At 37.2% G+C, this 144,179-nt stretch overlaps 6 protein-coding genes across 13 annotated transcripts in view; 4 read left to right on the forward strand and 2 right to left on the reverse strand.

Annotated features, from left to right (window-relative positions):
• Positions 1 to 41,433: 41,433 nt before the first annotated feature.
• LOC306846570 (neutral cholesterol ester hydrolase 1-like) lies at positions 41,434 to 55,188 on the forward strand. The gene is made up of 8 exons (XM_079380033.1): positions 41,434 to 41,499; positions 47,424 to 47,518; positions 48,172 to 48,429; positions 51,490 to 51,662; positions 52,238 to 52,463; positions 52,581 to 52,650; positions 52,734 to 52,905; positions 53,893 to 55,188. The coding sequence occupies exons 4-8, from the start codon at positions 51,522 to 51,524 to the stop codon at positions 54,508 to 54,510; spliced, it is 1,227 nt and encodes a 408-aa protein (XP_079236159.1). The 5' UTR covers positions 41,434 to 41,499; positions 47,424 to 47,518; positions 48,172 to 48,429; positions 51,490 to 51,521; the 3' UTR covers positions 54,511 to 55,188.
• A 259-nt stretch (positions 55,189 to 55,447) lies between these two features.
• LOC306846680 (E3 ubiquitin-protein ligase MSL2-like) lies at positions 55,448 to 60,072 on the reverse strand. Of its 2 annotated transcripts, XM_079380227.1 has the most exons (3): positions 60,012 to 60,072; positions 59,241 to 59,458; positions 55,454 to 58,507 (listed from the first exon to the last, which is right to left on the reverse strand). In XM_079380227.1, exons 2-3 carry the CDS (start codon positions 59,380 to 59,382, stop codon positions 57,027 to 57,029), a joined length of 1,623 nt encoding a protein of 540 aa, XP_079236353.1. In that variant the 5' UTR covers positions 59,383 to 59,458; positions 60,012 to 60,072; the 3' UTR covers positions 55,454 to 57,026. The 2 variants fall into 2 exon arrangements, with proteins under 2 accessions (XP_079236352.1, XP_079236353.1); XM_079380226.1 differs by having other exon boundaries at positions 55,448 to 58,507; positions 59,241 to 60,072.
• On the forward strand, positions 60,050 to 68,502 carry LOC306846679 (propionyl-CoA carboxylase beta chain, mitochondrial-like). Its single transcript, XM_079380225.1, has 15 exons — positions 60,050 to 60,811; positions 60,907 to 61,026; positions 61,382 to 61,450; positions 61,541 to 61,597; positions 61,705 to 61,818; positions 63,142 to 63,252; positions 63,357 to 63,465; positions 63,608 to 63,728; positions 63,845 to 63,926; positions 64,007 to 64,130; positions 64,667 to 64,774; positions 64,902 to 65,002; positions 65,080 to 65,178; positions 66,620 to 66,719; positions 66,856 to 68,502. Exons 1-15 carry the CDS (start codon positions 60,578 to 60,580, stop codon positions 66,975 to 66,977), a joined length of 1,671 nt encoding a protein of 556 aa, XP_079236351.1. The 5' UTR covers positions 60,050 to 60,577; the 3' UTR covers positions 66,978 to 68,502.
• LOC306846677 (cohesin subunit SA-1-like) lies at positions 67,140 to 112,999 on the reverse strand. Of its 6 annotated transcripts, XM_079380221.1 has the most exons (35): positions 112,831 to 112,995; positions 100,091 to 100,262; positions 87,169 to 87,310; positions 85,145 to 85,259; positions 84,894 to 85,046; positions 83,958 to 84,054; positions 83,792 to 83,868; positions 83,494 to 83,698; positions 82,379 to 82,530; positions 82,043 to 82,116; positions 81,838 to 81,961; positions 81,648 to 81,746; positions 81,489 to 81,568; positions 81,296 to 81,403; positions 81,020 to 81,134; positions 80,723 to 80,840; positions 79,521 to 79,624; positions 79,316 to 79,408; positions 79,141 to 79,230; positions 78,865 to 79,068; positions 78,185 to 78,255; positions 77,990 to 78,077; positions 77,146 to 77,226; positions 75,803 to 75,895; positions 75,550 to 75,724; positions 74,047 to 74,186; positions 73,090 to 73,191; positions 72,850 to 72,998; positions 72,626 to 72,754; positions 70,850 to 71,055; positions 70,551 to 70,722; positions 69,823 to 69,936; positions 69,629 to 69,743; positions 69,445 to 69,525; positions 67,140 to 68,268 (listed from the first exon to the last, which is right to left on the reverse strand). In XM_079380221.1, exons 3-35 carry the CDS (start codon positions 87,195 to 87,197, stop codon positions 68,245 to 68,247), a joined length of 3,777 nt encoding a protein of 1,258 aa, XP_079236347.1. In that variant the 5' UTR covers positions 87,198 to 87,310; positions 100,091 to 100,262; positions 112,831 to 112,995; the 3' UTR covers positions 67,140 to 68,244. The 6 variants fall into 6 exon arrangements, 5 of the variants coding, with proteins under 5 accessions (XP_079236347.1, XP_079236346.1, XP_079236349.1 ...); XM_079380220.1 differs by lacking the exon at positions 100,091 to 100,262 and having other exon boundaries at positions 112,831 to 112,999; XM_079380223.1 differs by lacking the exons at positions 85,145 to 85,259; positions 100,091 to 100,262 and having other exon boundaries at positions 112,831 to 112,999.
• A 13,374-nt stretch (positions 113,000 to 126,373) lies between these two features.
• On the forward strand, positions 126,374 to 131,635 carry LOC306845899 (solute carrier family 35 member G2-like). The gene is made up of 2 exons (XM_079378907.1): positions 126,374 to 126,611; positions 129,208 to 131,635. The coding sequence occupies exon 2, from the start codon at positions 129,237 to 129,239 to the stop codon at positions 130,482 to 130,484; it is 1,248 nt and encodes a 415-aa protein (XP_079235033.1). The 5' UTR covers positions 126,374 to 126,611; positions 129,208 to 129,236; the 3' UTR covers positions 130,485 to 131,635.
• A 5,299-nt stretch (positions 131,636 to 136,934) lies between these two features.
• LOC306845902 (SH2/SH3 adapter protein NCK1-like) overlaps positions 136,935 to 144,179 on the forward strand; it is a 7,426-nt gene continuing 181 nt past the window's right edge. The window contains exons 1-4 of one of the 2 annotated variants that reach the window (XM_079378911.1): positions 136,935 to 137,044; positions 137,863 to 138,567; positions 141,745 to 142,454; positions 143,521 to 144,179. The exon at positions 143,521 to 144,179 is cut by the window's right edge and continues 181 nt beyond it. In XM_079378911.1, the coding sequence (XP_079235037.1) occupies positions 141,774 to 142,454; positions 143,521 to 143,715 (876 nt within the window). In that variant the 5' untranslated portion in view covers positions 136,935 to 137,044; positions 137,863 to 138,567; positions 141,745 to 141,773 and the 3' untranslated portion in view covers positions 143,716 to 144,179. The remainder of the gene's footprint in view (positions 137,045 to 137,862; positions 138,568 to 141,744; positions 142,455 to 143,520) is intronic. The other variant, XM_079378910.1, reaches the window with a different exon arrangement.

Consider the following 144,179-nt stretch of genomic DNA (forward strand, 5'->3'; position numbering starts at 1 on the left):
TGATAGAGGAATTTTAGCTGGAAGCAATGGTTTGAAGTTAAAAATGTCTTAGTGATAAATGTGTGCATTTATATGGGAAAAGTTTTGATATCCCAACATTTTTATGGCACGAGATGTCCTACTATGAACTGAAAATCCCCTCTGCAGTTGTTTCTCCAGAGGATCAGACTGATAAATTGCTGTGAGGTGTAGGTAAGCTTTGAGAGACAAGATTAAAGACAGGTGGCTGAGACTCTGTAAGCTGATCATCTCTTCTTCATCCTCCTCTGTACAGTCTGTAGATGCTAGATCAGCGTCAGGAGATCATTGCGTTCTCTATAACCCGCGTCTGACCTGAGCTTCCCCTCAAACTGCCTGAAACTCCTAGCACTAACAAGAGACTGACTGTTCTCACTTGGAGTCTGAAAGTTGCTGCCTGCAACTTCCAAATTTAAGAAACACTGACTGCAATTTGTCTATCAGTTAGGGCCATGCTCTAATGCATTAAATGTTTCCAACATGGGCTAATTTTCTTCATTTCTTGTCACCTACTGTCTCTACCATTCCATTAAGTTTCAAAAACAAGGAGGTCTATATTAACTAAAGAGTTATCTCAGCATTCTCATCCATCTCAAAAGTAACTGCATTGCACTTTTGCTTATAGGTACTCACTTTGGACACAAGAGAGTGCTGTCAGTTTGTAGGCCAAACCAAAAGTTTGCAACAGTTTGCCTCCCTTGACAAAAAGCCAACAGGATTTTTCCATTGGCTTTTGGATTAACGCAGAAAAAAAATGCTCAGTGATGATCATATGTTGCTACACCACTGTCACATAACATCATCATGATTAAGCTTCCATCAACTCCTCTAATCTTTCTTAAAAAGTTTAAGATACAATAGTTTGCAAGAGTGCAAGTATAAACACAATAAGGCTATAAAAGCAGATGATTTTCCTCTAAATGACGTTCAGTAGATGACATTTAATGTCTCTGTAGTCCCATTAAGCCTCTTGTTAGCAATAGCTTTTGACAAGACTTGTAAAAGCTTAAAAAATCATTAGTGGGCTATTATCGATTTAATTTAATTGCTCATAATAAAACATGAAAATATCCTGAGCTTGTGTTAACCACAGACATTATTCCAGGCATTTAACTGAAAACCCATACAAAACAATCTTTGACTTCGGGACGATGGAACTAAAAGTTCCAAAATTCTAACACTGTTCTGGGGTTTAGGACTAATTCCTGCAGAACTGTGTTGTTTTTGAGCCAAACACCTAAACTCAAAATATAATGCCACTAACTACTCTGGAGCAAAAGAAAAAATGACTTTGTGACAACACTGATGGCACCACAAGAACACAAATAGTCCCAAACCCTTTACATGCGATCATCCTGAGCTGTGACAAAGGCAGCAAAGAGGAAAAGCACATTTTACACTATTTTAAGACAGTCCACAAAAAGGTTTTGAAAGCCCATTTTAAGAGACTGGTAAAACACTTACGAAACTTATGTATGATTACAGATTGCACAAAATGTAGTTCATCATGATATACTACTGAATTCTGATATAGCTACTTCTGAATGGCTATCAAAAGAAAAACATGCTAACGTGTCCAGTCCAGTTAGCCCCTGTTGGTTCATCTCTCACTGAATGAATGAATAAAACACAAAATGCACACTATTGGCTAGCAAAAACGGTCATTTTTGAGCAAGTGTGTAATGTAGGGTCCATATAACCCGTCTGTCCCCGTCTATCACAAGGGGCCTGATACTAGTTCCACTGGGTCACATGAGAAGCCAGCGTCTACATGCTCGACTCTCGTCTCCTCATCTGGAGAGATGGGCATCCAGAATGGCTCCGTTCACTTTCAGATTTAGCTTTCTGAATGTGAAGAGAGCTTTTCACGTCCTTCATGCTGCAGATTTCAAGGAAAGCAACATGAGAATCACACAGCAGCCCTTTTTAAGCAACTTATTGGTGTATTGACGCCACTCTCTAAAACCTACCTAAACATCCACAGTATAAAAATCAAACAAGTGATTACTGAACATAAAAGGCATGGTGAATATATCTTACACTTTCACTTAAGGAAGATCTGTCCTTAAAAGGCCATTAGTGATGTTTTTCATCCCTATTTAACCACATCTGAAGAAACTGGATGGTTTCGAGAGATGCAGATAAAATCCATGATTCTCCACACTAGCTTTTGGGGAAAACTGGTCAAATTTACAAGAAGAGCAGAGACAATGCTCCAAAAACATCTCACAGAGGCTGTTTTATTTATGGCCACATCAGTGTGTGACCGTGAGAGCTATTAGAGATCAATTATCGCTGCTGCTACTGGAATTCTGGGCAGAGCTGGACGGCCATTATTCCACACTGGATTGCTCTGGGAGCTGGGAGCATTTCCTGACAGATCTTAACAGCTTGAGATAGAAACAGGAGAACTGTAAAAATACACATGAAAAATCTACAGTACACTGCCATCTTGCTCTGATAAGCCTTATCGCTGCCCAACTGCTCTCAACAAACACGCATTGGCATGTCAACAACATCTATATATAAGAATCAAACTTTAGTCAAAACTTCCCAGTGCTTTCCCAGGCCTGTTATCTGTTTTTATTTAATGAGGTCATCCTGCAATCACAAAACAAACAGTTTTGACACTGTGAGACTCCACCCTGGTTTTAGCCCATCTGAAAACAACATGATAGATTGATGAAGAATAAAAAATGCATTCTGACTGACTGCAGTCACATTGATTCACAAGGTCTGAATTAAATAAAAATAATTAATGAAATCTATAATAAATATTTATATTTATAATATATATTTTATTTATTTGTGTGTATATTATATATCTACACATGCTAATGCAATCATTTAAGTAAATGACAAGAAATTAGGCCTATATGAATATAAAATGTAATTTATTTAATGGGGTCATGAACTGAGAAACCAAAATTCCCTCGATCTTTTGACAGAAGAGGTCATTGTACTATCAAAACATCCTGTAAGTTTCAGAACTCAAAACGTTGTTGTTAGTCTAAAAACAGTTTATATTGATGCCAGTCTGCCAAAACAACCACTTATGGGATGCTCTACTCTATGATGTAATAGTGTGGATAAGCACTGCACCGCCTCCACAGAAGAAGATCAATGCCTGTTTCAACATTGCGGTCTCTTTAGCTCTGCCCACCGATTCGCACATATAGTGTTTACGAGAGAGGGGAACACGCAGATCTACGTAGAAACCAAACAATAAAGATGGCTCTGAAGACAAGATGCTGTACAGTGCCAAGTTGTCTTTGCATTGCCTTCCTTCTGATCCCAATGTTAGGAAAGAGTGAATGAACTTTATTTTGAATGAAGATCCAGACCATGTCTGTAAGAACTTGGTCCTTTGTTCACTTCATTTTACCGTGGAATTGTTTACAAACAAGGCATAATTTGATGCGGGATTTTCAAAAAGATTGAAACTAAATAATAGGTCTGGCCCCTAATTGTTAGCCGACCAGAAGCTAAATTTTGGTTGACCAAAATTGTATTAGTCGCAGAAAAAAATTTATAAAAAATCCACAGGCAAAGTCACGCAGTCCGTGACAGACAATTTGTTAACGGCTGGTCTTTGTGGTAATACAGTACATCGGGAGGACATCCAAATGCTCGCCTATCATTCGTTGACCTCAAATATGTCTTATCATCTGAAATATGTAAGTATTAGCAACTTTACATGGACGCTCAATCTAATGTTAAGAGAAATGTGCGCTATTGAAGTGTCTGTGCAGATTGTGGAAACTGAACTGTAGTGCTCACAGCAGGACAGATGGAGGCGCCGGTGCAGTCACTTACTCCTAAAATACTCCCTCATTTTTGGTCATACAGATACATGTAATACATCTTTTGAATCTGTAAAGACTCTACGTATATTTGTGTGCACTCACAATAACAACAAAACGAGCTTTTGTAAAATAAATGAAAGCAAACAGGATGTTCTTTCTGCCGTCTCGGTCTGTGAACTTGAGCACGAAACTCAGTGTATGCTTGCCTTACAGACATTAAAAGTAATATATCTATAAAGAGTGAAATGTCTACTTTCAAATGAACCAATTCAAATGGAAAACAGATATTCTCAGATTATGCATCCGTATGAAACATGCATACATGTGCGTCCACTACTGCGGAGATGATGCCGACTTCATCTCTTAAACCGAGAACAAAGAAAGCACTAGTTATCAAATTATTAAAATGTTAATGCAGTGTCCTTACTGTTTTTCACTGACTCATCATTAGGGTACTTCTGCCTGTGCGCTGTGGCAAGCTTTATGCGTAGGCTATGTAGGCAATTAAAGGCTCATTATAATGATTTAAATGATTTATTAATAAACATGCGATTAGTCGACTAATGCTTAAAATGAACAACAACTAGTCAACCAGAAAAATCCTTAGTCAAGGGCAGCCCTACTAAATAAAGAAATTAAATTAATTTAAATTAAATTAAAATGATTTAGGACCCTGATACTAGTTCAAATTTACTAGGCCCTGATACTATTCAATTTTAATTTAATATACATCATGTAAATTTGTAAGATCTGATCATTTAAAAAAGTAACAACACACTTCTCCTCAAAAAGGCTACTAACCCCAAGTATGAGGAACAGAATTAATGATGCTGGCCTTAGTAAGTTTCCATAATAGACAAAACACAAGTAGCTTGCCCATGTCCTGCTCTAGAAGGAAGGAGGGTCTGGTGGAAGCCAGGAAACACCTGCTGTAAAACACACTAACGGGTCACCCTTGACATCTCGTACATCTGCTTTATTTTCTCTCCCTAGTCTTGGAGGATCTCTGCAAAGAGTGAATTAGCACTTTTCCACAGATGTCATGTCTCACAGCCATTCATCTTCTTTAGACCGGGCAGTCATTACCTTACTTCTGCCGTCTGATAAATATGCCAGGAGCATACTCCATAATCCAAATATTATTGTGCCAACTAGGAATGCTTAGTGCAGATGCTTCAAATGTGAGTAATGAGTTTAAAGGGACAAGATTCTCTCATACGTCTCACGTCAGATCCACAGCTGAGGTTCAGTTAAAGGCGCCATCCGTTTTGCTAACCTCAGCAATACGATTAGCCCTGCTCATGCTTCATAAAGTTTCATAAATAAAACACAGGTGTTGTTGCGACTCATGAGACATCATGAGAATTCAAGACTTTCAGACTTTCAGATGGACAAAGTTTTTATGGCGATCGCCTTAATCTAATCTGCCTGTAACGCAATGACTGAGAAGCTGGTAGTTGCAATTAAAAGATAATCATCTCTTGTTGTGGAGATGAGCAGACTGTTTGCAAGAGAGAGTGTGAGACGGGACTGGGTGTACGTGACAGCTGCATTTGCTCCTTAGGGTCGCTTCCGGGCTACAGCTGGGGTGAAATAAGACAGGACCAACCATAAATTGGCCCACCGTTTAAGTCAAAGTATCAAAAACACATACTTTTGTACAGTAAACAAAATAATGAAAAAATGGTTCCAGAATGTGGGAAAGTCCAGTCTTTAGTCCAGTCCGCATCTGGGAAGGGTCAGACATGCTGGACAGGATGTCCCATACTAAGATGCTCCATTAAGAGCCACGGTGACACCCTATAAATGAATAAACCATCTGAACGTGAGTGATCCAGCAGCCCCAGCTGTATTTGCAGAGAGCTGCTTTGGATGGGATACAATCTAATATTCTGGGTAGCGTTGTCAGGTTGCCTATTTAATCAGATAATGGCCGACAGGGGGGTGACCATGTGCTGCACATATGATTACTACTGAAAGCACTTCTTTCATTAGCACTTCTAATTATCACTGCAAACCAAACCAGGAACGAAGGGGGTGTGCTGATAATGGGTGTGCTAAAATAGGAAGCAGGATTACGCTGACAAAATCATGGGTACCAAAATTTGAGGCCGTTAGTGAAAATATTCTTTCCTACCCACAACAAATTATATTATCAGCAAAACAAATTGACATACATGCAGCTCCACAGTCAATCCAGGATGGACCTCAGAAACACTTAATATCTCATCTCATTCATTCACATTTTTGTATTATTTATATGCAATTATAGCACTTATTACTATTTTGAATTAGCCTTTATATTTTCAGTTTTCGTTTGAATTTTATTTGACATTTTTGTCATTTAATTTAGTAATTTTAGTCAACTTTAGTTATTTTTATTTTGTTGGTTATCATTTTTATTGTTTTTTTTAATATTGCGTATTACTTCTTACATATTAATGAAACATTTTAGTTAAGTTTTTTTTTAAGTTTATTTTTTTTTATATTAATATTTTATTTCAGATTTGCTTGATTTTTAGTTCACTTTTAATAACAACAACAACAACAACTGGATAAAAAAATAATAAAAAATAAAAAATAAAACTTATGAAAAAGTAACTATTTAATAACTTGGTGATTTCAAATTTGTATGATTTGATTTAACAAAAACGTGATAAATAAAATAAAATGTAAGCAAGCATCCACCCCTAAATTTTATGAAAACATATGAATGAGATCAACACAAATTGGTGATCAATTTGCCAATTCAGGAATCATGACATTTTTCCAACATTTGGTTTGTAAACTGACTGGTTAGTTCATAAAGACAAAAATGCATTGTTATGACTTTCAGTCAAGGTTTTGATTAAACTAAATGTAAATGCAAACTTAACTGTTGTAATATAACTTCTTGTAAAGCTGCAATGAAACCATGTGTAATGCCAAAACCACTATACAAACAAAAATGATTTGATGTGTATATGATAGAATAACAATTTTAAAAACCCAAAAGTTCAGTAGCTCTCAAAGGACACGGACACTACGATGTGAACAGATTTAGGCGTAGAATGTGATATATCTTGTGAGTACAGTTAGGTACCATCATATTATTTGTATTTTAATTCAGGCATAATAGTGTGACAGTCTCTTAAACTCAGAGTAAGAGAGTAAAAGCATTATATGCATGTTGAAGGCAGCTGGCGGATTATAATTTTCTTGTGGGGTTCTCCGAGGAGATATCGGGTGCCTGAATATTATCACTGATATTTTAATTCCGATGAAGCCATATACCTTTCTATTCATGGAAAGCCCTTCCCTGATTTTATGAGAGACATATGTCTTCATCACAAGACTCATTACTGTCAAGCCTCTGTGTAAAGCTCCTTTCACCTAATGAGCATATATCATCTAAAACATTTAGCCATTATCGAATATACAGCAAGTAATACTTAACCAGATTGTCTAACAGAAGTGGCCTTTGAAACAAAGTTGAATCCTCATTCTCAGACCAAAAAGAAGCTGTGATGGAACAAATATATGTTCGTGTTGTATGACAATTTTTAAATATGGACTTGGGTGGGTTTCCCTAGGTTCTGTGTGCTGAGGGTCCTAATGAAGTGAGAAAAACATCATATAAAATGGCAGCATATGTGGCCCACACCACAGTGCTCTCACACAGGGGCTGCGATGTGGAGCCGGTGTTAGGTTTTATTATGAGACCCGACACTGCTGGAATGTGTGCCCAACCTCTCTCTAATGCTGACGATAATGGGCGGAGCTTCTTTTTACAATCTTGTTTGCATGAGGAACAACCGCTTTAACTATAAAGCCAAATTGGAGAGGGCTGGTACAGTATATAATGAATCTCTGTTAATATCAGCTCTGAAGGTCTGTGTTTATAATTTATATTGGATGTTTCAAAACAAACTTTATCAGATATTTAGCTACTTCACAGTACACTAATTGCAGAAAACTTGGGGTTACAGGGATAGTTCACCTGTCCTCATTTACTCATGTTTCAGCAACTTTTTGTATAGCAGAATGGATTTTAACAGTTTATCGTCAGCCATCATCACATCCAAATCTCAAGATACTATTATTTGCCCATAAATTTAAAATGTAAATTTTAATTGTAAATTTAAAAAAACCTATTGATACTAAACTCTCTGCAGTACCGGTAGTCGATCAGGAACTGCTGATATGCAGCTGCTTTTAAATGTCCCCTGTAAAGAGCATCAGAAGTTTCTATTTAGTTGGCACCGATATCTTTGTGGGCAGCACGCTGTTGTACTTCGGGCATCCCGAGTTAGAATCCTGACTCGCAGACCTTTCCCGATTCATTCTCCCTTTCTCTCCCACTTCACTTTCTGTCTACTTACAGTCTTTCCAAAATAAAGGCATAAATCGCCAAAAATAAATCTTTTATTTAAAACGTGTTTTTGGAGCATTGAGCAATGTAGCCAATCACAAACATGTTCGTTGAGTGCCTGAACACAATGGCCAATCAGAGGCTTTAAAGTCAGATTCTGCTCGATATGCCAGAGTTTGTTTAGCTCGAGCTCTGCGTGCTTACAAGAAGTTTCGCTGTAACCAACAAAGTTTAAACACAGCGTTAATGAGTGATTCATTCAAATGCGTTTGACAGTGTAATCACCATAGCAATGAATATATCAAAACAGATCTGAGCATTAAGTCTTGCAGTGACAGATCTGCTACTTCTTATTTAATCTTTTTAATGCAATGTTTATTTATTTAAACAATATTTGAAAGCTACATGCTGTTTTGATGTATAATTTACTTATAATTAACAGCATTATTAATTAACTGATGTATATATTTTTGTTTTACATGAAACAAATACTAAAATAAAAATAAAACTGGATCTGAGAGCGATGAAATTTTAGTTGTATTGGTACTGTAGTGACTACTGAAATTTTGGTACTGTGACATCAGTCTTGGCTAATAATGTCTTATGAGCCACCAGAAAAAAATAGAGAATACTAACCACTGCCAGACCATTTTAGTCCATCAATTCTGCCCTTAATGAAACTACTTAATGAACAGCAAAATGTCTGTAACCTATTCTTAGTTTTGTCTTGGTGCATGTGATCCTCAGATCAGGTCTGGAGAGCCGAGGTCGCGCCATACAGGAGAGAGTGCACAGGCTTCACACATCCATCCTCAGCTGTCTGACAGAGACAGGGTGGCTCCACTTCCCTAACGTCACAAGCCACTCTTGGAGAAGACAGCTCGGTTTTAAAGTGCACTTTGTAACAGAGAAGTGTGGTTTGCCTTCAGTAAATCCAAGCACTGGCGCTTCTCAAACCTCAAAGTCAAACGAAGAACTGGCAATCCTTCAGTTAGTGTCATTACAGTTCTGCATGGTTGGAGTAGCTTCACATGACTGGTGTTGGTGCTTTAAATAATGAGTATCTTTAGATTTAATCCTCCAATTTGCATGCACCATTTTAAAAAACTAAAAGAAAAAGTAGTTACTACACTAATATATATTAGGGCTGAACGATATATCGTTATCGTATCTATATCGAGATATGAACTTTCAAGATATTACTATCGAAAAAAGCAACGATATAGACGATATAGATTTCCCCTCTCCGCGCTCGCCCCGCCCTGCATACAACTCTGGCAGTCACACAGTTTTACGAGTGCCCTTGAATGCACCGCTGAGGTCCCTATTCGACCACAAACTTGTATGGTATAGCTCTGGAAATTCAGACACACAGAGAATCAGCTGTTCATCCATTTTGAGTTTGGCGCTTGTTTGGATGCCCCGTTTCTATTGGCCGCGCGGGGAAACGTCACAGAGCGCAGCGGCAAAAGTTGAACTATTTTGAACTTTGACCGCGGCGCGTGCGCAAGCTCGCCGCTGGTGCGCTCCGCTGCGCGTGCGCTTTGGTCGGCGCAGCAACTAACCGCCCTCGCGCAGCGCAAGCCATTGAAATGAATGGGTTTCATAGCGCAGCGCATGCCGCGTCCTGTGTGAAAGGGCCTTTACGCCGTACGAGTCGACGTCCACCAGTGAGTTCTTAAAAATAAAACTACACTTTCCAAATTTTTTTGTATTATGATGTTTTTATTTTTCTGAGAAATGCTTGGTTTTCACCGAACCCGTAGTCATATCGTATCGTATCGATATCGAGATATCTGGCATGAAAATCGAGATATGAAATTTTGTCCATATCGTTCAGCCCTAATATATATACACACACACACGTCAAAAACATAACAGCAGCATTTAATGATATGCAGCCACAAAAATATATATATATATGAAAAGCTATTAAAATAAAATGCTATTCAAATTTAAGGTGACTTAATCTTTCCATCTATCTAAATAAAGCAATAAACAGAAATGATACTTTTACACTAAATACAACCAATACATTTGGGGAAAAACATGATATAATCATGTCAAATACATAACCAGCATCATTTAACTAAATATGCGGTCACAAAAATAAATACAATTCTATGCACAGAATAAAAAAATAAAAAAATCAATTTACGTGAGAAGTTTAAACAAGATGATTTACTACAGTGAACACTGCTTCTTGTTGGAAAAGAAGTTTATTACTGGAAAACCTATTTTGTTTTGAAAGCCATTTTGTCATGCAACTAAAAATATAGTCAAGTTAGTAATGCTGCTACTTTTAGTTAGTCATTTCCAAACACTGAGTAAGACTCAATAATAGTGAGTGTTGGTCAAAGCCGGAGAAGCGGGTCAATCTGAACATTCTGGCTGAGAACTTCTGGAGCTGCAGTCGCTCAGAGGACTATATATATTTGTTCTGGTGTTTGGAGTGATTTAAGGAGATGGGAAATGAGGCAGAGCATGACGTGCACACTCTGTGCCGACTGTGATATATTAGTCTGACAGCCCCCATCACCCCAAACACCTCCGTTATGTGCATTCTCTCAATCAATTAAAAACAGCGGTGATGAATGCAATAATGGGGGGGGGGTGTCAAAATACTCATAAAAATTAATGGAGGCTTGTGTCGTGTGTCATTTTCCCTGGAACAAAATTGATGCTAATTGGCCTTAGCAATGGTTACATAAAAGCATTAAATACAAAAACAATGTAGTCCACCAACTATGTTTCGGAGAGAAATATACCATTGCTGTCTCACAAAAACCCATGGGGCCACATGGAGATGTGCCTCAGGCACATCACTGTGGGCTGCTCGTACTCAACTCAATCAGAGATGAGAGACATAGTCAGTCTCCAACTACATGCTTGTGTTTTCACTCAAGCTTCACAAACTCAATCCTTACATTGGGTTTACTCCCATCATGCATGATTGTGCAATGTATTACACAGCCACACAAAGCAGAGACCTCAGGACTTACATTTGTTAAAAAACATGGACTGAGGTCTAGACAGGCCTGAGTGAAAACACCTGGATTTTTTTCCCTAAGAAACGGCTCTATGGCTGCAAGTCAGACATCTATAAAATAACAGTGCAGGCTCTCATTATAAGATGCGTTTGGCCTTTCAGCTGGCACTGTTTTCACATGATCCATGTTCTCAATATTTCAACACAAGTGTTTCTACCCAACGAGCAAAGCGAGCACTGCTGTAAACCTGCGATTTAGACAATCAGAGGAAAGCTCAAAGCAGTGTGATGAACAACTCCACAAGGCTGTCAGCCAGATTTATGATAAATGATTTGCATATTCCAATAAAATCATGCCATTAAATTGGTAAAGTATTTTCTTAGCCTTCAAAGGGACACATATCTGATAGTCATCTGATAGAGACTCATTGGATCAGGAAATAACTGATGATTATGGACGTTCACTGTCCATAATGGAGTTCAAAATTGTGGGTTACAATTTAAAACAAAAAAAAAAAACCTTTTTTTTTTGTTAGATATAAAGGTTATAAATACAGGCAAACATATGCAACGGTGAGATATAAAATCACAATTCTTGAACAAGCTTTCATAGACAAGAGCAGATGATTTATGTGTGACATAAATCATTACAAAAATATATTTATAAATCAGTTAAAGCGGAATCTGTCTGATTTTGCGAGATAAGAAAGCCAGTAAGAGGATTCCTTTGCTTAACAAATACTTATTCACCATATAATGAATATGCCAACTGACTCATTTACATTTACATTTATGCATTTAGCAGACGCTTTTATCCAAAGCGACTTACATTGCATTCAAGTTACAGTTTTTACATTTTATCAGCTCTTGCTTTCCCTGGGGATCGAACCCATGACCTTGGCTTTGCTAGCGCCATGCTCTACTACTTGAGCTACAGGAAAGCCTACTCTTCATGTAAAGACTCATGTAAAAATGCTGAGGAAAGACACTTTGAATCACACATTTTAAATATATAAATAATCAAACATGGCAGAAAGCCTGGGGTCCTTCCTGTACATCACAAAAAAATTACAACACAGTCTATCTATCTATCTATCTATCGTGCTTTCGTTCTATCTATCCTTCTATCTTTCTATCTGGCTCTTATCTATCTATCTATCTATCGTGCTTTCGTTCTATCTATCCTTCTATCTTTCTATCTGGCTCTTATCTATCTATCTATCTATCTATCTATCTATCTATCTATCTATCTATCTATCTATCTATCTATCTATCTATCGTGCTTTTCTTTCTATCTATCCTTCTATCTTTCTATCTGGCTCTTATCTATCTATCTATCTATCTATCTATCTATCTATCTATCTATCTAGCGATCTAGCGATCTAGCTATTTATCTGTCTAGATCTCCACCCCTCTATCATCTATATATCTATAGATATCTACTTCTATCTAAAACTATCTATAGATGTCTATCCATCTCTGTCTTTCTCTATCAATCTGTTCAGGGATTGTGTGTAGACACATTAGTCTAAATTTGATCCAGTGCTTTGTCTGGCTCTTTTCTTTTAAAGGGAACAACACTAACAGGGAGTGGTGACAGTATTTTCCCATAAAGAGAAATAATCCAAAGAATAAATTGCTGGGAGGTTTCCTGGGTCGGTCTTACCTCACTCCTTAAGAATGTCCCGTGAGACTGAGGCCAGATTGTGAGGTTGTTTTACTGCCGCAATAAGTGTGACTCATGTGCGTTTCTGAGCAATGGTCTACACTGAAGTGGACTACGCAGAGGTTTCTACAAAGCTGACTTGATTTACAGGTTATGGCTGTGATTCAACGTCTTTGGAGAGTTTCTTTTTTCATCTGACGCTTCATGGAGTGAGAGCTATAGGCTGGGTCATTACTGCCATGTTTTAGTTCACTCAATGGCATGTAAAAGGCCCCTTGTCAGAAATGTTACACTTACCAACTTTTAAAACAGAAAAAAAAAAAAAACATGATTACTCTGTCCGAGCAGACACACAGGTGGTTGGTACGGTGCCTTTGGGGCTCAGTGGTGCAGAGGTAATAGCTACACTTTTTCCAGGCATTACATTTGCAGAACTCAAAGTAAAACTACCGCATACTTCTGAGTTACATTAGGCAAAGAAACAAACAAGCACCATCTGTCAACAATCACACGGGTTTAGTTTTAGCTACCTGCTCCTTCCATTTATTACCTGTTTATTCTGAGTCCAGCTCTAGCACAACACAGCTCTCGCAGTCCAGAGAGAATTCATATTCCTACCTGTGGAATAGAGAGGAAAAAACTGATTCAGTACAACAGGTACTGTTAATATTCAACCGAACATTGACATTTTCACCAGAGAAAAAAGGCTTTTTGTTTAAATGAATGACAGACATATATGTCTATGCACCACTTTCCCCTCCACTGTCTGTCTTGCTCCTTTTTAGAAAACTAATCAAATGGTACACTTAAGACTGTGTGAACATTGCTTTTCCCTTGAAAATGACTAATTCAACCCACAATGCAGTGTTACATGACACAAGAAAATAGCAGAACACTGACCATTCGATTGCATTAAGTGAATCACTGGAACCAGTTTGCAATATACTCGCTAGACTAGTGGCCTATTTTAAACCAAAACGTTTCTAACATGATGGAAAAATGGTTTAGACCCATTCCTGTGTTAGCATTCCCTTTAAATCCGATCTTTCAATTCACCAGCCTTTCTTACTCAGCAAATAATGCGACTTTGAACAGGCATGTAATTAAAAAGCAATTTCAGATGCTATCATCCAAGGAGTCGCAAACGTCGAGCAATTTTGCTTTAGTTCAACTGCAGTTCTGCCATGACCGTTTCCATCATTACAGAGCTTCACTGTAGCATTGAAGGATAAATTATTTCACAAAATGATTCATAACATCATTAAGACACACGTCAAATGAAATCACAATTGCTGATTCATTCTTTCTGCGCACCCAGACTGTGAGTGTGTTTACAAAAATAGGCTAAAAAGAAGTAATCAATGGCGTTTGGAAGAACTCCATACCAGAACTCTAGAGAGTGACATATAAGCGCTTGCTTATGCCACATTGATATATTTAGCTGTTTGCGTCTACTGACTTCCCAAACTTAGTTTGTTTCAGTGTGAGCAAGTTTCAGTGCACAAACGTATGCAAAACCACAAAGAGCACAGCTTGCCCCCTGACTCAGTGCCACAAAGAGGGAGAAAAACGATTGAGTAGGTGCAAACCCATGATATATTTTCTTCTTGTCAGGGGCGTTATTTTTCTTGGCTTTTAGCCCTTTGGTTCGTTTATTTCTTTTAACAGACTGACCAGGCTTACATCTATCCCCACACTTTTAACAAAATAAAATAAAAAGATATTTTTGCATTGTGGCATTAAATTCATAATAAACACATTTCACCACAATGCTAATTCTCATTACTGTAATATGTCAGGGGGAAAAACCCTGTAATACATTGTTTATTTAAATCTGAGTAAATATATGTATATGTATTATAGTAAAAAAAAAAAAAAAGATGAATTATGAATAATTTCAGGTTTATTTCACATAACAGGAAAGATAATTAGGTGGGTTTAAATGTGCTAAAACATGAAATATCAACACTACATTGTAAAAAATATAAGTAAACTGATTATTGAAAGACTATTAGAGTACAATTTACAAGAATACTATTTCAGTCTTTGTACTTCAGAATTCCATGATTAATTCAATTTGTTACGTATTGTTTCTTTGTTCTTGTGAAATTTACAGTTTCTGAGTGAAAAAAAAAATTCTACAACTAGTTTCACCTACACCTAACTTCTGAAAATAGGCTTAATCTTCTTATATAATTTTTTTGATTTGTGGGTGAAATATAACCCATACACCTTAACAGTTTTCATAAGATTTATATAAATGTTTACTAAACGTTTCTGATAAACAATCTATCTGAGCAGCTACTGAACTTGTAACCTCAGAGAGGTTGGGCCTATTTCAGGTCTGTATTTTTGGAAACCTTCAGATGAGCTCAGTGTTGACCTGACCTCAAGGTAAAGATGCAAATATAACCCTTTCCCATTTGAAACTGTGTGATAGGACCTAGTTTGGCAGATGCATGTGATATAATAGCTAACAATAACACTTGCAAAAAACTCATCAAAACATCAGAGAAAAGCAAATGCAGATTATTTTTGTTCATGACAAGCTTGACTCACAAACAGGTCATCTCAACAGTTTGAGACTCGATCAACTGCCATGTTCAATAATGAACAAAAGAATCACGAGGCCCAATCCCTTTTACACCCTTCATCACAAGCTCTTACAAGAAAGCTCCTTTAACCTCCTGAATATATGGTTACAAAACAATTACAATTTACAGCCATTAGTGACCCACCCAGGGAGGAACCATATGAGGACTGACTGTATCATTCAGTTTAAAGACTGGGTGTGAATGCATAACAAACTCTGCATATTTAGATGTCTGAAGTGAAATAAGCCCATTAGGTATTGCAGCATCAGACACATAACAGAATGAGTCACACTGACTATTTTTACATTGCAAAATTGTCCTTTTTGGAGTTTGCTCAAGGCCCAAGGTTACCACTCTTTTTGACCAGTGAATATCAATGATGTTTTAATGAATTTTTCCATGAACTTTCCAGTCATTTGTGATTATACTGGATAAGGATTTTTTTATTTTTAGAGATTGCTAGGCTGGGCTGATTTAAATTTTTCTGTGAGGCACCAATCTTTTGAATAAACATATTTAAATATGATAAAATTAAGTAGTTTACTAACATTCACATGACTTTTACTCTTTTCCACTGCTTTCCAGGCCTAAAGAAAAAATCTCCCTTTTTTCTTCAGGTTTTCTATCATCGTGGGATCCTTGATGGTCACATAAGGCCCTCATTGTATGAAATAAAGCAGAAATCCAGGGCTCAGAGATTCTTTGAACAATTTAGATTAAAATATCTCCTTTTATATCTTGCATAAGAAATAATGGGCTTAGAACAATATAAAGGTAAATTACAACAAAACTTTCATTTTAAAATGTCTACTAAAAGGATGCAGTAGGTCAGTCTTACACACATAAAGCTTTTCTTTATATTTTGACTTATTAAAGCTTCACATTTCAACCCACAGTGAATTCAGGCTCTCCATTGTTACTTTGTTCTTCTCTCCTCACATCTAAATCTCATCCTCAATTGTTTCTTATTAACTGCAGCCAAAAGAACGTCTCTGTAGTTTCATGACAATTCTTTGGTGTAAGATGAAATGTAGAGCGAATACATACCTCACCTTGTCAAATGAACCTGACAGGCTCTTGATGTATTTACCAAAGGCTTTCCGACCAAAGCGTCACCTGGGAATCTCCCATCTTAGAGCTTCTCAGTAACCCAACATCTCTACCTGGCTCTCAATCACTCCCTATGCCCGTTGATGTGTTTCTACCTGTTCATCTCTTCAATTCAGCTCATCCAGAGCGCTCCAGTTAGGTTACACCTGTGGTGGGGTGCAACATCTGTGCAATCAAACTTCATCTACTCTTAAATGCAGCATAAAACACCCAAAAATCCCTCCCTACGGTGCCAAAACGAAACCTTTAGGGAGAGAGCGGAGAAAGAGTGAAGGAGGGGTGTTTGGGAGTACATTAACGTCCATGCTCTCTGCTCATTTTGCCCATCCAGCTGCAAGAGCGTTTGTAGCCATGGAAACTACTTAAACGCAGCCTGAAGGAAGTGTGTCATTGTGTTTTAGCAATGCACCAGAATAAATAGGGTGAAAATAAGAACACAAGCAGCTAAATACTAATCAGGTTTGGCCACATGTAGACCCAAGGTCTTTTAAATAATGCACATAGTCATCTGCACAAAAGCCCAATAGGCTTTGATAGCACAAGGTATCATAAACATGAACTTATTTATGAAATCAGGCATGTTCAGCATTGCAACTTCCCCTCATTAGCAGCCAAGAATTGATATTACAGTCATGTCGACATGTTGCAACCTTCACTATGTAACAGTGTGTTCCTTACTCGGGACCCCACCCACTATCAGGGCGTTTTCCAAGGAACAATCATTAAGATCTTTCCAAAAAATAAGCCTGAGCTCAAAGTGTATTGCCTGCAGACAAACAAACATCAGCTTTTTGCCTACTAGTCTCACAGTAATGAGGTTGTATTTTGCATTTACATTTCAAGAAAACATAGCATTGACTTTCACAGGAAACGCATCAGCATTCGACAGCAGCCCTCTGGGTATAGCTGATCCCCGATGACTTTTATAAATAGCTGTTTTGGGCAAAAATGTAAACTTGTCTTCCATATAAAGCTAGATATTCATCTGAGAATGTGGCCTTCAGCATGAAGTCTTTCATCCTAAATTTTAAATCCTATGCATCTAAATAAACAAAAAACAAAAATATGCAAATCAACATACCATGTAGAATTGATGCGCAACATATAAATTATATTTTGTAGTGTTGTTACCTGTCAAAATGACAGAGTTTGTTTAGAATTATTCATTATTTTAGCCTTTCTAGAAGAATAAATAGCTTCTTCAGTATTGGGCAGAACGTTGCAAGTGCAATCTCATTCACTAACACTCACCAGTCACTGTCCACATTATGATTAATATTCATAAGCCAAATCAGAACTATTAGTATTATTTTATTAGTATTATTGTTAGTCTTTTTTACATAAACAATAACCAGTAAATGTCTGAAGCATTAACTTTTGTTTTGGGAAAAAATGTGAACTTGTCTTCTATATAAAGCTAATTTCATCTGATAAAGTATCCATGAGGCCTTCAGCAAAAAGTCTTTCATCCTAAATTTAAATCTAAATAAGCAAAATACACAAATCTAGAAATCAACAGCCAATTCCAACAGCAATGACATTTGTAATGTTTAACCTGATTATTACTTTTCCATACAGGGCTCCAAACTGCGACTAAAATGGTCGCATTTGCGACCAAAAATATTAATTTGCGAGTGAAGTTTTTGCTGAGGTCGCCACTGGCGACTATATATAATTTGCATGAAAGGACTTTTTTCCAGATTGTTTTGCGCTCACATCTTTTGTTATGTTCACGTATTAAACATAAGACGAAGCGCATCAAAGTTTTACTGGAAAAGAGTTTCAAACAGTCCTCGTCTCTGCCGCACACAGTCTGCTGAACGCAGTGAGAGAGACCTGAAAGGGCCTGTTTACACCTGGTCACTTCATGCATTTTCTCTGATCGGATATCTATATGATTTGTTAAAACGTTTCCCCATTTACACTTGGCCACATAAATGTGTCTTCGCAAAACGGATATAAATCCGTTCTTCAATTCCCGCTTCATATGCAAATATATACGGAGTTCACGTCAATGATAGCAATGGATAATTTTATTAATTATCAGCTAATTTCAATATCAGAGACCGCGATAAGAGAGCGCGCGGCATCAGCACTGGAAAGATAGGCTAGTCTCGCTACTTTTAATGAAGAAGATTGTGTGTTGAGCGTCTGCGATAGTTTGCACGTCGTTTCCTGAAGAAATACTCCGCTACTCATCCGCGGTGATGCTTGTTGCATTGCGCTGTCATATCTGACTATAACATGCCATATAGCCTATAAAACGCTCTCACACGTCTGTTATTTTAATATTATGGGAGGAGTAAAATTACCATATGTGGTTTCAACAACCAGATGCATTTACACTTGTCCGGTCGATCTTCTTATCGAGATCTTAGTCTATATGCTGTGTTCTGTTAATGCATGGACTTCCTGTTATTTGAAGCGCACTTGCCATCCAGTAATCGCAAAAAGCTTTGTGCTGTCTTACTTTTTAATAAACAAAGTATCAGCTTTAAAATGCTACGAAATTCAAATGATGCGGTTTGGGTGCTCTTTAATGCGGACCACAAGCGCACACTGTCGGTAATATAAACACCAGTACCCCGCGTCCACACGGTCCGTGTATGCGTCCGGATCGCGCGAGCGGAGAGTATCGCACTTAATGCTCAGGCGCGATCTCTTTAGCACCTCAGTTAAAGCAGCAAGTGAACCCATTATATATTTCGATTTACTACTATAGTATGAAATGAACATGATCAAAAGGTAGGCAATAAGAAAGCCTATAGTACAACTTACTGAAATGTTTTATGTAAAGGCTCATTCAGTGTTTCAAACTGAGGAAATGTATAAAGCTTGTAAACATTGCATTGTAATACATTTACCTCAGAATAACCACTCAGTGTCCATAAACTCATCAGTCAGCTAGAAAAATAACTATAAAGAGGAGCGTTTTGCTATATTCATGCACTGTTGCATATTAATATTTTTACTTATTGTGTTGTACATGATTCAACTCCTCCTATAAAATTGCATTTTACTAATGAAGAAAAACAGACTGAATGTGTGAAAGACGTGACAACATTTATAGGATGCACTGCACTCAGTTGCCAAGTGATGCTTATGGTCCATGATATTGGTATAGATTCTGTGTAACGAACAATTCTTTGTGACTGTATATTTCAAGTTGTAAAAGACATTTAATTCACACTTTAAGTGAACCTTAGTCCCCCGGTCGACCTGATCATCTACAAGATGGATTAAAATGCTGATAAAGCCTAGAAAAGATAAGACATAAACGCATGACAAAATGATTGAAATGTTAAAATAGGGGGGGAAAATAAAATGATAATAATAAAATAAACCACTTTTATTCTGTGGCACCTAAAAAAATAATTTGGCGCCTAAGTTTTTCTTTTATAGGAGCCAATGGCTCCTTACTCGATTTTTTTGTCTGGAGCCCTGTCCATAACATCCCAGCTTCTGAGACTGAAATGTCAGAGCTAGGCTACAAAGGCTTATTATTTTCCTCATTTCACCCGTCTGTCTATGTGGCTCTTCTATGGTCATTTCTATGGTGTCATTGCTGGTTGTACATGCACTGGAATTGTGTGTAGCAGCCTGCAAGGCAGAGCGGATAACAGCCACACTGAGCTCCATCTCGACGCCCACGGACCACCTCAGCACGGCCTCAGTCTGAGAGCTAACATCCACTCTTATCCAGCAATCAATAAACCACAACTGACTAAAAGCCATCCCGGTATCAGGCCCATCAGTGTCTGAGGGAGGTAGCGTTCATAAACAACATCAGCAGCCGCCATGACCCGCATTTATGGAACGTGATGAAAGTTTTCATGCTTGTTTTCGGTCCTCTCACTTTCCCCTAGGGACAGATCTGATTTATGATTTCTGTTCCCCTCACAGAGCAACGGAGCCATTAGGGTGAAGAAAGAGCAAACGAATGCATGGAGAGCACTTTCCCATTGCCATGATAAGGAGGGGTGACTGTTACGACCCCTGTCCGTTCCACAGCTGCTGGAAGGCTCTAAACAACAACACTTTCACATGTCTTCACTGCTTTCCTGGCAAACCATTGAGGCTGTATGGGGATAGACAGACAAAACAACAAATGATTTAGGAATCCCATCAGGTTTTGTTTCCTTCCAGTCCAAGCATGATCTAAATTATTGTGGCCAACGAGATGATAGAAGAAGGTCATACTCTACAGAAGCAGCAAACAAACCCCTAGTGTTATTTTAGTATCATTGAGATTCTATTGTAGTTTTTATTAATGTTTTGAAATCTTTTATATATTTTCCATTTTAAGTTAACACACTGCACAATTTTCAGCTGTCCCAGATGAAAAATTGTCATTGTGAAACAATTGTGGCAATTTCTGAGATCGTGGCTCCTAATCAGTGGTTCTATTTTTACAGTGAGAGAGGTTCAAAGACGGCTGTTGTTACGGTCTTGCATCCAAAGGTTGCCTATGATAATTTTCTGACAGTTTCAGAAATTCAGCATGATCATCAAACAGTGACTGCTGCTACGACCCACGTTTACTGACCAGCCAATAAAAATGTGACATGAAATCAATATGACATGGAGCTAAAATATAAAACTGCTTACCTTAAGCTCTTATCCCTTCCTCTTTCGCCGCTTCCACTTTTTTCAGCACACATAAAAACTCCATCTGCCAAAGTATGATTCATCATGCTCTTTTTATAGTAGTATATATAGTAACGTGCATCGTAGCATGGTGTATCATCGTACAGTCTACAGGCATGTCGTACCCAAGTTCATTAGATGTGATATGCAATGATCTTATAGGATTGCTAAAATCGTGCAGTGTGTAGAAGGCTTTAGTTAAACTAAATGAAATCTTGGAACCTAGCTGAAATTTAATTTTTTAAAAGTTTAATTTTGTAATATTTTATTAGAAGTTACTTTTTATTTTATTTCAAGTTGAATTTGTAATGGTTTTATTTTCAGGTAACTACAATAACCCTGCAACCTCTGCATGTGCTAAATAGCTTAGTATCCACCGGTCATTGTGTTCTTCACTGGTGGTGAAAATAAACAAGGAAATGGGGCGGCAACCTTCTGGTATTACTATTCCACATGCTTGCTGTTCACATGGACTCACCCTAGTGCAGCTTTTTCCATAGTATAAAAAGAAAGAAACATTTACTGGCATTCTATCAGTTCTCATAGTCAATGTAAAGTTCAAAAATCTCAATTTAGCATCCTACCCACAACAGGATTGTGCAAGAGGAGAATGATTCCCACTGTTAGAGGCAACGCCTTCCATAAAACATTTAACACGGCCTTATAAATAAAAAACTACAAGGTTCTCTGCCATTCAAGTAGAGCAATAAGAGAGGCATGTAACTAAAGCCACACAATAGCTTTGTTCTCGTTCTCTCTCAGTTTTGCCCTCCTTCCTTTCTAATTTTCCTGTGGAACTCTTGGCAGCGCTCCTGGCACTGGAAGAATGTCTTTGCCTCCATGCCCGAGTACAGCACACAAAAGAGTGCAGTGTTAGAGCTGCGGACAGTGATTGGCCGCTCGGCACATGGACATTTACTCATCCTGCTGCATTCCACATGCTACAGGCCTGTGCAATGACACCAGAGCTGCCCTGAGGAAACACATCCCGCTGTGAGTGTGAAGGAGCTCAAGCAATGGGCTCCGCTCCAGAAATGTGCATATTGTTGCCTTTATGAGAAAGACCTGTCACTGGGAACCCTGTAAACACGCCACAAGCCCTAGTTTGGTATTGTTTTAGAACGAAACCAGGCTGAGGATTAGATTACTGAGGAAGTCAATGAAAGGAATACACGTTTCTGAGTTTCAAAGGACAGTTTTGTCATTTGCATCAAACATGAGTTAGTGGCATGGCCTTGTGGAAATGGCCACCCACCTCACTGTGCATGTTGTTGATTGCAGCATGAGGGATAATTCAGCTCTGAAACTACACTGACCAAACAATGATCTCCACTGTCTGACTGACGAATGAGTAAACCTGTACCATCACAAAAGACAAGATAAGACAATACTGATTCCTTTATGTCATCCATTATGTTTATTCTGTTTGAAATTTCTGTATAAACATGTTCCTAAGCTAATTACCAACCTGTCAGTCAAAAAGCATGTTCCTTTCTGGAATCTGTGTGATGCCATAAGCACAAAAACACATAGAACATACAAATATTGGGTAAAAACATTATTCAATTAGAATGTTAATTTGCTATTCTGCCATCTTAGGCTGTATCAGAAATCTCTCCTTATAACCTCATTCACTCCTCCCTACATTACTCCACTAACATAATACACTAAGTGTATTATGTTAGTGGAGTAAAGACTAAAAGAGTGAGCACATTCAAACACTAAGTGTGGCAGAAGGCCTGTGGATGCCATCTTCTGCTGAGATGCAGGAATTCATTCATTCTGTACGCAAATATTCTTTTGAGACTTGCCGTTGAGTGTACATCAGTCATATATTTGTTATTGCGGTGCATTATGGGATTGAACAAGTGTACTCAACAATGTCCACTATGGTTTCAGACACCACTACAAATGGCTGGTCCAAAATTTCATACTCTTTGGGAAGTCCCCTTTTAAACAGTTAAGTACTTCACAACCATTAAAAAAGTATGTTCTATAGTATGAATGTGCGCATAGTATAAATGTAATCTGGATGTACTACATTTGTCGTAGTTCATGTGACCTGCCAGCATCAGATATGTTGCTTTCTGTTATGAATATTGTAGGGCTGGGCAAGTTAACGCATTATTATCGCGTTAACACATTAATTAGTGCCGACAATTATTTTATCGGGCATTAACGCAGTTTGTATTATTATTTTGAAAGTCCGTTGCTCACTGGCTCTGAATTCACCTTGTGGTTTATTATCCTGAGTCGTTTGGGACGCGGTAACACACGGCCCCCTCACAATATATTGCTTTACAGATCTATCACTTCTGTCGATCAGAAATGTAAACGCAATCATGCTGCACATATCAGAAGTTCCGTGCTCCGGCGCGGTTAGCGCTCACACTCACTGATCTATATAACTGAAAGGGTTACTCCACCCCAAAATTAAAATTTTGTCATAAATCAATTACATTCATTTTGTTCCAAACTCGTAAAAGCTTAGTTCGTCTTCGGAACACAATTTAAGGTATTTTGGATGAAAACCGGGAGGGTTGTTACTGTCCCATTGACTGCCAAGTAAATAACACTGTCAAGGCCCAGAAAAGTATGAAAAGCATCGTCAAAATAGTCCATCTACCATCAGTGGTTCAATCTGAATTTTATGAAGCGGCGAGAATATTTTTATTTTCTTTGCGTACAAGTAATGACTTTATTCAACAATTCGTCTCATCTGCGTCACCATAGTGCCATTTTGGAGAATATCTGCTGGACGCAAATAGCGTATGCTGTTCTGTGTCAATCTCACCACACAACCCTTGAACTGTGCTCTGGCCCTCCTCTTCCAACTGAGCCAGGGACTGCTAAACGAACCGCGCCCGAGCGAGGCACAGAGCGATCACACAGTCAAACGAACCGGGCTTTGGGGTCAAACGTGCTTGGGCACGGTTAAGATTGCCTAGTGTGAGTACATGTTTATTCTCCCGCATCCCGCACACACGAGTCTCTACCCGCCCGCACCTGCACTCGCCCATCAATTGTTGTCCCACGCCACACTCTGCTGCGTTGGGTCCCGCAATCGTGCAGGTCTCTAAGGTGCCCGTTATAATATTATGATCGAGGATCTGGACTCTGACTGAGCATAACTGTTTTTTCTATAACAAAATATAAAATATTTTCTATAAAAACGCTGATGTCCTGGCAGTGGCAAATAGCTTTGGTTTTATATTTGATTTGATTACATTAATGTTTAAGTTGAGATTTCCAAGAAATATTTTAACTGCTACTAGGAATACTGCTGTAAAAAGCACCTTATTTGTTTAAAGTGTTTGCAAACCTAATTTTATTGCACTTTTATTCATATAACAGTACTTTTAAATGAAAAAAAAGTATGCAATACACTATTTTTGAATTCATTATTGAATTTTGTGCATAATGTGATTAAATCGCAGAAAAATCATGTGATTAATCGCGATAAAAAAAAAAAAAAAAAATTGTATCATTGCCCAGCACTAGAATATTGAGAAATCGGACATGTTACTCTTTTCCACATACTGTTTTTCACCTCATCTATAGTAGAGAAGTAAGTGATTTCTGATGCAGCCTTAGATTTATTTTGTACTCAGCTTGCCTCTATGACTTCTTCATGAAGAATACATGCAATGCTGCCTTAAAATTTGGTCCAAAGTTATTTTAGGAGGCCTACTTTTGGCACAGGCTTCATGTCAGGTGTGCGCCCATGATGGCTTGGTTTTGCAGCAGAGCTAAAATAATTAGTTATGTCAGCAACTTTCTAAACCAGCCAAAATGTTCCTAAGAGACAGGAGCTTAGCCTTGTACTGATTTGTACATAACAGCAATCAAGCTAACTAGTAATCTAGACAGACTGTCATTAGTCAAAATTCTGCAGCACCAAATAGAGGTCCATCATTCACCAACTCAGATTATATCTATTACAGTTCATGAAAGCCTCCTCTCAGTATATGACAGACACACCTCCTCATTAGCTGCACATAAACCTGCGGCATGCGCGTTCACATTTGAGGTTCCTCACGCCTCTTGAGCATCCTGCATTACCTCAAAAGGATCATGTGAATCACAGGAAAACCACTCTCCACTTATAGATGTTCGCTGGGTTCGAACAGATAAGCTGTTACTATGGCAATGCCTGAGTTTTAAATAAGTTGCAGGGAGCAGTTTTCTGATTTTTCCCTCACCTGCCATGCAATCTGAATGTTTGCAGTGAAACTCAGCACTCAAACTTTCCAAACCACATCAGATTGAATGGATAAGGTCCAACATGAGTTATGAGCAGGAGTTTCCACATCCCGCAAAAGCAGCTAAGGAATGTGCATGTGCCAAAAAACTTGTGCAAAAGTGAGTGCATCCTACATAAAAAGGGCCATAAATAATTAATAGATCATATTGTTGTAACACAGCTTGAGACTTGGCTAATAAGATTTCAAGAGTGCAGGCCGCCCAAAAAAAAAAAAAAGACACTAAATGGACTTGTGTAAAAAGTTGTTTACTTCTGTATTGTGTGGTTACTATCACTGGTACTATCACACAATGTGTGTAAAACATGATTCATTGACGATCACATTGAACTGTGCATTTTCTCAAGAAAGACTTTCAGCTTCCCTTGCAGAAGCCGGAATGATGGAAAAACTCCAATTTAAACACACTGCCCTCTGACCAACCAGTACACAAACTTAACCAGCATTTTTCTCTCTTCTGCATGGCGCCACATGCATCTGTGAAAAGACACAAGTCTATAAAGAACTGTGGGAAAAGGACCTTGACCCTGAGAAACACTCCCTTTACGCTAGGGAATACATTCCCAAATCCCCGTCTGCCACGCTCTACCTAGATTCCACACTACAAATGGCCAGATCTCAACAGAAAGTGCAATAATGTTTGAACCTTGCTAAGATCAGTTGTTATGGTTTCCAAAAGATTTTGATCATAACCCCACAATTCCACCGGGCATCACCAGAAAGCTGTCAAATCTTATTCTGCAAGCTTCAGATCTCCAATAGCAGCAAGTCTGTGGCACGCACACACTCGAGTCGTGAGCCGCTAGTTTTATTCAGGGCACAGACAGCAGTGTTTTGTCTGTGCTGTATGGAAATAAAAGCAAAAGGAGCAGGGCCTCACACAGCTAGAGCTTTTTTGCATCTAAATTGAACTATATTCAGAATCAGGAGCTTTCTTGTGAAGCTGTCCCCTGGAGGAACAAAGTCTCTAATGGCTGTGGCATGGAAATACTAACGCTCTGAATGGAAGTAAACAGGTGAAGAGAGCAAATGAAGAGTCTTGATGGAGACTTGACTAGTTGCCTGAGGGTTTTCTTAATGCTGCACTTGAAATTGCGGCCATTATCGGCATAAACCTTCCAGAGGTGATACATTTTAATTAGCATACAATGCACATACAATCACAGAAGTCGTGGCCTAATGGTTAGAGATTCGGACTTGTAATCCAAAGGTTGTGGGTTCGAGTCCCCGGCCGGCAGGGATTGTAGGTGGGGGGAGTGAATGTCCAGCGCTCTCTCCACCCTCAAAACCACGACTGAGGTGCCCTTGAGCAAGGCACCGAACCCCCAACTGCTCCCCGGGCGCCGCAGCATAAATGGCTGCCCACTGCTCCGGGTGTGTGTTCACGGTGTGTGTGTGTTCACTGCTGTGTGTGTGCACGTTGGATGGGATAAATGCAGAGCACAAATTCCGAGTATGGGTCACCATACTTGGCAGTATGTCACTTCACTCACTCACTCACTCACAGAAGAGACTAAACTGACACAGTGTCTTTCATTGACGCAAACGTGCTGTGCTTACCAAGCCATTAGGTTTATAAACACAAGCTGTGTTGTAATCCTAACATGTCATTACAGATATCATGCTCATAATGGAGTGGGTATGCAGTGGTTTATGAGAGCAGTTGGAAAAATAATGAATGAGCAATATGAGCAATGTCACCTGTTAACAATGGAAAAATAACTCAAACAATGCATCTAAATATAATCTCATCTAAATATTGCTATTGTTTTAAAAAAAAGCCAAAAAAAAACATCAAAAACAGACATGCAATTACCACCAAATCATTTCGCCCCTGTTGAATTTTTGGTATTCTCCTATTGTGGTAAAAGCAAACAGACTATGGCCCTGCTGGAAGTTTGAGGGGTTCGTGGGATGGTCAGTGCTGTCTGCTCGTCCTGAGGATCTTGTCCAGGTGTGGCCTCCATAAAAGTCACTTAGGTCCAGCTGTCACTTCCTGTCTTACATGATGGGACAACCATTTATACCTACAGCATGCAAGCGTATCGTGACAGTGTACTTCAGTCACACAGTGACTGAAGCCGTTCACATCCAAAAAGACCTTCACAGATCTAGCAGTCCTGACCTCCCTCTACTTAAAACCTTGCCTAATTTGAGCTTAAACAAAGTACATAAATGCAAGTAGTAAACCCAGAAATAGATTGCACGGACCAGTGAATATTTCTAAAAATTACGAGGTTTGCAATGCTTTACTAAAAACAAAAATGAGAGGAAGCAGATTGACTATGCAAGCAAGATAATTGCATGCCTCGAAAATTACTACGTGCAAGCCTTCACGAGTAAGTACAACTCTGTATGCTTGCCCAGCATGCACTGCAAAAGATCACTGACAGGGTCCATTTCAAACCCTTCGAACGATGTTTTAAACATCATTTGTCACGATACATAGTCTGTTTCTGAAACAAAGACTAAATTCCCTGTAGTATATTTTACTAAAACAGTTTGGAATAAATAAATAAATAAATAAATGATTTCTGATGGCTCACGTGACACTGAAGACTGAAGTAATGGCTACTGAAAATTTAGCTGTCTTCTCAGGAAAAAAAAATAACATTTTAAAATATATTAAATAGATTAAAACAGTTCTTCTAAACCAGGGGTCACCAAACACGGTCCTAGAGGGCCAGTGTCCTGCAGAGATTAGACACAGGCCCTCCAGGATCAATTTTGGTGACCCCTGTTCTAAACTCTAATAATATTGGTTTTACCATATTTTTAATCAAATAAGTGTAGCTTTGGTGAGCATCTTTTCAAAACATAAAAAAGTTATAATAATAATTTCAAACTTTTGACCAGTATATATTTACAATCAAATCCCATGCGATTAATTGTTATCTATGAGGCGTCACTTCAAATTATATTTGTCTATATACAAGCAGCCTTGTAGGACTAAGGACAGACTTCTGTGCAGGACCACACACGTACTGTAGGAGGTGCCCAAAAAAAGCATCATTATAGGGGTCAGTGGTTCAGCTCTAGCCTTCATGTGGAGTTTAATGAGCTTTGGTCAATAGCAAGCAGTGGGGATGGGATACAATGGGAAGAGCAGAAAACCAAAGCTGACCAAAACCTCCCCAATGCACTCCGCTGTGGCTCGTTGGCAGCCAACCAGACCCGTGCAGTTCCAAAGCGGCTGGATGTGTGGAGAGGAATCAAATCAGGTGCCAAATGACTTCACTCCCGGGACCCCAGTTAGGAAGCGTATTTTCTGCACATTGTGCCGCTGAATAACTCTTGTGAAGTCTTGTGAAGGAGGAAAAAATATTATGTTAGGACAACAAGCTGCGATTGACCCAGAACGATCAATTCTAGCACTTAGGAAGTGATTAATGCAAGGGAGCGCATAGCTGTGATCCAGAGCTATTTTGGGCTAATTAGAGAGGAAACGATCCCGAGACTGCCCAGCCGTCTCAGTATCTGTCAAGTTATCAGGCTAGTGACAAAGAACAGAGCACAGCTCAAGGTTGCACTCGAGCAGGACAGGCATGCATTTAGTGCAGGCGGGATGCCCAATTACACCCACAGCAGAGAGACCCCACCGGGATATTTATAAAGACAGCATGACAGAGATCTGATCTTTCCAAGATGCACAGGACATAAGTGCTGTGCCAATTCCTACTGCTCAAGAATGAGTTAACAGCACCTCAGCCAAACTAAGCATTTAGGTGAACAGTCTGAGAGCAAAAACAAAGGCATATCCCTTCCAGCCAAAAGCAAACTATGAAACTGTTCATAACTCGTATTCAATTTATGTAGCTTGGAGGGGGAAACGAATGCTACACATTCATCTTACAGTTCTACATCTTGTAACTCTAAGAAATGTAACAAGGAAGCTAAAAATTTTGTCATTCTGGTAAATTATTAACACATTAGTCAAGTGTAAGTGACAGACATCACATAGTACAAAAGCGAACCTACAAGCAATCGTAATTTAATGTATCTGTTGAGTACAAACAAAAGCAGGCGTGTACAGCAGTCAGTCAGTTTACTGCGAGCGTGAGTTTAATGCACAGGCGATGCGGTAAAATCACTCCACAATCACAACATATGTATGAAACTCAAAACACTGTCTGATATCGTCTCAAAAACAACCGACCATGACTTTCCTCAACGCCCAACTTCGATAATAAAGTCTATTTGAACTTCAGCCCTTCCCTTTAAGTCACGAAGACATTTTATTTGACAACCACGCGTAACTTCTACTTAAATGTACAGGGCAAGAATTCATGAGCGGTAAAACACTCCGTAGATCAACAAACACATACCGTTTCGATCCGGGTTAAGGCTTGTCATCAGAGCTTTTAGGACAGTCCGATATCCAAAGCGACAGTTTCATGTCTAGCGTGTCAACACACGGTTTTGGGGAGTAACAGTGTTACGCCTCACCGTTCAGACTCCGCGTGTGCAGCCAGTGCAGAATGAACAGAGCCACAGCGCGCGGACAGGGCAGCTCCTCACAAACACGCTGGGCGGGAATATATAAACAGCGACACTATACACGCTTACCAGAAACAGATCACCTACGAGCCAGAGAGAAAGATAGAATAACAGAACGATAGACAGACAGACAGACAGACAGCTAGACAGACAGACAGACAGACAGACAGCTAGATAGATAGATAGATAGATAGATAGATAGATAGATAGATAGATAGATAGATAGATAGATAGATAGATAGATAGATAGATAGATAGATAGATAGATAGATAGATAGATTAATAAAGAACTGTCTTGACAGACGTTAGACTATCAGATATTTGCGAATATATATATATATATTTAAAAATCAATGAACAAAACTATAGTGAATGCTAAATATGTGTGTGTGTGTGTGTGTGTGTGTGTGTGTGTTGAAATTTGAAATAGGCTAATTGTGCCTTATAATTTATAAACTAATTGTGCCTATACTCCCTTGGTTATGTAGATCCTGTTAATAGAAACACCAGAAAAACAAAAATGTTAATTTATGTGTGTGAAATATTTTTACACCAAGTGTACAATTTTCTGACTGTGGTGAGCACTAGGGGCATCATAGGGATTCTGGGCCCCTTGTACAGGTCAAGATTTCAGTCCCCCGCCCTCCGTTGATTCAACATTCATTAATTCATTGACATAAATGCTAGGTTTACCATTATTTATAATAAATGTGATATGAAATTCAGTAAATTAAATCATTGTAAAGGATCTAAACACATAATGCACCATTATTAATGTATTATGTATTAATGTAATATGTAGAATCCATGGAAGATGTTTAGATTCATATCTGAATAGATTTTCTCAGTGCATCCAAATTCTGTGCAGCGTCCTGAAAATTATTCAAACAGATGGCTGAAGAGCAAGCCAGGTAATATGTACATTTCTTGTAGAGCTTATGCAATGTTTAATTGTGTCAATATATCTGTATTCATGATAACATTAAGTTACAAAAGTCCATTGAAATGTCCATGCTTAGTAACTAGTAACTCATTATGTAGCACAGGTTGCATTTTAAAGTCATATCGTTGTCTTTATCTTGGATATAATTTCAGATCCAACCGATAAATTCTAGTTCTGATGAACCTACCGACGAATTCCACTGAAAAGATTGAGATAAATATAGAGTTACATATAGACAGCTATATCAGTGCAGAAGTGAGATATAATTGCTAAATCTGTCACTGCCATGACTCACCAATCATTCTGCATGTAGGGAAATCGTATTATACGGTTCGCCTGTAATTCATCGCGAACTCTTTGACCACTTGCCACAGATTCTTTGACGTTTTTTCCATAAAGTATGAATTCAATCCATTGAAGAGGATCTAAGATCAGCTTTGCTGCTTAGCTGTAACGTTTTAATGAAGCACATGTTAACCACACAACTAATGAGCAAGACACACTTATGCAACCACACACTCATGGTTATCTCCGTGCCCCCTGGCTGTCTCTTCTCGTCTCTCATGACAGATAATAAAGAGCATTCGGTATACAGGCACCTGACAAGGTGTGCAGGTCTATTTAAAGCTAATGGGCCTGTTAAGTTCAGCTGAGCCTGCTTCAGGCATCAGTTACCGAAGAAGACATTTTTCATGAGAGAAGAGCATGGAGGGGTTTGGTCCCAGTCATGCCTGAAATTCTATGGTCCATGTTCTTGATGAAAGTAGAGATCCTTCATCTCTCACCACCTCTGCCCTCCTCAGTCTCCAACTGTTACAAAGTCACCACCAGCCGATTTTCTCACCCCAGGCCCACACTAACCTCCAAGTAAGAGCTTCTCCATTATACAGTTTCACTACACGTCATAGACTAAGTAAATGTGGCAATGTCATGACCCAAAGAGACAGCTAGACAGGGACCCATTTGTCTTAAGGCGCGATTGGGGCAGGAATCCAGTGTGTCTATTTCAGAAGCACTCGGCTGAACAATGATGCACCCCAAAAACAGGTCACAGCAAAGAGATTAGCTTTTACAGTCCAAAGCTAAAATAGATACAAGTGCTGTCAGATTCAGACACAACTTAGAAGACAGCTTTGTAGCTAAAAGAAAAATCAATATAATAGGGGTGGAAAACACATTTTGGAGTGTAATTTGGGAAAACACAACAAAAAAACTATAATGTTGTATGACTCCAGCTAAAGGTTTAAAATCATATGAACTGTGTATTCATCTTTCTTTTCGTTGTGGACCATTTTTGATGTTTTACAGGACTAGCACAATTTTTAGCCATTAATGTGCATATATAATTGTTGTTGCATGCCAGATATTTCACAGCTTGTTAAACTGCACTGTCTGCCTCCCAAATGGACTATGTTGCACAGTCTGTTCCTGAGGAGAGCCATTTCTTCGCCCGCCATAAACCTTCTCTCTCTGTAAACATTTCTGTAATGTAATATATTGATCTATATTTTTGGCTCTTTTTTGCATAGAACTATGTAAACAAAATCCTGGAAGGTATTCTAACTTTCTTGAACCCCATCCAAAAATGCATTAGGTTTCCTGCTATATGTCAAAACACAGACGCAATGTTTATAGATTTAAGAATTGAGAATTGAATCCAATGCACACTTCTGGATTTGCTTGCATATACTGCGCCAATATGCCAGAGTCTAACTTTTATCAAGATTTGATATATTCCACTATATATTCAGAAAATATTCCCCAAGACAGACTTTCGGTAATATAATAACGTCCATACAAATCACACTTGGCGTTCCTCTGAACCAAATCAGATACATTTAGAATGTTTGTAATATATATCGCACTACAAAAACAGGTCACAGATTGGCCTTGAATCCATATGGCAAGCAAATGAAATAACAGAATGTTTAAAGAAAAGCTGAGCTCATTGGAAAAGGCTTTCTCTCAGTATGAAAGCAGTAAATCGAGCCACAAGGTCAGCCCCTCACCCAAAATCAACATTTGCAGCAGGGGACATGAGATTCCTGGAGCCTTTTGGTTCTGAGACCCCCATCCGAATTACACTAATAGGACATTTTGCATTACATTTGTTTGTTTAGCAGGTGCTTTTATCCAAATGAGTAGAACACAAAAGCAATTTATTTAAATTGCAGAAGGCTAGCTAGTTAGTGAATCAAATGAATTTTGTGAAGATTTTAATGGATTTCTTGAGGTGAAGGTTAGGAGTTCATCCTGCTACTGATTGTAATTATGAAATACCATGAGTAGATCCCACAAAAGTGATGTTAAGTCAAAAAGACAGATGTCTGACGGGCAGATTTTTGTCTTTCATTTATAGACTATTCTGCTTTCCATGGTGAAATCCACACCACAGTTCCACATATACTTCAACCACTGCAGCAGTTTCTGCTGAAAAGGTAATCTCTTCAGTTTAAAGTCAAGTCAAGTCACCTTTATTTATATTGCGCTTTTAACAATACAGATTGTGTCAAAGCACTTAACAGTATCAAATTGGATGACAGAGTGTCAGTAATGTATAATAATAAGATTAAACACTAAATTTTCTGTTAAAGGCATTTCATTAATGAATTCAGAGATGTCATTGTCTAGCTTAGTTTAGTTTAAATAGTATCTGTAAAATCAAATTGACATCAAATTGATAATCACTAGAAATTAAGTGTCCCCAACTGAGCAGGCCAGAGGCGACAGCGGCAAGGAACCAAAACTCCCTCTGTGACAGAATGGAGAAAAAAACCTTGGGAGAAACCAGGCTCAGTCGGGGGGCCAGTTCTCCTCTGGCCAGGCTATTATTGTTTAATTATTGTTTGATTATTGATTTAATTAAAATTTTAAATGTATAAATGTATTATATTTCTATATTTATATTGTTGCAATTTCTAACAATAATAGTATTATGTAGTTAGGTATTTTATTATATTTTTGTTATTTTGTTTAATTTTTAGTTTTATTGTATTTTTAGTTGAGGTCTTCACTGGGAATATGTCCCCGGGGCACATCCAGGTGTCCTGCCTCCGCCGACGAAGGCCACAGACATCATCTCCCGGCGCCGATCCACCATCTGATCTGGACACAGACTGAGAAACAGAATATTAGCGTAGATGCCATTTTTCTTACAATGTAACGAGTACATTGTGCGTTATGAAGAATGTTCCCGGTTCCAGGCAATCTAATTAATGCAGCCTAACAATCCTTTAACGGATTTGAATAATAGAAGTGTATTAGTGTGTTATGTGTAAGCCCGGTTAAAGAGATGTGTCTTTAATCTAGATTTAAACTGACAGAGTGTGTCTGCCTCCCAAACAGTGTTAGGTAGATTGTTCCAGAGTATGGGTGCTAAATAGGAAAAGGATCTGCCGCCCGCAGTTGATTTTGATATTCTAGGTATTATCCAATGGCCAGAGTTTTGAGAACACAGCGGACGTGGAGGACTATAATGTGATAAGAGCTTGCTCAAGTACTGAGGAGCTAAGCCATTCAGGGCTTTATAAGTAATTAACAAGATTTTAAAATCTATACAATGTTTGATAGGGAGCCAGTGCAGTGTTGACAGAACCGGGCTAATATGGTCATACTTCCTGGTTCTAGTAAGGACTCTAGCTGCTGCATTTTGGACCAACTGTCGCATGAATTAGCATTTCTGCATTTGACGTTGAGAGCATAGGTCACAATTTAGATATGTTTTTGAGATGGAAAAACGCAGTTTTACAGATGCTAGAAACATGGCTTTTAAATGAAAGATTCCTATCAAACAGCACACCTAGGTTCCTAACTGATGAAGAAGAACTGACAGAGCAGCCGTCAAGTATTAGATAGGGTTCTAGGTTATTACAGGTGGGGTTTTTAGGTCCGATAATTAACACCTCTGTTTTTTTCCAAATTTAGCAGTAAGAAGTTACTCGTCATCCAGTTTTTTATATCGACTATGCATTAAGATCGCTAAGATCCAGTAGAAGCGCTAAGATCCAGTAGAACTAATAAAGAGATACAACCACGATCAGATGATAGAAGCAGGTAATTTGTAACTCTAATGAGAGCAGCCTCAGTACTATGATACAGTTTAAATCCTGACTGGAATTCCTCACAGATACCATTTTTCTCTAAGAAAGAATATAATTGTGAGGATACTACCTTTTCTAGTATCTTTGACAGAAAAAGGAGATTTGAGATCGGTCTGTGATTAACTAGATCTTTGGGGTCAAGTTGTGTTTTTTTAATGAGAGGCTTAATAACAGCCAATTTGAAGGTTTTGGGGACATATCCTAATGACAATGATGAATTAATAATAGCCAAGAGAGGCTCTATCACTTCTGGAAGCAGCTCTTTTAGTAATTTAGATGGAACAGGGTCTAACATACATGTTGTTGGTTTAGATGATTTAACAAGTTTATACAATTCTTCCTCTCCTATAGTAGAGAATGAGTGGAATTGTTCCTCAGGGGATCTATAGTGCACTATCTGATGTGATACTGTAGCTGACAGCTGCATGGTTACAGTTTTATCTCTGATAGTATCGATCTTGGAAGTAAAGTAGTTCATAAAATCATTACTGCTGTGCTCTTGGGAAATGCCAACACCTGTTGATGCTTTATTTTCGTTAATTTAGTGACTATATTGAATAAATACCGGGGGTTATGTTTGTTTTCTTCAAGAATAGACGAAAAGTAATCAGATCCAGGATAGGGTACTTTCCCGCCAAGCTATACGAAATACCTCTAGTTTTGTTTTCCTCCAGCTGCGCTCAATTTTCCGGGCTGCTCTCTTTAGGGTGTGAGTGTGCTCATTATACCACGGAGTCAGACTGTTTTCTTTGATCTTCCTTAAGCGTAAAGGAGCAACTGTATCTAAAGTACTAGAAAAGAGAAAGTCCACAGTTTCTGTTAAATCATCAAGTTTTTCTGCGCTGTTGGATATGCTGAGCAATTGAGATAAATCAGGAAGATTACTTACAAAGCAGTCTTTTGTGGTAGAAGTGATGGTTCTACCATACTTGTAACAAGGAGTAGAATTTACAGTTTTAGCTATATGGAGTTTACACAAGACTAGATAATGATCTGAGATATCATCGCTTTGCTGCAGAATTTCAACACCACTAACATCAATTCCATGTGACAGTATTAAATCTAGAGTATGATTTCGACAATGAGTAGGTCCTGAAACATGTTGTTTAACCCCAATAAAGTTCAGAATGTCTATGAATGCTGATCCTAATGCATCTTTTTCATTATCGACATGGATATTAAAATCGCCAACAATTAGGACTTTATCTGCAGCCAGTACTAACTCAGATAGAAAATCAGCAAATTCTTTAATAAAGTCTGTGTGGTGCCCTGGTGGCCTGTATACAGTAGCCAGTACAAACATCACAGGAGATGTATCACTAACACGTGTTTCTCTAGATAATGTTATACGCAGCACCATAACTTCAAACGAGTTATACTTAAAGCCTGCCCTCTGAGAAATACTGAGAATATTGCAATAAATTGTAGCAACACCTCCCCCTTTACCTTTTGGAAGTGGCTCATTTTTATAGCAGTAATCTTGGAGGGTAGACTCATTTAAAGTAATGTATTCATCTGGTTTTAGCCATGTTTCTGTCAAACAGAGCAAATTTAGTTTATGATCATTGATCAAATCATTTACAAAAAGTGTTTTTGTAGAAAGGGACCTGATATTCAGTAAGCCAAGTTTGATCAATTGTTTCTCTGTATTGTAAACATTTTTTACTTGTTGAACATCAATTAAATTGTTACTCTTAATTTGGTTTGGATGTTTTCTGTATTTTCTAATTGGGGGAACAGACACAGTCTCTAAAGTGTGATATCTAGGTGAAGACTTCTGTGACGTGAGGCGGCTAGCAGACGGTCGGTTTAGCCAGTCTGTCTGCTTCCTGACCTGGGCCCCAGTTAGTCAAGTATGAACTCTAAGACTATGTGCCATATTTCTAGAGAGAAGAGCGGCACCACCCCAGGAGGGATGAGGACCATCTCTTTTCAACAGGTCAGGTCTGCCCCAAAAACTCGTCCAATAGGCCAATAAAGTCTATGATATTCTGCGGGCACCACTTAGACATCCAGCCATTGAGTGACAGCAGTCTACTATGAATCTCGTCACCCCAGTAAGCAGGGAGGGGGCCAGAGCATATTACAGTGTCTGACATCGTACTTGCAAGTTCACACACCTCTTTAACATTATTTTTAGTGATCTCCGACTGGCAAAGTCAAACAACATTAGTGTCGACGTGGATAACAATCTTACGGAATTTACGTTTAGCATTAGCCAGCACTTTTAAATTTGCCAAAATGTCAGGCACTCTGGCTCCCGGTAAACATTGGACTATGGTGGCTGGTGTCTCTTTTTTTACATTCCGTACAATAGAATCGCCAATTACTAGAGCACTTTCATCAGGTTTCTCAGTGGGTGTTTCACTGAGTGGGGAGAACCTGTTTGATGTTTTGATCTGAAGAGCGGTGTTTTTGACCCGTGACTAGGCCACCTTACAGTCACCCAGTTGCCCTGCTGCATGGGCTCTTATGCCGGAACCGAACAATGTACAGGACACCCTGAGCTAGTCGCATCCAAGGCCGTATCTACAGCCCTCACATTTTTACTATCCTCAACTAAAGTTTGTATGCGTGTCTCTAGTTCTAAAATCTTCTCTGTCAGCCTAATTATTTCCCTGCATTTATCACATGTGAATCCCTCGTCGCCGACAGAGATAGATAAACTGTACATGTGGCAAGCAGTGCAAACAACAACAGCAGGAGAAGCCATTAACAAGTAACAAGATAACTGGCTAACGAATGCTAACGATCAAATTAGTTATCAAATTTATTTAAAAATTTGATAATCACTTTTAAATTTTAAATCCCTTTAAACAACAGAGAGTGAAAGTAAGGTAAAGATTCAATAAAAAAGCAGAGCTACAATCGCAAACCTCTCAGCAGCACAACAGACAGGAACAGACTGAAGCAATCGAACAAACTAAAGCAATCTATGAAATGTTTACTTGAAATGATGAGGGAAAATGTATATAGTGCAACCACTATAGAGAAAATCAATTTTTTCCTGCAGTGCTTGCACAGAGCATTTAATGTATGTGGTGCTACTCCAACTGAATGGATTTATTTGTCTTCCATACAAATGTATGCCAAAACTTCCATTGACTTGGTTTGTTTTCTGGGACTGTACTGCTGTCCCAGATCTGCCCACTGAATTACTCTGGCCCTTCCTCTTTAGTCACAGCTGTCTGTGCTCTGCGTTTGCAGTCAGCCTACAGCTTGAACGGAACATCAACAAGGGGAGGGGAATATATATCAGAATTGGCCGGGCCACAGAGAGGAGCAAAGCCACCATCAGGATTCAATTAAATCCCAGAGGGGCCGGTGGGAAAGAGAGTGGAGAAAGACAGAGGAGTCAGCTGCTGAGACGGAAAGGAAGTAAAGAGCTCTTTCACTCAGGAAGAGGACTAAATGTCAAGAATCTGGTGCGCTGCCCGTTCTTCATTGTTCACTATGATAGCTGGTCAAAGTCAGGCCACTGGGCTGCTGTTGCCCACTGGCAAACGAACACAGTAGCCATTGTGCTTCCATGTCAGGGGTCAGCGCTGAAGCATGAAGGCCTCAACATCAGAGAGCTGGACCCCAGCCATGAAAGATGACCCCGCTGCTCTGCCTCAAAGCTGTATGAGTAAAATGTTCTCCAATCCACACAGAATGACTCTAATGAACATGATCTTTCTTCTCATGGCCTTTTAATGAGCACAGATTTGTGGCTACACTCTAACCCTCCTAGTTCTATAATGGTGTAAAACAGAACTTCTCAGGTCACTAGATGTCAGGTGAGGGAGGACTTTAAATCCATGCCCCAGAGAAGCACAATTAAAGCAGTTGTTATGGTTGTTCCACTCTATCAAGTGTAAATAATGAATGAAAAACAACCAAAGAAGATAAGCAGAACTGGTGCAGTGGAATGGCAGGGCAGAGAGGAGCCAAGAGAAACTGCTGCGTGTTTAAACTAGGTTTATAGTTGTCAGAAAGCATGTTATAATTAGTGTTTACTGCATGTGTTGCCAAACTCTCCAGAGTCAGTGAAAACTTTACACTCAGAATGACAGCTTTACATGTGGCACTCACCCCATGCTCATACCACAGCAGAGAAAACTGTAAATGCACACATTTTATTAGACCCAATCAACATCTTGTAGAGGTGTCTCTTCTAGGTGATACAGACACCTCATCTTAACGAAGGGACGTGATACAAGGTATGTTTTTCTTGCACTCCACCATTAATTTTATTGGAGTTTAATATGTAAAACACGTTTACGTCTCTTCTCTTCTCACCTCTTAGAAGCTGAAACTCAGAATAAATAGAATGATACCCACAGATAGATAGATAGATAGATAGATAGATAGATAGATAGATAGATAGATAGATAGATAGATAGATAGATAGATAGATAGATAGATAGATAGATAGATAGATAGATAGATAGATAGATAGATAGATAGATTTTTACCTACTTCGGAGACAGAATTTCTCACTCCATTTGTTTCTGAAATCTTTTTTTTGTAAAAAAAAAGAAAATACTAAAGACGGTGGAAGTTCATAGAAGGCCTACGGTACACCTCATTCTGTCTGAGCCAAGAATAACAATGACTTAAGCCTGCTGGATACAGAATAACTGATTAAGTGTCTGCTTTAGAAGTCTGCAGGACGACAGCGGCCTGTATTTCCAGCTGCTGAGTCCAGAAAGTACAGTCCTAATCAAAGGCTCTTGGTCCAATGCCTTGGTGGCCCTGAAAGCCACAGCCACATCGAGCCCTGGCAGACAAACCAGAAACTGAGACACATATACACACACACAGTTTTTTCCATATGAAAATTTATGTTGAGTGAAGTACCAGTGTTTAAATTTCAGTATTGCTCTCGCTTGCATTACCACAGTCTGGCTTTGAATATCATTAATAAAACACTGTCATTAATTCAAACATTTTTCTCAACCTCTGGCATGACCGAATCGGCATTATGAGGTACGCTGGAAATTCTGGGAAGTCACGTAGGTGGACAGTATCCTATACTTACACAACATGCTTCAGAACTGTCTGCAAATCCCAAGTATAAAAAGCTGATGATCCGACGTGTTAACATGAGGCTGAAATAGAATGCGCTACTGTCGAGACTAATGGCACCAACACAGCTGGACATGAAATGGCACAGGGTGATGTGTTCATTCTGTCATGCTGATGCAGTGCCAGTTTTGGTGTGAAAGGCCCCTTAGCTGAGCATAGACATTCCTTCTGTGGCTACAGTTATTATTTGACCTATTCAAATGGCATTTATGTAATACGTAATTGCTATGGCACTATATACGGAGTCGCAAGCCGAAAATAACAATTATCTCTCAAAATGTAAGGGTCCTATAATAACATGTCTCAAAATAGCATCAACAACTAAAGCACATACTGTATCAACACTAGCTGTCTACACTCTCTGTCAGTTTCACACATTTCCTTGTTTGACTGATGGCTTATCTGAGTAAGCTTATGCAGTTTTTCTTTTTTCAACGAATGAACTGAAAAGCAGCTTTGTTTCAGGAAGTGGATTATGTGATGTACCAGCATGACTCCTTTTTTTGGTTTACCTAAAATGGCTTCGGGCTGCTGTTCTGTTCACTTACTAATCACCACAGACAGACATGCAAACCTCTTTTCTGTGAGTCTTTAAAACACCTCTGAAATAAAGTGCATTGCAACCAAACTATGGACTAGAATACAAACTATTCTTATAAAAATCTTACAGTTTTGGACTGCTGCTCTATAGAGGAGGACTGGCAACTCAGACAATACTTCAGCCAACAAAACTCAAAGGGATCATTTACAACTGATGAATCACATCTCCTTGTATTTCTGTGAGCCATTAAATAAGCTGCTAACTAAATAAATCCCACGAGACAGTCAATACAGCGTGGAAAGACTAATATGAAGAAAGTTTTCTCAAGAGGAAACGGAAGAATTTTGGAAAACACTGAAGACTTTAGCTAGCTAGGTTTCTAACCGTTGAGTATCTGAAAGATGTTTTGTGATATAATTAGGTGATAATTATGGAATTATTTTTGTGTCTTTATTATTCAAACTAAAATTCTGTATTTGAGAGCAAAACTAATTATTTTGTAATTAAAAAATAAAAGTTTGCAAAAAAAGTCTTTTTAAGGTTCAAAATTAAAGTAATTGAAAACAAAATAATTTGCAGTGCGTGTAAATCTTTAAAAATATATATATATTTCTTTGTGCACTTCAAAACATTTTCATCACTAATCCACAAATGTTGCTCTCTTTCCTGCCTTCTTTTTTTGCGGGTCTAAAACGTTTGTTTGCGAGTTGAAAAGTTTTGCTTGCGAGTGAAGCTGTGTGTCAGTGGGCGATCTCTACGCACCAGGATGAAAGGCCCTTTTCTATTGGCCACTCTCGATTGAAGTGACAGGTTGACCACGCCCACTACGCTTTCCCGCCACTGACGCCAGTCTGACAGAAGAGCGAGCTTCTAGCAGCAATGGCCAGCAACCGCTCCTTTACTGGGTAAGTTAACTAATTTAACATCTTAAATTCAGTGACTAGTGAACTGAATTATTCTCTCTTCTCATGCTCCCCCACCTAAATACATAACGTTAGCTAAGCCTGTCTGTAGTTGGTGATGGCCAATAGAAAAGGGCCTTTCATCCTGGTGCGTAGAGACCGCCCACTGACACACAGCTTCACTCGCAAGCAAAACTTTTCAACTCGCAAACAAAAGTTTTAGACCCGCAAAAAAAGAAGGCAGGAAAGAGAGCAACATTTGTGGATTAGTGATGAAAATGTTTTGAAGTGCACAAAGAAAAATATATATTTTTTAAAGATTTACACGCACTGCAAATTATTTTGTTTTCAATTACTTTAATTTTGAACCTTGACTTTTTTTGCAAACTTTAATTTTTTAATTACAAAATAATTAGTTTTGCTCTCAAATACAGAATTTTTGTTTGATTAATAAAGACACAAAAATAATTCCATAGGGATAATCAGTGGCATCAGAAGAGGCAAAAAATGTAAACTGATAGAGTTAACAAAACAAAAAATTTGCCAATCAGAATTTACACAGTTTAAGAGCTCTAGCATTTATAGTGACAGATGACATAACACTCATACCGTTATATTTGACATTGTTGGTGTGAAAGGGCCCTAACTTTTGTTTAACTAAAGTTTAGGGTCACATTTTATTTTAAGGTCCAATTCTTTATACTTTTGCCTCAATAAACTTTGCTGCTTATTAATAGTTAGTAAGGTAGTTTCAGGTATTAGGTAGATTTAGGGATGCAGAATTTGTGCTTAATAAGTGCTAATAAACAGCCAATATGTTACTAGTGTTACCAAGTTTAGTTTAGTTAAAGTTAACTGGTTGTCAAAATCTCTGATGAAACATATACAGTACATTTGTGTAAGAAAAGAAAATTAATAAGACATATTTGAAGGCCCTTTTCATAATTTGCATACTGCCTTTAATCACATTCAATTTAGTCAACTTGTATGCAATAACTGTTCAACTTCTGGTGAAGTGATATAAAGCAATTTCATTTGAAGCACCCTTTGGACTGGATATTTATTTGAACACACCCATAAAAACAAGCAGGAAAACCGAAAGAAATTGAGGTTGAAAGCAAACTGAGTGTTGAATGGAGATTGACCATGGGCTGAAAAAGCAGAAGCAATAAAAGGGAATAACAGAATAAAAGGCAAAGCTAGACGCTGAGATCTAGCATTGCTGAAGGTTGTCAGCTGAAGGATGGCTGTGACGTTCTCTCGGCTGTTGATGAATGTCTGCAGTGATGTGTGCAAGGCTCTAAGCCAGGCTGCTTCTTGCTCCAGAACCCATAAATACAGCGCAGGCTGCCTGTTCAGCCCTCAGCTGCCACCAGCGCCACCATTCTGCCTAGAAAATGCAACACTCTCCCCTCCAGAAGAGTGAGGCCCTGGTACAATGGAATTATTGTCATGTATGTCTCACAGGAGGTTCAAAGTGAAGGCTAGTGCTACTACTATGATCCCAGAGGCAAACAGGAAATGAGAATGTCTTAAGGGATCACAATACCTGACTTTTGAAGCACCAACAGTAGGGATCAATCCATAATGCTCCCCTGGCTGGTGGCCCATTTCTCTTACAATTCCTGTCTGATTTTTATCAGCCCACACTATCATTACCATCAATTTCCACTATCACTGTCCTCTCCCTCTAATATCACTCTTTTCTCTTGCCTCTATCGCTCTGATCCCGCTTTGGAGATAACAACAATAGCAGAGAAAGAACTGCTAGAATCCTGTCAGAGCCTGCGACAGCCATTCATTTATCAACAACACGACTGTCAAGATGTTTCTAATAGCATTAACAGGCACATAATTCTAATGCTAATCAGTTGCTGTGTGCTGATGGTGAAATATCTAACCCCATATAGTCCGTATTTGGATGGCGCATTTCATCAATGTGTCATGTTTAACAAGAAGACATCAAAAACAGCTTTGAAGTGAAAGATCTTCTCTGTTGTACACTGTATCTTCATCCATCAGCCCTTTGATTACATGGAGATCTGGAGCGGAATAAGGGCAGCTTGCCGAGGGGAGTGTCAGTGTGGAATTTGCAGGAATCTGATCTGGATGACTGTACAAGCGTACCTTCACTTCCATGAAACAATCCTTTGTGTGCAACTCCTTCAACTGTGGCACCGCTTGGCACAGGGCCAAGAGCGAGGAAGAGCATTGTGTACCCTACACACACTCCTCATGTCCTGTCACTTAACCCTCTCTGACTTGCAAAACAGATCGTCCTGACAGAAATGACATATTTCTTGTTTTTAACAACCTACCATGCTAACTTACACATAAAGTCTAGTCCAAGTCCTGTTAAATTCAATGAAATAAATAGACACTGTAATTGCTGTAAATATTCAACTAGTATGTATGTGTGTACGTAAGACATCTTCGACGACAGCTGCAAGCTGTAACTCTTCTCGTGTTGATTTCGGAGACAGGAATGTCAGACTGCACACCTCTGTATTTGCCGGAGATGAAAAACAAAAGCAAAATGTGTGTGTGTGTGTGTGTGTGTGTGTTTGTGTTCTCTGCCTACAACGGATGTAGTAGGGACAGTGGAGCACCTTCTCTGGTAAAATGGAAGCAGATGTGCACAGGAAAGCTTCTATTGTGTGTATTTGATGTTTCCATGGCATAACGTAAGAAGAAAGAAACTTTTCTGCAAGAATTCTTTCTTATTGAATTGTGAAGGCTATAGAAAACAGAAAAAAAGCCCACAATGACATTTAGGAAAGCTGCTTGAGTTCGCTGACTGTAGTGCAAAGAAAGGGATAAAAGTTTTCAAGACAAAAAAATAAAAAAAACATCCCAAACCTGTATGACTTTCTTTATATATATTTTTTAAATGTCTGTGTTTTTTGTTCATACAGTGAAAGACAGGGGGATCCAGTCAGGGGAGTTGTTTTGGACCCCATTAACTTTTATTATATAGCTATGATGAGTGGTGGCTTCTTTGTTGTGGGATCTGCTAATCCCTCTGCAACTGGCACAGATTTGATGAAAACTGTTGTCGTTTGGCAATTAAAAAAAATTATGGACGATATTTCCAACATTTTATTAAGTACGCTTTATGTTACACCTAAAATGACAAGGGAATGTATGCTACATTTATTTAATTGTATTTATTTGTTAATTAAGCAGTCCCTGAACTCATTCTCTTCAAGTGGCTTTGGTATGCAGAGCATTCACAACATAAATAGATGGAATACCCCATAATATAGTCAAAAACAGTTCTTCAAAACAGACATTCTTACGGTGGCCGAGAGAGTTCAATGCACTGCAAATAGAAAAAACACCTGCAAATTAAGAAAACAACTTTGTCAATTTGACAACACACGCTGCAAATGCTCACAACATAACCAAATATAAAAAAGTTTGTGTTGTGAGCATTTACAGTGCATTTCTGTATTTGCTTGTGTTGTGAGCATTTGCAGCACCTGCTGTCAAATTGAACATGTTTTCTTGATTTGCTGGTGCCTTTTCTATTTGCATGTGTTTTCTGAAGTTGCAGCGCATTGAGCTCTCTCGGCCACCGTACATTCTACTTTATAAAATGAAGTCTAAAGCCTTATATACTAAATCATAATTAGGGGATGTAACAGACTTTAATAAGAGTTATCTTTTGTATGTTAAAACATTGCTTAAGGATCGCATTATTTCCATTGTTTACGGGGGACATTTAGTTTGAAACGGAATCTGCTTTCCCGGCAAAGAGAGAGTAAAGAGAAATGGTATGGATAGCGAACGCTTCATGACGACTTAACAGAACTCGTGCACAAAAGGAATGTTTATAAGTTTATTCAGCACCCCCCGAAAAGGCATAAGGTTTGGGTATTTGTATAATTTTAGTTAAAAGCTAGTGTTTTGTGAAAATCACTGAACATGTCTAGTAGCCTAATGTTAATGCACATTTTTATATCGCTTCATTCAGCTCTTACGGTGATTTCTGGAGTAAAAAGGAACACCAATAAAAATTCAAGAAACATCAGTAAAGTTTTCCTCAACAGGGGATAAAAAGAGAAAATAATGACAAGAGATATGACATACTATTAAAATGTTGATATGATATAAAAATCTAAATTATGGCATACTAAATCATAATTGTGAGTTATGTACATACTATGTGTGAAACATATGTCATATATGAGCACGTCAATGTGTTTATCCATATTTAGGGCTTTTTGTTTGAGCTGAGAATGGGGATACATCAACTCTGCCTGTTTGTAACTTACAAGTTCATCATGACATATGAATGAAAAGACAGGTGCAGGTTAGCGTGGCTTGGCTGGGATGCCTGAGGGTTATTTCTACATGTTTTTAGATTTTGCTAGACACTGTCATGCATGGATTACTGAGCCTCTGCGCTCTGTTCCTTCCTTTGTATGTTTATATTTTTAGACATTTCTAACTGAAGCTGCTAAATGAAGGTTGCAGGTAGGCTACATTGATTTTGCACATCCTTAATGAGCTAAGTATCCATAACCAAGACAGAACATGGTATTTTAAGATTTGCAGCTCTAATCCATTTTCAGTCAAATACTCTATGATCCCTTCATTTCCGCACATTATTGCCAGAATCCAGTGTACTCTGCTGCTATGGAAACTAGCTTCAGCATGTAGTGACCAAACAACTGCCCATCTGGATATCAACACTCTACTGTCTTCAATTAAATGCAGTCATGCTTCTAAAACAAATTCCACATTAAATGTTTAGCTAAAATTATTGTCATCATAAAACTGGCAGGACTTTCTTCAGTGGAACTCCAAAAAGAAGATATTTAGCAGAATGTCCAAACTGCTTGTTTCCATACCTTACAAGTAAGCAAGCAAGGTTTTTTTGTGAATAATGAATAACATTTTGGTTTGTTCATCACAAAAAGCTATTATGTGACTTGGAATAGCAAAAGAATTGCATGGACTACTTTTATGATACTCTTATGTTCAGTATTGGGGAGTAACTAGTTACATGTAATTTATAATTACAAAATTAATGTAGCTGTAATCAGTTACAGTTACTGAAAATTTTTTTGTGTTCATGTATATGCTTTATTTTTTAAGATTAACTGTTTTTTCTTAGGCATTGTTAGATGTCAGTGTTTCCTTGCATATTATTTGCTATGCAAAGATTTGATTTCAAAAACAGTGTCATAGCTATTAAACTATATCTTGCTATGAATTTAAAACTGCATTTAACCTCATCTTAATTCAACTGATGAAGGATTTTGAAAGTCTGACAGGAATCAGTGTTGAGTACTACAATAATTACCCAGCCTGCTTTAAGTGTTTGAAACGGTTAAAAACATTCATTATAAATTTAGAAAAGTAATCAAATCTAATTAGTTACATTACTTTGATAAAGTAATTGAAATCGTTACACTACATGTTATGTTACATTTTAAAAAGGGTAAATTGTAATCTGTAACCTATTGCATTTCCAAAGTAACCTTCGCCACACTGCTTATATTGACCTTTTTGGAGTTTGACAGCTGGTCCCCAATCACTTTAATAAGAGCAGCTCAGACATCCTGCTAAACATCTTGTTTGGATTTTCACAGAGGAAAGAAAGTCAGGTTTGCAATGACATGGAGTAAGTAAACGATGACAGAATTTTAATTTAGGGGGTCAATTGTTCCTTTAAACAGCAGTGGGGCCTAAAGGAGTAATCATCTGAGCTCAGATTCTAAATTTCATTTCTCTTGGGGCACGAGAGCACGGTGACTCTCAGTCAAAGCTGCCGATAGGGGTATCAAAGAACTTTAATCTCAAAAACTCATTAAAGTCGCTCTGCTTTGGATTAGCACAGTAAGGGCCTGGACAAAGGAGTCTTTTGACTTTTAAGGACTTTCTGTGACTTCATCTGTCCTCTCTTCTCTCAAATGGAGGTGCTGTGAATGAAGGTTGGCCAATGTTTCTCTGCTGATTGGGGCCAGCAGTGCAAACTCCAGCCCAGAGGAACATGATGAGAGATGATGTCATTGTGAGTAAAATCTGAGTCTCTCGCTCATGGTGTATAAAGGATGCCCCATATGGAGAAATAAGCCTCCTGTTTTTTCAACAAGCTGTTCAGAGGGCCAAGTCTTACTGATCCAAGTAACACCATGTGAAGGGAATTATGGGAGTTTTTTTCTCTAGTTGTCTCATCTCTTCTCTTGGGTGTTTCCCTGGATTTGCCTTCCACGGCTTTGCCAATATCCATTATCAAAGCTTATAAAGCAAGTGCGAGTCTTTTTACAGCTGTTTCTTTCCATTGATGTGATATGGGGTGAGTTGCTCCCTAAAAGGGTGTAACAGCCTTTCAAATTTTATGATACATCAGTATATTGAGATCCAGCAGGTATTTTAAAAATAAAACAAATTTGTATTTAATTTGGGGATTTTTGTTGAGAACATTAAAGTAATAAATATAATAAAAATGCATGTTGCCAAGCGTTAACTTACTCTAGATCATTTCTAAACCTCGAAATGTGATTTAATTTGTGGAAAGTTGTTTATTAGTTTGAATCTTATCAATAACTTTACTGCAAGTTTTATTGTGAGATATCTGTGTATCAAGAGGTCATGTCTCCTTATTGCAGTCTATCCAATCCTGACACTAACCTCTCAAAATCTGCTGTGTCTCTACAACACAAGATTCAGATCAATCAACCTGTCAACGCTGAGCACATCTTGGAGCCAAAGAAGAGCCAGAAAGGGTCAATGTCCCCTTGCTGTACCTTTCACCAGCGAGAACCCTGCAGCCCTGTCTGTGAACAGGACAGGAATGGCATGAACTGAGAACATAAAACATCCAGACCTCCAGCACTACTGCTGGTCTCAGTGCTCATAACTGATGTCCAAACAGAGGAGCCTCGTGTCCACCCAAAAGCTCTATAACACTGAGGAGATTTGGTAAAAAAATCATCTCTATTGCTTGTTTACTTGACTCATATCATATGTCTAAACAATCAGATAATGTCAATGTCAGTTTTCACTCAAATAGTATCTGAGAACAATAGATTTATCATTATGTGTGAAGAGAACAAATGACCTTTTAAGAGGAGGGAGTGAAACATTTCAACCTAGTCATCTTCATCTGTACTAAAACAAAAAACTATTGTCAGGTAACCTAAAAAATATCAAAAATAAACAAATTACAGAACACGGAAAATACAGTAGGGTCCAAAAATCTTACACTACTAGTAATAATTTTGTTATAAAGTTGAACTGAAAAATTAATTTCAGAATGTCTCAGTATCTGATTTTTCTCAGTATTTGGTTTTTGCTTAATTGACAGCCACACTCGTGCTACATGAACTCTTCGAGTTTGTGTCAAACCTGATGATTATGTTCTCCTGCATGATTTGAGATGATCCAAAAAGCATCTTGAGCTTTCATAAAAGGAAAAACATCTGACCGCCTGTACAGAGTCACATCAGTGTCACAGTATAACTTCTCAGTGGCCTTAAAATCTTAATCTGAAATATTTCTTATTGATTTTACATCATGTTTTTCAGGTTTAAGATTTTTGGACACCACTGTTATCAGTCTGACTGAAAATGTCAGTTATATGTCACCAAAACCTGTTTTTAGAGTTGGGTCAGGTAGAAATAATGCACATTCGACTTCACATTTTCACTTCTAGTTTGTTGTTTATTATAATTAGCTGGTATAACCAAGGTCTAGCCAAGTTCAACTTGGTTAGGGCTGGTAAACCAATTAGGCAAAGCTGATAAAGACCCCTTGGTCTAACCAGTTTACGTGTTCAAAACCATCTTGACCACTTTAACCTGGTTTTTCTAGCAGGGTAAACCTCATGTTAGTCATTGGTATGTATCCACACCTTCAGAGAAATGACTCCCATGATCATTAGTGGGGGAAATGACGTTTCATCTCGAAAGGGAAGATTAGTGGTGAGATGGCCTCAAACAAGAAGTAGGTCCCGGTTTAACAGCTGAATTTTCTCATGACATTTTGTGTTTGAGAGGTTGGAGGTAAGCACACAGATCCTTTGAGTTTTAAACCAATCTGATTTTCTTTAGACATCTGATTTAGGAATGATCACTGACATGACACAGTGTTTCTGAGAAAGAAAGATAGCAGTGTTTGTTTTTGATAGTAGGCTATGTGGTGTGAGGACCATTGAAACCCAGTGAGCATGTGTTTAGCATTCTGCTTTTTAGTCCTTTAAAGCCTCATATAATCCTGTAGTCATAATACTTTTGGTCTCGTTAGAATTATTTTCACACCACAGATGGTTTCATTTAGAATATGTATGATTTATTATGGATATTTGGGCCACAGGCTAACAGTACTCTCAGTAATAGCCATATGCTAGCTAGCCCGAAGAAACTTAGTCTCATAAAGTTATAGCACTGCTATCTGTAAACTACTGAGAACTTTTTTGTGCTTAGTTTGAAATGGCTTCAAACGTCACTCCATCCTTGACGTCTCTTCAGCAGATATTTCCAATTCTACTCTGACCAAAGTCGTTTAACAAAAGCAAACAGTTGCAAGCCTCAATTATCTCATAATAAGAGGGGAGGGATGATAGATAATGCAGAAACAACAGTTATGAAGACCAAAGAGCCCAGTGTATGGCAGAAACCCTTGCTCTTTTCCCCTGACTTGGCAGTCCTCTCTGAGCTAGCCACAGTCTTTTTCCAATTACAGTAATCACTGCAAAGAAGTAACAAAAATCCTGAATGGCTAGGGATGTTTTGGACAGAAGAGCTCAGAGCATAAGCACTGCATGCATGGCCAGTGGTGAGGAGAGATTATGGTAAACATCAAACCTACCATTAGAACCTGTCTGGTTTTCAGCTCAACACAGACCGTACTCACTTGGCATTTGCTAACATTTTTATTTTTGTGACACAATCCATTTCGTCAGTTGTAACGAAATGCAACATCAGATGCGCTTCTGAGAGCACTTTTCTAACCAGAACACTGCTACTACTTCACTATTTACTGTATCAGCATTGTGCTGTCAGTATTTATCATGGTAAATAATAAACAGTGCTGCTCTATTGGTCAATATGGGTTTTTACTTATTTACTTGGAAACAATTACATTTTAATACAATTAAAATAAATTGTCTTGATCATAGATTAAATTACACAAATTTAGTGTGTGTGTGTGTGTGTATTTATTAGCCTACCAATATATAATTGTATATAGACCTATGTGCCCTCCAAGCTTGCGTTCTTAAAGTGAACTTTATAGTGCCATCCCAAAGAGGCATAAAATCACTTTCACAGACTTTTACCTTAACTGTTCCCTCTAACTCGATCCGATCATCTTAAAGAAACGGCTAAAGACACATCTCTTCCATCTACACTTGACCCTCAACAATAGCACTCTATTTATTCTATTTACTTGTTTTCTATTTATTCATCTTATAAAACACTGCTACATGTATTGCGTGAGACTAACCGGGACTTAGGGTCAAAGGAGTGTTTATTAATATTTGTTCATATTTAATGTCTAACCGAACAAATGTTCTATAATCCTCAGACGTAAGTGGTCAAATGAGGGGGTTTCTCATAACAACAATGACCCCTAGTGGTGGACATTTGACATGACTATTGAAGTCAAAGGAGTACAAGTAATCAACAAGGTCATATTACTCATTTACATTAAAAATGTAGTCTTATTAAGATTGCTGATCTTTTAAAAAATACAAAGTTTGTATTGGAGCATGAAATATAATATTGTAGATTCTGGCTAAATTCTTTGCTCAGGAGTTGAATGAAATGAACTGAAATGACTTCATTAGTGAGAATGAATGTGCATTAAATAAGGTATTACACTTACACTATTGTCTATGCAAGCACAGTATGCAGTGATTCTATACAAAGAATAAAGACTGCATTTCCCAGAATGCTATAGGACAATTCACAGGAAGTAACAGTAACTTCAAAAAAATCTTTGTAGAATTGCTCAATGTCATATTGTCTAACCCCTTGATAGCTGCAGAGAGAAAAGAAGAGAGACATCACTTCATGATGAAGTTGCTTGGCGGTATTACCTTGTTATTAGCTATAGCTGTTGCCTATTACATCTACATCCCATTGCCTAGGACAATCTCAGAACCATGGAAACTGATGGTGTTGGATGCCACATTCCGGGGAGTTGTGATGATGGTAAGTAGCACATTTTAAACCGTACACCAGGTGAATTGAAGAAAGGATGATTTTGATTGGCTGGAAAGCTTTTATATTCTATGCTAAACTGAAATAGCAGGCTATGTTGCCTAACTTGGAGGTCATATGTCTTTTTAACAAAATCAAAATAATAATAAAAGTTTGTTTTGTCATTAAACTCAAGTGAAACCTAATTTATTGTTGCACTTAGTACATAAAATCTAACCAGAGATAATAAAATTACATTGTATAAACAGCATAAAACCTGATAGACAACATCCATTATATCTATTAATAGAAGACCATCTGTTTGTGAAGAGACATGTTAAAGAATGACCTTGAGTTGCCTGTTTCGGATTAACTTTGTCCAATTTGGCAACACAATAGATAATACCCAAGGGCAGGATGAAATGTTCCCTATTCACTGTCTTCATGAACTTTTCTCTCCTTTTCAATGCCTTGGCATTTGTTCTCCTTGTGACTGCACCAAAAATATCATGCAAACTGTGTTTCAAAACCATAATGAGGGGAACGGTTAGTTCAGTTCACTGATTACTGACCCTGTTGTTTTGTAGGGAGATGTTGCTCACTCACTGGGTTTGAGCCATAGAGTCCACGTTATCAACTCTGCCATTGTCAATTTTGAGAGTCTGGTGCCGATCACAAACCAAGAGATCCAGATTGAAGATATCCTGTTTGATGGAGTCTATGTACATGTATACCAGCCTCCTGGAAAGGACGGAAAGCTGAGGAGATCAGTTATGTTCATCCATGGAGGTGGATGGGCCTTGGGTGCTCCAAGTATGTCCATGGGTTTCCTTATGAATCATTATATACATTTCTTGATGAAGCCTGCTGTTATATTCATTGGATTATGTGTGAGTTGTGTTTTCATGTGACTGCTTTATTTGCCATCAGCGTTGGGGTCATATGACAGTCTCTGCAGACAGATGGCAGCTGATCTGGATGCAGTGGTTGTGACGGTGGAGTGAGTATATACTTTCATTTGAATGGGAAGAGAAAAATCATCTGTGGTTTTGATCAGTCATGCTGAGTGTTGATTTTGTGTAGTTATCGCATGGCTCCTGATGTGCACTTCCCAGTGCAGTATGACGAGTGTGTGAGGGCCGCTAAGCATTTCCTGAGGCCAGAAGTGCTGGAGAAGTATTCGGTCGATCCAGAGCGAGTGGCAGTGTGTGGAGACAGTGCTGGAGGAAACCTGGCCGCCGCGGTGGCTCAGCGGGTACACTTCTGTTTTATTACTCAATTACTTTGATTCCTTATGATGGAATATTGTATTATCATGTCATCACATGCATCTTTTAAGGTCGTATTTTCTGTTAAAGAGATGGTTCTCCCAAAAAATGTAACTTCTGTCATTATTTACTCACCCTCAGTTTGTTCCAAACCTACATGACTTTCTTTTGTGGAATTTTAAAGAATTGTTCTGTACACTCTTTTTATGCAAAAACAATGGATGGGGACTGGAGCTTTAAGCTTTGAAAATCTGCAAAAACACCTCAAGTATCATAACAGTGGTCCATAATATTTGTGTGCTTTATTCCATGACGTCCAAAGCCATACGATGCGATCTGCTAACCACTGTGATCTTTAAAAGAAAGGAACGGTGAAAAAATCCTTATTTAGATGGATTAGAAAGATCTGACTCAAAGGAAAGATTTATTTAGACATTAATCACAATGCATTGACTATCTTGACATAAATTTGTTATAATTATGACATAAAGGGTCAAAATTATGACTGACATTTCGATTAGCTTTTTTTTACTTTTGTCTCATAATTATGACTTAGTAACTCAATTTCGATTTTGTCATGATTATGACTTTATATCTCATAATTAACTTTTTGTCATAATTATAACCTTTTATCACATCATTCTTTTTCAACTTTTTATTTAATAATTTCAACATACAGTAGTATCTCATAACTGACCTTTTATGCCATAATTATGACTGTCTTTTAATCTTGACTTTTTATCTCATAATTTTTACATTTTACGATTTTTTAAATTTTATTATGATTTACCAAAGCATGATTTTTTTGTCTTTTGTGGCAGAAATGGGCTACATATGGGACCTAAGATTTGGGATATTTTAAAATATGAAATTGTTTTTGCATGAACTGTTCCTCTAAATTGAATTAACTGTTGGAGCCTTAACCCTAGTGTTAGTGAGATGCTACGCTAATCAACATTTTTTTCTCTCACTAGATTGGAGTAGACAACACTACTTCTATAAAATTCAAACTACAGGTCTTGGTTTACCCAGTGCTTCAGGCGCTAGACTTCAACACTGCTTCCTATCAACAGAACCACAATGTTCCCATCCTGTATCGCTGGCTAATGGCCCGTTTCTGGTTGGAGTACCTAGGTGCCGACTTTGACCTTGTGCACTCCCTTATGATAAACAACCACACAGCCCAGGACCAAAACCTAATGTCCTTGATCCATTCAAATCTGGACTGGACCACTTTCCTCCCCAAACGACTGATAAAAAATTATAAGCCTATGTTTCCAGTGACTGGCTCTCCAGGTATCTTAAAGGATATACCAGCGTTACTGGATGCCAGAGCTGCTCCGTTACTGGCGGAGGATGAGGTTTTGCTTATGGTGCCACGTGCTTATATTATGACCGGTGAGCATGATGTTTTGAGGGATGATGGAATGATGTATGCTCGCAGGCTGGAGCTGGCAGGGGTTTCTGTCACTAACGAACATTACGAAGATGGTTTTCATGGCTGTGTGAGCTTTGCTTTCTGGCCCTGCTACTTCTCTGTGGGAATAAGGGCAGTGCAGAATTATATCGCTTGGCTTGACAAACATTTGTAGTTATATTTAAAATGTGTCTATTAGGGATTTCACACACTGTGATGCAATCTTGTGCAACACAACAGAGGATTCATATTGTACATCGAGCAAAGAAATTATGTTCTGCTATTTTAAAAGAACTGTATTATGGATTTCAAATAATTTTTAAACTAATTTACTAAGAACCAACTGAGGAATTAGAAGAACCACAAAGGAATTTCTCTTGAACTGATACTCTGTTCTGACTCCATTAACATACACAAGTATCAGTATACGTAAGATTCTTGTCGATTCAAATTATGCTAGTTGTTTTTGTGCTTGTCATTACTAACACCTACTGCATTAACAAATCAGAAGTCATATCACCATGCATTTCAATCGTGTCAGACTTTCCCTTCAAAGACCTGAAATGAATTTGATCATATTCCTGCTGTGAATAAAGCTGGAACATGTATTGAAGCTACAATAAAGGTTAACAAATACTTTGCCTAGTTATTCTAGAAAATAACAATAAATTTTTTGTCATTTCAAATCTTCTCACACTTTTGAACGACACTAAGAACACCAGCCTTTAGGTTAACTGCTTTATGTTCCTTTCATAAACACGGAGTGTTTTATGACAAAAGTTGGAAGCAAATATGCTGTAGTTCTACATCTTTTGGATAAATAAATCCCTACATATATCAAATATGAAAACGCAAATATTGTGGTGCTAGAATGATCAATCTTTCAGTATGTGTAAGATTAATAGCTGTAGGCTAATCATCCAAATGTAAAATATAAAATAGTCCTTATGCTCAAAATTAGCATTTTGATGTTTGAATTACAGCTATTAATATAGTGTATCACTGTTGCCCTCTAGCGGTTTAGCCCGAGTAAGAGAGCTACTAAATGCTTTTTAATCGTATTTGCGCTGTATTAGACAAAACACACACACACACGACGCAACACACTGTTTTGAAAAACAAGAAATAAAAAACTATAATTTATTTTTGTTGCTTTCTGCAATTTTCATTATTTCAATGTGGCAGTGAATAAACCAGCAATAATAAGAGGTTCTCCAGTAATTCAAAAATCATGAAACTAAAATCTGAGTTCAAGTAATGACCATTTAAAAGCAAAGGGAGGAATAAAACAACGCTAGCGAACTATACGATTTGAAAATACAACACAATATCCCACTAAGATCCAAGACTTAACTAGAAGATTTTTCAATATTTGGTCAAAGCCCTACTGATAAAGAGTTTTCAAGCATATTTAAGGATACTGATGAAGCACTGTCTACCCTGCTTCATTACATAAGACGTGAAACAGCGCAGTTCACTGACCTTTCTCAACACATATTTCTAGTTTTGGTCCCTAGAACAGGAATCACAACACAACCTCAAGACAAACACAACTAATCAGGATCGGAGTAAAGATGCATGAATGGGTGCTAAAAGGTGCTCACGCAAACGTTCAAAGAACATAACATCTTGAAATTGTCGTTTACAGTTTGCATCAAAACAAATGTGATGACTTTGTGTGGGGAAAGGGCTTATAAGATCTAACATTTTAATTCTCATATTGCTTTAAAAAATATCACTGCCATGAATACATTCTCAGGCAACACACTAAACACTCTTACATTCACTTGTTTGAGAAATCTTTGTAGATACTGTACTGATGAAACAGTCAGCTCAGTCGGAACTAACAATGAACAATAGTGAGGATATAATGAATCAGCAACTCTCAAAGTTGGAGAAACATAGCTTTTGTGACATATTTGTGCTTCGTCATCCTTACAAAACCACCAACAAACATGGAATTTAAACATCTTTCGTTCAAAGCTGGAATATGACGAATAAAAAGTGACACGGCACTACTTTCCATTCAGAAAAATAAGGAACCATCTATTAAAAAAATAATAGAATAACTCAATATCCTGGCGGGACACCCAAGAGGTGACTCAGGAAGTGACCACTATAGTGACCAGGACAGGTGTCTAAACTCATTCAAACTATTGGGACTAAGTGCTACATTTTCCACCATTAGTAAATTGTGATTTTATCTGACGTTTAACACGCATTACAGATAGCTGTATATAATTTTACCTTCAATGAATGTTTAGAAGCAACATATTCATATATATTTAAAATTAAATTTGGAAAAAATTCACCACAGAATGTAAACGCATTAATCACTGCTTTGGGACAGCTTATGATGAGGAGCTCTACGTGTTACCCAACAAACTTATCACACCAATTTCTGTAAAACCCATTTTAAGGTTCGGGTCATTGAATATTTAAAGAAAAACAACAGTCATTTATCAGAACCTAAGTTCGTTGTGAATAAAACAGCCACACAGAAGCAAACCGTTCCTTCAAAATAAAAACAAAAGATGCCATAACACTCAGCTTCACAGTAACTTTCCATTACAGCAGTGTGTGATGGTAGAGGTTGGACATGAAAACTACAGATAAGAGTTTTGGCAAACAATTTCTGTTCGACATAAACCGGGAATCGACGACGGCTGAGAGAGATCAGCAGGACAGCTATCAACAGTCGAAATGCATCTCGAGAGCATCTTCAAAACTCTGGTCCTCATCGGCGCTGGACGTGAGGAAAGAGGCCATCGGGGAGCCTGCGGACAGACTGAGAACTCCCGCAGCATTCGTGCCAGCGTTTCTGACAGAAATACTGGTGAGGTTGATTCCGAGAGTGAGTCTGGTTTGCTCCAGGGCTTTTTCGGGCACGGCAAAAGCCTCCAGCTTCTTCTCCCCATTGGCCATGTATGAGTTCTGGCATCCCCTGCAGATGCAGTCCAAACAGGCCTTACGGTTGGAGTAGCAGGGGCATCTTTGACCTCTGCAGGTAAGAACACTTGGATTCTGGGTGGCTCGTCCACACTTGCATCCTTTTTTCTCTTGCGTCTTTTTGTATACGACTTTAGGGGGCTGTACTGGTTGTCCTGCTAAAACACTAGCTGACAGCATCCTGTCCTTCGCCTTAGCCTTGGTCTTCGGGACGACCACTTTAGACTTCGCCTGAACTTTCTTATTACCTAGGTCTGTGTTTATCTGGATATTTTTAGTTGAATCCAGCACAGCCTTATTAACCTTCAAAACGCCTCCGTTAGTGAGCACGACAGCAGGTGGGGAAGGCGCTTTCGGTTCAAATGCTGTTTTCAGCGGAGCTGTGGCTGCTACCGATGGCCCCTGGAAGAGGCTGGTGACGGGCAGAGGTTTGAGCATCTCGCTGTCGCTTTCAGAGCGCGAGCGCTTTCGGCTCAGGAGCACCTTTCTGTGGGGTGTGGCGAGGCACGTTAGGCCTGTCTGAGGTTGCGGTGGGTGTCCTGGCAGAAGGGCGCCGCTGGTTTGGGACTGTAATGAGTTCTGACACGGCTCGGGTGTTGATTTAGTCTGTCCCCACGACACCTCCTTGCTCGTAATGCCAAGTTTAAGGTCCTCCTGGACACTTGTGCTCTCCGCACTGAGTTGCACCGATTCGACGCTTGTCTCTTGACTAACTTTGCACTTTACGTTAACAGTGACAGCACCCATGTGTAATTCTGAGTCAGATTTCTGAGATCCGTCTGCAGTGACAGGTTCAGGGGTCTCTAGCTCAGCTGGTATCTGCTCAGAGGGTTTGTCCGAGTCAGTCAAGTTGACATCAGTAGAGTTTTGTGAAGAGTCCGTCTCTGTTTTGAGATTAGGAACATCCAAAGTGTCTTTGACAGGACTGAGGCCTTCTTGTTCCTGATTCACCCGCAACACCTCCTCCACCATCTTCATGACCTCAGGGTAACCCTTGACCCCCGAGGCACTCTGCTCTGTTGTGACACACACCGAGACACACTCGCAGAGATTCCTGTAGCAGTCGATCAGAATCTGGAGCGGTTTATTCTCCTCAAATTGCTCATAGTCTTTACACCAGCTGCATGATGGCTTCAATAACATTTTCTTGCCTTTACAACCCTTGCAAACATAGTGCTGGCAGGAGGAACTTTTTGGAGCAACTGGATCCTGAAGCAAATTCCCTACATAAAATGTAAACAATAAATTAATTTAAAGAAATTATGCATAGCCAAGTAACATTTTACTATATTTAGTTCTATACAGTGCAACAGTCTATAGAAGTTTATACAAGTTTACAGTCTATACAAGTTTTGGAAGTAAAAAAGAAAAAAAAAAGAAATCCTATTAAATTTTCTCCATAGAAATAACTTTTTTCCAACTTGTAAACCTTTAAAGACAGGCCTACTGGGTGCCACTATCCCTATTCTCTCAAACTTCTTAATGTATTTGTAAGCATAATATGACTATTCAAAAAAAAAATAGTTCCTAAATATATAATCATCTTTAAATCAATTGTATATTTTTCCATTGTTTTTATTTAATAAGTATATCAATTATAGCAACGCTTCATGGGATTGTAGCCTGATTTTCAAATAATCTTTTTTTTCAAACCAAATGTTGTGATTCGCCTCATAGCTGGTTGGTTTGTTTGATTCATAAATACAATTAATACCATCACAGGAAAAATACTAAGCAGTACCAACTCAATAATTTGCTTAAATGTATTAAAAAATAAAAGAGAAACTGTGCTTAATATTTTATTACTAAGTAATAAAACATTTAATAAAAGCAATTAGACACTCGAGGCTGTGATGTACTGACAACCTAAGGGTGTTGCTTATTTTATTAACGCAAATTATATTGCGTGACTATATTCGAAACACAGCACGGTCTCTCGTACATAAAGGCACTTACCACACACCAAGCAGGATAGGGAGTCTCTAAAGAAAGGTAGGACGTTAAACAGCCCTTCGTATGTCTCCGGGTCCTTCGGGTCGCACTGCAGAAGAGAGCGGCACGCCGACACGTACAGCGCGGTGGCGTTCACCGGGTTCATCTCAGCGGCAGGACGAGAGAAGCGGGCTGATCGGCTACTGACAGCGAGTCTTGCTCAGACCCCCAATACACGATAACTGTGAGAACACAATCAACCAGGCTTCACCCAACGCTTCAAACAAAGAGTGTAATTTGACATGACTCGCAAGCAGATGAGCGGCTTTGAGTCGTCTGCTTGCTAACATGTTAAAGCTTTGCTGGATATTGAGAAGATCCTCCAGACGGTCAGTCCGGTGATAATAAGATAATAAGTGCGCACAGACGCGAAGGACTGGACGATAAACAGCATTTTAGTGAGAGGCACAGCAGGCCTCGAGCTGTAACGTTATTGTCGGTGGCGCGAGCTCCGTGTATAAACGGTCCACAAACACGAAAAACAGAAAAAACCGAGTCACACATAAAGTAAAATTCTTGAAATAGTCCACCACAGCGGTTGTTTTAAAAGTGTATCTAAACAAATCACAATTCGCCTGGTTGCTAGTTCGCTAGCTAGCTAATATTATCTGCACTTTTCTTCGTGTTATTAAATAAGAGCGCTTTTCTCTCCTCAGCGAGTGCGACAAACTCCCGTTTAAGTGATGTTTATGTAGCGATCAACTGAGTTCGCTACGCTACAAAATATTTACATACATTAGCCTATGCTCAGAGCCAGTTTCGTTGCTTATTATTCCTCTGTTAACTTTTGCATCCTGAGAGGAACAATACCAAACAAGCGTAAAAGAGCGCCTGGAGTTACACGCGGCCTCCAGTGATTACTGCCCCCTAGTGTCTGACTGTATTAACCACACGTTACTGCGAGCAGAAGCTCTGTGCTGAATCTAGGCTACACTCCGAGATAAATAATTACTTTCTCTCGTTAAATAAAATAACATTTAGTAAAAATCAATAAAACATCTCGCTAATTGTGCTGTCGATGTCTGTTCTGCTTTTACGTCTCTCACTACGTTTCCATTTAAATTATTGTGACATTTGACTCTAACTGTTGGGAACTGTAGTTTATCATGGTTGACATTAGTATGGACTACATCTATCAAGTTCGCTTAACTACACACATCTCTTCAGTGATTGGTTCACTCACTCACGCCCACTTCGCTAACCGAGTAGTGATTGGCTGTAAAATGTAGGCGCTCGTTTGTGATTGGCTAAAGACACCGACAGGCCTTCTGACAGAATCCTGTGCCCTCAGTGTAGCAGTGATGGCGACCTACACGTTAATGCGAAGTAGTCTGGGACTATTACACGGTCTGAAATGTTCTTTTAAAAGTGTGGGTCAGATTCCGTTCACTGGGGCACTGACCCAGTCGAAAGTTCTGCAAAATGCAAGATGCTATTCGGTCAGCCATCTGTCAGTGCAGGAGAGAATCGAGAAGAAACGAACGGCAGCGCTTACAGGAGGAGGACAGCTGAGGATAGCTGCACAGCACAAAAGGGTAAGTTATGAAAACTTACTGGAGAATGAATGCAGCTGACATGACACGAGTGAAAGCACAACAGTCTGAGAAGAGCTCTGAAATCCTGGGCGCAGGGTAAACTGACAGCGCGCGAGAGACTGCAGCTCCTGCTGGACCCTGACTCGTTTGTGGAGTATGACATGTTTGTGGAGCATCGCTGTTCTGACTTTGGCATGGAAGCAGATCATAATAAGGTATGAAACCTCCACCTCTCAGCTCAAATAATATACATAATACATAAAGAGAAATATTTCCATTTGCATGAAATGAGTTACGAAAAAATACTGTTAAATGTCTTAAATCTCGAATGGGTGCAGATGCAGTATTGTCTAATGCATTTTCTAAGTCCTTCTATGAAAAGGATGTTTTTTTTTTTTCAGTTTGACAAAGAGAGTTTCAAAGATTAAAAAAAAAAATGTTTAAACATCCTGTTAAGCAAGCAAGTAAGTAATCCTTAACCAGGGGACTGGGGCCCGGGGTCCAATTAGTCACTAATCGCCGTCATTTTGTAAAATGGATCATGTCTTTTACATGCACCTGTGTGTTCAGTACCCAGGAGACAGCGTAGTGACCGGACAGGGAAGGATCAATGGCAGACTGGTGTATGTTTTCAGCCAGGTATGATACTAGCTTTCGAATATCGGGGTTGCAGTAATGAAATATTTTAATATTTCAGTTTTGAAGAGTGAAATGCTCTTCTGTTCTCAGGACTTCACAGTGTTTGGAGGCAGTTTATCAGGAGCTCACGCTCAGAAGATCTGCAAGGTAAGGTTGGTCGCTGAGCGTTTTTGGACCTGGCTAAAGTCATTTTGTTTAAAACGTGCTATCAAACAGTGAGATTTCACACACAACTTCTGCATTTGAATTCCTAGATCATGGACCAGGCAATGATGGTGGGAGCTCCAGTAATCGGTCTCAATGACTCTGGTGGAGCCCGCATTCAGGAAGGCGTCGAGTCCCTCGCAGGATATGCTGACATTTTCTTGGTAAGCTGAATGCTTTAACACAGCTATACATTTGATACATACACTACCAAACAAAAGTGTGGGGTTGTTTTTTTCACCAAGACTGCGTTTATTTGATCAAAAGTACGGTAATATAGTTACATAATACTGGAGAATGAATGCAACTGAGTGAACTGAATGAAAACAACGGAGTAGAATTTTTTCAGGTTTCTTTGATGAATGAATGCAATTAAAATATTTAGAGTATACTTTAAATTGCAATTTATTATTGTGACGGCAAAGCTAAAAACAGTAGTGCTGCATATAGAAAAAACTAATTTTTTATTAAATAGAAAATTCAAAAGAACAGCATTTATTTGAAACAGAAATATTTTGTAACAAAGTATGAATTTCTTAAAAAAAAAAAAAACTTGCTGACCCCAAACATTTGAATGGCAGTATACACTACCAGTCATAAATTTCTGAACAGTAAGATTTTTAATGTTTTTTTAAAGAGGTCTCTTCTGATCACCAAGCCTGCATTTATTTGATCCAAAGTACAGCAAAAACAGTAAAATGTAGAAATATTTTTTACTATTTAAAATGAATGTTTTCTATTTGAATATATTTTAAAATGTAATTTATTCCTGTGATTTCAAAGCTGAATTTTTTTGCATCATTAGTCTGGTCACATGATCCTTCAGAAATCATTCTAATATTCTGATTTGTTGCTCAAAAACATTTATGATGTTGAAAACAACGGAGTAGATTTTTTTTTTTTTTAATAGAAAATTCAGAAGAACAGCATTTATCTGAAATGGAAATCTTTTATAACTTTATAAATGTCTTTATCATCACTTTTGATCAACTTAAAGCATCATTGCTAAATAAAAGTATGAATTTCAATACCCCCCCCCCCCCCCCCCCCCCAAAAATACATACTGACTTTTAATCAGTATATATAGAAATTTCAGATAAATGCTGATCTTTCTATTCATCATAGAATCCTGAAAAAAATGCACTCAACTGTTTTAAATACTGATAATAATAAAATAAAAAAATGCAAATCAGCATATTAGAATGATTTCTGAAGGATCATGTGGCATTGACGACTGGAGTAATGATGCTGAAAATTTAGCTTTGATCACAGAAATAAATTGCATTTTAAAATATATTCATATAGAAAGCAGTTATTTTATAGTAAAAATATTTCACAATATTACTGCTTTTGCTATATTTTGGATCAAATAAATGCAGGCTTGGTGAGCAGAAGACAATTCTTTAAAAACATTACTGTTGAAAAACATTTGACTGGTAGTGTATATAATCCAGGACTAATTCTGGACAATGGTATTTGTTCTTCAGCGGAATGTGATGGCCTCAGGTGTAGTTCCTCAGATCTCTCTCATCATGGGCCCGTGTGCAGGTGGTGCTGTGTACTCGCCTGCTCTAACAGACTTCACTTTTATGGTGAAGGTAAGACAATACAAGTTAAGAGTATAAATGCATATTAAAGTACATTTAGGTTACTTGTTCCCTGATGACACCCTGGTTTTTCATGAAATGGCCTGTGTTTGCAGGACACCTCCTATCTTTTTATCACAGGCCCAGATGTGGTAAAGTCTGTAACAAATGAGGATGTTACCCAGGAGGAGCTGGGTGGAGCAAAAACCCACACCACTGTGTCAGGTGGGTCTATTTATTAAGCCTGTGCTTACATCTGAATGTGTTTTGTGACAATGTTTGGCATTTTAAATTTATTTTGTTCTCTAATCTGACTGAATATTGCCTTTTCTCACTAGTAATGTAAAGAGATTTTGTTTTCTTTTAGGTGTTGCTCATCGGGCCTTTGAGAATGACATTGATGCCCTTCTGAACTTGCGAGACTTATTTAACTTTCTCCCACTGAGCAACAAAGATCCAGCTCCGGTCACTGAGTGCCATGATCCTCGGTGAGAAGCACATTTGCACATTTGTACAATTATTATTATTTATTTTTTTTCTTTATCAGATTATCTTGGCTAGTGTTTTCAATCACGAGGAATTATGTCAAATTTCTTTTCCTCAGTGACCGGCTGGTTCCTGGTTTGGATACTGTTGTTCCTTTTGAAAGCACAAAAGCCTATGACATGCTGGACATTGTTCATGGTGTATGTACATCTTTAGTGAACAAATGATTCAGATAAAAACTCGTCACACAGTTCTTCTGATTGTCATCTCACTCTTGCAGATAGTAGATGAGAGAGAATTCTTTGAGATTATGCCCAACTACGCCAAAAATATTGTGGTGGGATTTGCCAGGATGAATGGTCGGACAATAGGCATAGTGGGAAACCAGCCTAAAGTGGCATCTGGTGGGTGATTTATATTATATTATATTATCATAAGTTTGAGGTCATTAAGCATCGTTGTTTTAATAGTTTTCATTCAGCAAAAACACATTAAATATCAAAAGTGACTGTAAAGACTGTAAAAATAAATCTAATTTTTGCTGTTGTTTTGAACTTTTGTGCATCAAAGCATCCTGAAAAAAATGTATCACATTTTCTGCAGAAATTAAGCAGCAACAACAGTTTTCATTATTGATAATAAATATTTCTTGAGCATCTAAAATGATTTCCAAAGGATCACGTGACGTGATAAATAAATTACATTTTAAAATGTTAAAATACAAAAAGTAAACTTACTTGAAATTGGAATATTTTTTCACAATATTAGTGTTTACTGTATTTATTACTGCACTAAGTATAAGAGACTTCTTTAAATAACATTTAAAAAATTGTACCCCAACCTTCTGAACAGTAATGGATATTACATATAAAATGTAATTATTTATTTCATAAATACACTTCACAGTTTTTAATTTATGGTATTTTCCTTGTGTTTTCAGGTTGTTTGGACATAAATTCATCTGTTAAAGGGGCTCGCTTTGTTCGTTTCTGTGACGCCTTCAACATTCCCATCATCACATTTGTGGATGTGCCTGGATTCCTGCCAGGTATCTAGAAACTTTCCTTATCCTAACCTTAACTTTGCTCTTTTTTTCCCAATTCATTTTATCCTGAATTACCAGCATGTGTTTCCTTTTTTAAATAAGGCACTGAGAGAAGGCTCTGTTTCCACAGGCACAGCTCAGGAGTACGGAGGCATCATCAGACACGGAGCCAAACTGCTCTATGCTTTTGCAGAGGCCACCGTTCCAAAAATTACTGTCATCACCAGGAAGGTAGGAGGGAGAATGATGTGTGTGTGTGGATGGTTCTAACTGTCTTGTATGCTGAATTATGCATGTTCTGTCTCCAGGCTTACGGAGGTGCTTATGATGTGATGAGTTCTAAACATCTGAGAGGAGATGTCAACTATGCCTGGCCAAGTGCTGAGGTCGCAGTGATGGGTGCAAAGGTAAATCTAAAGAAAAATGAGCTGAAACAAGTGACATGGCTAAATAAATATAGATTGCACACTGATTTTCCAGTGATGAATTAGCCTTATATTTTAATGTATAAATACACACACACACACACAAAATTGGAGTCATTAAGATTATCACCAAGGTTGCATTTATTTGATTAAAAAAAAAGTAATATTAAAAGTTAATTGATTGTAACTACTGTATAAAATTAAACTTTACAATATTACTGTTATTTACCTATATGAATATATTTAAAACAAATAATATTTTTGTGTTGGCAAAGCTGAATTTTCAGCATCATTACTGTCACATGATCCTTCAGAATTCATTCTAGTATGCTGATTTGGTGCTCAATAAACATTTCTTATAGTTATATGGTTATGTTTATTATAAGTTGTAAACGGTTGCGCAGCTTTTTGCAATTTTGTGGACCCCTGGATAATTTTTTTCAGGTTTATTTGAAAGTACATTTGAAAAGTCTTTTGTAACAAATGTCTTTACTGTCACTTTTGATCAACAAGCAAGGTAGTGTATCAGTTTCCACAAAAATACATAGTTAATATTAAGAAATGTTTCTTGAATATCAAATATAGTACCATATTACAATGATTTCTGAAGGACAATTTTCACAGTTAGGGTTTTAAACTTATAATAATATTTCAAAACATTAGTGTTTTTAATCATTTTGTAGCCTTGGTTTGAGGCTGTTTTCAAAAACAGAATATATATATATATATACAGTTAAAGTCAAAACTTTACATACACTTAAATGTTAATTATTTGAAGAGGGATCATACAAAATGCATGTTATTGTTTATTTAGTACTGACCTGAATACGATATTTCTCATAAAATGTTTACATATAGTCCACAAGAGAAAATAAGTTGAATTTATAAAAATGACCCCGTTCAAAAGTTTACATACACTTGATTCTTAATACTGTGTTGTTACCTGAACGATCCAAAGCTGTTTATTTTTGTTTAGTGATAGTTGTTCATGAGTCCCTTGTTTGTCCTGAATCAGTTCAACTGCCTGCTGTTCTTCAGAAAAATCTTTCAGGTCCCACAAATTCTTTGGTTTTCCAGCATTTTTGTGAATTTGAAACATTTCCAACAATGACTATGATTTTGAGATCCATCTTTCCACACTGTGGACAACTGAGGGACTCATTTGCAACTTACAGAAGGTTCAAATGCTCAAAAAAAGTGTATGTAACTGTGTATATATATATATATATATATATATATATATATATATATATATATATACATTTTTTTTTTTAAATTAAGAATTTGATTAATACCAATTTTGTCAAGGAAATTACAAATACAATTTTAAACATTCATCCAGTGTTCACAATAGCTGGACAAATCATGGAAATTGATATTTCTGAAATGTGCTATATAGTAATACATATTTGAATTTTTTAAGGGTGCTGTTCAAATCATCTTTAGAGGAAAGGAGAATCAAGCCGAGGCTGAAGCTGAATACGTGGAGAAGTTTGCCAATCCCTTCCCCGCTGCTGTCAGAGGTGCATTACCAGACACAAAACACATTCATCTTCACAGCGCTTGCTCAACATGTTTACCCCACACTGCAGTACAAGTGTGCTCGCTTCTGCTGCTATTTGTGTATTATTGCTAAATGATAATGCCTGCATTTCACAGGCTTTGTGGATGACATCATTCAGCCCTCGACTACACGCAAGAGGATCTGTAGAGACCTTGAGGTCCTCTCCAGCAAGAAACAGACCAACCCCTGGAAAAAACATGCTAACATTCCCTTATAAATCTCATCTCAACACTAATTTTATAGCATTTTATGACAATATCTATGGTTAGACTGGAGAGAATGTCATGTTTTTCCACATGGTTTGTTGTGCCTTATTCCCAATCATATGCATTACGCCACTATTTCAGCATTCTCAAATCAATAAAACACTCCCACGGTTCATGATTACATATTTAATTTTTTTTTTCTGAAAAAGTGAGTTTTCCATAAGTTCACTGAAGAAAAGTTTTCGAACAGTTTTCCATTAAAAGGGAAAGTGGTACATCATTTCTAGGTTGTACAAAAGAAAACCATTTTATATTGAAAATGTACAATTTACAGGTACACTAGCAAAACTAACCGGGGCTCAGGGTGGGGAATAATAATAATGATGATCATGGGAAACTCATGTTGTTGACAGCATAACATTTCACTTTTTTATAGCACAGGACCATAAAGCACTTAAACGGAGGCAATACTTGAATGGGCCTGACTCGATACACGGCACAGCAGCATCTGCTGTTTGCCCCGAACACGAGCAGATGACGAAAACCCTGCCGTATAGACGTTTCACACACATAAACCTCACCTCATTAGAACTAAATCTACTGGAAATAAAATACTGACCATTCAAATGCTTCTGCAAGCCAAAATACACAATATGTAGTGTAATACCCCTTCAGGACAACTGTTACCGAGATTTTTGGCTTTCTGACAATATAAACTGCATTTTTAACACTGATCAAGCGTTTTTCACCTGCCTTCATCATTTACCATAATTATGACTACTGAGTGTTGTTTTATATGTAGATTTAGATTGACTGAAGATTGACCAACATATTCGACTGCTTGTTTTGGTAGGAAGAATCCGTTCGTTGACCTGATAGTAAAAGCCACTTCATCATCTAACTGTACAGGGCATATACATAGTAGGATGGATAAACACAAATATGTACATCTTGAACATATAGGACCGTACATTCTTACATGATAAATTTGTACCACAATGTAAATCCCATCCAGTGCGATTCTAATGAGCTTATAAAGAACTTGTTCGACAGAAAAATTCACCATATGTGACATGACTGGACTGCATCTGTTAAAATAATACCTGGATGAATAAAAGCTCCTCTGATGTGGCGCTTGATAAAAGAGGATGGTTGAGGGTTTGTGGAGAGTTTGCTCCAGAATCACTGAACCTGGACACCAGTGCTTCCACTCTTATGTGAATGTCTCTTCAGCCCTTTAATCACTTCAAACACTCTTTTTCCATCTGTTGTGGCACCTCAGAACATGGGCATTGTGAAACCCTGGGGAAAAAAATAACAGGTGATCATTTGCTGATAATTATGGCTGCATGATTTGGGGGAAATATGTAATTGTGCTTTTTCTGATTAAAATTGCCATTTTTTAAAGCTGCTAGATTGATGTGCTTGTAGCGCTGCATAATTTGCCATTTTTTTGTGATTGTATATCAATATGACTACGCAATAATAATTATATTAAATAATATATCTGGGAAAATAATAAAATAATTGAATCTGGGACGTTGCATTTTTAAAGCAACCCAAACTCATGGCGCTTGATGTGGAGCAGCATTTACCACAAACCAAAACACTGGATCACAAGCTGCTCATCTGTCAAAGAACACAGTGCCACGACTCACTCTAAAATGTGCATTGCATATATTTATTGACAATCGCAGAAGTCATATCGTGATTTTGGATTTATTTGAAATAATCATGCAGGCCTACTGATAACACAGCCCTGCATTTTGGCTGATTTGCAAAAAAAGGCCTAATATTACCCAATTTGATGATGCTGGGTTAAAAAATATCAATAAACACTTTCATCACATTGAGTTTTTACACACACACAAGATTTTACAAATTATATGTATCAGCTTTAATGCACTTGTCAAAATAACCAAAGAAGTCAAATTTCAAAAGTTTTAATGAAAAAAGTAGTTTACAAAAGGCATAATTTAACTTACAACCTGCAAGGGAGTGGAAAATGTATTCATGTGAAGTTCTCTGATATTAAATGGAGTATTTGAACAAGTTTAATTGAATTTTCCGTCACTATTTGGATGTGGTAAAACAGCATGCATGTAGCTGGGTCATGTTGGCTTTTTCTTCTGTCACTTAAAACCAGGATTAGGCATAAAATAATGTCTTCAAAATCATTCATTCGCATGTGAAAATCAGCTGAGAATTGAGCAAAGCTGGAAGCATTGAACCAGTTTTTCTGGTGATTAGGGGATAATACAAGACTTCCTCACCTTACAAATGGCTATCGAAAGCAAAAATGCTACAAAAAGCACATTTTAAGAGAAAGTGTGATGTGCTAGGGCAAAACAGCCACAATTTTTTGGGAATCGGCACCCCAAAATGAATAAGAAACAAGTATTGGATTTCAATCAGCAAATATGATGCAGGGCAGTGTATTTCTATAATAAGTAAACAGCCTTGGAGATTCATTCTTACCGACTCATCCTCAATCATGGCTGCAGAGTCAAAGAAATCCGGTCTTAGCTCTGCTCTCTCCCTCCTGTTCCTGGATGGAGGCTGCATAGGATTTAAGATCATGTGATTTGGAATTTCTATCTACAGTATATTTAATTACGTAAGCACTCTGAGACACTTTTATTTGCTAGCATCATCTGATTACCAGATCAATGACCATGGTGTCCTCGAATTCCTCACTCATGTCTTCCAGCTGACCTCGTGACGACATCATGACATCCTCAAAGATGGGCTCTGCGTCGTCCTCCATGAGACCACGTCTAGATTAGAGACATCAAAGTAACATTAACTACAGCCTGTTCCTCATGTCAAACATCCCACATTTCTTTCTCCACATACACAGTCTGTCGTACGCCTCCGCTACGGGCCTTCATGTAGTTCATGGCTGTGCGTTCTTTCCTGTTCACGTCCTCCATCTTCTGCTGGCCGAGCCAGGACATCTGCATCTGAGGACTGACCGAGAGAAAAAACACTTTATACACTGCATATGCTAGCTGACAAAATACAACCAGTGTTCTTACTGTTAACTAAAACCGAAACTATTAAACATTTTGTTAATAGAAATAAATCTGAAATAAAATATAAATATAACATTAGATTTAAAAAAAATTAAGAAATGTTGCCATGGCAACTAAAAGAAATATGTTCAAGTTGAAGTATTCAAATGACTAACTAAATTTAAAGTAAATACTAAATTCAAAATATAATACCCTAATAGTATACAAATAATACTAAAATAACACTAGTTTCGTCATGATAAAATCACATACTGAGGTAGTGGTAACTACATTTTGGAAACTTCGCAACAGTTAAAATTGAGTGTGCTATATAGTATGAATATGGGTAATATGAATGAAATTATTGCATACAATGTATTTTTTGCATACAATATAGTAGGGAAGTATGCATATACAGACATAACGACTAAATGCAACATTTTAAATATCCAGTATAGCCAAAATGCAGGACTAATTTTCTATTAATGTCCAATGGTTTTAAATAGAAATGGACGTGTGGCATAGGCATTCACAAACTGTTGGATATGTGGTGTTTTTAAGTTCACTTACTTATGAACATAGTCGGATTCAGAGCCAGGCTCGGAGTTCTGCTCAGGGAGGTGCTCAGCAGCTTGCCGAGGGTTTTCTCGGAGCACGGTGGAGGTGAGCTGGGGTGTCTGCAGGGCTCCAGGAGTCTGTAGGGTGTCATTCCTCATCATCCAAGAGCTCTCCACACCCTCCTCTGCAGAACCACGACACCACACACAAAACAGCCCATGACTGCTTACTTTTAGGCATCTCGGTCAACTGAAGCAACCCACAGGCCTCCCGTCTCATATCAGTATGATTACATCCACTGGCATTCTCACCCTCGATGCGTTTCTTGTGCATGGGTAGACGGCCCTTCTTGCTCCGTATAGATCCAGCTTTGCTGCTGCTGCTGCCGCTGGTGATGGACATGCGATCTTCATCTCCACCCGTCAGCAGAGAGTTCCTGTAGGAGATGAGCGGCAGCCAGATGTCTTCCCGCCTCTCCATCATCTGCTCAGTCATGAACTTTTCCAGATATGAGTGCCTGAGAGAGCCAAAGGGAGAACACAAAGATACAAACATATTATTTTTATTTAACAATAGAATTCTATTAATATAATCCCTAAAAATTCAAATATATACACTGCTAGGCATGTTATGTTAGGCATCAGTAAGATTTTTTTATGTTTTTTTAAAGATATGTTTCCTATGCTCAACAAAACTATCTATTTGATCAAAAATACAGAAAAAAAATAATTTTGTGAAATATTATTGCAATTTAAAATAACAGTTTTCTATTTTAATATACTTTCAAATTTTCAGCATCATTGCTCCAGTGTCACATGATCCTTCAGAAATCATTCTAATACGCTGATTTATAATCGGTGTTGGAAACATTTGTGCTGCTTAATATTTTTTTGTACCTGTGATACTTTTTTTACATTCTTTGATAAATAAAAAATCAATAAAAAGAACAGTGTTTATTCAAAATAGAAATTTTGTTACAAGATACACTACTATTTAAAAGTTTGGGGTCAGTACATTTATTTTGTTTGTTTTTTTAAAGAAATTAGTACTTTTATTCAGCAAGGATGTGTTGGATAAAAAGTTATAGTAAAGACTTATATTGTTAGAAAAGATTTCTATTTTGAATTCTATTTATAAGTTTTAACTTTTTATTTATCGAAGAATCAAAGAAAAAAGTATCACAGGTTCCAAAAAATATTAAGCAGCACAACAGTTTCAACACTGATAATAAATCAGCATATTAGAAGGATTTCTGAAGGATCTTGTGACACTGGAGACTGGAGTATTCAGTCTTGGAAAATTCAGCGCTGTCTCAGAGAAATAAATTCTATTTTAAAGTAGGGCTGTGCAATTAAATCGAATTAGATTATCATGCCCATCTCGTCAGTAAAGCCGGTTCAGTGATTGGCAGTAAATCGCCATCACCTGCTTTCAAATAGAGCGGGAATTACTACAGAGCCGTAGTTCACGGACAAGATAGGCAATATCGCGTTCGTAATCGCAGATGAATCACCTTTGATTATGAACACGAAATTGCCTAGCTTGTCAGTGAATTACGGCTCTGTAGTAATTCCCGCTCCATTTGAAAGCAGGTGATGGCGATTAACTACTAATCAAGAAACCGGTTTTACTGACTAGATGCGCATGATAATCGAATTCGATTAATTGCACAGCCCTATTTTAAAGTATATTAAAATAGGAAACCAATATTACAAATTGCAAAAATATTTCACAATATTACTGTTTTTTTCTTTATTTTCATCAAAGAAATACAGACTTGATGAGCATTAGAGACTCCATTAAAAAACATTACAATATTACTGATCCCAAACCTTTAAATGGCAGTATATATATATTTGTGCTCATTATTTATATACATTTTTTATACATTATACATTAAAATGCAATCTTTCTGCTCCATCCAATGAAAAGGAATTTTGCACAGTGAAGGATTACATGATGTTTTAGTGTACAGTCGGTGTCTCTTTTTACTAAATCAAGTCAAAGCTCATGCCCATGAGCCTAAAAAATAAATAAATAAATAAACCTTTGCTAAATAAAACAAAGTGCTCCTCAGAATAACTTACACTGTTTTCTTGTCTTGGCGAAGAAGCTTAGAGGAAAATTCACAGAGAACTTCCAAGAAGGCCAGATTTGGAGGGGGATACTCTGGTCCTTTAGGATTCTGATACTTGAAGGCGAACTCAATACCATCTCTGAATACAGCAAAAAATATTTGTGAGAAATAGAATGAAGACGATGCCCATTTGGTGCTTGATGAGTAATAATTCAAATATTAAAGAGAAGTTACTTATGCAGTGTGGCCACAGCCTCTCTGGTCTTGATCTGGTCCAAGCCAAAGGTGAGGGCAAAGCGACGGGCCAATTCCTTAATACCACTCACATGAGATGAGGTCCTGTCCAAGTTAGGCCCCTGATCCTGGATCAGCTCATTAAAGAGCTGAAGAACAGAAAAATAACAGGATTAGCAGAATTATCAAGATCTGAAATGATAATGCAGATATCATGTGACTCTTATGCTGTCATCTCACCTGCTGTAAGCTCAGGATGAGCGTCTTGGCACACAGTATCTTGTCCGTCTGTCTGGTTTTACTTAGAGTCTCCTTGATGATGTCTCCATAATCGTTGTAGTACTACATAGTTTACAAGAAGTTCAGCAGTGTGATAAAAATGTAAGAACTAACCTAGAATGTGTTTTGTAGATAGCAGTACAGTATAAAATATATGTCCACTACCACTGAGTGAGCAAGATGAGGCATGTTTGGGTGAGGGATTGTGGGATTGACATGGAGCAGAGCAAGCAGTGAGAGCATTAAAAAAAAAGGGCTAAGAAATGTTAAACTTTATGCAAATGAGAGGTAAACTAATCAGTTGCAATAAATCACTTTGGGCCCAATCATACACCCGGTGCAATGTGTTTTTTCTAGTTTCAGCCCGATACAGTTATCATTTTCATAAGCCACTTCGTTTAAATAGCAAATGCACTTGCGTCCATCTGTTCGGCCATGGGCGTACTGGTCTGAAAATGAGGTGTGTTCAGGCGCATTGTTGGTGAGTTGCTACTTTGAGACTAACTGAAACACCTGGTCAAAAGTCGCAGTATTTTTTTAAGGGGAGCATTCATATTATGCACCGTGGGTGCAAAACAGGCATACACTCTGCTTATTACACAAACTGGGACATGCAGCAGCACACAAACATGTAAAAAAAATAAAAAATTAAAGGATTACAATTTAAAAGATTATTATTGTCTATGCACTTCAGACCATGCGCTTAGATCGTTAAAATAGGGCCCTATGAGGTTACAGCATTGACATTTGCCAGAAGCATTTAAAAAAGCCAGAGTTTCTGGCAATCCAAGCGCTTAGATCTCACTGCCTGATTTCAAATGCAGTTTGGACACAGCCAATCTCTTAAGATTAGTTTCTTTCATGACAGTGGGCATGAACTGTCATGAGGTCAGATAAGGTCATAATTGGTTATTTTACCTTCATGTAGTGTTTGAAAATGTCTGCAGCGGCTGGCATGTCTACTATATCATAAATGATGAGCTTGCTGAAGGCAGCTAGGAGGTTTCTCCTCTTGTGTAAGGCCTCAATCTTGTTAGCTTCATCCTCCTCATCACCCTCTGGGTAACAAACATGAAAACACTAACTTCAACATGTCAAAACATTCAAAACTACTTTTTATAATGTTAATGACAGTAAATTCAATATACACTCACCTAAAGGATTATTAGGAACACCATACTAATACTGTGTTTGACCCCCTTTCGCCTTCAGAACTGCCTTAATTCTACGTGGCATTGATTCAACAAGGTGCTGAAAGCATTCTTTAGAAATGTTGGCCCATATTGATAGGATAGCATCTTGCAGTTGATGGAGATTTGTGGGATGCACATCCAGGGCACGAAGCTCCCGTTCCACCACATCCCAAAGATGCTCTATTGGGTTGAGATCTTGTGACTGTGGGGGCCATTTTAGTACAGTGAACTCATTGTCATGTTCAAGAAACCAATTTGAAATGATTCGAGCTTTGTGACATGGTGCATTATCCTGCTGGAAGTAGCCATCAGAGGATGGGTACATGGTGGTCATAAAGGGATGGATATGGTCAGAAACAATGCTCAGGTAGGCCGAGGCATTTAAACGATGCCCAATTGGCACTAAGGGGCCTAAAGTGTGCCAAGAAAACATCCCCCACACCATTACACCACCACCACCAGCCTGCACAGTGGTAACAAGGCATGATGGATCCATGTTCTCATTCTGTTTACGCCAAATTCTGACTCTACCATCTGAATGTCTCAACAGAAATCGAGACTCATCAGACCAGGTGACATTTTTCCAGTCTTCAACCGTCCAATTTTGGTGAGCTCGTGCAAATTGTAGCCTCTTTTTCCTATTTGTAGTGGAGATGAGTGGTACCCGGTGGGGTCTTCTGCTGTTGTAGCCCATCCGCCTCAAGGTTGTGCGTGTTGTGGCTTCACAAATGCTTTGCTGCATACCTCGGTTGTAACGAGTGGTTATTTCAGTCAAAGTTGCTCTTCTATCAGCTTGAATCAGTCGGCCCATTCTCCTCTGACCTCTAGCATCAACAAGGCATTTTCGCCCACAGGACTGCCGCATACTGGATGTTTTTCCCTTTTCACACCATTCTTTGTAAACCCTAGAAATGGTTGTGCGTGAAAATCCCAGTAACTGAGCAGATTGTGAAATACTCAGACCGGCCCGTCTGGCACCAACAACCATGCCACGCTCAAAATTGCTTAAATCACCTTTTTTTCCCATTCTGACATTCAGTTTGGAGTTCAGGAGATTGTCTTGACAAGGACCACACCCCTAAATGCATTGAAGCAACTGCCATGTCATTGGTTGATTAGATAATTGCATTAATGAGAAATTGAACAGGTGTTCCTAATAATCCTTTAGGTGAGTGTAAACATAACTTAAACATTCATTTTATGTCATTAATATTGTCTCTAGGCTCACCTAAGCTCTGATTCTCATCATCCTGGTCTATAAACACATGGTCTAGGATGAAGTTGAGCAGCTCATTCTGTAGGCTGCTGTCTGGGTTGAAGACCAGAGGTTGCAGCCCCTCCCTGGACCCTGTGGTGAGCTGGTGACTGAAGATCATCAGCAGGTCACATAGCAGCATGAACGCCTGGAGGAAGAGATGGGAAAGTGAAACAATCGTAGCATGAATGACTATTGCACATGAAAGACAAATGAAGGAGCTCACCTGCTCTTTAACCGGCGTGTTGACGTTTGATAAACACTGCTGGCACATAGCTAGAAAAGACTTGACAACTCTGCGAAGTGCTAGGAGATCATCCTGAAATCAAAGAAAATATTTATGCTTTTTGGTCAAAAGTTGCAATAATCAGTTAATAAACACCCATCTAATGCTTGTTCAGCCTAGTCACATTCAATATTGTATTCAATATAGGATGAGTGGGTCGATGAACGGCTGATAATGAAATGAAGCTCTGCAGTGTATTTCAAGTTATAAAACGGATAGTTCCGGTCCTTGATTCTGATTAGTTGAGCTGCGTTCGAAGCTGTTGTAAACATAGACATATATAGACACTAGGGGTGTGCTCAAAATATCGATTCTTAGATACATACCGATATAATAAAAAAAGATACAGTATCGACATTCTAGCCCTTAGTATCGATACTCCGCCCAGCCATTAGGGGGCGCAGCGGCGTCCGCGAGTTTCAAAAAACTCATGGAAAATGTCGAAGATTTTAGAAGCGCTGTAGAAATGTTTGGACACATTTTGGTTTTAAAGCAAAGGAAGGAAACCAAGGGATCGATAAAACAAATGCAAGCAAGCATTGCCAGGCTTCTATACGCTACACCGGTAATACAACTAACCTGCGCGCCCACCTGCAAAGACACCATGCAGACAAGCTAGCTTCGCACAGCACAAAAAAACACGGGACCCCACGCAAACTACTTTGGACAACTTTCCAGATTAATACAATTTGTGTACAATTAATCAGAGCACTTAATTGCAAATATTTAAGCAAAATGCACTTTGTTATAATGTACTTTTGTCTTCAATAAATTGAAGAAAAATGCAGAGTTCTGTTTGTTGAGTAAATGTGTTCAGCATTAACTAATTGGCTCTGGCCCATGTATTTTTATTGAATCGTATCGAATCGTGTCACATTGTATCAAATCGTATCGAGACAGCTCTGTATCGAGGTACGTATCGAATCGTGACCTGTGTATCGAGGTATGTATCGTATCGCCAGGTTCTCCAAGGTATACAGCCCTAATAGACACCCTATTCAACCACTCCAGGAAGAATGTTTTTATTAATATCAAATTTTATTTGCTCTGTTTTATTTTGTGAAACCTTACTACAAATATGAAATAACCATTTTATAAAAGCAATAAGCCCCCCGTGTTTTACAGTGAATTTATAACAGCTAAGGGGGTTTTGCCTAACAATGCCCCTTAGCTGTTATAAATTCACTGTAAACCACGGCTTCTTTGGGCTTATTGGTTATTGCACTGTATCAAATGCATCTGCTAAATAAGAAGTAATAACATTAAATGGATGCCTATCATACCTTGGATGGAGCTCCTTCTGTGATCTTCACAAGCTGCCACAGTATAGAGTAATGAGAACACTGAAGAGCCTGTACTGCTATCTACAAAACACAATCAAACACACTTAGTATCTACATGAAATCAATGTTGCCATGTCACCTGAAAATCTCACAAAAATACCTACAAAACAAGTACAAAATCAAATTTAAGAAAAAAGTTGAAAGTGTTATTTTGTTTGTCTGGAATATTTGATTCTGATTGGTCAATCACAGCAGTGAAATATTTTTGTAAAATGCAAAATGATACTAACTTTTAAAATGCTTTTAATGATAGCAAACTTTAATAATACTTTCTCTTTAATAAATTAATATTTCATTTTCAATTCTCAATACTGTAAAAAACCAATAAAAAAAAACATTCTGCACATTTTTGCATGATGTATTAAAAGAAATGTTTCTTGAGCACCAAATCAGCATATTAGAATGATTTCTAAAGGATCATGTGACACTTAAAGACTAAATTACACACACACACACATATTCAATATTAGATTTACAAATTGAATGATATTCAAATAAAGAAAAAAAACATTTCCTTTAAATTGTAATACAATTTCACAATATTTCACAATATTGTTTTTACAGTATATTTATAGCACTGTTTGACTAGTTTTTATCTAGTTTTACAAAAATGAGAACTGTCATGAAAACAATGTTGGAATACAAATAACATAATTTCCTTTCATGTCTTCCTCTTGATATAATTTCTTATTTCGTTCCTTTAATTTTGTGTTGAAATGTGACCAGGACATGTTCTTGATAGGCTTCATGAGATTCCCTCATCTCATATCTGAAACAGACGCACCTGCTCTGGCATAGAGCCCTGCTCTATTCCCGTCCTTAGCAACCTGTAGCAGTTCCCAAACAAATCCCATCTGGTCAAGTCATGAGCACTGATGGAGAGGAGAGACAGACACGTTGCCTGTTCATTAGCACTCAATGACTCCAAGTGGTCAGAAATAAATTGCATTTGCAGTGATTTAACAAGACAGCAGCGTACTTGTGAAAGGCCGTGAGTCTCTTGAGAGTGGAGAGAACGTTGTAGATGTCGTCGTCATCCGCCTCTTCCCCCTGTTAGTGAGGCAGACATTCAGAAATGTTTTATCAGCGATGGCTGCACAATTCTATGAATCATACATAACTGTTCACAATCTCTACATCTCTCTAATAACAGCCTCAGGGTAGAGGGAACAATGAATAAAGCTCTGAAATGTCTATGTACTTAAATGTTTAAAAGATAGTCAAAACTCTGACCACAGCTGTTAAGCAACAAAAATGACAAGAAAGAAAGAAAGAAATTCACTGATCTAGTAGTTAAATTCAACTCACTGACGGCAATAAATAAAAAAAAATAAAAAATGATAATATTTCAAATACAAGCAAACTGGTTCATATGGACTAATTTTAAGGTTTTTTTTTCTTCTTTTCATTTTTGGACCTTAACAGCTGTGGCCACTATGAACTCTGGAAAAGAGATGCAATGTTACAAAAGAAAAATAAATTAATAACAGCATAAGGGCTTACATGACTAATGTAATTTTGGGTTTAAGTATACCTTTAAAAACGTTTTAAAAAGCTGTCTGCTCATTGTTAAAGTGCTTTCTATATCTTTTGTAATTAATGTGATACTGTAACAAACAATCTCTCTAAATCTGCCCGTCACCTCCACAGAGCCCTCACCGCCTGCAGCAGCTCCTCCACAGAGTGGTTGAAGCGGTCGGCTAGTTCATCGATGAGCTGACTGCGGCCGATGTCCACGCGGTTCATGATGGTGTAGTCCTCGCTGCACAGGATGCTGTAGGTCTTACTGCAGGCCTCCAGCACCTCCATGTCCGTGTGCTTCTCCACCACAAACTTGATCTGCTTGAGCAACGCGTCCAAGTGCTGGAACATTCAAATTCAGTCCATCAGCTAACGTTTAGCATTAATAGAGATCCAGCTGGAGAAACTGCTTACCTTCTCCATCCTCCCAGCACTGTACACATCCAGGTCAAAGTACTGTGGGATCTGTAGGAGGTTGGCTACTTTCTCTGCATCTGTCTGGTACTGTGGGCGGAAAACGGGTTTATCAGCATATAACTGACCCGGTTATGATGTATGCAGCTTGAAAACAGAATACTTTTCATCTTACTTTTGAGAGTAACATGGGAAGAGCCATGATGAAGTGCTCTGTTAATTTGTTCTTGTCATCAATCTGCATCTTCCTTTCCTTCGCTGTCAAGACCTGCTCAACAAGATAGACTAAACTAAGTATTGATGAACAAAAAAATGTTTTATAATAAAATGATGCAGATATTCTTAGCCATATACTGTAGCTTGTCAAGTAAAGGTCTTACCCTTTTCCCAGTCCCTCTCCCCACAGGCGGATGGGCCTCGGCAGCCTGACGAATGGTACAGACGGTCAGCTCAATCAGAGCACTCTCCTGCCTGTCTGACAACACTGAAGACAGAGTCAGAGAGAACGAGATGTGCTTATGTTGCAGATGCATACATTTAGCCATATAGGACATGACAAGGGTGACACTTTTCTGACCCAAAAATAGCTCACAGGAGAGATTTTTACTCCATGTTTCACAGGGTAAGTGAACTGATTTTTCAAAATCATATTTTTATTCATACAACATTCAAAAGTCTGGGGTTGGTAAGATTTTTTTTTAACTATTGGAAAGTCTCTTATGGTCACCAAAGCTGCATTAATTTGATCATAAATACAGTAAAAATAGAAATATTGTGGAATATTATTTTAAGGTTACACTTTATTTAAAGATGTCCTTGTTGCAGTGTAATTATACATTCAAGTACTGAGTAATATTAATTAACTACATGTACTTACTATATGGTTAGGTTTAGAATTAGGGTTACTTGCATGTAATTATGCATCATTTATTGTTATTACAATAGTAAGTACATGTGATTTTACTGTCATTTTTTATTAATATAATTTTAATAATTAATATTTAATATTAATATTAATATAAATTCAATAATTCATATTTAATATAATAATTAATAACTTCAAATTATGGCTTTAAAAAATTAGCAAACATAAGACACTTAGTTACTGCTTAGGTAAAAAGATCATAAAGCACTTGTTTCCATACTACATAGGCTTCACCCTATTATAGGCTTTATAGCACAGCTCTTCAACTCTAGTCTTGGAAGGCCTTTAGTACTCAATTTATCTGTCCAAAATTGGCAGGCAATTCCGAATACCTTGACTTGCTTCTTCAGGTGTGTTTGGTTACCAATGTTTAGAGTTAAACTCAGCAAGACACTGGCCCTATAGGACTGTAGTTGAAGAGCCCTGCTTTACAGCTACATTTAAATAAAACAATTTTGGAAAATAAAACAATTAATGAAACAGCAAAGTGTAATTAAACAATGCCTTTAAAACCAATTTACAAAACTAGATTTTTGACTCAAAACATATTTTTCATATAAAGCCCTTTGTGGAAGCTAGCCCCAGTCTCCCTTATGATTTCTATCTATTATGATCTACTATGGTCAGCAGTAAAAACCCCTCTGAGGGTGTCCGTACCCTCCTCGCCCTGCACTGGCTCCTCCAGCAGCAGTTCAGTCATGCACTCCCAGTCCTTCAGCAGCTCCTGAGAGCTCTCCCACAAACTGTCCACTAGATAGGCAGCATGTTCATGCAGCTGGAAACACAAATACACATACACTGTTAGCTCTGACACAAACAAGAGATTCAGACCAACATAAATGAAACTAGCTGGATTCTGATGCAACCTCAGGAGACAAATATTGTGTTAACTTATCATAATTCTCCATTCTCAATCATAATTCTCTAGTGCCTGATCATCACTTGAGGCGTTACCTCGCTCTCCAAAAAGAAGAGCACCAGCATGCGGATAAGGTTTCCATTTGGGCTGCTCCTGCCTCTGCGTTTTGCCAGAGCTTCCTCCACCTGAGGATCATGTCTGCTAAACAACCTACATATGACAGAGTAGAAAAAAGACAAGAAAATATCAAATGGATTAAAATTTAATTATTCAAATTTATAAAATTAGTATTATAAAATAAAGTTAAATCCAAATAAAATAAAATAAAAGCCGCAGAGATAAATATTCAAAAACTATGTTAGCTGGCTCACTTTCGATGTAGAAACTCCCCAGCAGCCACTGCCACAGGCCTGTGAGCGGAGTACACCAGATGATAGACATTCTCACAGTCCTCATTAGACAGAGCGTCCTCACTACCCCTGAACAAATGAAGAACATCTGATGGAGGAAAGCATCCAGACTGCAGTTACATTCAGCTTCTGATAGCAACTGAGGTTTACTCACTGAAGGATTAGCGTGACCAGTCTGATGGCCTCCACAGCCACATCGTACTCTTTATCCAGCGTCATAGACACGATACGATCCTGTGAGGAGATTTTATCATCATCTACACTGAGAACACATTCAGAGAATTGCGATACCTCTCCTAAACTGCCTTCTTACCTTGAAACGGTTTGTGAAGAGCTCGAGTTTTGGAAACAGTTCACGGTTTGTGTAGAGGTTTTGTAAGGCTTTCAAACACTTCAAGCGCACTTCACCTTGCTGGAAATGGAGGATGCTGATATTAATAAACTGAAAATGAAATATTACAGAGGCAGAAGTCCTGCTTTCGGTTTATGTGGAGATGGCGTACCCGATCATGTAAGGTCCAGCCGACGTACTTCAGGTAGCTATCATTCAGGAAGGCATCGCTGTACATTTTCATCCACACACCGATCTCCTCTATACAAATCGCTCTGATTTCAGCAATTGCATCCCTGGTAGTAACACAGAAGATGAGATCAGATATCCACAGCTACTACTGCGCTATTATTGTGTAGGTATACAACTCTGATCACCTATAACGATGAACAAAGATTCCCTTGAAGATCGAGTTCATCATGTTTTCGATTTCATCTTGGTTTTCTTGAAGCTGGTGAGAAAGTTTGTTCATATTATGAGTAAATGATCAGCAATAGAATGACTGTATACTGATACATTTAGCAGATTTTTCTCACATTTTCTGCAAACCCACTAAATTCTGAGAAATATGTGTAGGACTTTCTAAAGGAAACATGTTTCATTTATGAGGAAATCTTAAAAAAAAAAAATTAAGTTCAGTACACAGAATTTAATGTAGGCCTCTACAAATGAATTTTACATGGAGTAAGATAAGAGTGCTTAGGAACTGATACCTCTTTCCTTCTTTGAAGTAGGAGTTCAAGCTTCTCATTGGCTCTCTTGCCCACCATTTTGTTGCGCTCAGCTTCATACTGTCTCTGTGTGTTGTCCTGGTTAATGCTCAGATTCAGAGCCACGTTCACCAGAGCTGTCATGAGCTTCATGGCTGAGGGCAAAAAAACAAAGGATAGGGATGCAAACTTATTTTTTATTTTTTAAACAGAATCTGAAAATATCTCTCTCTCTACTTCAGTCTTAGGTCACATGCACATTGTTTTTTTGAAATCCTCTACGATAATAAAAATAATATACACTTTTTAAAATTTGTATTATTGTTAATACGTATTTTATTTGTTTAAATTACACAAATTAAACAAACCTATAAAGACATTGATAAAACTATCGTATTAACATTTATTGAATTGTAAAAAAAGTATTCAATAATCATAATAATTTTATTGTTACGTTTATTATTATTAAAATATGTGTATTTAAGTCAATTTAATGCTGTCAAACGAATAATCACGATTAATCGCATCCAAAATAAAAGTTTTTGTTTATAATATATATGTGTGTACTGAGTATATTTTATTATGTATATTTAAAGACACAGATACAGCATATATTTTGAAAATATTTACATGTACTTGCGTGTATATATTTATATTCATCTAAATTATATCATAAATAAATATATTTAATATATAAACGTAAATATATACATGCATGTGTGTGTATTTATATATACATAATAAATATACAGTACACACACATATTATGTAAACGTTTCCAATTAATTCAAATAATCATTTCACAGCACTAATTTAATCATTTCACAGCACTAATTAAACAAACCAATAAAGAAATATATAGCAGTAGTATTAATATTACTGATCTGTAACATAAAAAACAAGTATTTAATAATAATAATGATTATTATATTATTTTTTTAATAATAATTTAAAATTATACAATACTAAAAAATACAGTACTAATATTAATGGCTATCTTCAACTCTTTGCTTTTAAACATGAAACCACAAAACGTATATTGTGGCAGAAAACCATAGGATGACCTTTTTGTAGACAACAGATTAATAATGTAATTCTCATTACAAATTAAGGTTTACCTGCTAGAGTGCTGGTGTGTCTGAAGGCTCGAACCTGTGAGTCCGACAGGCCCGTCAGCAGAGAGATGACCGTGTCCATCATGTACTCATCGTAGATGATGCTGTACTGACACTGGCGGATCAGGACGCAGATGAACTCACAGAAGTTGTAGCGAAACTTCTTCCACAACGGGCCGGAAATGGTCAAGGGGTAATCGCCACTGTCCTGCATTAAAACACAAAAGAAAAGACCTACTCAGACCAGACTTCAAAGCTTCATTTCCTACATGAGATTCTGTAAATTCATCCGAAAGGATACCTCGTCAAACTCTTCTGTCATTTTGCGGATAATTTCAGCATTCTGCATGTTGCGAAACATTTCAATTCTTACAGTGCCTGAAATGAAGAACGGTCAGTAATCACTACTATTATGAATAATACATTATTATTAATTAATAATATGTATGAGCATGAGGTATTCGTACCTTTACAGCCAGAGCACTGGATGAAGAAGTTGATGAGGTCCAGAAGTGCTAGATCTCTGTCTTGCTTGTATGACTCAATCCAATCATCAACAACTGACTGAAAGAGTCATGGACAACGGTGTCACTATTTACATAAACACAGTGGACGAGTTGCTCAACACTCTTTCCTTTAGCAGAACAATCTGGCTTTGAGAGTTATTAAGTGAGTCTGACATGGTGGATGTAATAACTGCACACCTCCAGCTGTTACATACTCAACATCTGCTCCTGATCTGAAACATTTGGACACCAGATATACATTTCACTCTTCATTTAACACTGAAAAAATACACATTATTTAACATTTTATAATTAGGGCTGTTAAAATGAATGTGTTAAGGTATGCAGTGAGTTAATTATACACTACTGTTCAAAGGTTTGGGGTCAGTACTCTTAGGCTCATCAAAGCTGTGGAATATTATTGTGGAATATCATTACAATTTAAATAACTGTTTTCTATTTTAATGAAGTTTAATTTATTCCTAAATGTTCCAAAGTAGTAATAATTTAGTCATTTTATACATTTTTTAGTTATTTTATTAAAAAATCTTACTGACCTCAAACATTTGAACAGTAGTGTACAAGTTTAATACTATTACATTTTTTTAACACTGTTAGCAAATTTATTCTGTTTGACATAACTTTTTTATTCTGTTATATGTGATTTCTATAAACTGACTAAAACTGATCAGAGATTTAGTCTGACTAAATCCGGAGCATTTGCATTCTTTGTGTGGTGAAATTTAATTTTAATTATTATCAAAACTCACCAAATGCATTAACACCCACGTGAAATAATATTAGACATGAGGTACCTATAAAAAGTTATAGCAAATTTGTATTTAGTGATGCATATGGTGATCAGTTTTCTCTTCTGATTTTATCTGTGTGTTATACCTGCATAGCGCTCTTTCCCTGTTTGACCACTTCAAACAGAGTGACAGGATCGCCCTCTCCATTCTGCTGGGCCATTCCATTGGCCTTGCGCCCCCGCTGGACTCCCATCGGGCACTTTTCCAAAGGGGACTTCCGAGGCTTCTTGTTGTTTGCCTGGAGTCAGGGGGAATAGAAATGCTAAGTTAAATCATGAATAAAACCTAATCTGTTTTTGTGGTAAGTCAAGGAAATAGTTTTCGTGTGAGGCATACAGGTGGTCTGCCAGGCCGGCCTCTCTTCTTCTTGCTCTTTCCATCTCCAGGGTCGTCCAACTCACTCATACTCATACTGAGACTCACTGTGTCCTGACCCGACTCACCCGAGTCCCTGTGAGGAAAACACCATGAGCTCCTCATGAACTCTGCCACAGGCAAGAACATCTGAGTCATCCAATGAAAGTGTGTCCACATCTGATGAAGTGCACTAAATACTGCTATTTAGTGTTTTGCAAGCTTATTTCTAATCATTAAAATAATGTCAATTACATATTAAGTGTATATATTATTTTTAATGTCTGTTTAGCCAGAAAAATTACATTTAAAATATATCTAATCTTATTTTGTTGTTTAAGGTTTTGTTTTTATGCTTAAAGGGGTAGTTGACAGGTTTTGTTCTAGGCTTGATTGTGTTTATGGGATGCAGTTTAACATGTGTTCATGCTTTGTTTTTTAAAACTTGCATTATTTTTCACGCATTATTTTTCACACGCCCCGCCCCTCAGCTCAGCAGCATGTGCTCTAGTTGTATTGTAAACAATGGCGTTGTCAATATTGCTTATCAATTTGAGCCCGATTGAGACGCAGAGGATATTAGTGAAGAGGATCGCGCAGAACCTGTGCAAGCACGGCTCTTAGTGGTATGTTTGTTTGTTGTTGTCTCATAGGCTACTTTTAGATACGCTGTTATTTGTGAAATGTGAATGCTACTGCTTCTGGTAGCTTTTAATATACGGTTTAATCCTGATGAAAGCTTTATTACAGTACGGCAACCGCACACACGTCCATGTATACCGCTTCTCATAGCTATGTGAAAATAAGTGTATAAAAGGAACAGAGCTGAGCTGATGATCTGAATGAGAGACAGATGCAGAGCGTGTGCAGAGCAGGGGACTCGAGGAACACTATTAAGAACCGCTGCTTTAGACCATTGATTTTGAAACTTGTGAATCCATTAGAATCGTTAGAAGACAGAATTGCGATTTTCTCTTCCTCTTCTCTAAAGCAGCGCAGCATGGCCTCGCCCCCTTTGTTGCGTGTTCCTGGGGGCGGGGTTTATCTGGGTTTGTTGCGTGACAAACCCGGGAAGTAACTCGTTGTAGTCCCTACGAACCGTTTTTGTAGGCATTAAACTGACCATTTTAAAAGACGATTTCTTCGTTTGCATTGAACTTTCAGCTTCGTAACTTTGCAGATATTGTTTATGCTCAAACAGCAACATTACACACTAACTAATGTTAAAAAAGTGAAATCGCAATCAACCACCCCTTTAAAACGTTATCATATCCATATCATATCTACCATATCTTCTCAAGGATTCTTAGATGGACAAAAAGAACAGCATTTATTTAAATTAGAAATCTTTTCTAACAATATAGGTCTTTACTGTCAATTTTTATCCTTTTAACGCATCCTTGCCAAAAAAGTATTAATTTCTTTACAAAAAAAAGGAAGAAAAATTTACTAACCACAAACATTTGAATAGTAGTGTATATTGTAAGAACATTTCTATTTTGAATAAACTCTTTTTTTTACCTTTTATTTATCAAAGAATCCTGAAAAACATATCACAGGCCCCAAAAAAGATTGACAGACAACTGTTTCCAACATTGATTATAAATCAGCATATTAGAATGATTTCTGAAGGATCTTGTGACACCGAAGAGTGGAGTAATGATGCTGAAAATCCAGCTTTGCTTCATAGGAATAAAATATGATATTTTAAGTATATTAAAATAGAAAACTTATTTTAAATTACAGTAATATTTCACAAAATTACTTTTTTTCTGTATTTTTGATCAAATAAATGAAGCCTTGATGACCACGAGAAGCTTCTTTAAAAAGATTTTAAAAATCTTACTGGTCCCAAACTTCTGAATGGCAGTGTATACACATAAAATGCTTTAGTAATTTTAGCACTTCAATTTATTTCAACTTATTTCAAGTGTATTAAGTTAACACTAAGAACACTGCCATGTAGTTCAGGTACAGTGTGTGAGTGGAAGTGAAGCAGGACTCACTGTAGCACTGGCAGCTCTGAGGTGATCATGATGGAGGGGCAGGTGGTGTGTTACAGGTCTGCTATGTGTGGTGCTCTGCTGGGAGGAGGTCTTTCAGTGTGCTTTAAGTGCTGATGACAGTATTAACACTGCGACTCTGAGCCTGCAGGAGACAGAAGGAAAAAAATACATCAAACATTTGTTTGTGCAGAAACTTAAAACAAAGCAAAATGGCTTAAAGCAAATATTTCTCCTTAAAAAATGAGTGATAACTTGCCGATTTAGATTTTTAGTCAATAGAAATTTGAATTACTGTAAATAATGCTCCATCAACTCATTTCTGATGTCAAAGCCACAAAGTTGACATATTGTTCAGGGACTGTAACCTCACACACTTTCTGAAACACTAATATGGATTAGAAGTAAAGTTTAAAAGGCTAAACAGAGACACCAACTGGTCATTTGATGAACTGCATCAGTGCATCATTAACAGAGTTATCAATCTACATAATCACAGGAAAAAGTGCTACAGATCTACACACACAAGCATTAGCTATTCTGTTTCATAAAACGTTTTTTTAAATAGAATCATATCCATATCAACATCACTGAGAAAAATATCTACAGCTTTTATTTCTTTAAATTTAGATAAACCTTTTTTTCTGTTCATAAAATGACCATTTTCCTTAACATTAGGAAATATCACATGAATTTGAGTCTCTAAGCAGCCAAAGGTGAATTAATCTGAGTTATTTAGCATTAAGCTTTCATCTCTCAACACAACAGAAGACAAAAAAGGGCCTGTTTGATTGTTTATTACAACATAGAGGCTAAAATATTAAGCATTTAATTTTAAAAACAATCGTTAAAAAGTTATTTTAAAAGACTTTTTGTTTATGTTGTTCTGACTGAAGTTAACTATCACCACTAGGGGCAGTATGAACCATAAAGTACTTGACCTTTAATGATTCTTTGATAGCATAATGAAATGTGTTTCTGCATAATTTTCAGACCTATAAAAATCTACATTAATGTACTTTTGGCTCTAAGAGACAATACTGATTATAAATAGACTTTTTGAGTGAGTTTTCTCCCACTAACAGAATGCTGAACTCCAGAGGATGCAAAGCACTTCTTGGGCAACAGTAGGGGGCAGGCTAAGAAAGTTTTCATTAAAATGTTCCCTTTCTACTAATACTTAGATATGGAAGTGCACACGAGTTGAATCACACTATACACTCTCTTTCTTTTGCTGTTTCCATCACTCTTCCTTTAATGCAGAGAACTCTTACAGCACAAGGAAAACCAGGCCATACCTAGGATTTCCAGAGAAATATGGACTCTCAGAAAGATAAAATGCCAAAATGGAAAAGAAAGTGTGTTTGCATAAATGAAAAGTCATTCAAGACCATCACTATATGGTGAATTAAATGAAATGAGAACTCATTGAAACATGCACTACAGGAGGAGAAGTGAGTGTTTGACAGATTTCAGTGGTGTAAAGGTGAAGTGAAGATTATCCTCTTTAGACTGCCACTAGATGGCTGTACGCTGTAGGTGTCCTGGAGGACTCGATTTCACAGGTGTGAGTGTGCAGTGAAGTTAAACTGAGCCACTGTTGGGACACACGGACAAAAACTCTTGTGCAGAGAGGCAAAGTGGCTTTAACAAGAAATAAGCAGCATGTATTTAAGTAAGCGGGTGTAGGAAAGCTGAGTGGTTCATATATGACCCTGTAACCTCGTCCTCAGTGTCGTGGGTCACACATGGGAGCGCTCTAAATATGACCTCACCTCCCCCACTGCTGCCAAACGCTCACAACCAGCACACCACCACTGCACTGCAAATGCATCAGAGAAAACAAGAACACATGCCGGGCTGAAATCAAACAGGGATGGAGGCAGAAACGCCACAGACGGTGACCAAAATAGACTGTGAATTTATAAGCAATACCAACACTGCCAGTCAAAAGTTTTTGAACAGTAGTAAGTCTCTTCTGCTCACCAAGCCTGCATTTATTTGATCCGAAATAGCAAAAGCAGTAAAATTTTGAAATATATTTACCATTTAGAATAACTGTTTTCTATTTGAATATATTTAAAAATGTAATTTATTCCTGTAATTTCAAAGCTGAATTTTCAGCATCATTACTCCAGTCACATAATCCTTCAGAAATCATTCTAATATTCTGATTGGTTCCTCAAAAAAACATTTATGATGTTGAAAACAGCTGAGTAGGTTTTTTTTCGGGTTTCTTTGATGAATAGAAAGTTCAGAACAGCATTTATCTGAAATAGAAATCTTTTGAATCATTATAAATGTCTTTATCATCACTTTTGATCAATTTAAAGCTTCCTTATAAAAGTATTAATTTCTATAATTTCTTTCCTAAAAATTATATCATAGTTATTATAAATGAAAGTATAGTTATTTTAAATAGTGAAAATATCACTGCATAATATTATTGCTTTTGCTGTATTTTGGATCAAATAAATGCAGGCTTGGTGAGCAGAACAGAATTCTCTAAAAAAAATATTGTTCAAAATCTTTTGACTGATAGTGTATGTGGTCATTTCCTGTTTTGTAACATTTGATAGATTCAAATAAGATTCAATTCAAGGCCAGTCTAGTTATAGTTTTAGTAGAAAAAGTTGCATGTGTAATCAAAAGGGTCAACAACAATTGATCATGTAAGCACGTTAATCGCTTGACATTGTTTCTTAATTTTCACACTGATCCAAATCCAGTAACAACTACACAAACTAAAAAAGGCTATTTTTGTATTAGTTATGGAATAGTTTTCAGCAATAGAACTCAAGATTCTGTTTAGAGAGCGTATATAGACAAGAAGTTTTTCCGTTGAAAAACAGCAGAATGAAGCACAACTCAATGGAATAGAAGCAGGTGTTTTGAGGCATTAAGTATTTAATGGCATCTTAAAACACTTGTATGAAATACTGAAAAAAATGATGGATGGCTTAATATGTACATAGACCAAATGCTGCATTTAAAGGGATAGTTCACCCAAGAATCTCTAGCTTCCACTTACTGTTGTACACACGTTCACATGAGTGGCGTCCAGCGGATTCTTCTCTTGACTTATATCAAAATCCTCCCATGTTTTTCTTCAAATCCACATTTTGTGCTTCTAATTCTTAATACTTAGAAATTTATACTTAATAGGCTATTTACAAACTTTTTTACATTTTACACTAGAATACAACATGCCCTTGATATTGTTTGATTCTTTATTGTTCGGTAACACTTTAAATTAGGGTTTTCATTAGTTAACATTAATAAATTCATTAGTTAACAAACTGCCAATGAAAAATTCTTCTAAACTTTCATTAATCTTGGGTAACTCCAATATTTAATAACTCGTTAAAATCAAAAGTTGCAACTGTGAGCTAACATGAACTAAGAGTTGTATTAAAAAAAAAGCTGAATAACTTCTGTAGCAAATGTAGCTATTGCTCATTGTTAATGTTAATGCATTGTTAAATAACTAAGGTTAACTATTGAGATCTTATTGTAAAGTCATACCTATTGGTCTTTATAATTCTTTTGCACTTTAATCGGTGTAAAATTTTTAACTTTATACATTGTTGTGTATTGCTTTATTGTATTTGAATACTCAGCTATTTTTGCTATGAGAAAAAAATGATTAAACCTGTTATACTGTATTATGACAACACTTTTTGCAACTAAATTGCAGTATCATGATAATACCGTATACTGTGATAAAACCATTAGCAATTAATCGCAACATGAAAATTTGATACCGGCATATCCCCAAAACCAAGCAACATTGGGATTTAATTTCTCATAAAATCTTTTTTTATGTTCCACAGAATGAATTCTTGAGGGTTGTTTTCACAGAACGTACTTTTTAGCATTTTGCAGGGTCAAAAAAGTAAGCAAAAAAGTGAGAAGCAACCTGCAAGGTCTCGATTTTGACTTTTTTAAAAGTTTAACTTCTTTTAACTTCTAACTTCTCTGAGTGCTGTATTTTTAAAACAATGTGTCATGCGCAAGACATTGCAAACTTGCAAGTGCAACAACTAATTATTCTCATTTTGATGCCATGCATCACTTGCTTTTAATGTGCGGACAGTGTATCAGCTGACATACTAAAACACTCATCATAACCGTAGTTTTTCTCAATGAACAAAAAAAGCAATGCATCAGCCAGGTGCCACGAGGATCCATCAGGTCAAAGCAGCTATTTTCCAGATCGTGGCTTTGGTTTGAGTCCTCTGTGGGGAGGGATGATTGATCAATGTCTAAATAAAGGTGTCTGAGAGCTTGTTTATGTTGTTTCTGGAGGTGATTCAGTGAGTCTCTGGCTGTGTTTTATTGATTTGCTGTTTGAATTCACAGCCTGACTCACTCAGAGAAAACATGAGTCACTACACATCACTCAATCCTACAAATATATATTTAATATTACCATCTAAAATGAGAGGCTGCAAGAGGGTTTGCATTAAAATAAAATCTTTACGCCTACACCATGAGCATTTCTTAAAGGAACAAGAAAAGTTATAGTATAAAAACATTAAGTGTGTGGGTGTAAATAGACGACCTTCATCTGCTCCTCGTGTTCAGCAGAATCAATCTGAGGCGCATTGAAACAGGCTAATGCAGCCGAGACAGACCTTCGCTCACTCTCTCTCTCTCTCTCAAGTGCTTTATTGGCATAACAAAATTGCTTCCTATTGCCAAAGCAATAACAGAAAACAGAGCAAGAGAAGCAGAGAACATAAATGAGGAGGACAATAGCAATAGACAAAATGAATATATCACACAGAAAAAGCGATTAACAGACGAGGAGCATCTTCAAACGAACTGTACATGAGCAATGCCTCTATTTAAGGGATAGACAGTTCACCCAAAAATGAACATAGTGTGCTTATTTACTCACTCAATTTGGAATGATTTAGGAATGAATGCGGTTTAGGCATCAATGGCCTCGAGTCATTTTGTATTCCAGAAAAAAATAACAAGGATGTAGCAGGTAAAGTAGTTTGCCTTTATATAGTTTCACTCTCTATTATTCTCAAGTCATGTGGAGATATGATTAATGAGCACTACTGTGAGGATAGTGGCTCTTTTTTTTTTGAGAGATCCGTCTTCTCTGATATAATCACCTCTGTTTCACAGCTCTCACGGACCTTCACTTCCTCCCTCAACCTAATAAACAATAAAGCACATTTTTAAAAACCTTCCACACCGTTAGTTTAGAAGAATGGTAAACGCAAGCTGCAATCTTTGATGAAACAGACCTAAGTTGCTTTGCATGGTTAAGAAAATATACAAACATTGTGAATTAACTACAAACATGCACGTGATGTACAACATGAGCCACCGTCACGGTCTTGGTAAATTAGAGAATTTGGCATTAGAGAAACCTATTTAACAGCGGCTGAGGGAGTGACAACTATTTTGACATCTTTTTCTCAATACCGACCAACGTGATCAATCTCTCAATCTCTGTATTTTTTTCCTATTAGAAATGTTATCATACATACGCATGTATGTATGTATGTATTTAACAACAAATGGGAACACAAAAATTATGTTTGTTGTAGTTACTGTTCACCTCTACGGACGTTTACCCAACTATGTTCATTTCTGCTTCTAAGAACCTGGAAATGGTCCATGGGGTAAGAAAAAATAAATGTATTTTAAGATATATTTACTGCAAAGCAATCCTATTATCTAAACCACTTCTCAAGTAAATGTTTTGTTGTGTTAAGTAAGTTTGATATTTTAGTGGAAAATGACAAAAATACTAACCAAAAAATTCTTGTTTAGTCGACACAAATAGCCTTGTGGGCAGCGCACTGACATACTGTATAGCACCATTGTGCTACAGGCCTCCTGAGTTCGAATCCCGGGTCGTGGACCTTTCCCAATCCCACCCCCATCTATTTTGCTTCCTGTCATTACTGTCCTTTCAGAAAAAAAAGGCGAAAACATCAAAAAATACATCCAGCAAATAACAAATCTTGTTTGCAGTGAAGAGTTTTATGCACTCATCTGAGCTATTTTTGCTCTGTAAGCACATGAATTACTAAGGAAGTCAAGCAAGGGCACATCATAATAGCTTATTACTCACTCATATTATTATTAAATTACACTGGTGGTTTGAGGGCAGAGCAGAAATTGCGCAACATTCTCAAAGGGATGCAAATAAATTATGTCAGAGTTTTGCAGCGTGTTACTGATTGGTCTTCAGTCACCGGCTGCCAACCCAGGATGGCTGCCAAGCGGAGCAGAGACAATATTATTGACCATCAGCTGCATTTTAATCCATAATGGCCTGTAACAAATGCACTGACCCAAAACAAGCCTCCAAAGAGACACTGAGCAATGTAAAACACAGCAAGTTCTGAGTGTAACAACCTCTGTTTTAGCCCGGTCTGCTCAGGAACAGGGCCCCAATAAAGCAGGACAACCTGACAACGACTCTAGAGAAACAAGGCTCTAGCAAATGGATCTGTTGGAAATGTCTGACAAACCTGCAGATGGCATAAAACAAAGTTTGAATTCATCAGGACTAAACTAAAATCACCTTCCTCTCCTGATAACTTTCTACTTTGGATGGGTTTGAATGAAAAAGATTTGAAAACCACTAGCAAAATAATGTACACATTAGGCAACAGCTTTGGATTTTGCTTGAATGAGATGAGCTTTTCAAAAGACAAACATTACAAAAACAAATCTATGCAACGCAAAATGTATGAAGTACTGAGATGGTTAATAAATATTATGACATCATGTATTACCACCAACAGCAATGCATTCCTAACAGTCTTATTTTAGGGGATGGGAACATGATCGCTGTTCATAGATGCTGTTTTTTCAAGATGCTGAATTTCCACAAGCTATTCCAATATCTGTTCTTTCCAAGCCACACTTGTTTCATTAACTGAAACCTTCCAGCTGCGAAAAGTCAAGCACCACTTATAATGACATAAATGGGACATTTATCATTGCCAGAGTTCAGCTCAAGCCATTAAAAAGATTTGTACAAATTCAGAAATCTCAAAGCTGAAATTTGTCCTCTGTGAGCATCACCATTAAAGGTGCCATAGAATGCATTGATACAATATTTTAAATTGTGACCCTGGACCACAAAACCAGTCATAAGGGTCAATTGATATTTATACATCTGAACGCTGAAAAAAAAGCTTTCCATTGATGTATGGTTTGTTAGGATCGGACAATATTTGGCTGAGATACAACTATTTGAAAATCTGGAATCTGAGGGTGCAAAAAAAATCAAAATATTGAGAAAATTGCCTTTAAAGTTGTCCAAATGTAGTTCTTAGCAATGCACGTTACTAATATAAAATTAAGTTTTGATATATTTATGGTAGGAAATTGACAAAATATCTTCATGGAACGTGATCTTTACTTAATATACTAATGATTTTTTACATAAAAGAAAAATTTATAATTTTGACCCATACAATGTATTTTTGGCTATTGCTACAAATATACCCCAGCGATTTAAGACTGGTTTTGTGGTCCAGGGTCACAATTGTTCTCTGATATCAACATAGAAAGTATGTGGCTTAGGTAAGGGCAAAAATTCTCCAGGAAAAAGTTTTACATATCCATTTAAAACCCTAGGATTTCTCCCTAGAATGAGATGGTCTGTTATTACCTTATTTGGAAGGGGGGTCATGAATAATAATGTTGAGCTCTGCTCTGATTGGCTGTTTCACAGAGCGGCTCAATGTTGAGCTCTGCTCTGATTGGCTGTTTCACAGTACGGCTCATTTCAGTAGCTCACACAGCAGGAAGGAAATGCAGGGAAAATATATATTTCAATACTTTCTCGCGCAGTTATATCGTTGGGTAATTATACTGTAAATAAAATGAGGGCATCAGGGAGCCGCTATTAATATGCTGGGCATTGAAACTGCTTTAGAATGCACGATCGAATTCGTGATCGCACGTACTCTGTTTATACTATGGAGCGGCAGTACTTACCACATTTTATAAGATCAGATGCTTGTCAGTGGTGCTCAAGATCTGTAAATCATTCGCCATCGTCCTCCGTCATCTCTCCTTACTCTGTTTATGTGGTAAGTGAAATCGTATGTACTGTAATGTAACAGGCTACCGCTAGCAAGGAGCTAATCATGTCCCTTTAGTGGCTCGCGTTATTTTATTAGAACGCGTTATTTCCTTATTTCCTTTCTGAATACAGACACCAACCCGTCCATGCACATCACATCCCCTGCACAGCCTGGAACATAACATTTATTTCCATGATCTGCCATTTTCCTTGCTTGTTTTTTCACAATACCTGCAGAATGTCTGATGGTTCGGCTCGCGGCTGGCCTAGAACATGGGCGGGCATATGCAAATGTTGGGGGTGTAACTATTAGTAATCCTGACTGTAATGTCACAGTCTGTGTTATGTTCTGATTTGCCTATTTTTCAGTGGTCTTTTGCTTTCACGAGATTTACATAAGGAGGAAACAATGGGTTTGAGGCTCACGGTATGACATTTCCATCTACAGAACTGTTATTATTCAACTATGCCAAGGTAAATACAGTTTTCCATTCTATGGCACCTTTAAAACATTCATCTACTTTAATTCACACTAATTCACAGTGTAAACACATATTGCACAAGGGTAGTACGACAATATGCAATAATAATGTATGTGTCCTAAATTATTTACATTTACATGCAGTCCAACCTCGTAATGCTCATTATGTGAACATTACAATAAAGTGAAGCTAGAACATTTTGTATTAAAGTCAAGCTTAAACTTTAGCATGGGTTTGGAGTGAAGCAACACAGAGACATTTAACCACACATTCTTCACAGTTCATTTGGGAGCTTAATTAACAGCTCATTTATCACTGTTACACTACCCAACATATACACCTTATAAATTCACATAAGGTAACCTAAAATCTTGATGCTGATAAAAAAAATGGATGATATGCACCAACAACCCATATGCTGACTTCACTTCAGTCTTCACTGCTCCATTGAGTTTAAAGCATTAAAGTAAACTGCTACAGTACAGCAAATGATTACATGTTATGAGACACAGCATGTCACGTGACTGTAGGGATGTGATGGGAGGAGAAGACACACAGGTGTGAACCCAAACATATCAGATCATCATTGCTCTGCGTGTTCACACACACACAAGGTCTCACTCAGATGCAGGGATGAATTATTTGCAGTGATGTGAGGCTGAGAGAGAGTAGTCATTCAGTAGACCAAGATGGAAAATGAAAAATGTGACTAATAATTTAGAGTGAATCAGGGCTGAGATATCTGCAGAATTACAAAAGACACATTTCATCAAGGGGAGACATTGTTCAGGAATTCTCTTATTCTACTGTCATTTTCAACAAAATCCTGCATGGCATCAATTTTCCATTTTTATACTGTGATATAAAAAACATTAAGTGGGTGGAAATGTGTGCCATGCAACAGTAGAAATGTGTCAACCAGTCTACTGTTCTGAACAAGGGGTGTCTGTTGTGAAGATGTTAGTTGTTTACAGCTGCCAAGCAATGACACAACTTGCTGCATTAATTGTTCAACTGATTCAACTGATATGTGGTCTCTAACCCAATATTCATTTTACAATACTAATACTTTTATTATCAACTCAATCATTACACAGTATTTCCTGCACCGCTGCAGAATCTATAGCACTCCAGCAAAAGAAGTCGTATTTCATCATATTTAAGTTGTAAAATATTGAATGCAATGTTAGAGTTGTCTTTGCAAGCTGTATGCATAAAACAAGTACAGTGGTACATCTGCAACATCTGGAACAGAGTTTGTTGGTAATATATAATATTTATGATATATAATATATACTACCATTCAAAGTTTGTGGTCAGTAAGATTTTTTTTAAGTTTTTGAAAGAATTATGCTAACCAAGGCTACATTTATTTGAACAAATATACAGTGAAAACAGTAATATCTTGAGCTATCATTAAAATGTAAGACATCTGTTTTCTATTTTAATGTATTTTAAAATGTAATTTATTCCTGTGATGGCAAAGCTGAATTTTCATCAGCCATTACTCCAGCGTCATGATGATCTTTCAAAATATTAATTATTCTTCCTAATATGCTGATTTCATGCACAAAAAACATTTCTTCTTATTATCAATGACTATGTTTACATGACCATCAGTAGTCTAATTATTTACCTTATTCTAAATAATACAATATTATGAATAAGGTGTTTACATGAGTTGCTTTTAGAATATTCCTTTCGTGTTCCCGTTTTACATGTTATAGTATAAATCGATTAATGTCACATGTCATGATGTCCCATGCAGAGTTTCACGTAACATATAGTTCGTCTTCATTATGATGCCATATCCAGCTTTGGGTGTTTCATTTTTAATTTTTACGAAAGCTTCAAGTGCAGTTAATGATTTGTCATGCTATACGTGCAAACAGACGACAGCGGTGTTGAAGCTCTTTTATTTGCGGTCAAAAGGTTGACCACTGCCATGTGTGTATCATGTCGTAAAATGTGGCGAAAAGTGCTACAGGACGGTAATAGTGTGATTAAGGTGTTTACACGTCTATACTGCACTACTCAAATACGAATACTTCACATGTCTTAATTCGATTTGTTAACTTCGAGTATGACTTTAGCCAGATTAAGGTAATCAAAAATCTCTGTTTAAAACCTGAATATTGTTGTCCATGTAAACTTACTCAGTGTTATTAATGTTGAAATAGAAATCCTACGTAACTATGCAAACGTGTTTACTACAGTCCATTTTAGGTATCCTTGCTGAATAAAAAAAAAAAACATTAATAAAAAAAAACTCTTACTCTAAACTTTTAAACTGTAGCATATGTTATGAATAATTCAAACATAAAGAGAAAATACTCTAAATAAAGTAGCTTCAACTATACTTGATTAACTGGATCATCAAAAATAAATAAAATGTTGTGATATTGGCCTGTACTGTTACTGTGAAATAAATGACTCATATCATGATATAACATTTTAGTCAGACCGTCCATGAGGGGGGAAAAATGCAAGTAACAGACAGAAAAAATCAATTACGATTTTATATAACTTCACACAAACACAAAACAAAACACCATCCAGTAAAGTTCAGACACATCAAAGCCAATCCCAGGGCCTCAAACTGAATGTGAAATATGGAGCATGTTTAAATACGGAAAGCCAGAGTAATTCTTAGTCCTTCTAAAGATAAAATAGCTGAAGAGAGAAATCAGATTGGTAGAGCAGATCCAAAAGGACATCCTGTAGATAAACAGTCCTGCACGCTGACTGATCTCTCCCGTGTGCGCTCGCTTCATTCAGCCAATCAAATCAAACCTGCAGCTTATGACCTACAAGGGTTGCCATGGTAACACCTGCCTTCTGGAATACATGTCATGCATGTTAAGTGCTTTACAGTAAAAGCAACACACGCATGCGTGGATCACGTTCACATCCCTGGCAACTACTACACGTGCACGCACACACACACACACACACACACACACACACACACACACACACAACAACAGAGCTATTAATCCACCAGCCACAAACGACACACATGTGAGAGACGGTAGGCGTGCTTTCACAAATATTGACCGATACAGAAAGAATTACTTTAAGATTACATGAGGAGGTGTTTTAATTAAATAACATCCACTTACAGTCAACTTAAATGTAATTCAATGCACTCAGAGGGAGAAGTTCATTCAGTCGCTCAGGACAAACCATTCACTCTAACTACAGTGTTTGAGGAGGTGGATCGCTCAAGGACGCCGGCTCCTCTAATGCTTTTCAGTGAATCCACGAAATTTAAACATTATACAGCTGTACATCAAGGCTGCGCTGCATGAGAAGATAGAGTTGACTGGACTAACATGACCCAGATTCAAAAGACCACAACTATAGGCAATTTATATATATATTTTCAATGTGATGTCAGACTTTTAGACCCCAGCTTATGTAGTATATATATATATATATATATATATATATATAGAGAGAGAGAGAGAGAGAGAGAGAGAGAGAGAGAGAGAGAGAGAATAAGAGATTTGTACAATTCTGAATCAATTTTATGCATCCTTGCTAAATGAAAGCCTCTTTTTTTTTTTTTTTTTTTTTTAAACAACACCACCAGTTACTGACACTAAACTGATATTAATAATCTAAACATAAAGAGAAAATACTCAAAATATAGTACCTTTCAACTGGATTATGAAAATAAATAAATAGTTGTGATATTGGCCTATACTGTTACTACGAAATAAATGACTCATATCATGATATAAATTTTTGGTTATGCCACTCACCACTATTATGATGAGGTGAAAAATGTAAGTAACTCACAAACAAACTTTCTACAGTATCTATCTATCTATATATATATATATACATATGTGTGTATGTATGTATATATGTGTATGTATATATGTGTATATATATATATATATATATATATATATATATATATATAAACAGGGGTCTAGAAGTCTGAAACTGCAATCACAAAAATTTAAATCTGGGCGTAAAATGGATTTTGAAAATATATTAAAATAAAAATAAAAAAGTGAGTCGTGAAAAAGACATTTTTACGATTCTGGATTATTTCTACTAATTGAATAAAATTTGTAATGTTGATGATGTGACTGTACAGACAGCTGTACAGATGTTCTTGCTTCTATTGAGACACAAGAGACTCTTTGGATCATCTGCTGGATAACATGATATTTAGGTTTGACACAAATTTGAGGAGTTTCTGCATGTCCAATGCTGCTGTCATTAAAGAAAAATGGGGATACAACAGAAAACATTTTGAAACTGAATTACATAAAAAAAAATCTAAAATTTATATAAAAAGACTTGCATATTTTTATATTATACTGTACTGAAAAAACTGAAGACTAAACATATTTACCAATTCATGTATCGCTTGATTTATTGAGAAGTTTTCTGTGCAGTATCAGACAGCTGGTAAACAAGAAGGTGTACTTGTCAGATGTAGCAAGAATTAAAACATCAGCTCCTTCCTAAGAAAACAATGGGGTGAAGCCCAACAGTGTGATCTGAAGAGCAGGGTGGATGATCTGCTGTAACATCAAAAAAATGGATTATTAGATTTGTATGAGATTGTATTGTTTATCACTTTTATTCATTTTCCCTAACAAAAATGTGTTGTTAAACAACTAAACTATATTTCTGCATTTAAAATCGACATTAAATCAATTACTATCTTCATGCATGCTTTCTGGTTATTTTTTTGAAAATAGTTTGTCTTTGTAATCTTAAAATAAGCAGAATACCTGGTTTACACAAAGTTACATCAAATGGTTTCATGTTGTCTTTAACAAACATAGATTCACCAAAGAACTAAAGCATCACTAGGCAAATGATCTAAACATCACAGCCACGTTTAAAATGTGAAGGCATCAGCTGAACGACTCTACCTCTATTCGGTCAAGGGCAGAAACTCTATTAAGAGTAAATCAATGGAGGGTGATGGGAGACTGGTGAACAGGCTAAACCGATCGCCTCATTATGTGACACAGGGCAGAATAAGAGGGTGAAATGGCATGCACGGATACAGAAACAGATGTCCCTGAGGAGAAATGAGGATTTCTTCAAAGCCCTGTGTTCACATTGAGGCTTTTCCATTTTCCTCGACTGTGACGTAACCTACAGATCAAAGAATCGCTTGTAATTTGTTAGTCCACCATTACTAGACAAAATAAAGAAATTAAAACAATTATGGGTATTCAAAAAACAGATTTGAATCAGCTAGTGGCACATAAATTACGCTAATTTTCTTGACTACTAAAATTGCCATCTGTTCTGTGGAGCAAGGAAAACAAGATAATGGCAGTGTGTGATTTTGAGGTTATACATGTAAAAAGGTGCAGTTGCATAAAGTACTATTTTCATCCAAACTCATGATCCGATTGACTGGAGAAGTGGACACTTTTTGCCTTACAGAGCAGGAGAATTACATTACATGACAAAACACATTACTGAAACCAGATCTGTGTAAGTCAGCAGCTTGAGTTTTCTGTTGATTTGTTCACCACAGTCTGTAATTCCATCTGCTCTCCTGGAATCTCACATATTTCAGGACCCTCACTCTTGTCCATGGGAAAGAGCCCGGAGTGTACAGAACACACGGAACGTGATGAAGTAAAAGCTTTAGTCTGCACATAACTAGCCGAGTGCAGTGTTATCAAAAGTGCTTTGTTGAGACAAGTCATCGTCACGAGCGCAGCCCTGAGACCTATGCTACAAAGAGGCCATTCACCTGCGGGAGAGGAAGGTCAGGTGAGGGGATGACGGCTAAGCGCAGAGACATTTTAAGAATCACAATGTGAAGCTCACAGAAAGAAATACCCGACCTGACAGGATGTGGGAATAAACTGAGAATAGGAACTAGCAAAGATCGAAATGCTGTTACTGGTGCTTGACCAGAAGAGTTGTGCTGTCAATATGCTGTCAATTATAGTTCTTAGAAGGCAGGGGCACTTGTGGCCTAATGGATAGAGAGTTGGACTTGTAACCCGAAGGTCGTGGGTTTGAGTCTCAGGTCCGGAAGGGATTGTAGGGAAGTGAATAACCAACACTCTCTCCACCCTCAATATCACGACTGAGGTGAGACCCTTGAGCAAGGCACCGAACCCCCAACTGCTCCCCGGGCGCCACAGCAATGGCTGCCCACTGCTCCAGGTGTATGTTCACTACTGTGTGTACACTTGGATGGGTTAAATGCAGAGCACAAATTCTGCGTATGACCATACTTGGCCACACACCACTTCCCCTTCATCCCTAGAAAGAAAATCGGAATCGGCAAAAATCGGTATCGGCAGGTCACACTTCCAGAATCAGAATCGGCCAAGAAAACTGCAATCGGTGCATCTCTAATTTTATACGTTTTTTTTGTTCAAAGTTTTATTAGTCTTTTTTTTACATATGTCCATATTATTTTTATTTCAGTTTTAGATATTTTAATACATGAAGTTAAACTAAACAAAAATGAATCATGTTGCTTTGACAAATTGCTGAAATAAAATAAGTACTTTTTTAAATTGTACTTTATCCAACACATTTTTTGTGTTTTTTTTTTTGTTTTGTTTTATACTATAATAACCTATTCAATATGTCCGTCTATTACAATTCAATTCAATTCAAGTTTATTTGTATAGTGCTTTTCACGACACAAATCGTTGCATTACATTATTTAGTTTTTTTGTTTGTTTTGGTTATTATATTTAGGAGTTACATTTTACATTTTTTACATTTTAGTTACATTATATTTAGGAGTAGGTTATTAGTGGTGACTATGGCAAAAATGTACAGTAAGAATCATGCAGTTAGTTACAAATAACATGTAATCAAACAGACAGTGAAGTGTTTTATATGTTGTTTCAGGGTTAGCAAAAGTATTACAGTATTTAGTTAGTTTTACAAGACATAACAAATCCAGACACATTAACTGTATTGCAGGTAATCAATATCTTTATGCTGGCCCCAAAAACGGCTGCAATTAACAATATATTCATGTCATTTTTATGTCATATTTCATAATCTTTTTAGACCAAAAGTTTAAAAGTAAATGTAAATCTAAATGTGAACATCAAAGACTGACTTCCAGGCTCAACACAAAATGTTATGCTGTGTTGTGGAAACGTACTACATTTTAACAATATGATGGTATTATTGTCATCCATGATTAAATTAATTATTAATCCAAAACAGGAGTGTGACATCATATCCTGTTACCCATGTCTGGGATCTGAAGCAGGCTAATCTTGCATTCTCAGTCTAGTGTGACCTCATGAATACAGTCCACAGATATCACATCTGTCATGTCGGCACTGTAGTGTGATCTATGACATCAGCTGTTTTATTGTCCCGCAGCCTTTTCCTTGACTTCCTGGGATATAAAGTGTGCATTTTATAATCTTGATGGAAGCAGCAGGTCAGCTATTGTTTCAGGGATATTGTTTATTTAGATATACTACTCATTTAGCATGCTGATTTATACATAAGGTGGAGAAGGAATATTTTAAATGCATCTGGCTCAGAAAAGTGAACGAATAGTTCTAATTAAAAGATCTTGCGTTGTTTGTTTGCAGAAGCCATTTGATTTCACATCTAGTGCAATGACATTCATCCATTTTTAAGTGTTTAACTGCACTATGTATCTATAAAAGAGCACTATCTGTAGCAGCCCCTCTGTGTAACAGCTAAATCTCTCAGACACAACACACCGTTTAAAGCATAAGGCTTTAACTGCACACTAATGAGATCAGGTGCTCCAAACAGCAGATGACTGACCCAGGGGACGTGAGAAGCCCTTAATCGTCAGGGATCTTTCTCCAATGATGGGAAGTCTACAGGATTAACCCTGAATGCTGGGCTCGCTATAATCTTCCTCCATCGCTGTCTGTTAAACAATACTGATGGTGGTGATGGCGCAGTGGATAAGACACATGCCTTTGGTGTGGGAGACCCGGGTTCGAATCCACTGTGAGACACCAATGTGTCCCTGAGCAAGACACTTAACCCCTAGTTGCTCCAGAGGCGTGCGACCTCTGACATATATAGCAATTGTAAGTCGCTTTGGATAAAAGCGTCAGCTAAATGAATAAATGTAAATGTAATACTATAGCACAGCACAGGGAAAAGCTCAATATAGTGAAACCGCTCAGTGTGTCCAAGAAGTTCTCCTAAATCTGAATTGCTGACGGACCCAGATTAAGTACAAGTAATTGTGTACAAATACAGTTTTTCATTGACCTCAACAACAAAAGAAATAAGAATACTGATGCACCAACAATTCAGCAACCAAAAATATTTGAAACAGCTTTTTTTTACCCAAGCAAAACCATTATCAGAAACAGTGACTTCAATTTGTTCTTCTCAGTGTCAGCATCTTTTTCATGCACAAAAAGTAGATAAGCTACAACAGATAAACATCCCAGCAGAGCGGACACACTTCATTCACTAGAACCCAAAATTATGCTATAGTAGCAATATGTAAAATTTATTTGGCCAAAATATCAGGCAGCTTGCTGTTACTATGACTGCTTTAAACGTGCAGTAAGTGAAAGTGGATCAGACCAAGCACCAAAACACACTTCTAAGTGACATGTCCACTCATGATGGGGGAGGTGCCTGTGTTGCATAGCATGTTTGTGAATTTGGGGGTGGAGCTATCAAGATCGGTGATTTCAAATATCAAAAGCGTTTCTCAGAACCAGACAGTGACCTCAGTTCCCCAATTACTCAAATATAATTACTAGGGATGTCACAATTCTCAGTATAATATTGAACTGTTCGGTACGACATCCATGGTTCAATACACACTTGTGAATTGCTGTTTTTCGGTTTTGCGTTTACATTTCCGTGTGTTTTATTACGCTCATAATTGGCTGTGTGCCCATGATTTCACGTGCTGAGATGACCAAACGCCTCCCTGCTTATAAAGTGCATTTGAAAAAGAAACGCATGCCGAGTATCTTCCCTTGTAATGACTTGCAATGAGAAGTGTTTCTAAACCTGCTGCCCAACAAAAGAGAACATTATAACTTGTATTTACTTCACAACATCAGTCAAATGTTTGAAATAACTTCCTTTTGTGATCTGATGTGGCTTCTTATTATTATATCATTATAAAATACCAGAGATCGCTTGAAGAACACAGATAAACCATATATTGTCGCAGGTGAGTGTTTATAGTCCTTATGTTTCATCATTCAAAATGTTTACCGTTATTTCTTCTTTTCATTCAGTCACAGCCATAGAGATGCCTTTATCCACACTAGGGATTTCCTGGAATGTCATCAGTGTTACTTCTATGATGCCTATGGGAATTTTCTGTGCGAGTGCTCCCTCTGGCTACCAGTATGAATGAACACAAACATTATGTGTTTATAGCGCTCAATAATGGCCAGTCCATCCTATCTTTGTTAAAAATCTGAAAAATAATTCCTCTCTCAAAATAATTTTTAAGTAGACATATAATAATCTACACTTTTTCCAGTGTACAGAAGTTTACAGGAGGTCTTTTTTTTGTTGTTAAAATTTGTTGCAAAAAACACTCTGATGTGCCAAGCCATCAGAACCAAACCGAAAACCGTGGTTAAAAAACTGAGGTATGTATTGAACCGTGGGCTAACTGTATTGTTGCATCCCTAATAATTACCCTAACAATTATCCATTTTACTTTCAGTAAAGACGTCACTATATTGGAACCATTCGTAGATGTACCAGGTTCCAGCTGGTACTGATAAGCTGATTATTTGTCAGATAGCATAGCAGTGTTTCTGCAACAGTCATTCTGCTGTTGCGGGCCGCCACATGAAAAAACAATCCCTGCCACAACTAGGGCTGGGTATCGAGTTCGATACTTTTTAGGCACCGACCGAATTGCCTCGATACCACCGAGTATCGAAAAACGTTTTGTCGTTCGGTACCAAATTTCGATACCTAAGGGGTTAATCTCATTAACGTCAGTGAGCCAATAAGCCTGCAGCACTAGGTGTGTTTGACTAGAAGCGGCGCTGATTGATCAGTGTTTGACATCCGCGAGCGTACGGAGCAGTCTGCTCTCTATATCGCGCAGTTTCGCTTACTTGACACAGACTGAAGCTCGTGTGACATTTCAGCGTCTGCCGTCTCACTAAATGAGGACATAAACACATGAACAACAGCTCCAGAACTGCTCTGAGAGTCACTTCATGAGCATTTCACCGTTTGATTTGAGTAAAACTTGCGTCATATCATATACACACAGAACTGTAAAGGTATTCCCGGAAACCCGTCAAAATAAAAGTTCGGATTAACTTGGAAGACACTGCGGCAGAAATAAATTAATATTGTTCAGCAGAGTGTACATAATGTTACTACTACGCTACTATTAAAATTATTTAAACTCTTATTTTTAAATTAATGATCACACAACATTTCTTCCATGTTTTAACTTTAATAGTAAAATTTTGTTTGCCAAAATAAATAAAGTTTTATTTTCAATAATTTAAAAGAAAAATGAAATTAATGTTTTATGCCTTCATTTGAAAACCAGATACAGAACACAGAATTTCTGAGGAAAAAGAAAACATTTCATAAGGCTGTTTTAAGAATAAATTTGAATAAACTAAGTTGTTTTTATGCATTCAAATAATTAGACATACTACACCAGAATTTAATAACAATAAAACATATTGTGAAAGAAAATAAAACATCCACTTACGAAAGTGGATAAAGATTTTAAATTTCTTGAAGTCTTTAACAACCTAGAATAAATGAATAGAAATGATGATTCTGTCTGAGCTATGCGTTTTAAAACGAGCACGCACTAGTGTAAACTGAAAACTATTTGAGCTTTATTAAAATTATTTGTACTGATTATTGTGTTGGCTATATTTTGTTCCTTTGTGCAGTGGCTCAGGAGATGAGTCTTTGAGTCTGTATACATGTCAACAAGCTGAAAAAAATAAAACCAAAGTTTTTTGAGATAATGTAATCTTGTTAAAGCTGTTTTCATAAAATTGGTATCAAAAAAAGTATCGTTCAGGAACCGGTATCGAACTCAAGGTATCGGTATCGATATAGAACATTTTTGAACGATACCCAGCCCTAGCCACAACTGCAGCTTCTCAGTGACATCAAAGTGACGCCCCTCACATCATTCACAGACAGTCGGGTAATTAGCACAGGAGACAAAGCAGGACTTGAATTTTGGCACAAGATTGCTGTTATTGCGCATAATTCTACTCATTCCACAGGTTCCGTGCTTATAGCTGGGAAATTACCGCACAAGATGCTTGGGACAGATGACGGAATCCGTGTTTCCCATACATTGATTTATTTGTGGCGGCCCGCCACAATATCAAAACTGAACGCAACAAATAGATTTTCCAAAAGGCTTCATTGAATAAATATTACTGCATGTTTCAAAAACAAAACCCAGTGCGAGTGTCTTTATATCACTGTATTTCTGAAGGAAACCGACTGTCTTCAGAACATTTTGGATGTCATTTTCATTCATTCATTCATCTTGCATGTAATGCCTGATAAAGCAGCGTTTGTGAGCGGAGGAGCGCTGCTTTGTGTACAGCCGGTACAGGGGAAACCTCTATCCCTCCCGCTCTAAGCGCCTCCTGCTGGCAGAGAATGAATAAGCATATATATGCCGCCACAAATTGAGTGTAAGTCAAACCATTGAGAAGCAAACTGCATGCGGTCTTAGAGACAGCAGCCTAACTGAACCTGCTGCTATCTGTCATTACTGTTTACAGTGAAGACTATTCAGTGTTATTTTACAGCTGAATATATTAGTCAGTTGCTTGTCGTTTATTTATTTGTTCTTATTTTATTGCATACTGTTCACTTGTCATTTTTAGTTCATTTTAGAATAAATTCAATTCTGACTTTGAGTGCACGTGATTCTTGGGTGGGGAGGTTTAACCAAAAAATAGGAAATAATCCTGCCACTACAGCAGGAAACAAATCATAGGGGAAACACTGTATGGTGTTACATTGCTACATTATCTTGCCTAAAACAAGAAATAAAACCAAAATTATAACAAACAGGATATTAATCTTGAGTTTCAAATATGTAAAGTATGTAAATATGTACAGTAATTTACATTCAACAGAATTATTAAATTACAAGTGTTTTTAAAGATTGCCTTTAAGATGATGACAAAGGTGAAAAAAATTATTTATGTCTAAAAATAGAGCAAATAAGTACAATTTAATTCAAATTATTTTGTTAGGACAAAATAATGGGTGGACAATTTACCACCATTCAATACAAGTGTTTGTGTAGCATTAGGTCACATGATATCTATCAGTCCAAACTCTAAATTTATAACAACCCAATATAATTTGTGCAAAATACCAAAGTCAAATGCAATATCAGTTTAACAATAATAAAAAAAAAACACTACTAATGTAGTGTGGTCCAGAAATCAAAATGACATCATATTGCCAGGTCCCTGCTAATACTCATGCCTAATCCTGTCATGACTAAAGAAAAAATAAAGTACATTTAATGCACATTGAACCAGACTGTTGACTCTAGAGTAAAATCACTTTACTAGGTGTGGTGTGTGAATACAGCTGCGGCTCTGAGGCATGTCATTGTGCTGACTTCCTGCTTTTATTCTAGAGGGTTTGCTCAGCAGAGACACCAAACACACATTAACTGTGAAAAAGAGAAGGTCCTGAAGACTGAGAAAGACATTTCCCATTCTTTAAAACACACCAGCAGCTGCTGCTGAATGTGTGAGAAACTACAGTAATAACTGATGAGACAAATCCACTGGGAGCTTCACTAGAGGCTAGAAATGTTTCTCACCAGAAGACAATACTCTGGACCATTCAATCCTTTACAAACAGCAACCTAAACAACAACAAAAGTACTTTCATCCGCACAGCAGTGAGTCTGCGCCGGCCACATGCAGCTGAATGGGACAGGCAGAGTGCTTTTGTGTTGGTGTCACTGCGGCAGCAGTCATGGCTGCCCCGCTGCAGGCGCTCACAAAATGGAGACTGCAGGAGAGGGAGGAGAGACACCGCATGGAGCCGTCTTACTCTCAGAGCTGCTGCACTTTAACAAGCTTCAATCACGTTCTTTCACTGAACACAAAGGCCCCATTCACGTCTGTTTAGGGAAGATAATCACATATCCGTACTGTCAGACGTATCGGAGCAGTGTGCTGACAAACTGAAGATGTCAGGTGAAATAATTGGTAATCTCACAAATCTGGTACAGAGCCACGACAGACGGGAGGAGCAGTTGCTGGCAATACACGAGTGCTTTTTCAGTTATGGCCAATTTTATGACCCGGTGGTTGAACATTATTAAAACTAATATTTTCCTGTTTGTTATATGATGGTTTTACTAAACTAGCATGGAAACTTTTTACTGTATCTTTACCATTTTGTTTGTTACTTTTACTTTTTATTAAGGTCAATAATTTACTGTGGTTATATACCCTATAAAATAAAGATATACACTAAAAAGCCATTATAAAAACAATTATTTAACTATAATAATCTAAATAAAGTGTAAATAACCATAAAGCTTTTCTATATTCAGCAAAACTAATATCAATTTGTACACAAACTATCATTTCCATCAGTTTTTCCCCAACATAATCAACAACTTTTTCCCAGCAAAGGTTTTTAAGGTTAGTGTAATCATTTACCAATGTGGTGGAAATGAGACTGTAGTGCATCATGTATGGTCACTGTTGGGAATCGTTATTAGACTAAATAAATAAACAACTTAAGAATGTGAAAATTGTGTTTTATTTTCTAAAAGTGCTAATAGTTAAAGAAACATCTATTTACAAATGAAATTTGTAACTGAAAATCGATTAAACACTTTAACAGGTGCATGTTATATTATTGTTAAATGGCCTCACTAAGTTTGTATAAAACTCACTAAGTACCAATTTTGTATAAAAATGGCAGTCCAAAAACATGAATCAAAAATTGAAGTTGATCAATTTCAATAATGGAAGGTCAAGTTTGGTGCAGATATTTGACTTAATATAAGTTTTGCTGTCTGTTTAAAACACCTTGTTTTAAACACCACATTTATTTAAAAAAAAAAAGTAAATCAAAGTAGATAGTACTTCATGGCAAAACAGCCTCTTTTGTTCATTAATATGACATTCATATCAACAGACTGAACCTTTCAACTTGTTCACTTTTTTCATTATTCACAGACTTTGGCCTCAGGTCAGAGAAAGACTTTGATTACCTGCCAGCAAACAATCTGCTGCACCATGCCAAGAGAATGAACACAAAAGCCATTCAAAATCAACTCTATTTTAGGTAAAGCAAATAATTTGTGTTTATCATTTTGCTTGATAAAAAGCCCATACAGTAACCCTTCAGCAAAGATAGACACAATGCGATCTTGTGAAATCACAACTACTGATACAAAGAAGCTGAAACTTATTTTGAATTTTTTTGCATGATTTACTAGCTATAAAACCTAATAATATTTCTTCCGAAAGTACAGGGTTTATGTTGTTATAATATAGCCAGCTATGTTATTTTTAATCAATCTTAAGATGATCATAGCAGCCAACACATTGAAAATCCACTTATAAGAGTCAAAGCATGGTTTATAAATGAATTATATACACAGACTAATGCCAGATTGATTTGATTTATCTAGATCTATCTGTAGATAACATATACTAAAAGACAGAGCTGGCCTTTATTTTTAAAGATGAATTGATTTTTTTTTATGTCTGGCACTAAAGTAAACCCTGTTGACGTCAAACAGATCATTCAGAACAGGCTTCCTTGCAATCATAAAAAAAACACAAGTACAAGTACACACATGCCTTCTCACTGGTTTTTAGGAAGGAAGATGTCATTATGATTGTGCTGTGAGGAATAATGGTGAACAGATGGAGATGTGGACACCTGGGTTTTGGCTGCTAAAAGACTTGGTGAGCCACAGTTAAAACACCTCTAGATCAGAGACCATTGACTGAACGAAACATAGTACTCAACATCTTTCAGTTTCGCGTAACAGGATTATATTCTTTCTAGGAAAAGAAGATGCAAAGTAGGTTGACTTGTTCTAACAGTCTCTGTTCAGTCAGGTATTCATTTCCCACACTGAACTGGAGTCAGTTTCCTTCAGATGGTTTTTTAATGCCCACACTTTTAACCACAGGATGTGCTACGTTGGGTAACCCTGCACAAAAATGGTTACATCATATGCACGTCACAGAAAAAGTCAGCAAGTGGTTTTCTTGACCACTGCTCGTCTCAAAGTACAACATTGTTTTGTGAAGCTTTACAGCAATATTACAACATTGACATTTAAGACTGAAGAGAAGCCAATGTTTTTACACAGCTATAACAAATCCAGCGAATACAGCATGAAATTCATACGATTTAATGTAAAAGTAAAAAATAAAAAAACAGTTTGACAATATAACAAGAACAACCGGAGTGAATTTATTTTCTAAAAGTTCCTGTAGTTCAAGAAATGTCAATTCACAGATGAAACAGGCTATTTATTAATTTATTTATTTGACTTTTTAAAAATGAAAACTAATAAAAACTTCAACAGTAGCATGCTATATTATTGTCAAATGGCCTCACCAAGTTCCTTTTTTAATTCAATTTGTATAGGTCTCTAACAAACGTGGCACTTTCAGAATAACAATTAGGTTTCCCACACCTTCTGACAAAAAAGACATTTTAGTAGTTCATAATTACAGAATGTTTTTAATCATTGTATTGCAATCACAAAGCAAAAAATTAAAACAAGCTGAACATTACTAAAAAATAATGTCCCATGAGTTTTCCATGGGTTTTTATCATTTTATTTATTTCCATGATTTTTCTGTTCATTTTTAAAACTAGGCCTATTAACTTCTATGACTTTTCAGCTGGCTTTTAAGATTTTATTAATTTCCACAATTGTTCATTACTTTTATAGATTTTAATAAGTCTAAAATATAATATCTTACAAATATTTTAGCTTTTATTTTTATATTTTCAGTTTTCAATTTAATTTTAGTTTTAGTAATTTTGTGCTTTTATCATTACTGCTATTCCAATGTTTTATTTTAGCTTTATTTCAGTTAACGAAAACTATTGTAAATAGTTTCAGTTAGCAATAAAAAAATATTGCATTACACTACAAAGGCCAAAGTTTCATTTAGAAACAAAAATCTTGGAATTGCTATGAATAATAAAGCAGAGGACACATGTTGAACAGGAGATTTGGGAGTGCCCTTGTGTTTCTGAGATTAACCTTTACTTGAGTATAACTCCAGACATTGCATTTCAGCCACAATTCCTTTACTGAAGAGCCTTTAAAATCATTCAAAAATTAAGTTACCTGAGTAGTTTAACCCAAGTTGACTTGCAGAAAAATCAAACAAATAACAGTAATAACACAAGTCAAGTGTGGGCTGACTGTGAAGTTTCAATACTAGTGTGATCTTCCTTCAGTCTGAGAAAGTACAGATGAAAACAAAGGTGAAAACTCAACCCCTCCCCCTCACACACACACACCCCTCTTCCTCTGGGTCTCACACACACACACACACATTTACACCGTGAAGTCTCTCACATATTCCTCTATTATAGCAACAGTATTACACCTGTCTGGCTGCTTCTTCTCTCCTCACCATCTCTTACTCGTACCATGTTAACATGACTAATGCACACCAGATTACATTGTAAGCCTGTTGTTCACATGTCGGAAATAATTTATTGGCTTTGACAGATTAAATAACGGGAACTTCATTATGTCATAAAAAAAAAAAACCTGAGAACCAAACCAGCATCTACTCAAACCCGCAGCAATCAGTGTTTGCCATAAACTGATCACTATATAATGAGTGCAGCTCCATGTCTGCGACAAACCGATGCAGGTCTGCAGACGCATAAACTCAATTACATTTCCGCCTTAAGAAAATACGCCCTTTCTTTATGACCGAGCAGTATGTGTTCTCGGAGCCGCTAAAGCCCGGCTGCGGGAGTGTGGCTCTGGCCTGAGGAGATGCAGTCAGTGTGAGAGCCGCCCATCCCCCACCAGCCCCGCTGTCCTCCATCTTTAATCTCCAGACCCGCTACCCTTCTCTCACCACTAACAGCACAAAAACGCATACAACTCACCTGGGATGCGCATGGTCGCAAAGGTCGGCGTTCCCGCTATTCGGAATTCGATAAAAATTTAGCTAAATATGGATTTATTAATTGAAAATTGGACCGGGAGAAGGAACCGCGCCTTTCAGAAGAGCAGCAATCCTAAACCGCCATCTGGTGGCATTTTCCACAATCGAATGGCGCGTGTTGACATCGGAGCCCGAGCGCCCTCTGGCGGACACAGCCGAGAACAGCCGAAGCACAGCGGGCTGCGGGGGGAGGAGGGAGAGACCCTCACAACCACGACAAGCATGTCTGCGGTTTAGGCGCTAAAATAACACACATTTGGTGATGATGTGTTTCTTCTTTAGAAAGACGAGTTATTCGGGCTTGTAATCGTTTAAACTGTCGAATGATAAAACATAATTGGTCAGCATTATACGATTTATTTATATATTTTATTCATTGTGGGATTGTAAACACAATGCTTTCTATGAATTGTGTCTGAATGTTGGTTAAATATAGGCTATAGACTTAATGGAATTATTCTACTATGTATTATAATGTTTTTTATTCCTTGTAACTCTGAAAATAAATTAGTTTCAATAGCATAGCACACTGAAAGCTCCATTGATTTTATCAGGTATGATTATGTTTTACTTTCTGTTTATTTCTCCTTTTTTCTCCTTGTATTAATTGAATCTTATCGACTGGCTTTTATTTGCCCTTATGCACACTTCTTTTCACGTGAAAACAATGTATTAAAGCTCTCAGTCTTTAGTAATCGAATAATCTGTAGTGACCTTTGTGTAATTGCACCAGGGGATTGGAGAGTAATGTATGTGGGTGGTCTTCACACTGAGAGGGCCTAGAGCTGTTGTCTGGTCCACACTGGCCTCTCGTTTTGTTATAGGGCTGATGAGTCATTCAAAATTAAGGAAAAGGTCTGAATCACAATGAAAACAACCCATCAGACCAACCACAGATGCTTTATCAAACATATAAAAAGCATATGAAAAATATTAAAAAGATATTAAATGTAATTTGCTTCATCTGTTGCTGTTTGCCTAAGACATCAAGTATAGTATATAATGTGTGTGAAACAATGAAAAATGTACCTTTTTATGACAGTCAATCATCCAAACCTCTTGTCGCATTTTTAGTGTACTTTCATAGTGCTGTCAAATTGATTAATCATGATTAATTGCATCCAAAATAAACGTTTCTATATGCAAACACATACATGCATATATTCAAGAAATATATGTAATATATATATTCATATTTATATAACACAAACACACACACACACACACACATATATATATATATATATGTGTGTGTGTGTGTGTGTGTGTGTGTGTGTGTGTGTTTGTGTTATATAAATATTAATATATATATTACATATATTTCTTGAATATATGCATGTATGTGTTTGCATATAGAAACGTTTATTTTGGATGCAATTAATCATGATTTGTGTGTGTATTTATATATACATATGAACTTACAAAGTACACACATATTAGGTAAACACTAATGTTTATTATGGATTTTATTGCATTTTATCAATTTGACAGCACTATTTCATATTTTGGTTGATAATGCAATAAGCACAATACAAGTTATAAATCTTAAACATTTAATGTAGTCTAATTTTCAGATAGATTGTACTTGTCATAAAACTAGCTCAAATTTGGCTAATTTTTGACAGACAGACAGACAGACAGATAGACAGATAGATAGATAGATAGATAGATAGATAGATAGATAGATAGATAGATAGATAGACAGACAGACAGACAGACAGACAGACAGACAGACAGACAGGCAGACAGACAGACAGACAGACAGACAGACAGACAGACAGACAGACAGATAGATAGATAGATAGATAGATAGATAGATAGATAGATAGATAGATAGATAGATAGATAGATAGATAGATAGATAGATAGATAGATAGATTCATTCATTCATTCATTCATTTTTTGTATGATATACACTGATAATATTTTACTCATGGCTGATAATCAATAAATGCCCAATATTAAAATTATATATGATTTTGTCTAAATAAGATAAAGATGTTTTATTTTTAATTTATTCATTTTATTTTAGTATAATAGTATAACAAACTAAAAACAATAATTTTAAATGCTACCAGTAAATTTAGGTATCACAACATTATAATGTGCAGTATAAAAATGGATATGAATTCTTTAAGACTGGCAAAAGATGGCATTTAGAATGTGTTAAATAATTGTTTTTGAACTTTAGGTGAGCTTTAGATGGATTTTTAAGGTATTTTAAATAATTTAAATGTAAAAGTATAGAAATGAGCATATTTAAGATCAAGTAATATACATTAAAAAAAAATCTAATAATGACTTATAACCAATCAGGTATTGTGCATCCTGACAGAGAGATAGCCTAACTCCTCCATGCACTGTGACATGTACAAAGAAGCAGAAAGTGTACATTATGTACATCAGTTCTATAGCTGGTTTAATGATTTCTCTGATCGAGAGCTCTCCTGGGAAGGTGCTAACATGCTGTTTAAGGAGCGTACGGTTTCTGTCTCCTTCATGCCCCACCTCCCTGCCTCTCCCCTGTTCTGGCATTAAAAGGCAATGTTTCACCTCGCCTGGCTGCCTGTGAGCGTAGCAGTTTCTCTCAGGAGCTGTTAAAGGTTGCAGCAGAGTCACAAGCTCTGTGGGGACGGATCCTAATCTAAGAGATAAATCCCACAATGCAGACCTTACACCGGGCTAAAGCTGAGAACAACCAACCCGCTCTGCTTGTCAATTTGCTTTTTCACAGTATTTACACTGTAGATGATAAAGACTGGAGACAAAACAATATTGGATGATATGAGCTGCACAACACATCATTTGTGAGACCAGGCCATTTTATTATTCTCCTCACAAACACGCCAGATTAAAGAGAGCACTTGTTACCATCTATACATGCATATTCTTTGCATTTGTATGTCCTGTTCCCTCCCCAAACTGGTTTTATCATCAGATTAGATCCAGTGTTGTTTCTGTACACTATTCTCCCCAACGGTGGCTTTTGTCAGTTTGCTGATGGATTCGAGATACTCTAACCCAATTAGACGACTCTAGATTTATGAGCAGGACAAAAGAGAATTTACTAGGCCTCATTCTTCTCCCAAGAGAATGATTCAAATGGAAATGGGTGGAAGGAGTGAGTCACTGATGTGAACAGGCCTGGTGGCACACATGGCTTCTGTCACTAAACACACAAGTCTGAAAGACCATCATATACAATCTAAAGGTCTCATACTCCATATTTTGAATGCATTTTGCTAACAACAAAATAACTAATAAATAAGTCATGGACTAAAAGTCAAAATTCCTATTTTGAAGTCAGGCTGCCTGGAAAGATGATATTTTGAGGTGACTCATTCACTGCATGGGCTCTGCTGTCGTCTATGTCTGTGTAAAGTTCAAACAGCAATCAATACTTCACTGTCACATCTTTCCACTGAACACTAACGCTGCAGACAGTCACATGCTCGCAGGAAATAAATATGTACCTTTCTGCTTTGAGAGACAGATAGGAATAAGAGACTCTATGTTTATTGCAGTTGCATAAACATATCCACTGTGTTTAGACTGTCTTAAGAATTAGAATGAGCAAAGTTAGCCAAAGGGTAAACAGTCTTATTTTTCAGAGTTAAGTTACACCTTTTTGTAACTGAAACTGACCCTTTTTACAGACTGTGATGACTCGTTTCAATGATCATCAGCATCCTAAATCCTGAAAGTTTTATTTGTTTTAATCTTAAAAAATGTATATTTATAACCCTATTCTTTGAATTATATTACATTTGCTTTAAATACTTTTTTTTTTAACTTCAAGTCATAAAAACAATATTGTGGAGTTTGCTATCTGAACAAATGGGAGAGTAAAAATATATATATATTTGATGTGGGCTCACATTCTCCACTATAGAACTTTACCCAGCTATGTTGATTTTCACTTTGATTTAAAAGTTATGGACAGTCTTGAAGAAATAAATTATATGACAAACTTTTTAAGACCAAGCCGTTAATGGCAAGTGGGTTCCATTGGGAATCATCAACCAACAGTGACAACATTCTTAAATCACAATGATCAATGATAATAGTAGTACTAGAAGTCATAAAAGTTTTAGATTATTTTTATTGTATTTTATGTTATATTATTTTGATATCAATTTCATTTATATTGTGTATTTATGCATATTGTATTTTAAAAACCAATAGCAAATTGTGAAAGTTAAGGGTTTAACTTTACATTTGTTGTCTTGTCTATAAGCATTAAGTATTTTGTACACAGCACCCTAATATTATTGAAATAAATCACATAAAAGTATAATTTTGGAAAATCATTCATTAAAACTACTATTTTCACATTGACACGTCCCTTCCGACAAACAACTTGGCAAATACAACAGCTTGTAAATATAACCTCATTTGGTTATTCATGTGGTCAGAACTTGTAAATATTATATTTATGACTCCACTTGCAAGTGGTGTAAAGTAGTGCCATTACTGTTCAAAGTGTTTTAATTTTCTCTCATTGTATGTCATGATTTGCAGGTTAACGAACATTTTACTGCTGTATGTAAATGATCTTATCATGTCATGTCATCATACAGTTTTAAATCCCCATATTTCACAACCAATTAATTGTTTCTCAGTTACAATCACATGCCGCAGTAAGTTCAAACAAAGCCATTCTCTGCAGCCACAGTAAATGTTTGCACTGATTGCTGCTCTCCTGCTTGTCTCCATAGCAACATGACATAAGGGATGTAATTACCCTGGTCAAAAGTACTTGAAGATGGCTTATCCCCTGCTTCCATTCCTCTGGGACACAATGGGTGGGAGGGAAAGCCAGTAGGTGGAAAGGAAAATAACAATTTTACCTGACTCACAGGTCAGTGATCATCATATTCTTATCCTATATGACCACATACTGTCATAAGTGAGTCATACTGTCCATACATATACTCAAATGTAGCACGTGCCTATTTAATATTGAAAGAGAACTTTCTTAGACTTCAAATGTTTAATATAAATTCTGTGCACATACAGTGTACATATAATATAACATTATATATTTTTATTAAAAATAAAAGGCACAAGTAATATAACTGCTTAAAAACTACACTTTTGTACAACTTTTAAATTTATACTTACATATATATATATATATATATATGTATACACTATATTGCCAAAAGTATTGGGTCACCCCCTTCTAATGTTTGACTACTTTAGTAATTTCTAATTTCAGTACAAATTTGAATGTTTAAGCATATAATGATATTCTAAGGAATTGTGTGCTTCTAATTTTATAGCAACAGTTTGGACAGGACCCTTTTCTATATAAGGCACGGTTCAAAAAGACATGATTGATTCAGTCAGTGTAGAAGAACTTCTGCAGAAAGCCAAGGCCTGATCCCAGCTGAGCACCTCTGGTGTGACTTTATATGCCAAAAACTCATCACCAAACACCGATGACTTGTACATTGGTATGACAAGTACACCAATGACTTGGGTACTGTAATTTTAGACACATCCAAAACTGTTGCAACAGAGATGGAAATACAATTTTTAAATACATGAATTATGTTTCCATCTTTGTTGCCACAGTTTTGTTAGTGCCTTTTTCTGTTCTAAAGAAGGGGGTGTCCCAACACTTTTGTCCTTATAGTGTCTGTACAAGTCATCGGTGTTTGGTGATGAGTTTTTGGCTCAAGGTCTGCATATAAAGTCACACCAGAGGTGTTCATCTGGGATCAGGCCTTGGCTTTCTGCAGACCAGTCAAGTTCTTCCACACTGACTGAATCAATCATGTCTTTTTGAACCGTGCCTTATACACAGAAGCACTGTCATGTTAGAATAGAAAAGGGTCCTGTCCAAACTGCTGCTATAAAATTAGAAGCACCGTAGAATATCATTATATGCTTTAACATTAAGAAATTACTAAAGTAGTCAAACATGTTCATTAGAAGGGGGTGACCCAATACTTTTGGCAATATAGTGTATATATATACACACACACACACGCATTTTTTTTAATTCCAGTTATCATGGAAATTTTAATCACCAATTGGATTTCATGCATGCTTTTCTGTACACCAAAGCACAGGCTATTGTCGTGAGTAACTGCCTGATTACTCAGTCAATTTTACTGCTTTTTAATGGTTAATCATGGATGGTCTCTGCTGTCTCAAGTGGGCAGATCAGAAAGCAGTTAACAGTTTGAGTGATTGATAGGTTTTAGACGTCGACAGCGTTTACTCTGATAAATCTTTAAAGCTTTGTCTCTGAACAGCTATAGTTGAAGAGCTATAGATTGCAACAGCAGCCTCTGAAGGGTGTGTTTTCATAATTACCACCATGATTTTTACCTTTCACGGATTCAAATATATTGTGCTTTACTATATTGTCATATGTCTATATAGAACATTCACATATACAATTTTCATATATAATGCAGGCCACTGCCTCATATAAGTGTTTATCATAAAAGATTTATTGCAATAGGGATCCATAAATTCACATGTGTGATTACAGTGAAATTTTGCAGGGCCATCATCACTATGAGAAAAAGCTGGCACATGCAAAAACAACACAGCGTGACGTTGTCAACACGGTGTCAGTCCCTTAGAATGTCCAGCAAATGTCTTTGAAGCAAGGACAGCTAACAGCAATCATGTCCAGCAGCTTAGCTCTATTTTTACAGCACAGTAACCTTGCTATGAGCTCTCACAGCAGCTCTTTTGCTCCCCCTCATTGGTGTCTGCATTCTGTTGCACCAATAAAAAATGGATGAGGTTGAGAACACTCCATATACACTCATAGTCATGATCGGCCAATCACTGACTAGTCAAACCGAGCCCACAAGCTCCATCCCTCATCTGTTAGTCTTTTATAAGCATGTTGTCAAGGAGTACTTCCCATTAATTGCTTGGGACTTGATGCTTGGGACTGCTTGAGATTTGTATGACGAGTCCAGTGAAAATAGGGTCCAGAGAAGATTTTAGAACCATATACTGGGGTGAAAAGTGGGACTGTATATAGGGAGCCTGAAGCTTTTGGGGGGGCTACAATGTTTCCACTTGAGGGCCCCCAGAAATTTGACAAAGGGGGACCAATAAAATGTACTATGCAGGCAGCCAAAAACACAGAGAGACACCTCTGGCATCCACATCAGCACATGATAACATTCTGTTTATTATGAGCATCTGCTGCAGTTATGAGATCTACCACTTTAAACAATCTTTCTGATTGGCTTTTATCATTCATCAGCTGGAAAAAATTATTAAAATTATTAACTTTTCAGGTCCCACTTTATATGAAGTGTCTTTAAATACTGTGCACTTAATAATAAAAATGAACTGTTAGGTACAATGTACCTTTTGTGTTGATGTTGAATTGCAAAACACTTTTGTTGGATATGGTTAAGGTTAGGGACGGTGCAATTATAACAACAGTGTAATGTAACTATAGAAATTACATATGTAATTACAGGACACTGTTTTCAAATATAAGTACAAGATTCAAATGTAGTTAAGGACACTTAATATAAAAAGTAACACTTCATTTTAAGGGGTCCTTGTAACACGTTACATGTACTTATTAACAATAAATTACATAATTACATGCAAGCAACCCTAAGCCAAACCCTAATCCTAACCATATAGTAAGTATGGGTAGTTAATTAATATTACTCAGTACTTCAATGTATAATTGCACTGAAACAAGGGCACATAATGAAATAAAGTGTAACTGTACAGCATAATGTTTATGTGGAATATATGCTGAAAACATGATGTCCTGATTTTACATTTTTATTACACATTGTACAGTGTTTTATTTTTGTAAAATGAACCTAGCATGAAAAGTATTCATTTTAAACACATCAAACATCTGTATTCCCCTAAAATGGTGATTTTGGCCAGACTGACCCCTTGACCTCAACAGTTTAAAAATTGAATTCTTACTGTCATAATTTTGATACAGTTTGTTAAAGTTATATTCAACTTATTAATATTTTAAATGATTAAAATAACACAATTTTAACTACCAGAAATATAATGTTTACTTCATCTGTGTCGGTTTTACAAATGTCAAGCAGTCTCAGACAGCTGGCCAGCTGCCGCCTCAAGAGCATCAGGGTAATTCACATGCGTCTAACTGTAGCCTACAGTAAAATCACATGCAAAATTTTGTCACCCACCTAGCAGTTAAGGTCAATCTTAGTCAGGTTACTGAGGCTGTGAGGGTTACACATGTAGCTTATTCAGTGGGTTGCAATGTGTTCTTATTTAGGTATGTTCAGCAAGCTTGCTAGACTATGGGTTGAGTGTTTATAGGGCCTTAATGTAATCTCTTTTTTTTTCTGATTGATTGATATTTAAAATATTTTGACCCACAACAAGGTATACAAAATACAACCCATTAAACAGGATCCATCACTGACCGAGAAGAGAAGCATTTTAGATCCAGCTTTTGTTCCTCTTAACAGGAATGCCTTATCAATTTATGTTTGCTTATATATCAATTACAACATGATACCAATGTCCTGAACAAAGCTATTATTGTTTTGTATTCTGCAGTTCATTGTCTTTTTCTGTTTTTCTTGGCTCTTGTAGCATGGGGAAAAGTCTGCGCCTGACAAGATAACTAACTCTGAGGTTAGATAAGAATATGTGGCAGTTTCTTTTCAGAGTAGACTTGTAAAAACGGTATTTAAATGCCCTGCTGATACATTACAGAACAGCTGTATTCATACAGTAGACAGGAGCTGGTGTATGTAATATTCCAGTATCTGAATTATGTATGAAGTATATCATTATGTATCATTAATATGTTCAAGAATATATTACTGAAACGATATAAAACGACAAATGCTTACAATTACACATTTCACAAGAGTGTCAACTGTGTTTCAGCGTGCTCATTCAACAAGACATCTGTATCCTGCCTGCAGCTCCTGGAATTATAATGACACCTGCTGTCTTTGTGCACGGTGAATAAACCTTCATCCTCTTTGTTAGCATGCCGAGCTGTATGTTATGAAAGATTTTCTGAATATGTACTGGGAATAACAAGGATGTACTTGCATTTTTCTCTAAACAATAAATAAATCTGTTTGTTTGATAAAATTGTTACTGATTGATTGACTATATGACATATAGTTTGATGTACAATTTAGTTTATTTACCTTAATATATGTTATTGAGCATAAAGAAATGTTGCAATTAGAAATGTTGACTGAATAGAGGTGGATGAAGGAAAAAATATCTATTCTGTTTAGTCAAATAGAGTTTATTGATTCTGCTGCTTCACTTTCCTGTTTTAGTCTATCAGTATTTTCTTGCGCATATTTGAGTGGAGTGAGTTCATGTATTTAATGCTTTCAAAATAGCAGGGAGAAGATGCAGTCTATTCATTATGAGCAGCTCATAGACTGCGGGGCTATCGGTTACAGAGTGCCTGTTTGCCCAGTGCAAACAAACAGTGAGGGATAGTGAAGCTACACTGGTTCTTCATGATCTGGTTTAACCAGGTTTAGCCCTGTAATGCAAAAACCCTGGATTCCATTTATTAAATAGTGAGTCCATTTTTTTACACAAATAATGATTTTTTTACACAAACAATATATGTTTGACATTTTGTTATATTAAGCTTTAAAGTCCTAAGATTTATTTATTTTAACATTGATATTTTTATCTACTTCTATGTTTTTGCTTATCAATACAATTCACCTTTTGATTATTTTGCCTGTGTTTGGTAGTCATTATGCTGTGTTTAAACAAACAAAATTTTGACCCAGTGCTGGGTTGTCAAAATGACCCATATTGGTTTGTTTTTAAACCAGCATTTTTTAGAGTACATATTTCTTTTTATATAATCTTTTTCTCTGCTGCCTTGTCCAATCTCTGACTCTGCTTCTGCCTCGCAGAGCTGTTGTCACTTTGAGACATTGTTATTATGTCTCTGTCCTCATATCCCCAAAATTCCAGGGATACGTCAAGGATTTATGTTTTTAAACTGGTGTCAAAACATAAAATCTGCAGAGAACGAAAGGATATAAAGTGAGATCTAAGCCTTTGCCAGAATCTGTAAATGCATAAAAGACACTGTGCATTGAATAATTAATTTCCATCATATATAATCACCCAATATAAGTACTGAGCACAGACTGCCTATTATACACTCTTAAAAATAAAGGTGCTTAAAAGGTTCTTCACAGCGATACCATAGAAGAGCCATTTTTTGGTTCCACAAAGAACCATTCAGTCAAAGATTCTTTAAAGAACCATCTTTTTATAATCTGAAGAGCTTTCTTTCACCACAAAGAACCTTTTGTGAAACAGAAAGATGTTAAAGGTTCTTTATGGAACTATTTAGACAAAAATGTATTGAGAGTGTATTGTAGAACTAAATTAATTAATAATTACTGTAATTCCCAAACAGGAGGCACCTAAGCAGGTTCCAAGGTGCTTTAAAAGTTTAATAACTAGAAAACCTGTTGAACTGGTAAAACCTGAATTACAACTTGAATTTTTGTGTGCTATCAAAAATTTAAATATTGGTTTTATTTTTTAATTAACAGAGTAAAACATTAAGTTTAAAGAAAGGAAATCTAAATAATATATATGAGGCTGCAGGGAAAATAGCATGGACACTTTGTTCTCTGTGTCTGTGGAATGAGTTTCATCCATCATTCTCCACACCAGCAAAAAAGGTTTCAAAAAACGTTCTTTGTGGTGAAAGAAGGTTCTTCAGATTATAAAAGGTAAGGAAGAGATGGTTCTTTAAAGAACCTTTGACTGAATGGTTCTTTGTGGAACCAACAATGGTTCTTCTATGGCATCTCTTGAAGAACCTTTTGAAGCACCTTTATTTTTAAGAGTGTAATGAGTAGTGCGTGTGTGATGTAGCTTCCTGTCTGACTCAAGAAAACCTCATTAATCCAGTGTGACAGCAGAAGGAGGGTTGGAATTAGTGTTTCGATGAGTGTGGTGTGGATAGGATGTAGAAATTGCCCATGTGTTGTTTATTCAGGGTGCTTCACAGGCAGCCTATTTAAAACATGAAAAATAAACACTTTAAGATAAATGGCTGTCCTCTGGGCTGAACCGCATGTTCTGGTGAACTCTCTGGTGTAGTTACTATGGAAACAGGGCCTTGCTATTTTCACACATCCTTGGTTATTATATTAAAGGCTATCTGTGAGTAATTACAAATGGAGGAGCGAAACAAACTCACTCAAGACACGATAGACAAGATCAAAATGTTTTGTTTTATTTTTTAAGCCTTCAATAAAAAGACAAGCAAAAATCCAGCCCGCAAGACAAGATATTCTTGAAGACAAAATATGCTAAACCTTTTAATGAGTTATTTTAATGAGTTAAAATAATAATGAGTAGGTTACATTCAGTGCTGTAGTACTAGACACAGCGTGCCTCCTGCTTCATTCATAAAATCAGTATCAGTGAAATCGGTTCATCTCTGCTAAATGTCACTCATATATGACAGCTTCATCCTCTGCTTTCTGCGTCATGTGACATCATCGAAGCAGGCGTCATTATTGATCATGTTCTCAAAATAGCTTGTAGGAGCTAGCGGGGCTAGATGTCACACTTTTTACTCTCAGTGTAGCTTTATTTTTGAGAGTCAGTTCTTGTAGATAAATATCTTAATTAACTGACAATAAAACGCTTCGTATTTGCTCGGGAGAAGAAAGAAAATGTATAAAGTAGTTTAAAACATTCTGAAACACAAATCAATTTATGAAGCAGCAAAAAAGGTAACATGCTAAAATATTGTTTTGACCAAAGGATGCTGTTGGTAATAAATTGAATAAATTTTAATGAGTTAACCTTCCCTGTCTATCGAGGTCGTGGCCTAATTGTTAGAGAGTCGGTTGGAGTCTCGGGCCGGCAGGGATTGTAGGTGGGGGGAGTGAATGTCCAGCACTCTCTCCACCCTCAATACCACGACTGAGGTGCCCTTGAGCAGGGAACCGAACCCCCAACTGCTCCCCGGGCGCCGCAGCATAAATGGCTGCCCACTGCTCCGGGTGTGTGTTCACGGTGTGTGTGTGTGTTCACTGCTGTGTGTGTGTGTGCACGTTGGATGGGTTAAATGCAGAGCACGAATTCCGAGTATGGGTCACCATACTTGGCAGTATGTCACATCACTTCACTTAATTTAAAAATATTGGGTTACACAGCTGTGTCAGATAATCTGTCAGTTTATGGGAGGTCAAAACATGCTGAGATCTCCCCTCATTATAGTAACAGAAGTCACGGGGGTCATATCATATCATGAAATATGAATGATGCAGTTCTTTGCTCCTAATCACATTTAAAGCATCTTTTAACTGTTTGAAAAGGCAAGTGTGGCTCTCATTTTCTAGACAGAACAAGTGCACTTAAAAAAGATTCTATCACCTTACATGTTATTTCAAACCTGTAACATTCTTCAGTGAAAAAGGAAAATTGAGAATGAGAATATTATGAACTGTCAGTCGCAATCAATATTCAATGCATCTCTTATTTTGATCAAAGTGAATGGTGACTAAGGCTTCCCATAATGCACACTACAGAATTCTTTGCTCTATAAATTTATGCAGCCTATATGTGACCCTGGACCACAAAACCAGTCTTAAGTTGCACGGGTATATTTGAAGCAATAGAAAAAATACATTGTACGGGTCAGAATTATGGATTTTTCTTTTATACCAAAAATCATTAGGATATTAAGTAAAGATAATGTTCCATGAAGATATTTTGTAAATATCTACAACAATATTTAATATATCAAAACTTAATTTTTGTTTAGTAATATGCATTGCTAAGAACTTAATTTGGACAACTTTAAAGGCGTTTTTCTCAATATTTTGATTTTTTTTGCACCCTCAGATTCCAGATTTTCAAATAGTTGTATCTCGGCCAAATATTGTCCTAACAAACCATCAATGGAAAGCTTATTTATCCCCCTTTCAGATGAATAAATCACTATAAATCTAAATGTCTAAAAATGTACCCCTATGACTGTCTTTGTGGTCCAGGGTCACAAATATTATGTTAATTATTTTTAATAAACAGCATAAAACTGTAGACGTATATATTGTTTTGTAATTCATAATTTACTTGTAAGGACTCTTCTAAAAAGAACATTAAATCAATGCTAATATAAATATAATTGGCTCATGGCCTGTTTAACCTGTTTTAATAGGCCTACATCTGTGGTAAATCTTATAAAAAATGATAATTTATTGATAAATGAACGATTTGGGCGAGCCTGTCACGCTTTACTCACCTTGCTCTTATAGCCTACACATGGAACTTTAATAAAATATCTCTATTTCTTAATTTCAGTTCATGTGATATTCATGCCATGCCAATGAAGAGTGATGGACTGGATTTAAATGTTGTTAGGTGAAGTTCTGCGTCAATGGCACGCTCCTCCTGAATGATGACGCACGCCTAGAGCAAATGCTCCTCATCATAGTCCATGCATGCATCTCGACTGAGATCTCACAATCCAGAAGCAACGTCCCTTCAGCATCTGCGAGAAAAGCCTCGGTGAGACCTGCTGCGAGCCGACAGGAGGCGGAGGCGCCCTGCTATTGTTTATTTAGACAAAATCTAGACGCGTTTCCATACAGAAAGAAAGGCATGGGAAGACCAAGCATATTGCCTCACAATGATCGCTGGATTTAATAGATTCATTCGCGGATCTTCAGTGGCGAGGGGCATCTGAGAGGACAGGTGAGATTTCATCGTTTTTCTTGGTCATTGCGCAGGTGGATAGAGATATCCGCGTTACCTTCTAATAAATGGCCATATTGTTTCATATATATATATATATATATATATATATATATATATATATATACACACATATTAGGTAGCCTAAAGCTAAATGATCATGTATGTTAGGCATGAATTGGTAACAGGAGGGCCGTGAGTTACATTCAGTGCTGTAGTACTAGACACAGCGTGCCTCCTGCTTCATTCATAAAATCAGTATCAGTGAAATCGGTTCATCTCTGCTAAATGTCACTCATATATGACAGCTTCATCCTCTGCTTTCTGCGTCATGTGACATCATCGAAGCAGGCGTCATTATTGATCATGTTCTCAAAATAGCTTGTAGGAGTCAGGGGGGGCTAGATGTCACACTTTTTACTCTCAGTGTAGCTTTATTTTTGAGAGTCAGTTCTTGTAGATAAATATCTTAATTAACTGACAATAAAACGCTTCGTTTTTGCTCGGGAGAAGAAAGAAAATGTATAAAGTAGTTTAAAACAATTCTGAAACACAAATCAATTTATGAAGCAGCAAAAAAGGTAACATGCTAAAATATTGTTTTGACCAAAGGATGCTGTTGGTAATAAATTGAATAAATTTCAAACACAAGAAACAACTTTCTTCAGGCTGAAATTTATGAAAAATAGCCTCATCCTTGAAGGATACAGAATTAACAAATTACAGAAGGATACAGAATTAACACAGTCCTGGACTGTGATTAATCACGATTAATCGCAAATTTAAAATACTAGGATTTACCTGTAGCCTAAATCTATTGAAATAAAGAAATGCATGACAAACTAACGTTAGTAGGAAACAGAACCTTTCACACCTCCGCCAGGTATGAGACATAATCCTTATTATTATTTATTTTATTTTTTTCAGCCATTATCAGCCTTTATGCTGGCAATAAAACGTTTACCAAGCCACATGGCTTAAATCCCAGTACACATTTACCCAACTATTATCAAAAGTATTTCTAAATAAACACAACAAAACATTTTCTTGCAACCTTACTTGAAATATTATGATAAAATGCATTATGAAGAAGAATTGGACCTGTTCTGCAGGTGCATTAGAGCTAACATTAGCATCATGCTACATAAGAGAATTTATGAGATTAATAGTGTACTTTTACTCAGAACTTACTTTAAACCACCATCGAGTGTTTGTAATAACTTCCTTTTGCGATCACATGTGTATATATACACTTTGGGCGGCCGCGGTACATTATAAAAGTAGCCCAAAAAAAACGCAACCCAAGGCTCTGTCATTTTTCCCGCGACTGTATTTACAAAATAGCCCAATTGTACGGAAAAACCGCAACCCTGGCAACACTTGGATGTACCCTTATCACATACGAGTATACATCTCTCTCTCTCTCTCTCTCTCTCTCTCTCTCTCTCTCTCTCTCTCTCTCTCTCTCTCTCTCTCTCTCTCCCGGGCGACTCGCTCTAAACGGATCATTTGAATCAGTGAGTTGTCGACTCGAGAACAGCTGCAATCGGATCATTCCAATTCATGAATGAATCGTTTGGTGCGATTTGCGAACCGATTTAACAGGTTCATTGAAAATAATCAGTTTGTTCATGAATCAGACACCGCTTCTGTGTCTCGGAGCACGTGATGTATTATAAGGAGTAACTATATGTTTTATGAAATGTAGTGAAGTAAAAGTAAAAGTTACTCAAAATAAAACTACTCCAGTAAAGTACAGATACTTGAAAAATGTACTTAAGTAAAATAACGAAGTAAAGCTACCTCGTTAACCACCATCACACAATCACTGCGTCCCAATGTGCATACTATCCATATCTGCCCTACATAGTATTGAAAATTACTAACATAGAATTTAGGACAGATGGTGTGCACACTGGGACGCAGGCAATGATAGATTACCTTCCGCGCTGCGATGACGGCAAGAAATTGGGGTCAATCCTTATCAAACGATTAATATGCCTTACATTAAGATTTTTAGATTAATCGCATGCGTTAACGCGTTAACGTTGACAGCCCTAATTTCTATATATAAAACCCTTGTGAAAACTAGTCTCACTATAGGTTGCACATGTTGACATAGACACTACCATTTGAAAATTTGAGGTAAGGTTTTTTTTTCCACAGACATTAATACTTTTATTCAGCAAAGACTTGTTTCAATTTAGTGTTGGCATCACAGGAATACATTACATTTTGAAATAGAAATTACTACAGACAGTTATTTTACATTTTTATAATATTTCACCATATTACAGTTCTTACATGCATGTAAAATTAAAAAAGCATATAATATGAACTAATCTAAGGTTTTGTAAAGAAAGAGTTTGCCAGGTTTTATGCTGTGGTAAAGTCAGTGTGAGTAATAGTCATCGATCCAGATCCAAAAATACTTCCAGAACACCAGGACACTTATATGTCATAGCTTTGCTTGAGAAGTCTGTCTCTCTGTTAAATTTCGTTCAATTTAAAAGCATTGCTTAATGTATTGAGCTGTACAACTTGTTTTAAGTTTTAAGTATTTCATTTGTGAACAATTCATTCTCTTTACATTCAGGAGCTACTCGACAGCTGTATTGTAAGAAAATGGAGGATTCACCATCAAAGCATCTTCTTGGCTCCAAGAAGAGAGTCAAAATCCACCCGAACACAGTGACAGTCAAATACGCCACTCATTTTCCCCAGCCTGGAGACGAGGGCTATGATGACGCTCCATCTTTTGAAGACTTCGGCTCATTTATCGAAGAGACCTCAGACAGGAAGCATCTCACTGACAGCAAGTCAGGCAGGACTTTTTTTGGTGCGCTTGACAGTCGGTCCAAACCGGCTGGGGACCAAAATGAGAAAGGGGTCGGAAATCAGCTGCAGAGCTTTGGGGAGGCCTCTGTGTTCGCCTCACGCATGACTTGGGCCGCTCTGTTCGGGGCGGCTCTGGCCCACGGCTGCGTGGCTCTCATCACACGCCTGGCTGCTGACCGCTCTAGGGTGCCTTCGCTGGAGCTTCTCTTTATCCGCTCCGTCATCCAGGTGTTATCCATCGCCGTGGTGTTTTATTACCAGGAGCCACCCTTCGGGCCTCAAGGCTACAGATTGCGTCTCTTCTTTTATGGAGTGTGCAATGTCATCTCAATCACGTGTGCTTATACCTCCTTCGCCATCGTCCCGCCCAGCAATGGCACCATCATGTGGAGAGCCACCACGACAATCTTCAGCGCCATACTGGCGTTTTTACTCATCGACGAGCGACTGGGCATGACAGACGTGGTGACGGTTGTCAGTAGCGTCTTTGGCCTCTGCTTGGTCATGATTCCCAACATTTTAGGAGATCACCGATCTCTGAGTTTCTGGAAGGAGGCCTTTGGCTACACCATGACGGTGATGGCAGGTTTAATGGCGGCCCTGTCCATGATCATATACCGCGCCATCAAAGAGAGGGTGAGCATGTGGACTGCGCTCTTCACCTTTGGCTGGACCGGAACGGTGTGGGGAGTGTCCACTATGTTCATCCTGCAGGAGCCCATCATTCCACTGGATGGAGAGACATGGGGGTATCTAATCGGCATCTGCGTGTGCTCCACTGTGGCGTTCCTGGGGGTCTATTACGCCCTCAACAAGTTCCATCCCGCATTGGTCAGCACGGTTCAGCATATGGAGATTGTTGTGGCTATGCTTCTGCAGCTGATTGTGCTCCACATGGTTCCCTCGGTGTATGACATCATCGGGGGTCTCATCATCATCATCAGTGTTGTCGTGCTGACGGCTGTAAAGCTTTACTGGGTGGGCAAGAGCAAAAGACAGGAGTATGAAGAGATCCTTAACTCGCCGATAAAGTAATCAAAGTTATTGTTTTAGAAATGTTTTTGTTGAGTTAGATTTTTCAGACCTTGAATTAATGGTACCCACACTCTTAAACACAAAGGATCATTGGCATCTGTGGTTCCATGAAGAACCTTTATCATCCATGGAACCTTTTAATTGCACAAAAGGTTCTTTAGATTTTAAAATGTTCTTCACAGCAAGAAAAAAATGGTTCTTTGGAGAACCAAAAATGGTTCATCCATGGCATCTCTGCAAAAATCCCATTTAGAACCTTTATTTTTAAGAGTGCACCGAGGTTATTGTGAATGTTTGCAAAAAAGATCTATGTAAAGTTTATGTAAAGTTTATTCATTGATGAAGTGCCATTGTGAAGTTGTCTTTGACTATTGTATTAAGTGAAGCTCAAAGAGGTTACCGATACTTATTGCACATTATGAAGTAATTATCCATGTTTTGCTGTGTCATATCATGTTTCAGTAGGTAGTACATCCAAATAAATGTCTGTGCAGAGGAGCTGCAATGACAACATGGGATATTTTCATAAGTATGCACTATTTTCCAAATTGACATGGTCAAGAGTGCCCTCTGTTGGTATTTAGTGACTATATGGCCCTGAGAAGCAGTCGGAGCAACAGTTTTGGCAACAGTGATTCAGGCTGGTGTCTGCCAGAGCTTTTCTGTTGGCATATGATGTTGTGATTTCCAGTATACTGAGAAATATCGAGGGAGTCATGTTGGAGTCATGTACGTATTCACTCCAGAGTTTTACTCAGAAATGAAAAGTTTAAATTTTTGTACTGTAATATGTTTTGGCAAGGCATTCTCATATTTGAGGTTAAAGTCAAAAGGTTGCATAGTCTGTGCAGCAGGCCCAAATTATTTGACAAACTATATAACATTGCAGAGGCATTGTCTGGGTTTAAAACATTCATTTCATGGGAATAAAAAAAAAGCCAATGCATGATCCATGCAAACATGGAATTGATGAAATTGAATAATGTCACTTGCAACTTTTTTTTTTCTTTCAGAAACAGGAATGAAGTAACTTAAACTCTAAAAATGTCCCTGTTGTGTCTTTAAAAAATTTACATCAAATGGTGTACTGTTTCAAGCTGAAATATTTTCAAATATTTGTTTTCTCTTTAATAAAAGCATACATTTATTTCACTGTGCATTTTTATGAGAACACTTCATTTTAAGCTATAAAAACAATCAAATTCTTCAAGCACAATAGTTTGTCCTCGTTTTGAAAGTTTTATACGAATATTGCACAATGTCCACAAGGTGGTAGGAATGAACCAAAAAAATACATTAAAACGAATTAAGCAGGGGAATTTATATTTTAAGAATGTTACGATTTAAAACATGCATACAATGAATTTATATATATATAAATAGAGCGTTTAGAGCATTAGAAAAAAATGGAAAATTAACATTTTTGAAAAATTATATTTTATTCATGTTTTATTCCATGTCCTCTGTAGAGGTCACTAGGACTACGTTTTTCTAAAAATAAAATGGCATGAATAGACATCAAAAAGGCAAAAACAATGGGATTTTTTTTTTAATCACCAATACATTTTTAGGTTTCAGGATTTTTTTCTTCTAAACTTTGTTTAAGGATGATTCTCAACTATGTTATAAAATATATAACAAAATGATTTGATATACCATTTTGTTTTATGCAATATGTCTGTACAAATTTCCATAAACTGGTTTTCCCATTAAACACAGTGTATCTATACTGTATCTAATTTGCATATTAATGGGTTGCTGTTGGGACAGCATGTATGACAAAAATAATTGTCATAATGGGAGTAATAATTGGCCAGATTTTCATAATAATATCTAATATTTCATAACAAAATAGATATATTATTTATTTTCCTATTCAGTTGTTATGTCTCCTAAAATGCATAATAAACATGCTTTTAGTCCTGGTGTCCTCTACAGTGGACATGTTTGAAATTATGTCCTGTTTCATAACAGGAAGTCATATTTGAATTTGAAAACCCATAACATTTTCCTGAGATGTTGCTTTATGACAAACAATTAGAAAATTATTCAGATTTAAATGACAATTACAAAATATAATCATATTTCCATAAGGATGTAAAATGTTTCACTAAATTAAATTTAGCCATCTTTAAAGACCTAGGAGAGGGTGTGGTCATGGTCAAACTTCCAATCATTTAGTATCTCTATAAAGCCCTGAATGTGCTCTGTACAGGACATCCAGACTTATAACTGTGGCATGTGAGGTCTCAGAGAAATTCACTGAAATAGAATGTCCACTACAGAGGCAAAAACTCCATAGCTGGGTCTCAGGAGGATATTCCCATATACTTTTTTAAGTTTAAAATGACCAATAAGCCGATACACTAGTGGCAGTTTAAAGTATATAAAAAATCTTTTATACATTTTATTTTATATCTGAACTGTATGACATCATCTAAGCGTGAAAGAAATTTGAATATAGAAATTTGTAGGCTTAGATTTGTGGGTTTTCTGATATCATCAGAACAAGGATGAATTAATCGTATAACATCATGTGCAAACATTTATTGCCTCCCTTGAGGTAAGTCTGGATCAAGGACCTATGACAATCAGTGTTGTTACCTCTGCTTCAAAGAATGGCAGCCTGCTGGCTCACTGAAATCTGAGTGTGTGCTGGAGTTTAGCTTTCTGACTGTAGAGAAGTGGGTGCTCAGAGGCAGTTGCAGATGTGATCTTTTTTTTTTTCCTCGGTGGACATCTACTCACGATATCACTCACAGATGGACTTTTAATTCTTAAGAGTTTGTTCACTGAGTTGCCTGATTCAAAAAATACACATCGCTTGAAAACGTGATCATCCGACAAACAGCTACATTCTTAAAGGATCCTCTCATGTGTTTGAACTTAGCAAAATAATAATCAGATATCTCACACTGTTCAACAAAAATAATAAAAAATAATATAAAATAAAATAATTAAATAAAAAAATAGCTTTGGAAGACCGATAATTTAATTTAATTTAATTTAATTTAATTTAATTTAATTTAATTTAATTTAATTTAATTTAATTTAATTTAATTTTGTTTTGTTTTATTATTTTATTTAATTTTATTTTATTAAGGTCTTTTCAGGTATGCCAGATGATTTGTGGGTCTCCTGAAAAGAATCAGATAATGCAACTTTATGATCCACAGAGAACTGAAGGGGGAACTGAAACAGGATGTGTAACCCTGAAGTGAGAGGGTTTTGCTGTGAAGTGTCACATGCCATATATCTCATACAAGCAGCTTTGCCTTTATAGCTTTGGATATTCCCAAGTTCTCACGTTTCTCGTTTTGGTCTGTTTTGTCCCATAAACCCATGTCTCTGTGGATGTCGCCCACTCTCTCCCCATCCCCACTGTGTGAGACGTGTCTAACGCTGCTTCTCAAAGCAGAAGTTCAGTGTTGTGAGGAAGGAGGCCTTAGTGTTTGAATCAGAGCACACATGGTTTGGTTTATACTTGGCCTACCACGTCGATTGGATGTTCCCTTTTTTTCTGATAGTTTGTCATTTAGAAACTTTACACTCTTAAGATTACTCTGCCTCATCAGTGACAGAAGTTGAAATGATGCAATGGTCCAGTAGTTAAGTGAGAACATTTGTTTTTACCGAAGTGGAGCCTGAGGACATATATATATCAGACTGTATAGCAGAACTGACTTCATGCACATAATTCATAAATTATGTTCATTTAACATTGGTACACAAATTCCTTCTCATTTCATAAATTCTTTCTGTACAGCTGATCACAGATTGACACTGCAAAGTGTGTTTTTTAACACTGGTCTATTGTTTTTTGCTATATCAGCAGTATCATATTGGTCTGGCAGATCAGTTATTGGCTATAATAAGCTACAGACTGGACCAGACTTTATGCTGGTCATCAAAAGTCTGGTTATGTAAGACTAGTTTGCAAGATTTATAGATTTTTAAGTTTATGGTTTAAAATAGGACCATTATTTATAGGGCCAGGGTCATGGAAAGATAAAGGTCATGTATTTTGTGACTTAGCCTTAGCAAATAATGCATATGTCTCTGAATATATATATATACACACCTGATGATTTCATAGTGAAGGATATATATTGAAACAAATTTTGTGGAATGCTTAGCGGTTTATTTATTATTCCATTATTTATTTGCATGAAATCTACACAAGCCCAGCATGCTGGCCCTTGTTTCCAGTGCAGGGCAGCTGCAGACATTTCCTGTAGTAAACAGCTGCCATGCATTTGTAGGTTTTGGATGGGTCACAAACGCTGAAGTGTTTGTGCTTTTACGTTGGCTCTGTTATCCTTCCTTTCAAGCTGCTACAGGAAAATAAAGTGAAAGTGAGGCTCATTTTCAGGTGCTGTGATTGTTCATTGTTGTCTAATCAGACATGGCAGATGAAGTGAATGCTGTCAAAATTGAGAGACAAATTGAGAGGCAAAAGTCATAATTTTGAGATTATCATTCTAAATTAAATCATAATTATGTAATGTAATTAAGTGATGTTCATTTATGAGGTAAATTATGAGATAAAAAGTAAATATTAGTTAATATTAATATAATAATTACTTTTTAGCTTTTAATATTAACTTTTTATGTAATAATTCTGACTTTTTATATCATAATTGCCATTTTTTATGTTATAATTATGATTTACAAAAGCATGGACTTTTTTCTTTTGTGGTGAAAATGGTTTAGGGGTTTAGAGTTTTTAATGAGTTATCTTGCCTCTTTCTCTCTTTAAGTATCTCTTATACATGGACACCGTGCCTGTCCCCGTTCTCAATCATTCAACCCTCTCACACCTCTCAGGAAGCAAGTTGGCTCCCTTTAACTGTGACCTCATTCCCTTAAATTACAGCTCTGTCCACTGGACCAGGTGCTCCAGAGGTGCATTAGACAGCCTCTCTTTCACAATAGCTCTGCAGGTTTGTAAACAGATGACAGCTGGGAAAGCTGTGAGAACTTGCTCATGTTCAGCGTAGTTTGCTCACATTACACACAATATTGATCCACTAGGGGACCAACTATTAAATGACCCATGAAGAGCAACATTTGGTCAATAAAACTGCAGTACAGCCAATAGATTCACTCTCTAATTTATAGATCAGTGGTACTCATCTAGTTTTGCTTCATGACCCAGACACAACATCAGACCCAACACAATATCAGAACTGTTCATCATATAAAATATCAATAAAATGTAATAATATTATGGTTGCATTTTATATTACGATATGTGTACTTACAGTGTACTTACAAAAGAAAGTACTGGTAATACTACATGGGGTGGGGTTAGTACTTAGTTATTACCTAGTTATTGTAACTATATTATAAGTACACCGTATGTACATGAGGAACAGGACTGTAAAATAAAGTGCTAGCAATATTATAATGAACTGCATAGGCTCATTATGCCAAATTCTTAACATGACATAAGGTGAATAGGAAAATGTAAAACGTTGTCAACAGGGAGCTAAATGTTGTTAAAGTTTCCTTGGTTGTCAGCCCCAGGGTTTTGCTGAGACTTGCAGTTCCTCTCAAGACTTCTTCTCAATCTGTTCAGTTTGGCTTAATCACTATGAGGATGTAAGGTGGATTTTTTTTCTTTTCCTTTTTCTGTTTTCTGTAAGGCTGTTTTGGACAAATGTGTATCGTAAATAGTGTTTATTCAACAGTCATTCACAGTTCTCAAATCTGAATAATTGAGCACCATTACAAGTATGCTGATAAGGACTTTCACTGTTTGTATCACTCATTTTGTCCATGTTGTTTCAGAAAGAGTTATTTTAGTATTATTTATGCAGTTTTAATGAATATTTTGAATTGGCTTTTATTTTTATTTTATTTGAATTCTAAGTTTGTTTTTTGTTAAATTTTTAAAGTGCTTTTGTCATTATTATTACTACTACTACTACTATTATTATTTATTTATTCAGTTTTAGTTGTAGCTCAGTTTTAGTTTTCATTTCATCCCAGACAATCATTTTAGTGTTTCAACTTAAACTTAAATTGTGACCTATTTTGGGGCCACCAGCTGAGAACCACATATTTACCTTTAATATTTATCATTATGAAATATAAGCCCTATAACTATAGCTGCTCCTGCATCTGAACTGCCAAGTTCATCATTTTCTTAAAAAAGCCAATAGGTTTAATAGAAAGCTAGACTAGTGGTGAAATGCAAAGAAGAGAAACTAGAATAAAATTATCGCATATGGCTCACTAGGGCATGCGCTCTGTCTTTTAACTTATAATAGTGATATACATAGTTGCTTTGAGTTTCCACAGAAAACCCTGTAGGTGTTTGAGGCCCAGTCAGCCACTACAGAGTCTACAGAAAGAACCCCTTGACTGCCATTGGCTGAAGACAGTCATGTGTGTGGGGTGGAGAGTCTCTCTGTCAATAACTCTGGACTTTCAGGAAGTTCTCATGGAATATCTGCTGCTACAGAGAGAGAAAGAGAGAGCGGTAGTGTGTGAGAGAGGGGGGCTGCTCGCAGAGCTGGGAATGGATATGGCCAACCTTTTCAAACACTTCTTTCGTGAGTACATATCATCTTTTCAACTGAAGGACTAAAATAACACTTTTGCTTAATACAGTTGTTGCCTTTACCCTGTATGCATGTACTTTTGACACACTAACTTAAATCTCTGAAGAAAGAACTGTATCTGTGAGCTTCTTCATACTGGATGTGATATGTAAGTTATACTTGTGTTGTCAGCCCATTGTAATGGCTGTTGTGGTTATTTTGCCATCTATGATCAGCTGAAAGTGGGCAGATAAGGGTTTCAAAGACTGCATGTGCACAGTTACAGAAAAATTCCTGTCTTTTTCAGTTTGGCATTATTTAGAATATTTTTATATTAAAAATAGGAAAAAGTTATTAAGAGTTTAAGTGCATAATGATATGTTTTTGGTGGCTTATGTCGTAAACCTGGATGAGTCATTCATATAATCTCATATGCACAACCATGAGCCCAGTGACATACATTTTACAGGGCACTTAGGCAACACTCAGGTACTTCAAATACTTTCTTTTTTCTATAAAATTGGCCATAAGAGAGGGAGGAAATAGCACCAGGCCCTCCGGGCTAGCTTGGACACTCTTAAAAAACAAAAATCAAAGCAGAAACCCGTACAGACCCCCTTCAACCTCCTCTACTGTCAACTTGAGCTGCTCTGTGAAGGCGCCCGGAAGCTCTCTAATTCAACGCAGATTTCTAGCGCAGGAAAACAGAAGGATGTGAGGCAATGAATAATTGAGGCCTTTGACTCTGGGTTTCTTTCTCTCTCATTACGTTCTTCTTCCCCTTTGTAACATATTCAGCATTTCAAAGTGTTTTATTCCCTGTATTATAGTGGACAAGACAGTGGGGTGTCGTGACTTGGCAGAGTGAAGCAGAGGATGGAGGACAAAAGAACAGTAGCAATGGGACAGAACACTTCAACAAATGAGACTCCTTATTTTTCCTGCTTGTTTTGTTTGCTCACTTTTGAATAACCGAACTTGAAAATTCAAGAGAAGAGGGGAAAAATTGCAGGCTGCTCTGATGGCCTCCTGCCAGCTCTCCATGTTTGCCTTTCTTTCTCTCTCTGTGCATTAGTATGCCGTGGAAGTTCAGAGAGGCTATTGTATACCAAACGGAGGCGTGACCGATTCCAGCACAAAGGGAAAATGTCTCAAGTTTTATTTATGTAATTTTGCATTCGAAAATCTGTTGCGGCCAAATCAGCCACAAAACAAAATATATTGTTGGTTGAAATGAGACAAGAAAAGGACAGAGCAGCTGTGGGGTCAAAAGTGAATAGAAACACATGCTGAAGTTTATTAGGGTTTGTATTCGTGTGGATGCGTGTGTTGTGTCGCTCTGAGAATGAACGGCGCTACCTTTGCTGACAGTTCTTGGACGCTACATCTGTTTGTGAAGAGGCTATTTGTCTTATGATGTCATTGGTGGAGTGAGCTCAGCCCGAACAGAAAGAAAGGCGGGGTGATTTGGCTGCGTTTGCTCGGTTCCTGTCGTGGATATGAGAATGCAGTTTGCCACGGGTCACATTACATTGGTAATCACACTCAGCTTTTTCAAAACTTGGGCTGAGCGAGATATCTCATTCAATATTGAGGGCAGATGACAGCTAAATTAGGTCGATTCAAAATGTTGAGGAAAAATGGCAAAATTGGAAAAAAGCCACATGCAAACTTTGTCAGGCGTATGCAAACTCGGTTACAAACCTTATATTCATTGCATCTCTGTTCAGCTTTTGAGTTGAAGTCCACTCCAAGACTTTATGACAATCCCAATGCTGGTCCCGGCCTCTTTTCGTATGGAACTTTGTGCTGCCAAGGTTTTTACTTTAGGATGAATTGTGCCTTATCTCTGCTTTTGAATGTTTTTCCGCATGTGGAAAACTGGGAAATTGACTGGAAAGCTGAGCTGCCGTTATTCTGGCTGTCAGAGGAAATGAAACAAAAGCAGACAGGACACAGTGCCTCAAGCTCCGTCCTTGAGTCACGTCATGAAGACAGTTAAGATCTGTGTGGATCCTGCTTTCATTACCGTTGCCTGGAATTTCCATTGAAATAAAATGTTCAACTTCATTGGATTTTCCACACATCCTCATGATGGTTTTACCTCTCGAATTGGTTGCGTCACGGATTACCATGATAGTGATTTATCACTGACAACTTGTTTCCCTCCAGTTTTATACTTGTGACTTTTATGTTTCCATGGTCGCTTGGAATACATTGGCTGGTGCGGATGGGATTGGAAAGTTTAATGATGGAGCAGATGAGCTCTGTAATTCCACACAAATGAATGAGTTTACTGGATCACAAGGCTCTTTTGCATTTCAACACTCTGTCCCACTTTTTTGTGCTGGTGTTTATTTTACAGGAAGCTTCTCTATCACTCTTCTGCTTTTTCTTCTTGTTGATTTTCATGGATGGGCAAAAATTAGATTTTTAATTTAAAATGTATACATTTATAAATTCGATTTTAATTGTAAAAATTATGGTAACGCTTTAGTATAGGGAACTATTGATAGTTGCTTATTAGCATGCATATTACAATTGACTGTTTATTAGTACTTATTAAGCACATATTCTGCATGACAATATTTTACATTCTAATTCAATACCTAAACTGAACATCTGCCTTACCAACTATTAATAAGCATAACATTAGGAGTTCATTGAGGCAAAAGTCATAGTTAACTGTTTGTTTGTTAATAGTGAGAAATGGAGAAAATAAAGTGCGACCAAAATTATAAAATAGAATTTAAAAAGCAAACAATACATAAATTAATTTTTAATTTAAAAATATATAAATGTATTTTTTAAACTTGTTTAAACTTGTTATTAGCACAGCAGAAAATGACTGTGCTACGATAAAGTGTGTAAAACATTTTTTATTTAGTTGCTTGAGTATTGGGTACACTCACATTTCTGAAGAACAATTTTAGTTTCAACATAGGCAAAAAAGAAACATGTTTCTGAAGAAACTCATCAGCCTATTGTTCTTCTGAAGACTTTTCCTGTGAACTGCTCTCTTGAAAGAACAGAGCAAACTGGATCTAACCAGTACAGAGAGAAGTGGAGGGCCCTGCTGCACAACAACAAAATGAGAAGTACATCAGAGTCTCTGGTTTGAGAAACAGCCCCCTCACTGGTGCTCAGCTGGCTGCTTTATTGAAAACTACATGTCAAATATCAGTTTCATCAGCAACAGTGAGGAGAAGACTCTGGGAAGCTGCTGGCCTTTAGGCAGAGTTTCACAAATAAAGTTTAATCTGAAATTTAAATAAGCAAATAAGAAGTTGTCCTGTTGTGGGAACCGTTCGATCGCGAGGCCAGTGAGTAATGCCCTAAAAGCCTATAACACCTGTGGGAAGTGCTGCAGAAAGCATGAGATGAAACTTCAGCTGAATCCATGCCTTGCTGGACATGCATGTTTCTTTTAAAAACTTTGATGGTGAATCCAAACTTTTGAACGGGAGTGTACATACGTATGCAGAGACATTTATATTGAGGTTTGATAGATACATAATTATTATTATAAATCAGCTTCTGCATCTTTACATCTTCATTATGATCCACAATATTCCTAAATAACAATGAGATGTTGACAGGAATGGGTGTATGTTATACCATTTTTGTAGACACAGACTCATCCAGTGGATTGAGGCCCAGAAATTAGTGTTTTAAACTGATCACAAATGGGTGTTTCATTACCCAATCACTTAATTGGAATTTCAGGGTGTGTTTTTCCTGACTTGATTTAGTAGTCAAGCAAGTAAAAAAAAATTATGCAAGAGAGCAAATCTATCAAACATGGATGGCATGTCAATTTGTTAGTGTTTATTGGCAAGTCATGAAGACACCGGATGATAGTTGGTCTAAATTATTTGCAGATTTGAAGTCTGTAGCACATAAATTATTAGGGGTTTGGCTGTCAACTGGTCTGTGATTGTGTAACCGGAACACTGTTATTGAACCAGTTTACCAAAAGTGGGACAGAGGAAAGTAATGATTCTATAGAAAATATTCAAAATATGTTTGGATGATTGATCTTTTTCCTTCCTATACACTTTACATATAAATTGTTATATGTAAATGATCTTTTATGTGTTTATTCCTTCCTTTTTGAAAATGAAGGATATATACAGTTGATCAAAGGGGACAGCAAACACATTATTAATTTTGCAGAAGATTTCTGTTTTAAATAAATGCATTTTCTATTCATCAGGAATCCTGATAAAAATTAATCATGGTGAATCATTTAAAAAAATTAAGCAGTAGTGCTCTCAACATTGATAATAATATCAATGTTTCTTGAGAAGATCAGCATAGAATGATTTCTGAAGGATCATGTGACACTGAAGACTGCTGAAAATTCAGCTTAGCCATCGCAGGAATAATAGATTGAAAACTGTGATATTAAACTGTTGAGCCTTATTGAGCTTCTCTTACAAGCATTAAAATAGCTTACCTCACACTTTTAAATGATTTTTGTTACTTTTAGGAGTTTCAGGTACATTTTCAAGGAAAAGTATATCAGGATTTGTCTTGTTGGGGGATTAATTGTGGTAGAATATATAAGTGTAACCTTGACAATTTAACGTTTGCAATGGTAAAGTAAGACTATGCTAGCTTGTGAGTAGTATCTTATGTTTCTTAATAGCATGTTTGCCTATAAGAAACATCATTGTCCAAATGCTCATATTACATAACACTTTCTGCAGGGATCGGGAAGGTGAAGCAGAAAGGCTGTATGCGAGATTTGCCCTCCAGCGCAGAGAAATACGACTGCGATGAGCGACTGTATGACCTCAATCTGCCTGCGCTGGTGAAGTTTAACTACACCGCAGAGCGGGAGGATGAGCTGTCTTTGGTGAAGGGCACAAAGGTCATCGTCATGGAGAAGTGCAGTGATGGCTGGTGGCGAGGAACCTATAATGGCCATTCTGGATGGTTTCCCTCCAATTATGTCACAGAGGATGTGGACGGGACAATGAGGGCCGACTCCATGAGTTCTCTTAAAGATAGACTGGCCTCTGTGGGGCACAATAACAATGGCTCTCAGGTTCTGCAGACTGTACAGGCACTTTATCATTTCAGCTCTGACAATGCCGAGGAGCTGAATTTCAACAAGGATGAACTTATGGATGTGTTGGAGAAACCTGAGAACGATCCTGAATGGTGGAAGTGTAGAAAGGAAAATGGACAAGTGGGTTTAGTGCCCAAGAACTATGTTACAGTTGTACAGAAAACACATAGAGAATTGGGGATTTCAGGACCGCCTACTACAAACTATGACATTAAGCCATCTATGGACGGAATGTTTGGAGGAAAACCATGGTACTATGGCAAACTGACACGACATCAAGCTGAGATGGTATTGAACCAGAGGGGAGTGGATGGTGACTTCCTCATCAGAGATAGCGAGTCTACGGTAACTAACAAAACACCTTCAAAATGTATATAATTTAATTGTCTATAACCATATAACCAGATTCTGGTGGTATACATGACAATGTGCATTTTAGTTCACAAAAAATACAAATATTCATGCAGATTTACTCAACTTTAGGACATCCAAAATGTTGATGAGTTTGTTTGTTCATCAGATTTGTAGAAATTATGCATTACATCACATTTTCACCAATAGATTGTCTGCAGTGAATGGGTGCCATCAGAATAACTCCAGTCTATCAATTAACGTCTAGCTGCGTGTTTGTAACAGACAAAATAGCTGTCCATTATATTGCTTTCTCCTGTGAATAATTGTCTCGTCTGAATCAGGAGAGAAATATGCACAGATCAAGCACCATTTACAAGAGAACACAGTGTCGTTCTAAACAAACAAGTTTTGATTTTGGTGTAAGAGGACAACAGGGTATGAAATTTTTCAATGAAGGAAGGGTTGTTATGGATTATGGACTCATATTTTGTCCAGAAGTAACAGTTTAAAGTTAAAACGCATTAATGATGGATTCGTTTGGTACAAACATACAGCTATTCACTTCACAAGATGCTGTTTGGATTCTCATTCTAACGGCACCCATTCGCAGAGGATCCATTGAGCAAGTGATGTAATAATACACTCTAAAAAATGCTGGGTTAAATACAACCCAGCGCTGGGTAAAATGTGGAGGAACCCAGCGATTGTGTTGTTCAGACCCAGCGGTTGGGTTACTGCCCAGAAGGTTGAGTTAAACATTTAACCCACCTTTTGGTTGAAAACAACACAGCATGTGTTCTGGCCAATATTTACCCAGCACTGGGCTGTATTTAACCCAGCATTTTTTAGATGTCTCCAAATCTATCCCAATGAAGAACCAAACTCACATCTGACTTGCATGGCCTGAGGGTGAATAATGTTCAGTAAATATAATTGTTTTGGTGAACTACTCCTTTAAGTATAAATTTCAAAGTATAATTAGACTGTGCAGAAAGTCACAAACATTTTCATTTGTGCTTTGTTGTGAACACAATGTTTCGTTTTTTTTACTTTCCAGCCAAACGACGTCTCCATCTCTCTGAAGGCAGTGTACAAGAACAAGCATTTCAAGGTGCAGCAAAAAGATGGACTCTACTGCATTGGTCAGCGCAAGTTCAGCTCCATGGAGGATTTGGTGGAACATTACAAAAAGGCTCCCATATTTACCAGTGAATATGGAGATAAACTGTACCTGATTAAAGCATTAACCTGAGCCTATTAAGAGCTACAGACTCTGCAACAACATGAAACTAAGTTGACTGTGCATTGGGATAGTGTGAAAACTCCTTTGATTAAATGTTTCAATGTAAATGTTAGTGTATTTACAATTACATACAATGAAGATGTGTTTGCTTCAGCATTGCTCCAACTTATTGGAGCTAATTTAAATGCAAACTCTAGTATATATAAGGATGATAAGCTATTTTTGTAATTGTACAACTGTTCCAGTGCAGCAGTCCAAAAATAATTTTCTCACTTGCCCTTTGCATGGACTTTATGTTCATACTGTAGGCTTATTGTGATTGTTCAATTTTGAAGTGGTAAAAGTGTTAAGAATTGGAGAATGCATCATTCTAAATGAAATATCACCACAATTTTGACCTTTCATGACTTTTCTTGCTAGCTTGTTCTTTTGCAAGTGCCAAAACTTCCTTTACAATCTACATTGAACTTTTA

Source organism: Barbus barbus, assembly GCF_936440315.1.
Source record: "Barbus barbus genome assembly, chromosome: 26".
Taxonomy (NCBI): domain Eukaryota; kingdom Metazoa; phylum Chordata; class Actinopteri; order Cypriniformes; family Cyprinidae; genus Barbus; species Barbus barbus.

Excerpts from the sequence above, each read along its gene's own strand:
- LOC306846570 (XM_079380033.1), top strand. The coding sequence starts at position 51,522 with ATGATGAAGTTGCTTGGCGGTATTACCTTGTTATTAGCTATAGCTGTT. Across the intron at positions 52,651-52,733 it reads GCAGTGGTTGTGACGGTGGA|TTATCGCATGGCTCCTGATG; the intron begins GTGAGTATATAC and ends GATTTTGTGTAG. Across the intron at positions 52,906-53,892 it reads CCGCCGCGGTGGCTCAGCGG|ATTGGAGTAGACAACACTAC; the intron begins GTACACTTCTGT and ends TTCTCTCACTAG.
- LOC306846680 (XM_079380226.1), bottom strand. The coding sequence starts at position 59,382 with ATGAACCCGGTGAACGCCACCGCGCTGTACGTGTCGGCGTGCCGCTCT. Across the intron at positions 58,508-59,240 it reads CCTATCCTGCTTGGTGTGTG|GGAATTTGCTTCAGGATCCA; the intron begins GTAAGTGCCTTT and ends CATTTTATGTAG.
- LOC306846679 (XM_079380225.1), top strand. The coding sequence starts at position 60,578 with ATGGCGACCTACACGTTAATGCGAAGTAGTCTGGGACTATTACACGGT. Across the intron at positions 63,466-63,607 it reads AACCCACACCACTGTGTCAG|GTGTTGCTCATCGGGCCTTT; the intron begins GTGGGTCTATTT and ends GTTTTCTTTTAG. Across the intron at positions 63,729-63,844 it reads ACTGAGTGCCATGATCCTCG|TGACCGGCTGGTTCCTGGTT; the intron begins GTGAGAAGCACA and ends TCTTTTCCTCAG.
- LOC306846677 (XM_079380219.1), bottom strand. The coding sequence starts at position 87,197 with ATGATCACCTCAGAGCTGCCAGTGCTACA. Across the intron at positions 84,055-84,893 it reads AGGGAAAGAGCGCTATGCAG|TCAGTTGTTGATGATTGGAT; the intron begins GTATAACACACA and ends TGACTCTTTCAG. Across the intron at positions 79,069-79,140 it reads GTGCTGGGAGGATGGAGAAG|CACTTGGACGCGTTGCTCAA; the intron begins GTAAGCAGTTTC and ends TGAATGTTCCAG.
- LOC306845899 (XM_079378907.1), top strand. The coding sequence starts at position 129,237 with ATGGAGGATTCACCATCAAAGCATCTTCTTGGCTCCAAGAAGAGAGTC.